Here is a 144,179-nt window from a genome sequence, read left to right as displayed (position 1 = left end):
AGAAACCACAATTGCATTGTCTTATTTCAAGTGTGTTTTATTTAAATATCTTATCTTAAGAGTAAAAATACTCTTTCTATAGGCAAATTATCTCATTTACCTACTGAAATTAAGGGTAAATATACGCAATTTAAGACATTTTTACTTATTTCTAGTTTGTTTTTCCAGTGTATAAATGAAGATGACTATGTGAGCAGTGGGTAGCACTGATGTCTTACTGCAAGAAGGTTCTGGGTTTGCATGTTCTCCCTGTGCATGCGTGGGTTATCTCCGGGTACCCCGGCCTCTTCCCACAGTCCAAGAACATGACTGTTAGGTTGATTGTCTTCTCTAAATTCTCCTTAGGTGTGTGTGAAGTGTTGTTTGTCCTGTTTGTCTCTGTGTTGCCCTGTGATGGACTGGAGACCTGTCCAGGGTGGACCCCGCCTCTCGCCGGTCGACATCTGATGGATGGATGTATGTGCTAATGGCTTTTTTTAATATGGGCCAAAACCAAACCCAACATCATTCCGAAGGACATTGCTGTGATTTATGTAAATGCAATTTGAATGACTTTTAAACCATCATCCTGTTTGCATTCGGGGCTTTTTTACACTGCAAAAACGATCTAGAAAAATGTAAACATTTCTTAAATTAAGTGCATTTACCTTTAATTTGAGTATATAAATAAGATGATGAGATTATAATAAGATAATTAGGTACTATAAATTGTTTTTTCCGATTTTAAATGTAAATTGTCTTCCTTTGAAAGTTTCTCACCGCCTCAATTCAAGAAAAATTCACTTATTTTAAGAAAAAAATGACTTATTTAGTTTTCTATTTTTTGCAGTGCAAAAATTGGATGAATATTTTTGGAGGAAGTGGAAATGGTTAACCACCAACAATCTACCTGTCTGAAAGCTGTAACGAGAACAGTAACTGCTCAACAGTTTTTGCTTAAACCGGCACTTTTTATACCACATAAAGATACCTTGGAAATAATTTATATGTTTTGTTTTTTTAAATCTCAAACATCACCACATACTTCCTCTATTTCCCGTAATAATACTCAGCTTTTGTGTAAAAGCATAAGACTCTGTGGATGTCATCTCTGATGTTGGCTCTTTACAGATGACTTTTTCAAGTTTTTAGTTCTTATTAGCTGAATATCTCATGAAGACACCAGGAGAGTTATCTACTACTAATGCTTATAGCCTTCCAGAATTATTCCTTTAATTGTGAGTTGATTTCCAGTCCGTATCAATCTTTGAGGTCAGCAAGGTCCGAGTCAGGATACGTGTTTCCACTGTTTATTCAAGAAAAAGACAGATAAGCATTTAGTTAAGTCATTTTTTGCAATAACTTCAAACCTTCTATTTTCGAGACAAACCTTTTAAGGTTATCGCTCCCGATGCTCCACATCTGTCCGAATACTAATGCTATTTCCATAAATGGTTTGCAGGTCGTCCCAAAGCCTGACAACCACAACATGAAAATAAATAAAAGAAACAAATTAAATTTGAAATCTACTCCCGCTCTTTGTCACGTTTTATGTTAAATCAGAATGAATCGTTACTGTCTGGCTGAAATACCAGCCAGAAAGTACATTTCTTTTCTATTGTCTGAATTCCAGAATCATCTAGAATATTTTAGAGTGTTTTGTACATCGTTATATTGAAGAGTTTACATAAAGGCTTCAAGCTTTATGGCTTGAGTCAAAAGTTGTTGTTTTTTTTTACTTTCCATAAGCTCTCACATAAAAAGTGTTCTGGATCATTCCTCCAGACAGGACTACTGTAACCCAGTCAGGATTGTTGGCCAGTTTCAGCTCTTCCTGGCAAATCTTTGATACGAATCTACATGCCACATGCAAAACAAAAACTAATAGTGTTCTGATTTGATCTGTTTTCCTATCCCTGTCTTTTTAAAAACTGTTACCTGTCATGTCCCGCACTTTGGGCCGGATTTATCAAGATCTAATTTTGCGTGCAGTAATTTGCGCTCACAAACTGGAATTTTGCGCGAGGGGCTGAACCATGGTTTGCGGGTGATTTAACAAGAGTGATTGCGTAACTGGTGGCAGGTGCAAAACTGTTGGAGACGCCCTATTTAAATGATGGTTTTGCGCATTTTGTTGTTTGCGGCAAAGTAGTTTGTACAAGCTAGTGCATTAAGAAATTTTAATCTTACAGTGACACCCCCACCCCCTCCAAAAAAAAAAATATATATATATATATACATATATCCTATATATATATAAAAAAAAAACTTTGGCAACCTTTATTCCCTAAGGTGGTATGTGGCTGAATTTCTACTTCACTGCAGTAAAAAAACAAAAAACAGGTGTTTTGTATTGGCCTGTAGAAAAATGCACATACCAAATGGCTCACAAGAAGTGACTGTGGATGAGATTACTGCGCGTACGCATCCGCGCAGCATTGGCATGTTGCTCCACAGGCGCAGGGGGGAGGTCGGGGTTCTCCGGTAGGGCGTCAGGGCGACATGGCATTTAGAACGTCGGACAGCACTTCTGAAAAACTAGATTGGAAGATCCCAGCTCTCGCTGCAACCGTACGCTGGAATGACCCAGATGCAAAAAAGTGCAATGTTGCAAGGAGTTTTGTGTCCTCCTTGTGGCTGGCTCCAAATCCATTCGGAGTTCCCCCAACAGCTCCAAAATGGCAATGCTGGATAAACGATATGTTTTGATGATCGTTTCAGCGTTCATTGCAAAAATATTCACACGGAGTGAAAAAAATTTGTTCTCTGCGTCTCCTTGCTTCATTTCGATGTCTCCTTCTTGCGACAATAACCGCTGCCATGTGTGCGCAATTACGCATACAGACCATTTGCACCTTCTTTTGAAACGTGTTAAATATAGAGTCAGATACCGTTAGCAAAATTGCTTTCAGGTTTGATAAATCACTTTGCGAGTGCTAAATTAATATATTTACATGTTATCCTCCAACAAGACGCACTTTTGCGTGTAAACGCCCCATATTGCATATTCATTGCAGAAAAAGTACTAAATGGATAAGAGGCGCCATTTAGCACGTTTTAAAGACCAAATCCTTTTAGCACGCTGTTGATAGATCAGTTTGTACATTTTTTAGCGTGCGCAGTGAAATAGCTCACGTTTTTATACACGCAAACCTTTGATAGATCCGGCCCTTTATGTCAGTTTTTAAATGTCAGTCTTGTATATTTCTTGTATATTTGTATATTGTAGAGAGTAAACGTAATTTCATTTCCCTTGTATGTCTTGTACATATGAAGAAAATGACAATAAAAGCTGACTTGACTTGACTTGAAATCCACTTTACCTTTTGGCAAGCAAGAGGCTGAGCTGGATGGGCAGGAGGAGCAGAGTCAGCGTGTAACAGATGACTCTTATGGGGAGGAAGTCAGTAAAGCTGTGAGTCCACTGGCTGCCATTGTGGTGGTTATACCGGCACGCTTCACACAGCACTAACACATGCAATAACAGTCAGTCATCATAAAATATTTGAAGTGCAGTGTCATTATATGTCATCAGTCCGTGAGCTCATGCTCTTCAGAGTAGTAGTTTCAGTTAAAAAAGATGTTAAATTTTAAAGCATACTTGATTGTTTCCTTACCTTTTTTAATATTGGAAGGAAGGTTGTTGTTGACTTTGTGGTTGAGCCATATCTGAGGTTTTCTTCCATCACATTGCAGCTTCCTCCTCAGCTTCTCCTCTCCTGCAGCCTGCTCTTCCCCAGGCTCCCAACAAGGAGGTTTGGTACTGTCTATCCAACTTGCTACGCTCACAATGCTGTACTTCTCACTGAGCAGATCTAAGTTCATAGATCATTGGTTTATGATATGCTTAACTCCTGATACTGCAGAGGGCAACAAAAACTAAATCTGAAGACTTGGTAGCAATGAGGATGGAAGTGGAAACGCTCACCTCTTTCTTTCAGGAAACGAAGGGCATCCATGTAGCCATTGTGGCAGATCTCTGCAAGTGTCTGGTCAACACAAACACAAAGTAAAGCTAAACTTTACATTTTCAGAATAAGATTCATTTAATAAAGCAACATTTTCATTAAGGCGGATGTCAAATCATGATCACCTTCCACTTGTTTGACTGAAACCTTTATTTCTGCTCTTCTGACAGATTAATATAGAAACAAATTGTCCTCCAAATCATATTTCCACTCACCTCCAGCGAAGGAGGAAGGAACGATGTGCATACACGATAGACGTTGCCGGTGTTAACCTGAATGCTAACATTGCTGTAGCTGGCCTCGAAAAAGTTGAATGTACCCTCCCTGGGGCAGATGTCGCTCTCTCCTGAGAAGGGGGCCATGGTGATGGTGTTCCTGTGCTCAAACATAGGCATGTTGTTGCTCAGGGCTCCATCCACATAGTGCTGAGAATGAGGAACAAGCATTCATGTAAATGACGAGTAACAAAAGCTTCTTTCAAATTATCCTTTGGTTTCCTAATATACGCTCTTGTAGAAAAATGTTGGTACCCTTCATTTAATGGGGAGTGTTGGCCTAGTAGGTTAGAGCAATGCGCTTTTGGCCACTCCTACCATTTTTCCCCCTGTATTACAGATGGTGGCAGCAGTAATAGTGGAATACTCAGAATATTAAAAATCTTCATATATTAACAATTACTTGTTAATTATGCACATCAATAAAGTAACATTAAAGATGATAAATACAGAATTCATGCTTTTTACAGAACTAGATTTTGTTATTTAGATAAAGAGAAAATTATGTGTCTCTACAAGTCATCTAGGAGTCTTCAGTGAAATCCTAGATAACTATTTTAATACAAACTTAATAAATAATCAATTTATGTAGATATTACTTGTAAATATCAATTTTTATGAAGAATGATTATTGAAAAAAGTAGGTAAGTAATGACAATTGAAAAGATGTTCGCCCAGAACTCAAACCTGAAACAATTTTTTCCACTATACCTTTTATCTAGAAAGCACGGATGTTTAAATATATGCATCTGTTTGATGGGAAAGGCTTAAGGAAAGGACAGTTTGTCTTTATTTAGAAAACCTGGATGTTTTGCTCATTTTTTTTCCTGTTGGAACAGTGTAGATCGACCATGAGGTCAATGGCGCCGATCCACTTTCTGCCCCCCCTCAGTGTACACTGGTTATTGTCTGGTCACCCTTATAAAAATGTTCTGGCTATACCTCTGCCCACAGCTTCCACTCTGGGTCTCTGAGCAAGACCCTTAACTTCACATTGCTCCCCGTGCGCCACACAAAGGCTACACAGTTCATATCCTTGGCTTTTTTACTCTACTGCATCCAATTGTTCTCTGGCTGTCAGAGGTGTGTGTCAACTATTGATTGCTTTTTTTTCCACAAGTATTGAGTTCAATAGTTTTATATTGAGGTAATAGTTTCATTATACAGAGGGTTATTGTTTTATTTTAGTTGGGGTTAAAAAATTTTAAAACTAATGTATTGCCTTAAGCAATGAAAACATTTTACGGCTCAACTATTTATTGCAGGAAATAGAGTGAAGCCCTATTTGGTCATGTCTAATTATGGAACTTTGGCAGACTAATACAGATAAAGACGTGTGATTCTCAATCAAATGCGCCTCGTCTGCTTTACCCCAGCTGTAGAACCAGACCACAAAGATATCATTTCTATATCGCACAACATATTAATATGCTGATGAAGGTTCTCAGTCATCCAGGTCATAGTCATTCCGTAAAAATTCAAAAAAAATTTCAAAAAATATCCACTGGACTTGGTTTTCAAGATTTGAAGACGTTTCGCCACCTCTCCAGGAAGCTTTCTCAAATCAAATGTCTGGATCCGCAGTGAGTTTGAGTCTTATATGGACAAGGCCTTGTATTGCTTGGAAACATGCAATGGTAACCGATGAATGGGTCGTTTAGTTCCATCGTTAACCTGTAATATCTGAACCTGTCTATGATTTCTAGGGGTCGGTCGTTAAAGGGGGGATTGCCATTAAGGGGGGATTGTCTCCTGTAGTACCTGAAACCTGTCTATGATTGTTAAGGGTCGGTCGTTAAGGAGGTATTGTTCACCGGCTGGAGCGGGTAGGTCCCTCGTTCCTCTGTGATGGGGTGGGGGGTTTGGTGGTATCTGGAAGGGATCATGTCTATGATTGAATTGTATGTTTTTGGAAGCTGGAATCTGAGTCCACCACCTCTGTTTAAAGTTGGTTTTTCTCTCTTAACATAGAAGGCTTCCTTCAGGCCCCTCTCAAACCACCTATTTTCTTTATCCAGAAAATGGACATTCTGGTCCTCAAAAGAATGTCCTTTGTTCACAAGGTGTAGGTGTACTGCGGAGTCTTGTCCAGAGGCGGCCGCTCTTCTGTGTTGGGCCATGCGTCTGTGGAGAGGTTGTTTTGTTTCGCCAATGTTCGCTGCACTGAACAGCATATACCACTCCGCTCATATTCGGTCTGGGGGTTTTATCTTTCGGATGCACTAGCCTCTGTTTAAGGGTTTGGTTTGGCTTGAAATGTACTGGGATCTTGTGTTTGGAGAAAATCCTCTTGAGTTTTTCAGACACTCCAGCAACATAAGGGATTGTGATGTTTTTGCGTTTAATTTTCCCATCGCTGTCTTCTGTTGCATGTCTTTTGGATTTCCTTGCCCAGTTTGGATATCCACAGTTTCGGAGAGCATCTTTGATGTGTTTCTGTTCTTTTTGCTTACCATCTGTTTTAGTAGGGACATGTTCTGCCCGGTGTTGTAAGGTTCTGATGACTGAGAGTTTGTGTTCCAGTGGGTGGTGTGAGTCAAAAAGAAGATACTGGTCTGTGTGAGTAGGTTTCCTATACACTTCAATGTTTAGGCTTCCATCTCCTTCCATGCTCACCAGGCAGTCCAGAAAGGGTAGTTAACATATTAATAAGATATCAAAAGCATCATGCAGACTACTTCAACTACCTCTCAACCAGGAGTTTGCTGTCTGTTTAAATTTTATATTTTGATAAATCTTAAAGTTAGAGTGGCTCAGGTTATCCTGAGCTATCTCTATAGTTATGCTGCTATAGGCTTAGACTGCTGGAGGACATAGGGACCACTTTTCATCATTCTATCTCTATTTATTAGTTCAATCTCTGACGTTATGCTCCATGTTTGGCTGTGACTCCATCCTGGAGAGAAATATCAGCTGTGCTGCTGCCATCAACACCTTTGTTTATAGATGTTGGAGCTTGGCCTGTTTTTCAGTGTAGTCCCGTTTCTCTGAATTGTCTCTGTAAAGTGCCTTAAGGTGACATGTGTTGTTTAACTGGCGCTATATAAATAAACTGAATTGAATTAAAATTAGGGCAGGGTCACACTTGGCATGATTGGTTTAATTATGTTTCAGCTTACTGTTAAAAGTCCACTGGCCTCCGGTCACACTTGCAAAGTATTCTTACAGAATTACTAGCGACCATATGTAATAAATAAATCCCTTCCCCCCATTACCCTATTCCCTCCTCTTCAACAAACTCATATATCTCATGTCTTTTTCTCCTGGGAGTTTTCTCTTTGCGTGTGGATCAGACCTCATTAACAAAACCATGATAGTGTTTAGTCAAACTTCTAAAAGTATTTTGTCAAACATGTACATAAAGGTATTTCGGTAAGATTGTAAGGGTTTTGTCCAAAAAAAGGCTTTTGTGATGTGAAAAAGTGTGTTGTAGAACTTGTAAAAGTGTTTGTCAATCATTCAAAAATGTTTCAGTAAGTCTGTAAAACAGCTTTGTGAAAATTTAAGATCCATGGTACTGTAGTCCACCTCCCTGAACGTGGCTGCAGGAGGAAAAACTGATGATCAATTAAAGAGACTGATACTAGGAACCAAAGAGCCCTGAGAAACTCCTGAAGAGATTAAAGGTGAACTTCAAGCCCAAGTGGACTTATTTGGAGAAAACCAAGGTGGGACACCATTGATGGAAACAAATAATAAAAAAGTCAGACTGGAATTTACTAAACTACATGGTGACAAGCTATAAAGTTTCTGGGAGAATGTCCTTTGGACAGATAAGACAAAAACCAAGACACATCAGCTCAATGTTAACAAAAAATGAAACATATCAAGAAAAGAACAATGTCCCTACTGTGAAGCATGGAGGAAGCTCTCTTATGCTCTGGGGCTTCTTTGCTTCATACTTTTTGCTTCATCCAGACTATCAGGGGATTCTAGAGAGAAATGTTCTGCCCACTGTCAGAGAGATTTGTCTCATAGTTCTTCAAGAGGATAATGAGCCAAAACACAAAGCTAAAAACAGGCAAGAACTGCTGAGAGGAAAACATTGGACTGTTCTGAAGTGGCCCTTAGGAGCCCGTGACCTAAATCCTACTGAGCATTTTTGGGAGAAGCTGAAACAGTGGTGCCACCAGGGGGTGGCCAGGGGAGGCCACAGCAACCCTGTGCAATGTCCTGGCCACCCCACTGGCCAGTGTAAATTGTAGTAGCATCAGTTTATCATCAGCCAGCGACGTAACATTAAAAATCACACAATAACCCAAGATAGGAGTAGGTGTTTACGGAAGACTTTATGATTTCTACAGGCAGGTTTACCACAATACTAGATTCAAACCCTAAAATGATGGCTTTTAGTTTCATTGGCCGCCCCAAGATTTTTAGTGGCCCCATCTGCCCCCCCATGAAACATTTCTCCAGGCCCCACTCAGCTGAAACAGACCACCTGGTAAAGGTGGCCTTCAAAGCTGAGGCACCTGGAGCAGTTTGCTGATGAAGAGAGAACCAGAATACCTGCTGAGAGGAGCAGAGGTCTGACTGACAGGAACAGGATCGATTGGTTGCCACAAGAGCTTGAACACAAGATATTAAGTAAAGCAGATGATCATTTTTGTCCAGGCCTGTTTGATGAGTTTATTCTTTCAAAATCATTCTGTTGAATCCTGGTTGAAAAACAATGTCGGACTCTCATTTTGTCATTTTTTATTTCTTATTACTTTTATTAGATTGAAGGTATTTCCTTGATCATTGTGTTTTTGTTTAGATTACATTTGGAAATGTCTTCTTTTAAACATGTTTGATTTTCTCCCAACTTTACAATTCCTGATTGGGAGGTGGTCATTAGAGTAGGGAGAATCACAAAAACATGCAAGATAGCAGCCTTTAAAGCCCCCCAATGTTTTAGATGATTTAATGATGTTCCACAAATGTGAAAAACTCAGGGCAGATATTATTTGCAGTTTACAGATTTTATTAATAGTTGTTGCTATTTGGCCAAGTTGTTCTCGACGAGTCGTAGTCTCTTTTTGGTAATAGATACAACCTCAAACCTCTATTCCATAGTGAAAGTTCGAGGAGAATTAAGACTCTAGTTTTCCTTTTGGTGTGTTTTTTAAATAGAACATACTAATCAAAATAAATGTCCTTAGTTTTTGTGGCATTTCTATGCTGAAGTTCTTTCCAGGTGGTGTAGCATCTATAGCAGGTAGTTCTACGCATCAATACATCAGGTGGTTTCTGAAAGTTACAGGTTCTTTAAAATTACTCTGAAAATTAAAACAAATGCACTGATATTAGAAAATTCAATTTTATGTTGTGAATTCTTAATCATTTTTGAAACGCATGTATTTAGAATGCTTAAGTGTAGGATCAACATTTTCCATTTTTCCTTCTTATATCTTCACTCTATGAAATAAAGGAGAGGAGACTGTTTTCACGCGTTATGACAGCTTGTCTGCAACATCTTTGGTAAAACTGCCGTATAGCTCTGGCATTGCTCCTTTATTTTCATATTTTTGTCAAAACAAGAGAACTTCCCAGCAACGCTACGGAAGCCCAAACAATCGGAAAAGTGCGTCTAAATCGAATCTTCCTTATAAACAAACAAAATCCAAAAATATGACCTACGTTTGAACATTGAATTTTAATATTATGTTCTATAAATGAGGCTTGCATTAAGTAATACTTTAACTTGAGTAGATTTTTGACTGAGCAACTTTTACGTGTAGTTGAGTAAGATTTGACCATTAGTATCAATACTTGTACTGGTTGATTTGCAAATAAATTTTCCCAGTTGGGTTATAACCGGTTTTCTCTTTTTGTAATTTCCTCTTTGTTTCTGTCTTGTGAAACACCTTGAAATGTCTGCATGCTTGACTGGTATCATTAAGAATGCTGAGTTATTTATGTCAAAGATGTGCAAACGATGGACAGGGATCATACTCACCACTCCATGATATGATGGTGGTATAAAACCGCAGTAAACAGGAAAGAAGCAGCTGCAGATTAGAACCTGTACAGGAGACAAACAGTGGTTGAGGGTATGTTGATGTTCTGCATCCACGTTTTGTCCACCAGCTGCAGCACAGAGTAGAAGACAGCCCTGCAGCAGATAGTGAGAGGAACTGACAACAAAGGGAACTGTCATTTGGGTCTCCCTACCTTCTCTCAGGAACTGTTTTGGATTACTGGATCTATAACATCCAATTCTACAAACTTTATACCACAGTGATTTAAACTCTAGATGTTCAATATTATATTAACATCTATTATTGTAATACTTGGTGTGTTTTTTTTATTTTTTATGTCAGTTAATGTGTAGCAGCGAAAACTCCTAATGCACTAAGGCCCAGTTTGACCACATGTGATTGAATTGTCGGTCAGTTCTACCTGAATGAGCTCCTCTCTGGTGTCAAACTTTGACACCAACACATTTCCTCCATCCGCCAGTCTGGTGAGCGACACACAGAGCTTGCCTGTGGCTCGGAGATGGGCGTCCTCCGGAAGCATTTCGAGCAGAGAGCGTCGCACCATCTCCAGCATCCGGAAGGTTGGGTGAAAAACTCCCAGTGTGTGTTTTCTAGCCTCCCTTGCGAGGTTCAAAATACTGAAACAGAGCTGATCTAAAGAGGGAAACATAAACAAACGTATTTAAGATTCTCATGGATGTAAAACAACTGCTTTCACTTTAAACTTAATTGTCATCATTGGGAAAAATGTGTTTTGTTTGTATTTGTTAAAGAAACAACTTTATGTTCCTCTTTTAATGTTTTGCTCTCGTTCACTCCTGTTATCTTTGAATATGACGTAAACTATGGAATTTGCCCTCACATTGCATGGGTGGAGAGGCTGTCGGTGAACTTGCAGAGTACAATATCAATAACAACACTTGGTGTAAGATAACACTTTCCTAACTAGTGTTAAAGATATGCTCTCTGTGTCTACACCTTGAAGCTCTACCTCTCTGGTTCTTTTCCCCAAAAATAGATCACTCAGGACAAACTCTTAAAATAACACTTTATTACTTATATGTATTAAATAACCAGGAGACATGACAACAGATTCTGATAGAAGTTGTAATCTTACTCAGATCAGAGAAATTGCTTAGAGTTACAGAAGGCAGCTCCTCACCTCTGGGCTCACCTCTCAGGAAGTGGCCCCGAATAACAGTTAAAAAGGCATTTTATACATCTCCAGTCTGGACATCAACATATTTTACATCATACATGTTAGCAGATGATTAAACATCCATGGCTTCAGCCTTAATCAGATAGACTATTGTGGAAAACATCAGTTCTGACGCGCAACAGTCAGCCAATACCAAGGTGTAATAAACTCACACATTGTCAATGATAATTATCCTAACCCTAGAAAAACAGAATCTCAAAGATTTATTTACATGGAAAGAAACAATCTGTATGACTGCATCATGCACAGTTTTAACATGTAATACTGTGTATTTGGAAAAAGGGAAATCCTAATGAATATGTGACTATTACCTTCATAAATTTAGTCTGACTCTAGACTTAGACAAATTTTATTGTCATTTTGTACACACAGGGTGTATACTAAACAAATTTACGTTCAGTACAGCTCTCAAGACATTTTCATTTTTTAAAGAGGCCAGAAATTGTCTTCCTTAAAGTGATAAAATGTAACATGGTGATCAAATGTAAATATAGGACTGTGATATGATTTACAGTTTATCCAACATTCAGCGCTTTTTTCCCCTGTTTTGTTCAACATGCAGCAGGATGGACAACAGGATTTACAATAATCGACTCACCAACAGGAATCCCCACAGCTAGAGCTGCTGCCACAAGACAACCAGAGGAAGCCCCCCCAAATTTAGAGGCTCGGTGCACCAGCTGAGGGGCCCGCTCAAGGATACAGCTTAAAGCTCCAACATAGTAGATACTCCTAAATCCACATCCAGCAAAGGAGATGTTCCACTCCTCATATTGGTCAAACATTCTCACTCAATCTTCCATTCAGAGGAACTAAAATCATTCTTCTCTTTTGATTGAGCCCCACAGCCCAGCTGTTTGCATCTGGATTCCTCTCTGGACTGAATGAACATCCCTTATCTTCATACATTTAGAGGGTGAATGGGCGGGGCTTACTGGGACTAGATGTCAGAACAGAAAAAGTACAAACCAATCACCTAACTCAGCAGTGATCAAAACAGCCGAATGTCATGTGACCGTGCACTGTTTGACACAGTTTGTGGGTGTGTGTTTGTGTGTGTGTGTGTATTTGTGTTTTTTCTTTGAGCTTTTGGTGCCACAAAATAAGCTAAGCTTAAGATAGCTGCTGTATTTTTTTTAAATATTTGAATTCATGTTCGTTGCAAAACAGTTTGGAAGATAAGTGATATGATTATTGTTAGGTTTATTCTTTATACATCATGTGCATCGTTATTCTGTTAGCCAGATTAGACAGAGTAGAAGGCCTTCCTTCACATGGTGGATGTCACTGTGTATGGAGGAGAAGAACACCTGCTTGCTTCTAATGATTTCCTTTAGCTCACCAACAGTGATGGGACTAACGGCGTTGAAACTAACGGCGTTACTAACGCCGTTACCTTGTTTTAGTAACGAGTAATCTAACTAATTACCTTGACTGTAACTATAACGCAGTTACCATTGCAGGCACCCCGTTACTGCGCGTTACTCAGGTCGCACAATGAACCTTTTTTCATGATAGGACTCGTGCGCAGCTGCGTGAAGCTGACACCCCACCCACGTCAAAAAACTCTGCAAATAGACTGAATGGTAAGTGCAACGTTAGTGCAGATTTGTGCAGAAAAAAATATTGTTTGTGCTACTTTTGTTTAAGAGATATTAAGGATTATTTTTTTAGGTCATCCAGAGGTGCGCGCCTTGTCATGAGAGAGGGGAGGATGAGATTCCGTCTGTCAGTTGAATAGGTGGGTGTTTCTGCTGGTGGGTGTTAATGTACAGCACACACAGAGAGATGGAGAGTGAGGATGACTCCAGCAGCAAAACAGCGTTTTCCACATGGAAATACCGGTGTTACGTAGAGCTGCGTTTCCCCATCACATACCGGTTTCCTCTGCATCTCCACACAGCGCAGGCGGCAAGAGTCACCGCGCAAGCGACAGGAAACGCGCATGCTCGCTAAATGCGCGCAACAGTCGCTCTGTGCTCGCGCCACAGGAGAACTATGGAGAGCGTGAACGATCAAATGAACCTGACAACAGCCAGAAATGATAGCCTATATGGAGAAAGGGAGAAATCTGGATGGATGGATGGATGGATGGATGGACGGACGGACGGACGGACGGACGGACGGACGGACGGATGGATGGATGGATGGATGGATGGAAGGATGGATACTCTGCCTTCTCAACCTACTGTATTTTTTATTTTAAACATTATTTGATGGCCTTTGTGGCAGGGATGGAGATCCATATTTTATGTCACACACAGAGTATAGATAGATAGATGGATAGATAGATGTTGCAGTATCTATAACAACCCAAACACACAGGATTTCAGAATTAGACATCCCCAGTTATTAATTTCATATACTCACCGGATCTGAATGTCCTGTTATAAAACTTCACATCGCGTTCCCCCTGATGTCATTTACGTTGAGTTGCAATAAATGCTAAACTGTCTGCAGGTTCTTGTCTTTGTCGTCCGCTCTATTCAGCTGGCTTTGGAAACACAGGCGAGAAGGTGGGGGCTGGGTGGTGAGGGTTACCGGGGCGGGAAACGCAAAAGTAACGCAATAGTTACTTTTACTAGTAACTAGTTACTTTTATTGTGGAGTAACTCAGTTAGTAACTCAGTTACTTTTTGGGAGAAGTAACTAGTAACTATAACTAATTACTTTTTCAAAGTAACGTGCCCAACACTGCTCACCAATGAGTGTTTGCATTATATGACTCATCCAATCACACATGACGGGAAATAAATATTTATAAACATTAAACCTGTCATGTTAGGGTCTAGTCTTCTAACCCACATGCAGAAACACTCAAGAGGCAGGAAAAATAGTTAAAAGGTTTATTGACAATGTTTTCTGAAAATGTAAATGGTGTCTTGGTTCGTCAGGTTGTGGTCACTAGAGGGAAACAATTAGAGGAGGACTGAAGAAGAAGAAGTTAGAGTGGATCCAGGAAACTTGCTGCTTGACGGCGGTCTGGTCTTACACCTGCTATGGGGGTATTCTGACTGGTAGGGGGGGAACCTTGAGGGTCCAGAGGCTGAACGGCAGGATGAGGGCGGAGGGCAGAGGCGGAGGCTGAGGCGGAGGGCAGACAGGTAGGCTCCAGGCAGCAAGAGTTTGTCTTGGAGTTGACTGATCACCAGATATGTCAGGATCTGAGAGGCAGAAAAAAACACAGAATCAGAGGGGTTTCAAAAAAGTCAGGAAACAGATCAGATTTTCAGCTGGCTCAAAGTTTGCCGGTACCGTTACTGGCAAAACACTCTGGCAGAGAAGTGTCAGCCTCCTCCTCCTTAAAAAGCCTCCAAATGAGCAGATGGGAAGCAGGTGTGCAGAAGTCAGCTCGCGCCCTCAGGACCTTTTCTCCCTCTGGTGGAAAAAGGTTGACAAGCCTCCGGATCCCAACAAAACCGAAGCCAAGAGTAACGAGTGACGTTTGTTTTAAAGATGTAAGGAATAGAAAGTACAGATATTTGTGTGAAAATGTAATGAGTGGAAGTCAGAAGTAGGAAGTAAAAAAGTAATGGAATAAAGTATAGATACCTAAAAAGTGTACTTAAGTGCAGTAATGAAGTATTTGTACTTTGTTACTTGACACCTCTGCAGATTGAAGATGATCTATTGAGAAAGATGGAGAGAATATTTGTCCAAAGCTGCACTCAGATTCAGAAGGATTAGAATAGGGATGAGACCTGAGGTGGCTGCCATCAGGTCATGTGTGATTTTTAGGACAGCAGTTTCAGAACTGTGGCCAGAGGCAGAAACCAGGCTGGAAGTATAATAAAGGTTATTATAGGTTAGATTGGAGTGAAGTATTTTAGGATACTTCCGGATACTTTAGGATAGGAAAAAGGTTATTGTAGTTTTTAAGATCTGACCCAGGTTTTTTTTTGTATAGGAGTGATTACTGCGGTTTTAAGAGAAAATGAACAATTCAGAGGTAAGAGAGGAGTGAATAATGGCAGCTATACTCAGGAGCAAAGGCTGGAGACAGGATTTGACCAGAGTTGTTGACAGACACAGGTAGAAGTTTTATGTTTTAACATCAAGATTGGCACATTTTCCATAGTGTTTTTCACAGACGAAAGCAGCTTCACACTGAACAGAGAGTCTGGAGACACAGTGGAGAACAATGTGCTGCCTGCAACATCCTTCAGCATGACTGGGTTGGCAGTGGGTCAGTAATGATGTGGGGTGGCATTTCTTTGTAGGGCCGCACAGCCCTCCATGTGCTCACCAGAGCTAGAATGACTGCCATTAGGTACCAAGATCCTGTGAAATGAAGGCATTGAAGCTATGGACCAGCTGCCTGTTCCCCAGACCAGAATCCGATTATATTTTGATTGACCACATCTGGGACGTCACGTCTCAAGCATCCAACAACAGGAGTTGTTGGATGCTTTAGTCCAGGTCTGTCGGAGATCTATCAAGAAACCATTTGCCACCTGATCAGGAAAGGAAAGGCAAGGCAAGGCAAGGCAAATTTATTTGTATAGCACAATTCAGTACAAAGACAATGCAAAGGGCTTTACATGATTAAAATATAGGAAAATAAAACAGAATCAAAGCAAGTAGGAAAAACAATAAATAAATAGAATAAAATAAAAAAAATGCAGAAACAAAAAAGAACATTAAAAACAGTTGGACTAAAGAAAACAAAAAAGTTGAACTAATGATGTTTCAGTTGAACTGTTTAACTAGAACAGTGGAAGGCAATCCTAAACAAATGTGTTTTTAGTCTTGATTTAAAGGAACTCAGGCTTTCCACACTTTTACAGTTTTCTGGAAGTTTGTTCCAGATAAGTGGAGCATAGGAACTAAATGCTGCTTCTCCATGTTTAGTTCTGGTTCTTGGTATGCAGAGCAGGCTCGAGCCAGAAGACCTGAGTGGTCTGGAGGGTTGATACACTGATAGCAAGTCTGTGATGTATTTAGGTGCTAAGCCATTCAGAGATTTATAGACTAACAGAAGTATTTTGACGTCTATTGTCTGAGATACAGGGAGCCAGTGTAAGGACTTTAGAACCGGGGTGATGTGCTCTACTTTCTTAGTCTTAGTGAGGACACGGGCAGCAGCGTTCTGGATCAGCTGCAGCTGTCTGATCCACTTTTTAGGCAGACCTTTGAAAACACCGTTGCAGTAATCAACTCGACTAAAAATAAACGCATGGATTAGTTTTTCCAGATCATGCTGAGACATTAGTCCTTTAATCCTGGAAATGTTCTTCAGGTGATAGAAAGACGACCTTGTAATTGTCTTTAAATGCTTTTGGAGGTTCAAGTCTGAATCCAGCACTACACCTAGATTTCGGGCCTGATCAGTGGTTACTAGCTGAAGCGACTGAAGCTGTGTGCTAACTTTAGATCTCTCCTCTATTGGTCCAAAGATTATTACTTCAGTTTTGTTTTTATTCGGTTGTAGAAAATTATGGCACATCCAGGCATTGATTTCTTCTAAGCATTTCCTCAGTGCTTGAATTGGTTCACAGTCACCTGGTGACATGGTGATGTAAAGCTGTGTGTTGTCTGCATAGTTATAGTAGCTGATGTTGTTGTTTTTTATTAACTGAGCAAGAGGGAGCATGTAGATATTGAATAGGAGGGGACTCAGGATGGACCCTTGGGGAACCCCACATGTGATTTTTGTCATCTCTGATGTAAAGTTGCCTACTGACACAAAAAAGTCCCTGTCCTTTAAGTAGGATTTAAACCAGTTGAGAGCTGTACCAGAGAGGCCGACCCAGTTTTCCAGGCGCTCTAACAGGATGGAGTGATCTACAGTATCGAATGCTACACTGAGGTCCAATAGTACCAGCACTGGGGTTCTTCCGCAGTCTGTATTTAAACGGATGTCATTAAACACCTTGATGAGGGCGGCCTCTGTACTGTGGTGAGCATGGAAACCTGACTGGAACACGTCAAAGCGGCTGGTCATACTTAAGAATGTGTTTAATTGTTGAAACACTGCTTTTTCAATAATTTTACTGATAAAGGGGAGGTTTGATATGGGCCTGTAGTTCTGGAGTAGTAGTTTGTCTAAATTGTTCTTTTTCAGCAGTGGTTTGATATTTGCTGTTTTTAGGGACTGTGGGAAAACACCTGACAGAAGGGACGTGTTTAGTATCTGAGTCAAATCAGACGCTATGACAGGCAAAACTTTCTTAAAGAAAGCTGTGGGTAGAACATCAAGGCAGCAGGAAGAGGAACTTAGCTGCTGAATGATTTCCTCTAAGCTTTTGTAGTTTATTTGGCTGAATCGGGACATTTGGTCAAGATCAATTCCAGTTGGAGACAACTTTGGTACTGAACTTGATATGGATGTATAAACTGATCCTCTGATCTTTAGGATTTTCTCAGTAAAGAAATTAGCAAGTTCATTGCAGGCCCTGGTGGAGTGGAGTTCATTTGTTGTGAGAACATCCCGTTTTTGTTTCACTTTTCGCGGGTCACCTCTCTGTGGTCTCGGCCAGGTTTCTTTGTCTAGGTGGGGGGTTCGTTGATCCTTTGGTCTAGCACCCAGAGTGGTCCAGGGATTCTCATTTTCCTCTGGGAACTGTTTGTTTGCTGAGTTGCTGGGCTGGTGGTCTGCCTTCGGAATTACAGGCAGCGTTGTTTCACTTCCATACGCAGCGTTTACATCATAGTTCACTTCAAATTGGTGGATTTTCAGCTATTTGACAGCTATTTTCTGTAGAAGCTTGACAAAGTCCTCCATGCTGAAGGTAGGCATCCTTTGAATCGGATGGTTCTTCTCCATATCCACTTGGTGTTGAAGTCTTTCCATAAGAAGGTTTTTCATGATAACTGCCTCCTCTGGGCTGTTGTAGAGAGGAATCTTGTGTGGAATAGCTGAAAACTAAAATAGTCCACACAGGGAAAAAAATATAAATAAAAAATAAATCAAAGAAAATAAATCAAATAACTAAATCCAACTTTCTGTAGTTTTGGTTAAGAGACAAAAAGGAGATAAAAGGACTGGAAAGTGCAAGCAAGCAGGGAGCAGAGAAAGAGGGTGTACACACACTGAAGGAGCAAAGCCTTTATAGAGAGGTCATACAGGCCTGTGGAGGCCACTCACAATAATGAGCCTCATTTTGACCTGTTTTAGGGACATTATATTAAAGTTAGATCAGCCTGTAGTCTGTTTTTCCACTTCGGTCTAGTGTGTGACTCAAAATCCAGGCCTCCAACTTTGATTTCCATTGTTGATTTTTATGTGATTTTGCTGTAAGCACATCCAACCTCTATCTTTTTGAGCAGCGTGTTTTCTGCATCCAAGGCTGTGTCCCAGAGATTAAATAATGTTGGAGTAAAATGTGAGTCAAACATTTTAAAAAGAGAAATTCCTCATGAAATAAATGGGCTAAAACTGGTTAAGGAAAATTGAAAAGCAACAAAACATGCCCATAAACCAATGCACTCAGGGAGAGAGACTCTAATTTAAAGGAAAAGTCCGGTCACTAACTAAAACTAATAAATTTGCTGTGATTTAATGAATTTCTCATTAATTAGCAAAAAAAAAAAAAGAAATATTTTCGTTGCGATCACTGAGTCTGGAAGCGGCCATTTTTGCCCAAATATAGTAACCCCTCCCTCCTGCCATCTTCCGGCAGTGACGTCACGGTGCGGTAAGCCTAGCGCCATTCCCCCCGCTTTACAAGCAAAATCAATGGGAACTACTAGACACATCTGCAATCAACAACAATTATTTACAAATTACAAAGATTTCCAAAGGACTTCACCATTGAAATTCACCAGCGCTATAGTGGAACTGACAATGCCCACGTGTATGTTGTGGTGTTCTGAGAAAACAAGTTAATTTTCTCAATATCTAAAGATAATGAAAGCCAGTTGTTGTCATAGCGAGATGATTGGTGTCTGTTAAAACTGATTACATCCTTCAATACCACAAGTCATGTGGTCAAGTCATGGCAGCCTGTGTGTCATTCTGTAAATAATCCTGTGTTTAAATTTTAGGCGATGAGACAATGTTGTTGGTTTAATAATTTGCTTCCACTTCTGATTCATAAGCAATTAGACTAATGCCTCTGGTGCCCCAGTGCCAGGTGTTTTCTGAACAGCCCCGGTGTTTCGCCTGTAACAGGTATAAGATGCATTAACCCCCAAAATGAGCCCAGGTTAAAGATTTTCATTTTAAAAAGTCTGATTCCGATTCAGTGCTTCTACTGTATTCTATGCAATCAAATTATCCACCACCACCTGACAATGAGTGAAAAAAAGTAAACTAAAAACCTGAATATTTGCATACATCCAGGCACGGATGGACAGGGAATCCAGGGCTGTTGGCCAGCTTCATTCATTGCTCATATGGTTAATTATCTCATTATCTCAGGAAATCAATAACTGTTTTCTCATGATAACGACATTATTATCTTGTTATCTGGAGAAAACAATGAATGGTTTAATCGTAATAATTAAATAGTTATGTTATCATCTCGAGAAGACGAAGGGAAAAAAATAAGTCGAGTACGAACGCTCTCAGCTTCCGTAAGTAAGAATAAACTTTCAGAAACATAGTGGCCCTTTTGACATTCATTAGTTTGACTGAATGTATATGTCAGATGTCTCAAATGCATTTCTTCTTGGTAAAAATGAAGATCTCTCAATTTGAGATCTTAATTAATCTAAATTAAACATTTCAGAAATCTGAAATGTAATTACTACTACTGTAGTACAAATGGCGTCATGCTTCCCATTCATGTGTATTGGGCTTTTAATTCCAGATATCTAAAATAAATATTCTTCCTATCTAAAACGGAATTCTGATGAGGATGAAATCTAATTTCACATCTCAGTAGTAGAGTTACTGCTAGTCAAAATTATTATTTCAGATATAGAAAACTAATATAACATTACAGATATCCAGAAATCCAATTGCTGACATCAGAAATTACAAGTACAAATATAATTACAGATAATAACTATTGATATATTACTAGTTAAGTTAGAATTTCAGTTATCAAAATCCAAAATTAAGTTTTAGATAGTTAAACATATAAACATATTTTGACTAACAGTAAAAAAAATAATGGGGCGCCGTTTCAACAGAAAATAAGCAGGCTGACTAGTCATATTTCTATTATAGATATAATAGATATAAATATCATAGTTATAAAGCATTCTACCTAGTCACAATTACAATGTTCCATGTCAGAATTGTGTTTTAGATATCACTAATTACATTTCTACCCGCATTAATTACATTTTAAGTAATCTGGAATCGAATGGGTACTAGTAAGAGCTACATTTCTATCTATAAATCTTTACTCATTTTAAGTGGCCGTTTTAACATATATTTGCTTGACTAGCTTCAAAAGCCTTAAACTACGTATGATATGCTGTTTCACTGATTCTTGATATCTGAAATACAAATTATGACCAGTAACAAATGAATTAAGGAGATCTGAAATTCCTTTTTAGCCATCCAGAATGTTTATTTTAGATAGAAGTAATATCATTTCCGAAAATAACTGAATATTTGCACTGAATATCTGAAAGTAACGGCCCAATACACATGAATGGTGAAAAGTGATGTAATTTGTACCAGTAAGAAATTTAATTGTAATTGTGACTAGGTAGCATGCTTTAGTACTGGTAGAAATATAATTAGTGATATCTGTAATACAGTTCTGACTAGAAATATTGTAATTGTAATATAGTGCCATCTGTAATAGAAATGTGACTAGTCAGCCTGCATATTTTATGTTAAAACGGAGCCTCATTATTCTTTTACATGATTAGATAGACATTATTTAAATTGAGATATCTGGAATTCTAATTTAACTAGTCATAAAATAAGTAGTTGATATCTGTAATTATATTTCTACTAGCAGAAATATATTTTTGGATATCTGTAATGTTATATTCAGTTTTGATATCTGAAATTGTCATTATAACTAGCTGTAACTATATTATGGAGATCCAAAATTAGAGTTCATCCTCATCAGAATAAATCTTTACATAGGAAGAATGTTTATTTTCTTCTGTAGGTAAAAGCCCTATAGGGCTCGGGATCCACGTTGCATTGTGGGACGTCGCGGTCATATTGACGGCTACGCAAACGTAAACATAGCTCTGATACAACGTTGTTGTTCAAAGAAGAGACGTAGAAGTAGAGAGAAAAAAGATGTCAAAATCCCGAAAAAGATCTGGAATTTACCAGGACACATTAAATAGAGAAGCCTCGGACCGGTATGTTGACAAAATCAGCATTATTAATAATTTGGATCCATATAAAGTTCCAAACAATGAGTGGAGCACCGATGAGTGAGCGCCTATACTTCAAAACAGTTCCGAAGCTACAAGTCCTTGGAGTCTCATATGCAGTTCATGAATGGATGGTTTCAGGAGCTGCAGATCATAAAGCCAGCAAACAGTGGGAACACAGTAATCCGTACGAAGGTAAGCTGTGATCAGACGGGCTCTGGAACCTGCTAGTTTAGCAACCGCTAACTGCTAATCCTAACAACCACTCACGCATGTAATGTACTTTTAACTAGCTGCTATGTGTTTCAAAGGTGTAGTTAGTAACGTTAACTGCCAACCCTCCGGGTTTCTCACGTATTTGAGCCTTTTCCCGCTGCCGTTTTTATTATTTTCCCGTAAAAGATCCCAACTTTGAAGGAAAGAAACAAAGTAGGCTATAAAATAAAACCGTGCATCTTTACCTTACCAGAATGAAAATGCAGGGAACACACTCTCATTGACATTGGAATACTGTGGAAAGTTATGTTCGCTCGTCTTACAGCCGCGATCCAAGCTAGCCGACGACTCTTTTTCTCTGACGCTTGGTCTCCATGGTTACGCCTCCAGGCAGGAAAGCGGTGGAAAGTTAACCCATTTTCTATGTTTTTCCCATGGCGATCATGTGTTGAGCTGTTACAGCCCACAATACAGCAACGGTTTACCATGGTTGAAATCAAGTTAAGGTCAAATTAATCAGGCTGAGAAGGAGTACAGTATGCGGTAGTCATAGGCAGTAGTCTGAGCCGCGGTAAAAGAGGCCGTCAATATGGCGGCAACCTAAACTGCTTACGTCATGACGACCAAGCCCTATACACATGAAATGGAAAAGTGACGTCATTTTTACTAGTAAAAATTACATTTGGAATGTTTATTTTAGATGACATTTTTTTTATTTTAGATATCTAAAATGTTTATTTTGACTGGGAGGAAATTCATTCGAGACATCTGGATTGTATATGCGGTCAGCTAATAAATATCAAATCGGCTTGCCATATAATTTAGCAGCCGAAGCGTTGCCGAAGCTTCATAGCAAATTGACCAGCAGGTGTTCAGTGTCTGGCCTCGCGCCCAGAGAGGAGGATGCATCCACTGCGTGGAGTAACGGCTAGCGAGCATCTGGTAAAATCAAACAATAATGGTAATTTCAAAAACGACACAAGGTTAAAAGCTGATATTATTTTTTATCAATATGTTACAGCGTGTTTAGGCTAAGGATGGATGCAGCGCTAGCTTGCGGAGTCACGTCGCGCTCTGCCATGTTGAAAGGTCAAGGCCTAGCTTATCTCCGCAGCTCAGGTAAGGTAGAATTTTCTCAGCTTTCTAATGGAACTTAGTAGGTGTTAGTGTGCAACTTTCACGTCTGCTTTTGGTATACCACAAAAAGGCACCTTAACTCGGCTTTGAAAGTCCGACATTTATCGTAGTCTTGTTTGCGCTGGAAAATGGGAACAACAGCGCCACCAAGTGGCTGGCTCTCAACCTTACAGTGAACAAAACCTGCTGCTTCCTTCGAAGGACGCTTCCCCATGTTTAGAACACAGCCCGCGAACTGGGAACAAGTGGAAAAACTGAAACTATTTATTATTGTTTTAATTATTTATAAAAGATAAAAAATGAGGAACGCTTCACGAATTTGCGTGTCATCCTTGCGCAGGGGCCATGCTAATCTTCTCTGTATCGTTCCAATTTTAGTATATGTCCTAGTAAACTAGGACACTCTAACGGAGGCTTGGAGAAGGATTTATACCCCCACCTTAGTGCATCCCCCACCAAGTCGGTGTAATGTTTTATTGTTATTTATTTCGTTTTTATTATAGAAGGTTTCTGGTGAAATAAAAACGTGTTGTCAAACCTGGAGATGTAATTATCTGATTGATCAATTCTATATTACTAACTTTGACCCAAATTACTTTTGATCCTGGAAGAGTTCCTGTTCATTCAGCCTTTTGTTTACGCAGATGCATGATGGGAACTTAAAGCAGGCCTAACATGATTGGCTGGCATTTAAAATTAAAATTACTCCCTGATACTCGCTGTTTAGTTAAATCTGAATAGAAGATTCGCCAGTTTATATGATCTAGATTTATCTACCCATTTCCCAGCCGTGTTTGTTTCCATTTAATGATAATTTACGCTGAGAGGAGATGCCTGCAACAGCAGGACACACGGAGCTCGATCAACAGCTCTCCTTGCTGATGAAGATTCTCAGTCATCCAGGTCATAGTCATTCCGTAAAAATTCAAAAAATATCCTCTGGACTCGCAGTCCAGTGGATATTTTTTGAATTTTTACGGACAGCTCTCCTTGTTTATGATCCTCTAGTGTCCTCCAGTGGCGGCTTACGGTTACTGCATCCACATGTATAAACACCAAATACCTTTCTGTTACTCTGACTTCTTAGACCTATACTCAAACAAAAAACATGCATCATAAATTGAAATTGTGTCGTTTTTGTTTTTTGTACAGGTTAAATAAATATCTGCAGACCAAGGCTGTGAGGCTGGAGAAGACCACACTTACAGTAAATATATTTTTTCCTACCTCTGCCTTGAATGTGGGTGCAGATTTAATGATCCTATTTATAGTAAACCCTTTTTGTTTTTGTAACATATATTCTTAAAAGTTCCAATGAATGTAATGAAACTGCAGTTAATTTAATCAAAAACGTCTTCCTGCGAGACAGGAATAGACGGACATTAAAGATGAAATATCTGAAAAGGGAATCTGAGCTGTGAAAATATTGACAATATTTATTTTGCTAACTAGAATTAAATGACATATACTGAAACAAACCTTACTGTTTGGTAAATTGTTTACCATACAAATAATTTTTTGCATTACTTTAGAGCTCATGAAATGTGAATTACTGGTGTGTGGGATCAATAAAGTTACTGTATTAAACAAAGAACCTTTAATATATAAATATATTTAATATATTTGATACCTTTTCCTCGTTAACTTTAGTGTGTGTTTCAACTATTCCTAGGTAGTGATGGTTAATCAGGCATCTTGAAGTGTTTGGACACATTAGAGCCAAACTACTGATACTGCGTTGGTACTGTGTTGCAGAATACTAACACCTGCTGGACATTTAAAGGCACTACAGGCAGCTTATTTGACAGACTAAACTGAATTGATTTGATGACCCAGTACAGGGATAACCAATTAGAAATCAGTGGGGTCTGAATAAAGAAAATCAACAACCAGTAAAGGTCCAGAGTCATTTTTTAAATACAATCTGTCACTTTAAACTGAATTTAATACTGAAGTAAAAGGAGGTGTTTATGCATCCATGTTATACGGATGCATAAAATTTGACTGAATGATCTGGTGAACTGTAAAGTGCCTTGAGATTACATATGTTGTGAATTGGCACTATAGAAATAAACTGAATTGAATCAACTTAAAAAAAAAAAAAAAACATTTTTACATTTTAAATCTAAAGTGCTTTTTTGTTTTCAGTTTGGTTTTGTAGACAATTTCCTGATTCCCATGTTTTATAAATACCTGAACTGAGCATTTGTTATTTTCTTTTTTCCGTCTTAATGTTGGCCGTGGGCTTTATGCTGCCCTGCAAGGCTTTAAACCTGGGTTTGAATGGAGACTAAGCCATTCTAAAGCACATATCAAGGAGCTCATTTTGAGCCTGGATCCAGATTTATTTTTGATTACATTCATGGAGGGGAATCCTGCTTCACAGCAGCAGGTTGAGGCAAACATCGTCTAAATGTGCAGGGTCATCTTTTCTGTCAGCAGTTCACTGCAGTCCCGGACGCTTTGCAGGGATTTACCGTACAAACAGGAGAAGGGGCGCAAGTGAAGTTTGACACTGTTGTCAGACAACATGTGGCAATTTATTAATGTTTTAAATCAGAGTGGTTATGGGGGTTGCTGGACCCACCACTAAAGCTAGAGCGTTATCCTAAAATTTGCTCTTAAAGTGTGCTTAAAATCCTATTTCTATTAGTTTACAGCGTAGCTTTGACTCCTCCAATATGGAGGACACAGATGTACGGGCCAAAGCACTGGATGAGGCGTCTACGTATTAATTTGAAACTGACTGTTCAAAGAATTTAAGGATTACATGTCTTAGTTTTTTTTACTTAATATCATGTATGTTCACAATATCTCCACTACAGTAAAGGCGGATCAACCCCATCAACAGAAAAGGAAACATCTTTTTTTTTTTTTTTTTTACTTTTTTGCCATTTGCAGCCAACAAAAATCAGTTTAAACAGCACACAGGTTATACATAGGCTTTTTTGTATAACCAAGACCACTAAAAGCCTTTAGAAAATGGTTTTGCACATTATTTCCCATCGTTGCCTCCCTGTAACTGCACTGTTTTTAGTTTGGTAATGTGGTGCAGCCTCGGCAAACAGTAAGACACATCAGCACATATTAGTAAAATACTCCGCTGTGAGATCAATAAAATCAATCAGTAATAGCAGTGGTTATCAATTCCACACTGAATGTTCTCACCCAGACCAAACACACCATCAGCTCCATCATCAGCCCTTCAAAATGGTTAAAATTGGACAAGTTAACAACTTTCCGGACACAGGCTGGCCAATGAAGCGCTCAGCTGATCTGATAATTCTCAAATTCCCCTCAGAAAGAATCATTGTTTTTTTTCTTGTGAGGGACAAGACACATTAATAAACATTTCTCTAAATGTGTCAGGATTTACAGAAGCGTATTGCATTGACCAAAGAAAAAACAATGACAGCTTATCTCATACAAGATCAGTATCTTGTATGTGAAGGTATGTGAGGTGATGAAGACTGAATTTAAAATTTATCGAACCACAAACCAGATGTAGACAAGAGCATCGTCAACAAGGCCACCAAAGCGAGTTAGCAGAGAATTATTCTTGTGCACAATTGCAGAAGTGTTTGGGAAAGGGAATGGCAGATCTTGTTTCTTCTGCCACGGAGTAAGATGGCATTTCTTTTTTTTTATATAATTTTTTATTTAGAAAGACAGATTTCCATTACGTCAGTAATCACAGCGTCATGCATTCAAGATTATAACTAAAGATATAGGCAGAAAGTCCAAGTGATTTTGTCCATGTTGCCTTTCTGGTATTTTTAACAGAATATCACTAACTTAGTTGTAAAGATAACAAAAAATGAACAGAATTAAACAGTAATGGGGATTGCACCACCTCAAGTAATAAAAACCACAAAGACATTAGAGGGCAAGACATATTTCAGAATAACAATCAAATGAAGTCGGATCTAATTGGTTTCACGTACTCAGTCCATTTGGACCAAATCTTATAAAACTTTTCTTTTTCTAATTGGAGGGAAAAACAGATCTTTTCCATCACATAAATCTGGTAAACAATTTCAATCCATTCATCAATAGTGGGTGGGTCTGGTTTCATCCATTTCCTCGTGATGGCCTTCTTACTGGCAGCCAGTAGTGTAGCCAGAAGTTTTTTGTCTTTGTTAGTCCATGTGTCCAATTGTAGATTTCCCAGGTACAATGCTTCACATTTTAATGGAATACTTGCATTTAATATATTTTCAATATGTTTGTGGAACTCTTCCCAATATGGTTTTGATTACCTGACAGTCCCAAAGAATGTGAAAGTGGTTTTCTCCTTCAGACCCACAGAGTCTCCAGCAGGCGTCCCCATTGTTTTGATATCGTCTCTGAATGGGTGTAACAAAAAATCGCATAATGTTTTTCCAGCCGAACTCCCGCCATGTGTTTGATCTGGTCGAGACCCACTGCAATTGACAAACATCCTCCCAGCTCTCTTGTGAGATTTTAACCTTAATTTCTTTTTCCCACTTCCTCTTTATGTATTCTGTATTCTCTTGTTTAGAGAGCTGTATAGCCTTATATAATTTGGAGATGATTTTGCCGTCTGATCCGGGTTTAATTAGTGATAAAAATGCCTCCATGAAACTTGACTCGCTCTTTTTAAGCACCTCTTTAAGGTTATTGTTGAAATAGTGTCTCACCTGCAAGTACCTAAAGAAATCCTCTTTTCCCAGTTTATGATCTTTCTGTAAGGTTTCAAAACTTTGAAATATCCCTTTGTGGACAAATGAATAGTAGGAAGTTAATCCTTTAGAGATCCATAGTTTGAATCTGTCATCCAGTCTATTTGGTGCAAAATCCGAATCATAGGCACACCACCTCATGATTTTAGACGCGTCTCCTATTCTGCAAATTTTAGCCAACTCCTGCCAGGACTTGAAAAAACTACCTGTTATGGAGTCGTCTGGGATCTGCTGTTCTTCCTGTAATTTATAATCATAAAGAAGGGCTGTTATTGGGATTCCTGTTATTGTTGTGCCTTCTATTTCTTTCCAGGCTGCGGTGTATGATGGTGAACAGAGACAGACTAAAGGTCTCAGCTGGGCTGCATGATAGTATTCCTGTAAACAGGGAAGGCCCATCCCACCCTTTTCTTTTTTTAATTGCAAAGTTCTAAACTTAATTCTGGCCTTTTTACCCTGCCATAAATACCTCGCTATTAATCTATCCCATTCTAAAAACTGTTGAGGTGGGATTTTGACTGGTAGACATTGAAATAAGTAGAGCATCTGTGGAAGGATGTTCATCCTGATGGATTCTATCCGGGAGCTTAAACTTAAAAAAGGAATAACGTTCCATCTATGCAAGTCTGATTTTATTTTCGAATTTAGTGGTCCATAATTTTTATCAAACAGTTTTGAGAGGTCTTTCGGTAGTGAAACACCCAAATATTTGATAGATTCAGCCTCCCAATTCCAATTGTACATAGTTTTAATTGAAGGCGGTGGATCATAGTTAAATATTAATACCTGAGTTTTATTTATATTTATTCTATAACCAGAAATTAAACTGAACTCTTCGAGCAACATCATCAGTTTTGGTATAGTCTGTGTGGGCTGTGTTATACTTATCAATAGATCGTCAGCGAACAAGGATAGTTTTTGCTCCCCAGATGTCATTGTAACCCCTTTTATATCCGGCCTCTGCCTGATCAGTTGGCTCATGGGCTCAATAAACAAGGCGAAGAGAAGTGGCGACGCACAACACCCCTGTCTCGTTCCCCTTTCCAAGATGAATGAGTTTGTCAGGTCTCCGTTAATTTTAATTCTAGCCGTTGGTTTACTATACAGTGATTTAAATGTGTCAATTATTGTTGTATGAAATCCAAATTTTGAGAGCACTTTATATAAAAACGACCATCCCACCGAATCAAATGCTTTCTCTGCGTCTAGGCTTAATATCAACGCCTCTAGTTTTTGCTGTGTGATTTCTCTCATAATGTGCAATGTTTTCCTGATATTATCTTGGGTCTGTCTTTGACAAAGCCAGTCTGGTCCTTGTGTATTAAAGCTGGTAATATGACTTCTATTCTTTTTGATAATATGGAGGTGAAAAGTTTATAGTCATTGTTTAGGAGACTTACAGGGCGATAACTCCCGCAATCCAACTTGTCTTTCCTTTCCTTGGGTATGATTGAAATCACTGCCTCTCGCCATGAGGGGGGAATGTTTTCATTTTCTAAAACCCAGTTGAATGTTTTCTCTAATATAGGAATTAATTGGTCTTGCATAACTTTATATCATTCTGTAGTGAATCCATCTGTCCCTGGAGATTTTCCCTTCTTGGTTCTCTTGATTGCTGATTGAATTTCCTCTTTTGTAATTTTGGATATTAATTTCTTATTTTGTTCGTCAGTGATCGTTGGAAGATTGATCTTTTCCAGAAAGGTATTGATCTGGCTGTCGCTGCTTGTATTTGGTTGGGTATATAGTGTTTTATAGTATTTTTGGAAGCAGTTTTTGATCTCTTCTGGATTAGTTTCTATTTTCTTTGTTACATTGTTTCTTATTTTGTGTATAGTTCTGTTGGCTTGTTGTTTTCTTAACCTATATGATAAAAGTTTCAGGGATTTTCCATTTGTCTCATAGTATTGGTGTTTTATAAAAGTAAGCTTTTTTGGATTTCATGAGTGTTTATTTCTTCTATTTCTTTTTTTAGTTTTTTAATTTTATGTTTGGTATTGTCACCTTTGGGAGACTTTGCATGTTCTCTCTGTAGTCTTTTCAGATCCTCTTCTAATTCCTGCAGTTTATTTTCTCTGATTCTTTTCTCATATGATGTTATGGATATGATTTTACCCCTAATCACTGCTTTTAAAGCATCCCAGACTATAGGAGGAGTCACTTCATCGTTATCGTTTTTTTCTAAATATAAGTTAATTTCACGTTTTAGTTTATCCTTGATTTCGGTTTTGTTCATAATGTTAGAGTTCAGTCTCCACAGAGTGGACCTTCTCCTGTTATTCAGCTGGATTGAGATGTATATGGGCCCATGATCTGAAAGAGTGTTAGGTCCTATTTCACAGCTGTTTACCCTAAAAAGATCTCCCTTGAACATAAAGAAGTAATCTATGCGGGAGTATACATTGTGAGCGTGTGAGTAGTGTGAATAATCTTGTTTATTCGGGTTTCTTTCTCTCCAAACGTCCACGAGCCCCAGCTCACTCATCCAGGTATTTAATCTCCTGCTAATGTTTTTTGTATCGGGTTTCCCATTTGATGAATCAACTTTTGGATTTAGTCTGATGTTAAAATCTCCACCACATATCGGAATCCCCTTGCTTTTTGTTGTCATTACATCGACTATTTTTTTTATAAAAGGACCAGTCACTTCCAGGTGGAATATACACGTTAAGGAGAGTTATCACGATTCCTTCTATTTTTCCTATAACCATTACAAATCTTCCTTCATTGTCGTTATATTCTGAGATGTGCTCGTAATTTACAGCTTTGGATATGAGGGTCGCCACTCCTCTTCGCCTCCCTGATCCATGTGAGGAGAAGTAAACATGCTTAAATCCTCGTTTATTTAGTTTAACATGTTCTGATTCGTTTAGGTGCGTCTCTTGCAAAAAAGCAACTTGTATTTTATCTTTTTTTAATTTTGATAAGATTCTTTCCCTCTTAACTGGATTGAGTACTCCATTTATATTAAATGATGCTACTTTTAAAGATCCATTTTGCATCTATGTGAATTCCCCTCCATCTCACTCAGAAATCTGTTGCATTTCCCCCTCCCCGCGAGAACCAGCAGGGAACAAACAATGAACATAATAAACATAAAACTGAACAGTGTGTGTCCATATAACTTCCTAGGTAGGGGTCTATTAACCTGACCCTGTTGATTCCCCACAAGGGGTTCGAAGGGAAAACTCCCCCTCCTCCGACCGGAGGGAGGGGCCCTTACCTGCCAAGGTCGCATGTCGGGAAAAAAGAAAAAAAAAAGAAAAAGTCCGAATCAAACCGGATTATTCTATAATTAGTTTCCACCACTAGCTACGGATCTGGTTGAAGATGTTTCACAGTTCGTCCCGCCGTAGTTAGTTTGGAGAGGATCCGCTAGTTCCCGGAGGGAGCCGCAGATGTTCTCCTGAAGGCTCGCAGCTTCTCCTTGTAACCGGCACTGCGGCCGGCTTTGAATGCGCCTCTCGCCGCTCGTCTCTCCACTCTCGTCCAGGACAGTTGCTGCACCTTCTCCATGAGTGTCTCCGGAGGTTTGATGATTGACACAGTGAAGCCTCGTCAGCAGGTCCTCTGATGCCTCCTCTGTCGTATCGTAAGTTTTGGTTCCCTCTTCATATCGAACGCGCAGCTTCGCGGGGAAGAGGGTCTGGAAGTGGATGTTGTTTTCCTTCAAAACTTTGCGGATCTCTGTATATTCTCTTCTTCTTTTAAGTATGAGTGGTGGATAGTCATGCTCCAGGTTTATGTGGTTTTCGTGCCATTCAAACCCCTTCCTCTGCCAGGCCTTGCGGAGTATCATCTCTTTAGTTTTGAAGCTTAAGAACTTAATAATGATGGAGCGTGGTTGCGCGTCGGCTGGTGGCTGCGGTCCCACTGACCGATGAGCTCTTTCAATGTGAAGTTCAGGGGTGTCCTCATTTAACTCAAGACCTTGGCGTAGCAGGGTTTCGACGAATGAGATCATGGTCGATTCCTTCTCGGATCCCTCCGGTACCCCATACATCCTTATATTTTCGCGTCTGGATCTGCTCTCTAGATCCGTCAGTTTGTCCTCCATCTTAGCGTGTAGCTTTAGCATAGCCGTGATGACCTCCTCCTTTTTTTGAATCCTTTCTTCTGCCTTCTCCATACGCCCCTCCACCTACTCCATTCTTGTGTTTATCTTAGCAATTTCTTCTTTTATCGTCTCTAATTGTTCTTTATTTTCTTGGCGAAACCCTTTTAGTTCCTGCAAGATCAACTCGGTGTCGGTCATTTTTAGGCGCTGTTTCTCGAGGCTTGCTAGCTTCACTCGTTAGCGGCTATTTGTTGCTGCGTCTCTTCTCTCTCACCTTCCTGACTTTAGTCGGCGTTTATGTCTCGAAGTGGTGGTACAGACTTGTCCCCTTTTAAAGTTATTATATTGAGATGTTTACTTGGGTTATATGGGGGAAATTTCTCGAATTACTCCGGTTCAACCAGGAGCGCTCTCATTATGCGCCCATTGTGATGGTGGTCCAAACCGGAACAAGATGGCATTTCTAAAGCTAACAGAAACACAGTTGGATCCAGAGCTGCCACATTTCCTGATGCGCTTGGAAGCACCCACACCGCACTATAAGGTGATGGGAAAGGACGTAGAACTGGTCTGCTGAAGACTTATTGTTCCAAACTCCTGAGAAATAATAAAAGCACAGACTAACCACACTTTCACATATTGCTTAGTTTGACTTTATCTGGAAAAAAACTAAAATAAAATAATACATAATAATCTGACGGTGTAATACTGTTAACAGAAGGGCATGCACAGAAACTGATGCTCTGATTGAAGAGCAGCTCCAAATGATCTTGGCTAAAGCGGCAGATTTACTGCCGTCGCTGAAACTGTTCAGGAATAATCATGTCGATGTTGACGACAAATCCCAAGACAGCATATTAAATCTGACAGGAAACAGTTTTATTAATTTGATCTCAACTACTATTTACTTCAAGACACCAATGAACAATGAAATTTATAGATGAAGAATAATGAGGAACAATAATGTAACAAAAAAAAAAATGTTTATACATAGTGAAAAAACTGAAAGCATTGAAGTCCATCAGAAACTAAACTAAAAACTTTAGAACCAGAGTAAGGTGACTAGATTTCTGAAATCCAGTCTGGAGACATTTCCAGCTTGTCAATAAAAAGAAATAAAGATCATCAAAATTAACTTAGGAAACTGGGACAGTGACGCTTTTATCTATTTTTACATATTTATCAATATTTACACATAAAGTGTAAAATCATGAAGCAGGTTTACTGAATACGTTTTCTTAACCTGAAAACAGGGAAACCGGCCTTTTTTGTTTCACAAAGAGAGTTTATTCAACCTGTTTCAGTTGCCGTAGTAACATTCTCCCCAGAGCTAACCTGGTTGGTAGCAGGTTTACTTCAGTAAACTCTGTGTCCTCTGCCTCTGTGCTCATTACAGCCACTGAGGCTGTTTTATTTCCTGATATAGTCAGATTTTTCGAAGCCTCTTCCCAGAGGGCAGCAGGGAGAACAGTCCATGGTGGGGGTGTGAGGGATCATTGATGATGCTCCGGGGATCGGGACATGCAGCGCTGGGATGAAATGTCTTTAATGGAGGGAAGAGGAGCCCCCATGATCCTCTCTGCTCTTCTCACCACTCTTCTCACCTTCTTCCAGTCTGAGGCGCTGCAGCCTTCACACCTCCGAGACTCCTAGTTCAAAACACCTTCCTTCAGACCTTAATCTCCTCCTTCTCTGCACCATCCTCACCACAGCCCTCCACCTCCAACCAAGGCCTGCATCCTCCTCTGCACCCAAGGTGAGTTTCTGGTCCAGAACATCAGCTGGCCCCACATCCCTCATATCTGTTTTACTTGCTGTGATTGTGTTTTAATGGTTTCTTGCAGGCTGCAGTTTTTGGAAGCAGAATGTCAAAACGGCCTGCCATAGCCAAAGAGGCGTCTATGCGTCAGAGCAACTAGACCAGCATGATGTGAACGGTCTCTAACCAAGCGTCCGAGGAAGAGGATGCATGGACTGCATGGACTGGAGGCGAGCTAGCAACTGGTTAATTCAAACATTAATGCTCATTTTAAAACCAACACAAGTTTAAAGGTGTTAATAGTTTATTTTTATCAATATGCCACAGCGTTGCATAGGCTAAGACTGCTTAACGATGCCACGCTACCAGACGGAGTTGTGTCGCTGCTCTCCGCCGTGTTGAAAGGTCAAAGCCTAGCTCATCTCGGAAACTTGGCGTAGAATTTTCTCAGCTTTGCATTGGAAATTAAACGACTGGGTGTTGATGTGCAATTTTAAGGCACCTTAACTCCGCTTCGTAAGAACGACATTTCTCGGAGTTTGGTTTGCGCTTGAAGATTGAAACAGCAGCGCCGCCAAGTGGCTGTCTCTTTGCAGTGCAGTAAACAATCCCTGCTGCGGCCTGCGAAGGACGTGGATGAAGGATGTGGTGAAATACATTCAAAGAAGACATTTATTAAACAAACTGGCAGCAGTAATTCACAACAGCACTTTGCACCCAAAAAACAGTCATAAAAATGAAATATAACAAAGTGCAGGAGTGTTCATAACACATGTTTTACACAAAGCTGCAGCAGTTCTTTGCAGTGATTTAGAAGAGCAATGACTGCGTCCAAGAGATAGCCATGAAATGAAATAGAACATAGAGCAGGAGTATTCTGTTTTGCTTTGCCTGCTCGGTTTTCCAGCAGGCCTGAATGCCCACAGCCACTTGTCGCTGCATTATCTCAGCATTGCCAAAATAGGCTGATAGAAGATCCTCTCTGGTTTGATAGAGTGACTGAGTGGTGATGAGTATCACCTGGAATGCCTGTAATCAGACTGAATTGAGTTTCCTCCATGAAACAAGTTGTTTTGAACTGGAGCTATAGATCAGGGGTGTCAAACTCAATTTCACCAAGGGCCACTTCAGCATATTGGCCACCCTCAACGGGCCACATTGACGGTATATATCAGGAATTATTTATACCGTCCTCCAGACTGCAACAGACTGCAACTTACAGATTCGTCCCTGCTAAAACATACCCCAGACAAAAGGTTGACTTCCCTCAGTAGCAGCAACTCAGTTCTGTAGAGGCCTATGAATGAGTCAAAGATCCAGGTGTGTTAGTTAGAGAAAGAACGCATTTAAAGTTGCAGAGTGATAGGTCTGGAAAACTAGACTTGGTCAACCCTAGCATAAATGTATGGAAATACATTGTTAAAAATAAATTAAACAACGCCTCATATTGTTAAGTAACTGATTTTATGTATTCAAGTTTTAAATATTACATTTGAGTTTGCATGGATGTAAAATTACTGCTCAGTTGAAAAATTACAATACTTAAATCAGTGTTTAAAGATAAGCAGACAAAGAATAAAAACAAGTTATGCTGTTAACTCTCAACTTCATTCACAAAACGTTTCTGTTATTTATTACACAACGAACATGTATTTCACATAAGAACAAAACAATTAGGCGATGTTGCCTGTCCTTGAACACAAAGCTGATCCCTTTTCACTCTGTCACCAACTCACACACATCCTCATTCACCAGTTGTGTTCTGTAAATAAACACAAAACAAAACACAAGCAAAATCAATAAACTATATTCATATTCCAGTATACTGAACTTTGGTTTTACATTAATTCTATTTTAATTCAGTTTGTTTGTGCTTACCAATGTTTTCTGGCCTGATGTCTGGCACCGTTTTCCCCTTGTCAGTTAGTCGATGTCTGGTTTTAGTTCTTGTGCTGTGGCAATCCGCAAAACGGCGTGTAGGTTTTCGTCATTAATGCGTGATCTATGCTTGGTCTTGTTTAAATTCATTATTGAAAACATCTGTTCGCACAGATAGGTGCTTCCAAACATGGACAAAACACGAGCTGCATGGAGTCGAAGCTGTGGCATCAAATCAGGGGGAAGTAGAGGGTAAAAGTCCTCGATTGAAACATCACGGAACTTCGCTCTCAGGCCACTGTCGCTTTGAAGCTCAATTAACTCCATCTGAAGGCGGTGGGGCGCACTGCAGACATCGGCGGTGAAAGGATTGGCAAAGATGTCAAAACTAGAGTGTTGCGATTTAAAGTCATAAAAGCGCCGATCAAACTCGTTTGTTAACAGAGTTAGTTTGGTAGTTAACCGAGCACATGAAAAAGCACCGGGAGATGAGGCTGAGATGATCTGACATGCAGGAAAGTGGACAAGATTGTTTTGTTCCACCTGGTACTTCCATGGATTGAGTTTGCGCTGGAAAGCTGTGATCATGTCGGACATCTGTGTGATGACTTGTTTATGTCCTTGTAGTTTCTGATTTAGCTCAGCAAGATGCTCGGTGACGTCACATAACATAGCAAATTCACACAGCCATTTCGGATCGCACAGTTCAGACAAGGGTTTTCCTTTGTTTTTCATGAAAAGATCGATTTCTTCTCGAAGTTCAAAAAATCGTTTAAGGACTTAAGGTGGCTGACTCCTACTCAGCCACCTTACTTCTGTATGGTACGGCATATCTTCATGCTCTGAACCCACCTCCTGCAAGAACATCTGAAACTGGCGGTGATTCAGGCCGCGCGCCCGAATAAAGTTGACTGTTTTCGTGACAGTGTCATCACATTATCCAGCTCCAGAACCTTTCCACACAGCGCTTCCTGATGGATAAGGCAATGATACGTGATCAGCGGCGTCTGATTGTTGCTTTTTTGCATTTTTTCCTTCATTAGTCCAACCAAGCCTGTTTTTCCTCCACACATCGCAGGTGCACCGTCTGTAGTTAGTCCCACCAACCTTTCCCACGGCAATTTATTTTTACCGACAGACTTCTCCACTGCATCAAAAATGTCCCGGCCGGTTGTGGTTCCATGCAGCGCCACTATATCCAGGAGCTCCTCGGTTACAGACAGGTCTGGCATCACCCCTCTAATAAAAATGGACAAATGCGCCGTATCCACGTTGTCTGTGCTTTCATCCACAGCTAATGAAAAAGCTAGACAGCAGCCCATTTCTTCAGCCAGCTGTGTCGCTATATTTCCGGCAATGTCCTTAACTCGTTCCGCGATGGTATTTCTTGACAAACTGACATTTTGGAAAGTCTGTACTTTTTCGGGACACACCTGCTCACACACCTTTAGCATACACTGCTTCAAAAATGCACCCTCCGAAAAAGATTTTGAAGCTCGGGCGATTTCTTCAGCTACAATAAAGCTTGCTTTCACCGCTGCATCATTTTTGGCTGTGGCTTTTGTAAACAATTTCTGCTGCATTTGCAATCTGCCTTTTAAATCTGCTGCAATTTTTTGTTTTTCTTGAAGGCTAAATTTCGCGTACTTAGCTCTGTGTTTTGTTTCAAAATGCCGACGTATATTGTATTCTTTCACAACGGACACTGCCCCAGAACACAAAAGACATACTGGTTTTTCACCTTGTAGTACAAAGAGGTATTCGTTTTCCCATCGTTCATGAAACAGTCTTCCTTGTAAATCGATTTTTCTCTTCTTAGACATTTTGATGTTAGCTTGTCGATGTTTCAGTTTTATTCGCTGGGAAAATTAATAATCAACTTGATGTGACTCTGCTGCACTCTAGTGGCGAGAAGCCCTAATGGTGGCTGGTAAATATTGGAAGGCATTATGGGAGATGTAGTTTGTGGTCAATTTGTGCTCAAAACCTATTTTAAGTCAATCAATAGCCCTGTAAAACGGTGGTGGGGGGGAGAGGGCCATATAAAATCACGTAGCGGGCCACATGTGGCCCGCGGGCCTTGAGTTTGACACATGTGCTATAGATAAACAATGGATAGGAACAATTTAAGAATAAAACGTGCAGAAAGGAACACAATAACTAGAACACTATAAAATGAAACCTACAAATATTAACATGTTTTATTTAATGTCTTTTTTTTTTTGTTCTTTTTAAATTTTTGGGGGGTCCTTTTTAAAAAAAATTTTTTTTAAACTCCTTTTTCCACTCATCCACGCTCTTACCCCCTGTTGTGGCGCAGTAAGAAACACCACCCACCCTGGTGTGTCCGGTGTCCAGTCTTTTTGGCTGCCCGCACTTGCTACAAAGGTACACCTTGTTTTGTCTCGGTGGCCCCTCCCCAGCCTCCGCCAATTTCCTCCTCCTGTAAAGTGTTGATTTGGGAACAACAGGAGGAGGAGGGTGTGGAGGTGGAGCAGAGGGGAGGGGTGCAAGGTTGGGCAGCACAGGAAAACGGGGAGCCAGAGGAAGTGGAGGTGGTGGAGCAGGAGGGAGACTCCTGCTGGATGGCCCTGGTCTGAGCCATCATTCTCGGGCATGCCAGCACTGTCTCCCGTATCGCCACGTAGTCACCGTGGATGAGGGACCATCGGCTCCTCATGATCCCCCTGATACGGGTGGCTGCAAATGGCCTCCACCAGGCGGCTGGTGTCCGGCCAGTTTGCTGGGCCTGAGTTGACTCCAAGGATGCAGCTGCAAAACGGGGAAAGCAAAGTGTTAAATAGATGTAAACAAAATAGCAGACATTTGGGGAATAAAATAAGCTTGTAAGTGTCCAACTAACCGCTGGAGGCTCTGCCTGCCAGGATGGGGGACGGTTTTCCCCTTCGCTGCCTTGAAGCGCCCCTTGACTTTCCTCCCCTGGTGCCTGGAAGGTTAGATCAGTCTCTGCTTGTCTGGCTCCGGCAGGCGCTGCCAGAGCGCAATGAGGCGGTCTATCCTGGACTCGCTGAGCCCGTTCAGGCTCCTCACCTCCACCAAGGCCTGGGCCAGCTTCAGGACGTGCCGATATCCCGGCTGGCCATCAGGACCTTTGACCTCGTCCTAAAAGCAAACCATAGCTAAAATCAACCATCTAATGAAAACATAATTTCAATTAAAATATTTAGATGGCTTTGAAAAGTCGTATTAAGGATGTGTTATGGTGTTCACCTCAGAGTCTGAGGAGGGTTCCTGAGGAGGAGGAGAGTGAGTTGTGACACCACCTGCGATACGTTGCATGTAGTCCCAGATGTCCAGACAGATTACGAGGTTGCCCCACTCCTACCCGACAGAAAACAGGGCGAGTTAGATGAAGAGGCTGCAGGAGTATTAAAAGCTTCAATCATCTCAGCTCTCACATGAAACAAGGCAGCTGTCTTCGACACGCCGTCTCTGCTGCAGCAGTCCTGGTCGACGTACATGAGCTACGGGGGAGGTACCTCTGCATCTCGGTACCGCCGCATCAGTCCAGCCACCATGGCGCTCAGGTCCTCGGACCCCTCAGAGCAGGTGAGGACGCTCATGAAGGACCTGGCCATATTCATTACCCACATTGGTAACCCAGGCAGCTGTGTCGGCGGCAGCACCGGCGAGCTTATCGTCACCTGGATAGAGATGCGTTTGTGTGAGCGGCAGACAAAGAAAGCAATAATAATAATAATATCTAAATGAAAAAAAACACACTGTGCGGCAGTCCTGGCTGACAGCTTCCCTGCCAACGCTAGTGCCTCGGTGGACTAGACAGAGGCTGCCGCGATGGTGGAGGCTGCCGCGATGGAGGCTGCCGCGATGGTGGAGGCTGCCGCAATGGTGGAGGCTGCCGCGATGGAGGCTGCCGCGATAGGAGACCCTCTCCTTGTCTCTGCGCCAGACGTACTCCATGACCTTTTCCTTTTGGGAACCGGGAACGGCTGACGTCCGGCGCAGATAGTTGACAAACCTGAGCGGGTGAGACAAAGAGTCAGCAGATTCTGATATCCCAGCAGAGGCAAAGCACACACAGTTTCTATCGTTCTCTCATACCGGATCTTCTGAGGGTCCTTAGAGCTGTAGAGGCTCTCAGGGTCTCATATTTAAAGTCCCCAAAGCCAACAAAGGCCTGGCCCTCCTGGCCAGGTTGGCGGGACTTTTCCTTCGCCCTCCTCAAACGCCCGGTGGAATTTTACCGCCTCTGCAAAGTCGAGGTATGAGCAGGCGTAGTGCAGGAGGCCGTCCTACAAGTACGTAGGATAGGATCTGAACTGAAGAGAACCAGAATGCCCTGAAGGACAGATTAAATGCTACCTTGTTAGCCATGAGGGGGGACTGAGACCCTGTCCTCTCACGCTCCTTCAGGAGGACGGCGTAGCCCACGTCGTTCTCCAGCAGCCAGTGGAACGTGTGTCTGGCGTACCTCCATTCAAATCATAACTACTTTAATCATCTCAAAGGAATGCCAAACCCGCCTCCACCTCCTCGGCGGGTTTGGCCCTCAGGGCCCCCCTCTGGGCTGCGTTCTGGGACCCCAGAGCCGCAGTGGTGGCCTTTAGGATGAGGCTCCCGCTGGGGAACCTCCTGAAGTTAGGGTGCTCTGACTAAAAATATTACATTCAAACATTCACAATATGGGAAATAGAATTATAGATGCATTAATACAGCAGTCATTTCAGCTCTCAGAGCATCATAGCAATAAAGATTTACTTACAGCCATTTGCACTGTTGAACAATGTTAATCTGGAGAAAAAAAGACAGGAAAACTGATCAGCAACAAAGTCAAACTGTGTGACAGAAACTACAGGGATGAGTGTTCATTTAACCAGAGGTGGGTAGAATACCAAAGCATTTCAACTAGGCAGCTATAAAACTATGTGAATATAATAGTCATACCACTACCTCACCGTTGTTCCTTACCTACTACACTTTACTGTAAAAGTAAATCCCCCTGTACATAAGCCATCCGGATTGTACATATTTTTATTTCTTATTTTTATTTTTTTTTATTTTTATTTTGTTTTTCATTGTGTGTGATACATGTACACTTGCACCTTAATCCTATTTATCTTGATATACTGTATATACCTGGATATACTGTATATATATTGCTTATTCTTAATGCACCTTTTTCCTCCTTGTTTGCACCTTCTGTAACTTCTGTGCCAATATGTGACGAGTGAATTTCTCCGCTGTGAGATCAATAAAGCTCATCTAATCTAACCTAATATGACCATCACTGTTCCTAACAACCTCCTTTTGCACAGTTTCTACCTTCAGTCAGCTAAATAACATGCTTCTGTCATTCTGCACATCTCTGATGCTGCTGCTATTTTCAAATAAAATCTATTACTTTAAAAATGGCCATAGCTGCATATTGGTTATTTATTCTCCAGTTTTATTTTGTTAAAACACTTTACAGTACAGGATTTAATTTTTTGTTTTGTTTTACTTCACTATTATGTTAGGTCGACATTTGTGTGAGCATTTTTTTTTTTTTTTTTTTTACCATAAACACCAGAATTTCCCCATTGTGGGACAATAAAAGGATTTTCTATTCTAATCCATTCTAAATAACAGGAGCACAATTTCATATTGTTTTAACTTAAGTGTAAGTAAAAAGTACAATGCTGTTAAACTACTCCAGAAAGTGATTTTTATTTATACCTAAATTTATAAAATTGAACTCTTAAAACATTATTTAAAATGATTTGGAATTACAACAACCCCATCATTTCTCATATAATTCATGCCCTACGATCAGGTCAGCTTACCTATTGGATCCTTATTACTATGTGCAGCCAACAGACAGCTTTTATTAGCTACCGCTGCTGCTAACAAGCTAAAAACAAACCAGCTGCCGATAAAGGCAGATTGGAACTACCGAAGCCATCTGATTGGCGCGACAAAGGTCTGATTTCATATCGAGAGCAGAGAAGCCCTCTGATTTGACGAGCGCATGGGGCGTTCTGATTGGTTCATATTGAGACCGGGCGCTCTGATTGGTTCTCATATTGGAACCATATTGGAACTGTGAAGCTTGGGGCCTCCATCTCAGAGCCACCGTACATTTAATCTAATTTCTCCTTTATTTTTAGAGATTTCGATTTAAAAAGTGACACACAGGTAGCATTTTTTTTAATCAGCAGCAGAGTTGAAGGTGTTTTTGTTAGTTTAGTTTTGTTAGATGGAGGAGATAAAGTAATATCCCCCCCTTCGACAGAGAAAATTGACCTGCATCAGCTGATCGCGCTCGGATTTTATTGACAATTCGTTTGTTTTTGGTAGCAGCAGCGAATTTGGCTTTTTACTGGATTTCTTACTTCAGTAAGTCCGAAAAAATTGCAACTTCAAAGAGAAGTCTTGACCACCATGTCTTTGCTCTTCTGTTCATTTTCCTTATTTACTTACACCACAGGTGTATCCGTCGTGACATTCACCCTTTTCTTCATTGATTCTGGGCCCATAACCTGTTAGCATCAACAGCGTTCAAACGTGACAGCATGAGACTCGGTTTGGCTTTCATGTTGTTCCCTCTTTGTTTGAAGGACACACCTTTTATTGTACAGGAGTGTGTTAATTCAGACAGGTCACGTGATGTGACGCACAATAATCCAATAATAAAAATAAACAAAAACATCAAATGGGAGCACAAAAACATTCATAATGTCAAAAAAAGCACCTGGTCGGTCGCTTGGTAGAGATGGACTGACTACATATTTTAACAAGCATTTTTGGGACGATATAAAAGCGCTAATATTTAACACAAAGAGAATTTAGATGTAAAAGATGAATGACCACACTGGAACAGGGAGTGACACAAAAACCTGGAAAACAGGACTTTTAAATAATCTTAGGCCATTACTCTTCTGAATGCTCATAATAGAACTATTTAACCATGGTTTTAGTATTTAGAATATAATCAAGACTTTAATTACTTAAAAAAGATTATAACACACACACATACACTCACCGGCCACTTTATTAGGTACCCCATGCTAATAACGGGTTGGACCGCCTTTTGCCTTCAGAACTGCCTCAATTCTTGGTGGCATAGATTCAACAAGGTGCTGGAAGCATTCCTCAGGGAGTTTGGTCCATATTGACATGATGGCATCACACAGTTGCCGCAGATTTATCGACTGCACATCCATGATGCGAATCTCCCGTTCCACCACATCCCAAAGATGCTCTATTGGATTGAGATCTGATGACTGTGGGGGCCATTTGAGTACAGTGAACTCATTGTCATGTTCAAGAAACCAGTCTGAGATGATTCCAGCTTTATGACATGGCGCATTATCCTGCTAAAAGTAGCCATCAGAAGTTGGGTACATTGTGGTCAGAAAGGGATGGACATGGTCAGCAACAATACTCAGGTAGGCTGTGGCGTTGCAACGATGCTCAATTGGTACCAAGGGGCCCAAAGTGTGCCAAGAAAATATTCCCCACACCATGACACCACCACCACCACCCTGAACCGTTGATACAAGGCAGGATGGATCCATGCTTTCATGTTGTAGACGCCAAATTCTGACCCTACCATCCGAATGTCGCAGCAGAAATCGAGACTCATCAGACCGGGCAACGTTTTTCCAATCTTCTATTGTCCAATTTCGATGAGCTTGTGCAAATTGTAGCCTGAGTTTCCTGTTCTTAGCTGAAAGGAGTGGCACCCGGTGTGGTCTTCTGCTGCTGTAGCCCATCTGCCTCAAAGTTCGACGTACTGTGCGTTCAGAGATGCTCTTCTGCCCACCTTGGTTGTAACGGGTGGTTATTTGAGTCACTGTTGCCCTTCTATCAGCTCCAACCAGTCTGGCCATTCTCCTCTGACCTCTGGCATCAACAAGGCATTTCTGCCCACAGAACTGCCGCTCACTGGATGGTTTTTCTTCTTCGGACCATTCTCTGTAAACCCTAGAGATGGTTGTGCGTGAAAATCCCAGTAGATCAGCAGTTTCTGAAATACTCAGACCAGCCCTTCTGGCACCAACAATCATGCCACGTTCAAAGTCACTCAAATCACCTTTCTTCCCCATACTGATGCTCGGTTTGAACTGCATGAGATTGTCTTGATCATGTCTACATGCCTAAATGCACTGAGTTGCCGCCATGTGATTGGCTACTTAGAAATTAAGTGTTAACGAGCAGTTGGACAGGTGTACCTAATAAAGTGGCCGGTGAGTGTATAAAGAGCTTTGTCTTATTGTCTGTACCCGTCTAGACACCCTGTCTACTTTTAAGGCTAGGCTTAAAACTTTCCTTTTTGATAAAGCTTATAGTTAGAATGGCTCAGGTTATCCTGAGCTATCTCTATAGTTATGCTGCTATAGGCTTAGACTGCCGGAGGACATAGGGACCCCTTTTCATCATTCTGCTTCATTCTATCTCTATAGTTATGCTGCTATAGGCTTATTTGGTGGCGCCATCTTGGGGCGGTCGATAGCTCTGCTCAGGAACATAATCAGTTTTAATCAACTTTAACTCGCTGAATATTGAACTCTATTTCACAGTTTTGTTTTCTTGCTGAAAACAAACAAATGGTTCAGTGTATTTCAATATTCTTAATGGGGTTAAGAGTAATAGAATATTCTGATAGGATGTATGTAGATTTATTTATTACTATATACACAAACATATTTATACAGGTATACACAAACATACACGTATCTCTCACGATATACATACCGTATATATAAATGTAGGTAGAAATTAAATCATACAGTGAGACATCTCTTTTTATTAGCTTTATTTATTTGCCTTTGTAGTACTTGCCTTATTTATTTTCCATTGTAATCTTCAACTTTATTAATTTATTACTCTTTTCTATAAGTATTTGTGTGCATGTGATATTTTTTTTCTTTTTTATTCTTTGTATTTTTTTTTTACCCTTTTTATTTCTTCAATGGTATTTGTTTCTGCCTGTTTTTACATTCCTGTATCTTAGACGGTCTTACAGTATAGAAAATACACTTTAGAAATACTGTAAAACTGTCCACTGCTGTATATTGATTGTTCTTTAGATACACAGTATTTCTATTTGTAAAAAAACAAAGTATTTTTTTTTACTCTTATTCTATTATTTTGATACGCTTTTTAAGGTCCACATTTGTCTGACCACTTTTGCTATAATGTTTTGCTGCTGCTGTAAACACTACAATTTCCCCATTGTGGGACAATAAAAGTATTTTCTATTCTTTTATATCTATATGTTTAAGCCCCATTCCCACAGACTGCACCTCTGGGTCCCTGAGCAAGACATTTAACCCCACACTGCTCCGTGGGTGCCACACAGTGGCAGCCCACTCCACCCCAAGGGGATGGGTTAAAGGCAGAATAACTTAAAGACAGTAAAGAGACTTAAAATGTTGTATATATATTTATATATCTAGAGTATATATATATGCTGTTTATTAGTAATGTCTTGCTCTGATGCTTTCACAAAGTTATCCCTCCAGCGATGTCAAAAATCCATCGATTAAAACAAAAATACGCTGCATTGCTGGGCATCCTTCTTTTCTGCTTAAACCAGCAGATTAGGGTTGCAAGTCGACCTCCCAAAGATGCCGTCCGTAATGTCTGAGCTGTAACAGTCAATGTTGACTATGGCGTCACTATCCGATCTGTAGTGGAAGCACAATCCGTACCATCGGCTCATTTTCACATGTGGAAGCAGATATTCCTCTAGGTTTCCATGAATAATGTAACCATGGTACTAAAAACTCCCAGATCTTGACTAAGTAATGAGGCTGTTTAAATGCCTGTCAAAGTTCTCCAGCGAGCTGAACCAATTTTCTGAAGCGGTCACATGGTATGAAAAGGTAGCAAGGCTTTGGACATCATTGATTCTGGCCCCTCTCCTACATAAGCCAAGCCTTACTTCGTGGGAACGCCCCCTCCACTACTGGAGACACGCCTCGAATAGCTCATCTCATATTATCACTAGTGTTTGGTTATTCCAGCAGTTACAGGACGCTGGGGTCGTATTGAAGGAATTGGACAGTAATGGGAAACAGGAGAACCAATCAGGATGTCTTCAGAAAAATATTCCACAATCAGTTCAGCTACTCCAGGTTCTCCCTGAGCACACAGGCTGCACTCTGGGTGCTCCTGCTACCTGAAATATAGTTGCTAGGCTAAGGGCTCTGAAGCAGGAAGGACTGAGTCTTTGTGATTAACTGGCGAGGGCCCCAGCATGGACGGATGATAGATGGTTGCATGGATGGATGGTAGATGGATGGACAGAAACATTGTTCAGCAGTTGAACTTTCAATGAGAATTTATGCTCTGATGTCAAAGTTTACTTTTATTCTAAAGACATAAAAACAGAAATCGATTATATCATTGGATGACCTTTAACCTCTAAGGTCACATCATTGAAACGTCCTCCTGATGGCAACCAGTGAGAGTCCTACTGGGCAGCTGATGGTTCCGGTTCCTCCGGGCTCTGGGAAGCATCCTCTCTAGAAAGCAAGTTGTGTTTGCGAAGGTGGCAGGCCTGCTCATATGGAGGCTGTATTGGCAGCTGGGTGGGGGGGGTGTACTGGTACTCTGCACTGGTTCCAGTCTGCACAGAGAGGAAGAACTACATTAGTGATCCGGATCAGTTCACTGACCCGGCCTGTCCATCAGACCCCTAGATCCCTCCATCGCTATGTAGAGCGGGGTCAGGATGGACCCTTCTCTATGTAGCGACTGCACAGTTCATAATTTATTCTTTATGGTACGCCAGCATTCAGAACATGTAGGCAAATCACTGTCCCCCAGACATCCACGGTTAAATTTTTTATATTTATATGTTTTAAAACAAAGTGGCGCGTGTATGACGTCATCCACGCATGCGGACTGGAGTAGTGATTCTCCTACATATTTTGAATGCTGGCATACTAGGGATGCACGATATTGGGATTTTGGCCGATATAGGATTTGCCGATATTTTAAAACTCATGTAGCCGATAACCGATATCGATACCGATGTTAAAGCTGGACAAAAATAATTAGTCATTGAAAATAGCAGTTTTGTTATCCATTTCTGACACTTTGAAAAATAATATACTCAAATATATTTTCATATGCTGATATCAAATTGATTTTTAAAAACGCGGTATCGATCTATTTTACTTTCAAAATCTCGTGAAATTTCATCGTTCTGTTACAAACTCTCGTGATATTTTGAAAATTCTTGTGAGATTTTGTTAGTAAAATAGATAGATACCGCGTCAATATATCAACATATAAAATATAGCAAAATTTCGTGATTTTCGGGGTATTTCGTAGCATAACGATGACATATAGCTATATTTCATTAGTAAAAGAGATTGATATGGTGTTTTTAAATGGCAATATATCAGCATATGAAGACATTGTGATATTTTAATGTATCAATATTTTTTCCCTCGTCTCTAGAAGTTTTTAAGTCTGTAAAAAATAAGTTTTTGAAGAAGAAGAAGTAGTATTTTTATTTTTTGACTTTAGAAACTCAGAAGCTGATCAAATATCGGGTTAAATATCGGTGGCGTGGCCAATGTCAGTCAGTTTTAAGGCCGATACTGGCCGATAGGTATATTGTGCATCCTTATGGCGTACCATAAAGAATGAATCATGAACAGTTTAGTTTGTGCCTTCAAGTCGTTGCCCATAGGAAGACGTTACTTGGATATACAGGTGCTGGTCATTAAATTAGAATATCATGAAAAAGTAGATTGATTTCAGTAATTCCATTTAAAAAGTGAAACTTGTATATTATATTCATACATTACATACAAACTCATATATTTCAGATGTTTATTTTGTTTAATTTTGATGATTACAAATGACAACAAATGAAAATCTCAAATTCATCATATCAGAAAATTAGAATATTACTGAAGACCAATAAAAACAAAGGATTTATAGAAATGTTGGCCAACTGAAAAGTATGAACATGAAAAGTATGAGCATGTACAGCACTCAGTATTTAGTTGGGCCTCCTTTGGCCTGTATTACTGCAGCAATGCGGCGTGGCATGGAGTCGATCAGTCTGTGGCACTGCTCAGGTGTTATGATAGCCCAGGTTGCTCTAATAGTGGCTTTTAGCTCTTCTGAATTGTTGGGTCTGGTGTATTGCATCTTCTTCTTCACAATACCCCATAGATTTTCTATGGGGTTAAGGTCAAGAGAGTTTGCTGGCCAATTAAGAACAGGGATACCATGGTCCTTCAACCAGGTACTGGTAGCTTTGGCACTGTGTGCAGGTGCCAAGTCCTGTTGGAAAATGAAATCTGCATCTCCAAAAAGTTGGTCAGCTGCAGGAAGCATGAAGTGCTCTAAAACTTCCTGGTATGTGGCTGCGTTGACCCTGGACCTCAGAAAACACAATGGACCAACACCAGCAGATGACATGGCACCCCAAACCATCACTGACTGTGGAAACTTTACACTGGACTTCAAGCAACGTGGATGAAGTGCCTCTCTTCTTTTCCTCCAGACTCTGGGACCTTGATTTCCAAAGGAAATGCAAAATTTACTTTCATCAGAGAACATGACTTTGGACCACTCACCAGCAGTCCAGTCCTGTTTCTCTTTAGCCCAGGCAAGACGCTTCTGACGCTGTCTGTGGTTCAAGAGTGGCTTGACACAAGGAATGCGACAGCAGAAACCCATGTCTTTCATACGTCTGTGTGTGGTGGTTCTTGAAGCACTCACTCCAGCTGCAGTCCACTCTTTGTGAATCTCCCCCACATTTTTGAAGGGGTTTTGTTTCACAATCCTCTCCAGGGTGCGGTTATCTCTCTTGCTTGTACACTTTTTTCGACCACATCTTTTCCTTCCCTTCGCCTCTCTATTAATGTGCTTGGACACTGAGCTCTGTGAACAGCCAGCCTCTTTAGCGATGACCTTTTGTGTCTTGCCCTCCTTGTGCAAGGTGTCGATGGTCGTCTTTTGGACAACTGTCAAGTCAGCAGTCTTCCCCATGATTGTGTAGCCTATAGAACTAGACTGAAAGACCATTTAAAGGCTTTTGCAGGTGGTTTGAGTTAATTAGCTGATTAGAGTGTGGCACCAGGGGCCATCAATTTTGAACCTTTTCACAATATTCTAATTTTCTGATATGATGAATTTGAGATTTTCATTTGTTGTCATTTGTAATCATCAAAATTAAACAAAATAAACATCTGAAATATATGAGTTTGTATGTAATGTATGAATATAATATACAAGTTTCACTTTTTAAATGGAATTACTGAAATCAATCTACTTTTTCATGATATTCTAATTTTATGACCAGCACCTGTAACCTAAAGGAATATCTTCAGAACAGCTCCAACTGACACAAACCTAATATGGGTGAGTAGAACATGATGTAATAACGTAAACACATGTTAAAAACACGGTGTTCCCCTTTAATAAGACCACGCGTCATTTAGGGTGAGTACCAAACACCATCTCCTGGTACTCACCTGAGTAACTCATGGAAAATGTCATATACACCCCTGATTATAAAAATATATTTGTTTCCATTTTTCATCTTTTCCATAAATATCCACCATTAAATATTCCAGTTTGGGGCCTTTTGTTTTCATTCATTTAAACATCTCTCCCTCTGGTCTGTCCCTTCTTATAATAACTTTATTTAGGCCTCCTGTCTTATTAATGCTCTCCCTCCCATGATTCTTCTTTCAGACTTGATGGCCGCTCACACTGAGCCTGGTTCTGCTGGAGGTTTCTTCCTGTTTAAAGGGAGTTTTTCCTCTCCACTGTGGCTACAAGCATGCTTAGTGTGAGGGATTGCTGAAGAGTCAATGAGTCGATGCAATCAGCTGGTTTTCCTTAAGTAGAAAACCTTGAATCAATCTGACTGGATGATCTGGTGAACTGGAAAGTGACCTGAGATGACATGATGTGAATTTGGCGCTATAGAAATAAACTGAATTGAACCAAACAACTTTTCCCATCCTCTCTTTCAATGGTTTCAGTTTTACGTTTAAAGTGTGGTTAAAGACATACACAACCCATCAGTTCTTTAACAGACATGATGCTTTCCTCTGAATCTGGTTTATTTTTCTCATCTGCATCACTTGTTTTTTTTCAGCATTAGTCATGTTTTTATTTATTGTAATCTGTTGGATTTAATTTGCCTAACAGCCTCCACATATGGCTCTCCGCTTCCCTCCTTTCATTTCTTCCTATAATCGCCAACCTTATCATCTTCTTCATATTTTGGATATCACGTGTGTTCATATCTGTGCCACTGTAAACATGTTGGTGATGGAGGGATGTAACCAATGCTGAAGATTTAAGGAAAAACGGTTTCCTTAAACTAAAACTGACAATTAAAAGCTTTTATAAAAGCCTTTCTTTTTTATTTCTCTGGACTTTAGGACTTATCTGACCTTTTTCTTCAATATTTGATCATTCTAATATTTCTTTACAATCTTGCCCTTGAATTTTTCTTCTAATCTCTTTTTTCCCTCTGATTTTTCTGGCCATCATTCACTCTCTCTTCCTCTACATCTACTACCTGCTGTGGTGCACTTATTAAAAACGTTTTCTACTGTTTCCTTTCTAAACCAGTCTAGTTCCATTAAAGATGTGAATCAAATCTAATATTCAGTTTGGAAGGCCGTGCAAAAGGGAAGCGCCCTTGGCTCAAAGCATGGAGATTTCAACCGATGGGCTGCGTTTATGGTCTCATGTTACTTTTGACAAAAACTACTGATTAATCCTTTTCATACATATGAAATAAAACAGTTTTAATCCTGTGATCGTTATTAAAGTTAACTGTCATCCCGCAGGATTCCCTCGGTTCACAGGTTTCCTTCTGGGTTTTAGAAGTCTGCATCCAGCTGCTGCTCACCTGCAGGGGGTAGGTTCTGTCTGAATCAAAGGCGCTGAGGTCTCCGCATGCTAAGAAGGGAACAATGACACGGTTTGGACCTTCTAGCTGGTTGAAGTCCACATCTGCAAGCGGAAACCAAACAGAATGGTCAGATGTAGATCCAGAGCCCACAGAACCTGCAGAAGAGCCCAGACCTAGAGATGCCAGATGCACCATCTCAGGTTGGACCCCCTGCCGTACCATACCAGGGTCAAACATTTCTGCTCCTCCCAGTTGTCATAGTTACCGTAGGAGTGGTCCAGGAGAGGGTTGGACATGTTTGGGACGTAACCCTCAGGAGGAGAATATTTCTGGCAAACCACGAAGGCCTCTGCACAAAAACAAAAACGCTTTATTAGCGAAAGTTCAAGATGTTCCAGCTTCATTTACCTCCAACAGCCACGGTTTGACCACAGCTTTAATGTCTGCGGCTGTTTTCAGACTCACCGATGCTGGAGTTCCTGCTGCTGCGAGGCTTGGAGCAGGTCACGCTGCTGAAGAAGATCTTCAGCTCAGAGTACAGCAACGTCACGTCTTTCCCTCTGAAGATCTGAGACACCAGGAACAACCACAGACAGGAGGTCAGCAGGAGGGGGAGGCTGGGAATGACTTTGTTTTCTAACATGTCTTCATGTCAAACCTTCCATCAGATCGGATTCAGTCAGAGAAAAAAAATACATTCAGATGAAAATGAACCAGAAAAGAAATGAGCTCAGAAACTGTCTAAAATTTTCCAAATATGATGAAAGGTTCAGCGTCCAGCTGAGCAGCGGTTCCTTTAGCTTTTCCTGGTAACAGGAAGGCATGCAGGGCTGGAAACACGCTCTCCTGAGGTGGTTCCACATCTCTGGATGCTGTTCTCACTAAAGTCCGGCCGATAAATCGGCAGGTCGATGTGTCGGACAATGGGCTGATTGTAGCATCTGGCAAAATGTGGGCAATATAATTTTTTTATTTATATCACGCAAAAGGAAACATTGCGCTGATTCTGCTCCTCCTCGCTTCCTGATGCCCCTCCCCTGAGAGGCTGACTCACAAGAACGCCACATAGGCTTTAGACAACGCAGAACAAGTCAGTCTCAGCGGGAACGGAACGCCAACGGTGTGACATCACCACACGCCCTGCTTGTCTGGACCTGCATTAGTCCCTAGATAGTAATAAATAATTAATAATAAACATAAAGAAAGTCGCCATCAGAGCCAACGGTACTTCACTAACTAAGCTGAGAGGGCTGCTGGCGACAGGCTAACATTAGCAGAGGCTGCAGTTAGCCTCAGAGCTCTGCTGGTAGCCACCGTCTGCTCTACATCAGAATTTATTTCTCTATTTCGCTCTAAATCAGTAAATGGGCCTGAGACGGTGCGAAGGTTGCCGCTCGCACTGGGCCGGGTCCTGCTGGAGGTTTCTTCGTCACAGCTGCTGCAGGCGTGCTCAGCGTGACGATTAAAGAAGAGTTTCTCTACCTGCTCATCCTGCGAGTCATTGTCTGGATGCAAGCAGCTGGTTTTCCTTAGAAATGTTTTACCAATCTATGACCTGTGGTTCTTTGGTGCTGCAGGGGATGAGCGGCGGTGCAGGGGCTGAGCGGTCTACAGAGGCGTGGTCGTTGATGCGACAGATGAGGGCCTTAACTGACGTAAACACCACTAGTGCCTAGAAACCAATCTGTAAAACTGTCTGATCTGACTGAACGGCCTCAGGAGAAACCAACAGAAAAGCACAACCTTGGCCACAAAGGTTCCTCCAGGTTTCAGGACGTGTGTGGTGATGTTCAGAGCCTGGAAGACAGACAGCCGTCAGTGGGGCGCTACAACCACACACTGCAGGGTGGACATGTCCATACTCACCGCCAACAGGAGCTGAGCCTGGATGTACTCGTCCACATCATGGAGACCGGTTACTATGGAAACAAAACAACAACAAGGCAATGATGAACAGACCACTTCTCCATCAGGAACAATTGATCTGAGCGGGGAGAGCAGAGAGATGGGACCTCACCGTCTGGAGCTCCGTCACACACCACCAGGTCGGCCGGCTGGCCCTGGAAGTGACGGATGATCTCCTGGGCTGTGGACACCTGGGAGGAGAACGACATGAAGCGGGGAAGAGGAGTCATAGCTGGGAGGAGGGGGGGTTGTTACCTTGGTGATGTCTCCCTGGATCTGAGTGACTCCTGGCAGAGGAGCCATGGCTTGCAGGTCCACTGCGACAATCTTCACCTTCTCCCTCCCGTCAGACTTCTCCTCCCCCCCTTCCCCGCCTCTGTGAGGAGAAAACCAGGAGAGTTTGAATTTTTCTCCCGAATCTAAGAGTCTGATAAAAATGAAGGACATTAAGGAAGGGAGACCTGAGTTTGCGGCTGAGAACCTGACTCCAGCTGCCTGGTGCTGCACACAGATCAACAGCTCTGGTCACACCTGTGGGGTAAAGGAGGGGTTGATGAGGAAGAGGAGGAATGCAGTTCTTCTTTGTCTGACTCCCTGATCAGCGCCTTAGATGCTCAGAAGCTCATGAGACTCTAGATCGGAGGTCTTCAACAGGGGGTCCGCGACCCCTAGGGGGTCCATGGAGGTACTGCATGGGGTCACGAAAGTTTTGGTTGATTATATTTTTCTATATTCCCTCCTGCAATTTTTTCCACTAATTGAAATGTCTTTAAATCCACATTAACATGAATTCAACAGACTGTAGTAAACTGATAAATGGAGGCAGAAGATGTCTTTCAGTCATCAATGCACACCTTCAGCGACACACAGGAGCTCTTTCAAGCTGGGCACCGTTTCATTCACAACACCTGTCCCATCAACCAGGAATCAGAAATACTTTAATAATCCCAGGGAGAAATTACTTTAGTTACATTACTCCATCTGTAATAGAGTGACCAAAGACGCAGTTTGATAGAAAACAGTTTCATTATATATATATATATATATATATATATATATATATATATATATATATATATATATATATATTAGTGCTGTCAATCGATTAAATTCTTTTAATCGCGATTAATCGCATCAATGCCTAAGTTAACTCGCGATTAATCGCATTTTAATCACACATTTTTTTTTTGATTGAAAATCATTTAAATACTCTCGATGACATACAAAAAATACATACAGGCTAGGTTTGTGCCAATGTTCTTTTTTTTTTAATGAAAACAGGTCACAGACACTGATTTATGCCATAGAAACATATGGCAAGAAGATGGGCAGGCATGTAGCCAAAAATAACAAATATGTAGCCAAAAAAAAGGCCCTGAAAACAGGCTGATGTAAAAGACAGTCTTTACAGTTAATACAGTCTTTTGAACAAAAACAAGCATTTTACCCTACTGCTGTAAAATGTAGTACAGTTAATATTAGATGTCAATTAACCAAGGTAATAATGAACAATTTTCCATCAATACATCAAAATCAATAGACCGACATTACTAGATGGAGGTAGTCTATGCTCTAGAAAGTAACTTTTCAGCCTCTTAACAAAAATGAGAACACACACACACACACACACACACAATACCGACCTGTGGCGTACACAGACAGCAAGAGTGCCGTAGCAGATTCCATTTCACCTCAGTAATCTGTTTTCTCTTGCTACTAGTTACCAGACACTCAACTTGTTTGTTGGTGGCGGGGCTTAAAGAAAAGGCACTAGCGTCACCCAGTGTATGAGCGTCTTTTTTCCTTGAGGAGCTCCGCTCTCGAAGCCTATGGAAAATGCATAGACTGGGGGAAAATAGCCCCGCCTTCCCGCAGGCTGCAGCGGGATGTACTTGGAAAATTGTACCATAAAACCACATAGCGTTAATCTCACGTTAAAAAAATTATCGCCATTAAAATGGCCTCGCGTTAACGCGATAATAACGCGATAATTTTGACAGCACTAATATATATATATATATATATATATATATATATATATATATATATATAATTAGGGGGTCCCCGCTCTTTCTCCCCATCAGTTTGGGGGTTCTTAGGCTGGAAAACGTTGAAGACTCCTGGGCTGCGTCTCAATTCGCAGGCTGCGTACTTCCGAGGACGCAGCCTACCTAGCCTCCGGAGGACCCAGACTTGGTAGGCTGCTCCGGAGGATCCTCAGCCGTTGGTAAATGGGACGGTCTAGCCTTTGGAGCACTTCCTGGTTGCGACACGACGTCATCACGTTTACCCCAAACACAGCGCGAAACAAAATCCGACAGCTCGAGAAATACGGAAAGAAACAACAAAAAAATAGATATGGAAATTTTTATTTTTTTTATTTACTTGTTATTGGAGGAGGAGAGTCGCTTTGACGGCTTCGGCGGCAGCAAAACCTGCGACGGATTTTTCTCAGGCTGGCAGAGCGCAGTGGAGAGGTAAGATCTACCTGCTATTATTCTAACCCACAGGGGCCTGCTAATGATCAGAATATACCAGCTATTAAATAAACGCCTGTCAGCAGATTGATGAATATGTTTAAATATCAAATTTTATATTTATTTGTAGGTTTGTAATTTATTAGTTTGTAACTTTAGTAATTTGAATTGAATAGTTAAATGTGTACAAACCCTGTAAATAACTGACTTAAATCACTACTTTCACCATTACTAATGTTGTGTTGAGAAGCCAAACTGTTGAGAAATAAATCATTTTTGTCTAAATTGTTATCCCCTTACTGCCTGATTTTATTTGCAATTTTATTTATATATATATATATATATATATATAAACATAATACAGGAAAAAAAATCAACATATAAAAACGAAAAAACTAAGTTAAATAGTGGATCTAGATAAAGTAAAATTTAATTTCTAATAAATCATGTAATAAAGATAAGGAAAAAAAAGATAGATGACTGAATAAAAATAAATATTTTTGTCTTTTTTTTTCTACAGGTCATAACAGCCCCAGAGGATGAAGAGCAGGACGACATGCCAGAGGATGAGGAGGGGGAGAACGTGTTGGAGGCAGTCAGTGGTGCTCCATGGAGGGACCAGCTGTCTGCCGAGGTGTCTGCCCTGGAGGAGGGTCTACCTGACCACCGTTGCATTTAGATGGAAAGTAGAATCACATTTTAGCTGTTCTCATTTCAGGGTTATAAAAACTGTTTTAGTAAAGTCATTTTTTCTGCGTCTTTTTGAAAATTTTTAGTAACATGGCAGCCATCGATTGGATCAGCAGTGGAGAGAGGCATCCCCCCCACCCCCCAGATGATGTCCCACTCGCAGTCAGAAGACTCCAAGCTCATCTGTGTGGCACCGCATCCAGTCCAGCAGCACCACCAGGGACTCCTGCTCAGTCACAATTGTATATATATGTTCTCTAGTAATATTTACTGTATATCTTCTGTAAATAGTTGTATTAGTTAATTTTAAAATCTAATGTCAATAGTTAAAAATGTTTAATAGTTTATTGTAAATACTTGCTTCTCTAAAAATAAACTGTCACTGAGAAGTTGTTCTAAGTTTGCTTAAATTACAAAGAAGTGATGAAACAGATCATGTAAAAAGGTTAAAAGACTTTAAGAACACACCGACAGCAATAACTTTTATAAACAATTTAATAATTTAATTTAATAACAGCAACACAGAACTTCAACTTGTTAAAAAAAAAACACCAAAAAAATAATAGCATCTGTCCACCATCCTCTCCAATAACTGAAATAATCTGTCCATCCTTTCCCGCCTCCCTCTGCCATCTCATCTCCTCCCTGATTAAATCCACCAACTCGTCACTCCTTCTTCTCTTCCTCCTTTCCCTCCTCTCTCATCCTCATTCTCTTCCTCATCTTCACCCTGATGCTGCTCAGCCTCTGCAGCACCTGGCCCTGGTGTGTCCTCAGGGATGGAGGCAATTAGGACAGGTGGGGCAATAGAGGGCCTCTGTCCTAATACCTCATCCATGAGGACAAACCAGGGCCAGGTGGCAGCAGTAGGATTCCCACTGACCCCCTGCCCTGGATCTTTGCATTCCTAAAGTAGAGGAAAAGAATGTGTGTCAACAGATGCTATTTTCTGTAGTGTTTCTTTAAAGCTCGAAAAAAGGAATGTTTCATGATTTGGATGGATTGATGAAATTCTACAGAAAAAGACTTTGGAATGGTAACCTGGAGATTACTTTTTCAAGCTTACTCAAAGTGGAAATTAACATGAATATAATAAATGTAAGATGTAATTTCCCTACACACACACACATACATATACATACATTATATATATATAGGTGTGTGTGTGTTTCATTACATTATCCAAACCTGAACATACTTTGTATTTTTTTTTTTAAGTTGTCCCACACAAGGATCACTTCTATCACAAATATGAGATTTACAAAAAGTGGCATCTGAGCATCATTTGATGTGATCAAAGATTATATTTGTACGTTGGTGTTTGAACAGGACTTCTTTTAACTTGTGTGACTTTTACATAGAAATGCAACATGTAGATGGAATTCTGCCTCAACTCTTCGCTCCATCAGACTGCAGCAGTATTTTTGGCCCCGTTGATAAGGTGGTCATTTTATCCACTCCTCTGTCTGCTCCCTGGAACAAAATGACATGTAAAGCATATTTCTGTTAAGTCAACAGGCAAAATGACTGTTCTGTATAATTACGCCTGTATTGTTCTTCAAGCGAATTATACTTTAAACCTTATTATACAGTACTGTAAATAAACTATACGTTATTGAGTATTAAAACAAAACGTTTGCAGTATTAACAGCCCAGTACAGCTGGACTAATGTTATTTCTTCAGCTGCATTAAGCTTTAACAGCTCTAATCCTTTGTAATAAACTGTTTGGGAATAAATAGATCCGATTAGTGAGGGACACGGCTATCAGTATAGTAAGATGTAGGTTAAAATAAAAAATAGTGACATTTGTATGAAGGCTTTTAATTGTTGATGAGCATCACGTATCAACAGGTTAGCTCTTAGCTTTAGCTTTAGCTGCTCCTACACATTCCGGTGGCTCAGTTACCGTCATGTATTTTAATAGATGTTCATTAAAAAGAAACAAAAACAAACTACTTACATTTAAAGGTGTTCTCCCCACTACTGCCGGCGCTGCTGCTGCTTTCGGTTGTCCGTAACTTGAAGAAAATCCGACTTTCTTCTTCTTCTTCTTCTTCTTCAACTACTAGAAAAAAAAAAAAAAGAAGCGTGCAAAGCACCTCGGGAAATCTTGTGGGAGGCGAGGCCACTAAGGACGGTAGCGATGCATCCTCAGAATTCGGGGAAAAGGAGGACGCATTTTAAGGCTGCATTTTAAGCGTCCTCAGAATTTTTGCCAAATGGGACGGCCTCCGCGCAGCGTTGTGACGTCACCGGCCTCAAAATGCGTCCTACCAAGTACGCAGCCTGCGAATTGAGACGCAGCCCTGGTCTATATCATCAAGGTGCATCAGAAGGTCCTGCAGTGCCTTGATGCGCATCAACCAATGACCTTGCACGTAAATCGGCTGCTTCTGCTGCCTCCATCATGTGCGGTTTGAATGTAGCATAAGTCTAAGTCTCTTTACCCAGCATGCATCAGAGCAGACTTGTCAGTTCTCAAGACTGACAGGTGTCCCAGCATGCACTGCGGCAGCAGCAGCTTCCAGGCTAGCCTCACTGAGCTCAGAGTGTTAAAGACATAGTGGAGGATATCACCAAGATGATTGACAGTTAGGAGGACCACTGATTATGATGATCTACCCAGAATAAGAACATCCTCCACTACAGCTTTAAGTTAAAACTTCTCTTTTCTTTTGCTGTTGTTCCATAAAAGTACGTTTTAAGAATATTTAAGGTGAGAACATTATACTTTAAGCTTCACTAAATGGCCCATTCTCTGCAGCAGCCGGGGTTAACGTCAGCCCGTCTGCAGCGGCCACCAGCAGCCCTCTCTCAGCATAGCTGTGTGTGAAGGACCGCCGGCTCTGATGGCGGTTTGATTGTTCTATTTGGTAAAATGTTGATTTGATTTGTGTTTATCTGACTGTGTTCATTATTATTCCTCTACTAAATGAAAAAAAAAATCATAATTTATTATTATCTAGAGACTATTAATAACAGGAGGTGAAATGCAGCTCCAGACTTGCTTTGAATGTGGTGATGTCATCATTACACTTCTGTTTCAATTGACCCAGATTTATGCTGTGTCCTCCTGTTCTCCCCGAGTCCAGACTTTCCTGTTTTCTTCTCAAGAACAGACTTGGAAAGAACAAAAGTCTGTGTTTGGTTCTTGTGAATTGAGAAAAGACCAAGATGTTCCTAACCTCAGGAAAGGGTCATTTTAGGAGGGGCTTCATGTCCAGGTATGTCTGAAGGTGGTGAATCCTCCTATGCCCAGATGAAGGATCATTCAGAGCTCTGGGAGATTTTTAAAATGAAGCTAATCCTTTAAATGAACCCAGAACTGCCCCCCGGACCCAGGGTCTCTATGATACCTCAAAGACCACATCCAGAAGAGCTGCAGTCAGAATCAGATTAGATGAAAAGCAGCTGGACTCTGGACCAATGAAGGAAAGGAATATTCTGCAATTTATTTAATATTGCACTTCCTTTACTTTCTAGAGTTGGGAGGTGGTGTGGGTCTCACCTGTGAACAGGTTGAACTCATGGTCCAGCTGCAGCAGCTTAAAGGCACTCCTGGCTCTCCAGCCCTCCTCTTTGGCCAGACGGTAGTAGATGTCCCGCTTGTCTTTGGAGGAACGCCCCATCCTGGACCTGCAATCAGACATACAGAACCAGAAATGGCTCAGCAGGGGTCAGGCTAAGCAATGATTCCCCCTCAGACACCAAACCTAAAACAGACAGAATTTTTTTCTCCCACATTGTTTATATTTGATCACTGCTGCACTTAATACCTCCAAAGGTGAAAGGAACACACTTTAAAATAATGAACAACATTTACCCCTCTATCGAACTATTGAGACTTTGCTTTGGTATGGATGATAACAAATGTAGGTTCTGTGAAAATGAGATTTAAACTACGGACTATGTGTTCTTCTCATGTTGTGAGACATTTTGGAGTGATTTGCATAGATAGATTAAACAACAGCGATCTTCATTCCCAACCTCTCCAGAGATGATGTCACCTTTGGTCTAATATTGCAAAATAAGGCTGATCAGCTCTGCATTGATACAATTATATCTCTAGTCTAGTAATAGTCTAGTAATTTCTCATTTAGAAATTTAGAATTGCTAAATCAACTCCCAAACTTTTTTTTTATTAGTTTAAGCTTTATATAAAATCATGAAAGATTCTGAACATTCCTAAAGCACAAAAAATATATAATATCCTAAAAAACTACCCAACAGAAAACAAAGACTGAATTCTCCCCTTATATTATACTTTCTTATATTATTTTATATAACTGTTTTTATTTTATAAATATTCTTATTATAATTTTCTATTTGTTTATTTATTTAGTTTATTTTTTGAGTGTTCATGTTCATGTAGATATATGCTCCCCCTGGCTATATTTTCAATGTATTCTGACTTGAAGAAACAAACTCGCATGCAGCATGCAGCCATGTTTGTCTGTAAATCCTGATAATTTAAATAAAGACAGAATATGCTTTAAAAAAAAGCTAACAGTAAGCTAGCTAAGCTACTTCGGACTTTTACAGACGCCCCTTACCGTCCAGCGGCTCCCCTCCTCTGGTGTCAATCACTGGAAGGAAGGAAGCAAGGACCGCTCCGTTAGCAGCCAAGCTAGCACCGGCGTCTGTTCTCACGAGCCGATCCTTACCGGAAGCTCATTTGCGCATGCGTTATTTTCCAACTTCTTCTCCTCTTCTGTTATGGCGGATTGCAAGCCAATCTTATACTGCCACCTACTGTACATGCGTGTGTAGCAAGATTACTTTACATCGAATTCATTTTTTTTTTTTGTAGATAAATAAAGAATGCTTTCCTTAATCTTTATATTCCGTGATATTTCCTTCATTTTCTAATATTCCATTATGACTAAATTCTTGGCCTGTCCTTTCAACCATCCTTCTCATTTTCTCCCTTTCATGTTCATAAGTTTTACAGTTCATTAGTACATGTGCTACATTTTCTTTTTCTACACATCCTTCACATTTATTATTATTTTTTCCCCCTATTAAATATAACACGCGTTCTTCCTATTCTTGTAAGGTTTTATGGTGGTTGGCAAACTAGTTTTTATTTTATTTTTTTTTATTGAGGAATCAAAGTCTTACAAGGCATATCAAAACCATTATACAAAGTTGTAAATTGAATATCTTAGGAAGCTGAGCACAATATGTATAATATAACAAATAGAATCATACAGAGAACCTATATACAATTAGAAAACAAAAATAACAGCTTGTAGAACAAAGTAAATAAATAAAACAAAAAAACAAAAGTACTTTGAATTTTGAATTTTAAAGTAAATTCACAATATATTGCACCATTGATTGGGCTTTAGGGTTTTTACATTGGGTTAGTGCTTCTTTTAATAAAAGTATCTCACTTATAAAAATACTGAGAGATGGGGTAATTTTTTTTTAAATCGACATTTATGTATGAAAAATTTGGCCAAAAGAATTAAATTATTGCCATAGTTTGATTTTCTATCCCCCATTAAAAAAACTAATCTTCTTATACCAAAGTTCAAAAGTGGTAAAGAAGTCTTCCGTGAGATCCAATTTTGAAAATCCTTCAAAAAAATATTTATGATATTGCACTGAAAAATAGATGTTCTGCATTTTCACTATCTGAATCACAAAATACACAAGAATTGGTAGTTATGTTTAATTTTCTATGTAAAACATCATTACAGGGGTAAATGTCGTACATCATTTTGGAATGGATTTCCTTTACTTTCTGTGGAAGTGGAAATGAAAGATATCTGGTTCCAATTTTCTTTAAAGAGGTATCATCATACTTTTTGAACAAATGTTTTCTTCTTAGGGTTGATGGAAAAAATAACATGTCAAGGTGGTTCTTATAAATCTATTAGTACTTTTTTTGTAAAACCGTTTATAGTTAAAGATGATTCTTTTACAGCAATTGTTGAATATGTTATTGTACCGTTAATTAGTAGCACCATAGCAGGGGGAATTGCCTTTACAACTTTAATAAATCTAGTTTCTGTACATGTTATTTTGTATTTTTTGATAAAAGCATCATATGATAAAAGGTTTCCATCAACTTCCATGAGGTCTAGAATAGACCAGATACCTTTTTCCATCCAATCTTTGTAAAATAATGATTTTTGTTTAATAAGGATACATCTGTTGTTCCAAATCGGGACAGACTGAGGTGAAAAATTATGTTTAAAAATAAGTTTCCAATATTGCAGAACCTGTTTATGGAAGTCTGATAGTTTTATCGATAACTTAGAGATTTCAAAGTCACGTCTCATCAGGAATGTGACAGGAATGAGTCCTGTAGCCATCTGAGTCTGATGGTACCATTTATTGGGTCAAAATTGATCATATTCAAACCTTCTTCTAAAGACTTAACAACATCAGATCTCTCTCTGGAGCCAACTGTTGAGAATGACTTTACCTTTCTCAATTTTAGTTTCTATATTTGATGCTTCTCTTGATTTTTTATGCTTTGATATGTTGATACCTAAATATTTCACCTCTTTTTTAATTGGGATATTACAAAGAGTGTTTAAAGGGCGATCATGAATAGTCATTGTTTCACATTTCTTCATATTCAAATGTAGACCAGAGGCTTTAGAAAACTGGTATTTCTCTCAGCGCCTTTGAAATTTCCATCTATCCATCCATCTTCTAACACGCTTGATCCCAAGTGGGGTCGTGAGAATGCTGGTGCCTATCTCCAGCTGTCAATGGGCGAGAGACGGGGTCCACCCTGGACGGGTCGCCAGTCCATTGCAGGGCAACACAGAGACAAACAACCAATCACTCACACCTAAGGAGAATTTAGAGAAGCCAATTAACCTAACAGTCATGTTTATGGACTTTGGGAGGAAGCCGGATTACCCGGAGAGAACCCACGCATGCTCAGAGAGAATATGCAAACTCCATGCAGAAAGACCCCGACGGGGAATCGAACCCAGAACCTTCTTGCTGTGCTACCCACTGGTGCACTGAACAGCCCCCTTTTGAAATTTTATTGGTATTTTTTTAAAAACAAGGTTGTATCATCAGCTAGTTGAGTACTTACCAAGGAGCTTCCTATCACTTTCAGCGGTTCAATATTTAGATTATTTAAAAAAAAAAATTGTTAAAAGTTCTGCCACAATAATAAATAGTAAAGGGGACGCAGATGTCCCTTTTTATATCGAAGCGTTTGGTCGTTCCAGAGACACTGAGCTATTAAAGTCCGTATAAAGCAGCTGAATGATGTTTCTAAATTTTCCCCCAAAACCAAAATACTGCAGGGCGTTTAGAATAAAGGAGTGTTTGACCACGTCAAAAGCTTTATAAAAATCCAAGAAGAAAATGACTCCGTCATCCTCCAGCAGGTGCTTCTAATCTAGTAGATCTAATACCAGTCTAAGGTTATTGTGAATAGATCTGTCTTTAAGAAAAGCAGACTGTGTGTCACTTATGATCCGAGATAAATCTTCTTTTAACCCGTCTGCAATTACATGTGTGAATATCTTATAGTCAGTGTTTAATAGAGTAATTGGTCGAAGATTTTCGATACATCTTTTATCTTTTTCTGGTTTGGGGATGAGAGTAATAAGGTTGTGTTTCATTGTCAGTGTTAATGAATTAGTAAGTAATATGTCATTAATTGTTTGAAAAAGAAATTGTTTTAGGTCATCCCAAAATAATTTTTAAAATGCTGTGGTCAGAGCATCTTGACCCGGTGCTTTTCCAGTGGCCAATTTTTTAATGACTCTGTCTAATTCTTCTAATTTGAAATCTGATTCACAGTTTTCTTCTAGGATGCATCTATCATTGGAACATATTCTTTGATCTCCTCTAGAGAGATATTTGCGTTAGCAGAATTATATTCGGATGAATATAAATTTGAATAAAATCTGTAAATTTCCTCCGAAATAATCTTATGATCAATGCATTCTTTGTTGTCTATAATTTATACTTTTTCTTTCTTCACTATTTTTTCCCCCCAGATTACTAAAATAAGATGTATTTTTCCCCCACCTTCTTCTATTCATTTGGCTCGAGATCTGATGTAAGCACCATGTGCCCTTTTACGATATATAACATCCAATTGGTTTTGCAGCCTTACAAATTCATATCATATCTGTCATTTCGGGGTTGATATTGATATTGACAATTAGGGGTGTGCATTGGCACTGCCCTCACAATTCGATTCGATTACGATTCACCAGGTAACGATTCGATTCAGTTCGATTCTACGATGCATTGCGATGCATCAAAATCCCATTGACTTTGTAAAATCCGAAATGTGCCCAGATATCCGCTTTCCAAGCTTTTGGTGCATTTTTAATTAGGCCTACCCGTCTATTGCGGTCATCTCCCTCCGCCTCAGCCATCTTGATTGTTGTTGGTATGCCCCCGGAAGTGATTGAAACTTCACAACTTGTCCATTTGAGGCCAGGAAATAAACAGTGACATAATCGGTTATGGCACGTTGCCCCATCGATGCTGAATCGTGCATGCCCCGCATTGCAATGCATCGCTGAATCGATTATTGTTGACACCCCTATTGAGAATTCTCGTGCCTTGAATTTAAAGTAATCCCATCTCTTACTTATGCTACCAATATATTGGTCAGTTTCAATGATCAAAGTAGGGATTAATTAAGGAACCCAAGCCTCCTGTTTGCAGGAGAGGTGATTTACCTCTTGAGCTAGCCAGCCGCTAACTTTCATTCAGAGTACCAGAAAGGTAAGCTACATTGAACCCGAAACCTTCTTGCTGCAAGGCAACTATGCTACAACATCACTGTGCAGTCCACTCATCAAACATTATCTATGTTCAATTTTTAGATATCACTTGTGATTAGACAGACAGACAGACAGACAGACAGACAGACAGACAGACAGACAGACAGACAGACAGACAGACAGACAGATATTGCTGCCTTTTTAACTTTAGTGAAAATTTTGGAAATAGAGTAAAATATATAGAATTATTTATAAAATGTTTGAAGTAAATTTATGCCATAGGTCTTAATTCTGTAAATATCTGAACAGATCATGTTAAAGCTAATAAGACACTTATGTTTGGATATTATCTGCATTTATTTGCTTTCTGTTTATGACTTGTAATGACAATGAAGTTTAATCTAATCCAGGGGCGTTGCTAGGCACAAAGCTTTACTGAGGCACTGGCCCCCTACCGCATATGCCCCTCCTGCCATACACAAATACAGACGAGCACACTGCCCCACCCTGATACATTCCTACCAAAATTACCAGTTGAGATATTAATGAGTGTAAGAGCATATTTGTTTTAACAAACATGAACATTTTCAACATTGCAGCTATAAAAAAATAAGATATTACCAACTTTAAAAATAAAAAGTTTCCTTATACACATTCTGAAGTAATCATTAATTCCTAGGTTTCCGAGTTTTAGTTCAGGGGAAAGTTTAACTCAACCCGAACTAAGTTTTTCTCTTATTTATTGAGCATTAAAGTGTACCTCCTATTTTTCACTTTTGCAAAGCGGTCAATCACTTGTGACTCAGCTTAGAAAGTTCTTCCTTTTCGACTGATAAAATAGCAAGATGATGGAGCCTGTCTTGTCCCATTGTGCACCTCAGCCAAGTGTGGAGCTTTCTCAACACACTGAATGACCTTTCACAACTACAGCTGTTGATTGTGATGGTGAGGGAGATCTGGATGACCTGCGTTAGTGTTGGGTATATGATGTTATCAAGCAAGTTGAAAACACACTGCATATCCTATCTTTTTCAACCATAAAAAGCTTTCAAAGCATTTTGAATTAAATGAAAGTTTTTTTTACTCCAAATTTGTCCTGGGGATAGTGGGACAACTTCACTTGTCTAGGACCATCATGCTTTCCCCCTAAGTCACTAATGTCCCCTTCTTGTTTGTGGACGCTGGTTGTTGCTCCCTCATTACCTTCATGGTCCTGTCCTGGAGTTAACAACACACTTGCTGCGCATTTGAGTAGAAATATACGTCTCCTCCCGTTGAAATTAAATAAATTGATGCATTAAAAAAATGTACCACTGTTGCAAATATTCATGAGATTTATAGTGGGGCACAGCTCATTTATACTGGGGCACGTGCCCCAGTAAATGGGGTCTGGCGATGCTGATGATCTAATCTATATTCAGTTAAGAATGTAGCTATACTGTTAAACAGGCTGAACACTTTAATTCAGGATAAAGAGTTTATTCTCAGATTTGTTGCTAAATTCTGTAAAAACAGACGTTTTTGCACAAAGTGTTTCACCTTAAGCTCCTCATTTATTCCGTCGCTATGACTGTATGATACATCAGGTTTATATCAATGAAATAACAAACTAACGTGACACAAAGCCAAACATCTGGATTTTTTTGATGAATTAACAAAATGTTTGCTGACTTAAGGGTCCAAAAGTACCAAGAGTTCTTTTTTTAACAAATATAGATTTCTAATTAAATCTTTTTAATCTCACTCTCCCAAATATATATTAGGTCATTAACATAAAAGACAGATCTTTACATGAAGGTGAAGATATCATCCTATTAAAGATTAAAATAAGGGTCATCAGTTAAAAGGCCTTTCTGCTGCACTCTGCTGGTCAAAGAGGAAATGTGCAGGTTAGGAAGCAACTTTATTCACAACAGATATTGATAAAAATTGGTCATTGCTGATTTAAAGTTGAGAACTTGAGCCCCTCCTTACTAGGTGGCTTTCTCTCATGTGAAGCCAAAATGTTTCAGTCTTTAATTGAAGAAAAAGCCTTAACTATAATGAATTGTCGTGGGGAAAAAAGTATTCAACTATTCATCCTAGTTAAATAAACAGAGATCGATGGATTTCACTCAGTCGGCACATTTATTCATATCTTTGCAAAGAGAGAACAGCTCATCATACAGCCCTAATGGCACAGCATTCTGCTCTGTTCTGATCTGGGCAGCGTTCGTCTAACCTGACAACAGCCACATGCATCTGGCTGTTGTCAGGTTAGCGTTCGTCCCCCCTACTTACAACAATGGAAAGCAGTCAGAGTCATAACAAATTACACAGACTTTGGTTAACAGTAACATGTTATGAATAAACCTTGAGAAAGAACCTGATTTGTTATGGGAAGAAGCTATGTCTGGTCTACAAACACCAGCCTGGAGAGAAATGTGTGATCTTGAGAGAGGAACAGACTGAGTGAAAACTTTTATAGTGAGTAAATAGGATAAATTAATATATAATAGAAGAAAGATAAAAATTTTCCGACAACATGGAGCAACCAATATTACACTTCTTGTTTTGAGGAAGGTCTATTTGGTTTGTTATGGCAGGGTTTCACAACCTTTTTTGACTTGTGTACCTCTTTTGGCATTTTGTCGTAACATGAGTACCCCTCTCAGTCATGAGTGTCCAAAGTGGAACGTACAATAATTGTTTATAAAACAAAAACTATTTTACTTCATCTTTTAACCTGAAAATTTTATTATTGTATAATTTATTCATTCCATCTCAAATAAGAAAACAACATAAATATGTTTTCTAGAAGTTTGAAGCAGGCAATTGGAAAAAAACCCAAACAAAATAAAATCATATTAAAAACCTGTATTTCTAAAACTGGAGCTCCTCTAAGTAACTCCCCTCTATTCACGTTTAAACTCGATGAATTTGGAAAAAAATTCAGAACAATAATCATAGTCAGACTGACTTAATTAGTTGTTTTGAGCTGCTTTGATGAGCTCCGATAGCTCAGTGTGAAAAACAGCCGATCCCAGGCTGTTCTCTACATCCAGTCTATTTTTCTACCTCGTTTTGCTTAACTCATACCATTTACTTTTTGGTTGATAAAAGCATGTTTCTATGGGGTCCTTACAAATCAAAGCGATCTCCATTTCATTTTACAGCCTAAGAAATAAAATATTTTCATGGACCCCTTCCAATGCACTGACGGACCACTAAGGGTACGCGTAGGCTACCCCCAGTTGGGAAACAGTGAGTTATGCTGCAAACACTCAGTCATTGTTTGATGTGGAATCCCTTGATACATAAAAAAAATAAAATTAAATTGAAAAATAAAAAAGAATCTCCTGAAAAAGTGTCAAACAATTCCCAACTTTAGCTACTCTTTATCGCTGCCACTCACATTTCTTTCTCCTCAGTTTTTCATTCATGTCTGTCATGTATTTTTTTCCCCATCATATCCTCCATCTAATCTTTGTATCCATACTTTTGTTTTTTGTGGTCATATTAGTTAAGTTGACTGGCGACCTGTCCAGGGTGGACCCCACCTCTAGCCCATTGACAGCTGGAGATAGGCACCAGCACCCTCGCGACCCCAGCAGGGATTAAGCGTGTTAGAAGATGGATGGATATTAGTTAAGGGCCCAGCACCATATGCTAACGCTCCTTTGCTACAGGGATAGAGGACGGGATGGCATGTTCATCCGCACATTAAAGTTAGTCCCAGTGGATGAATGTTAGGACTAAAGAGAACATGTTACAGCGGCTTTGGACATATGCAGAGGGGATTATTTTACTCCAAAGATCTGAATGGGTGTGTACATACGACAAAGTATTAGTGTCATGATGTGTTTAAAGGTCTGACCCAAAGATGCAGAGAACCACTCAGAGAGCAATGCAAAGGTTTGAGGAAAAGGTAGAAGGGGGGAATCTGGAACTTAAAGAACTGGTGAACAGGAACTAGGAAGTCTGGAGAGGATATGAAAATGATTAGTTCAGGGACCGTGGGAATCTTGGATGCCATAAAGACAATGCTAGTGTGGGACTCACGTTTGGGGGGTTTCTTCTCTCACTTTGAATCCAGTAAGTGTGCGTTGATCCAGAGAAGAGGGGACATGTTGAAGAGTGGACAGGTTAATGTTCTTTGGAGCTGGAGGAGCAATGGAGCGGACTGTCACTTAGATTTCCAGGAGAACTTGAACATGTGGAGATTTATCCCCTGCTCAGTGTGAAGCTCAAACAATCCTTTCAGGGGAAGAAGGCCCAAACATCCAGTTTGCATCCCCTGCTCAATGTGAAGCTCAAAGACCCTTCCAGGAGGAGAAGGCCCAACACCCAGTTTGCAGGGTGACTTCCTGCCAAGAGGCAAAGACAAAAACAAGGTTAAGGCTCAGAGAGGCAAAGACTCAGTTAGACTCAGTGAAACAAAGACTCAGGATAGACTCAGCTAATCTAAGCATAGCTAGAATACCCAAAACTGGCAAACACTCTGGCGTCGAGGTAGTGACAGTCCACTGCTTAAGTACTCCTCCAGATAATGATCCAAAGAGTTGCAGGTGTGCAGGGAGGACCAACAATGACAGGGCGCCACCTAGTGGTGGAGGGAGAGACAAACACAAAACAAACCACACAAACTAGATTCCTGACAATTAGGGCCAGGCTCGAGATTTGTGTATTATTTTTTTTTTTTATTTCAAGAATAAAACCTTAATATTATCAGAATAAAGTCATAAAATTACGAGAATAAAGTCCTAATATTCCAGGAATAAAGTTGTATTTCATGACAACTCTTACAAGAAGCACTTTCTTCCCTAAAATGAGGAATGTGCAGCATTATATGAAGTTATACTTTGGCTCTGGTTTTACAAATAAGGAAATCTTTTAGCATCAGCATCAAATTGGACAGGATGTCAGACTGGACTGAGGTCGCTGTTTGCTGATGCTGGTCGGCCATCAGTTGCCGCCAACATTCAACCTGTTCCAGTTTGCCTACCGACTCACCGCTCCACTGAGGATGCCATCTCTGCTGCTCTCCACCTGAGCCTGGCACACCTGGAGGAGAAGAACACCCCCTTGAGGATGCTGTTCCTGGACTTCAGTTCAGCTTTCAACACCATCATCCCACAGCATCTGATGGGCAAACTGGGACAGCTGGGATTCAATACACCCCTCTGCTATTGGCTGCTAGACTTCCTCACCTACAGACCTCAGTCAGTCCGGGTCGGACAGAACACCTCTGATGTCATCAGTCTAAGCACAGGCTCCCCTCAGGGCTGCATCCTGAGCCCCCTGCTGTTCACCCTGATGACACACGACTGCGTCCCCAGGTTCACCACCAATCACATGGTGAAGTTTGCAGACGACACCACGGTGGTGGGCCTCATCAGAGACGACAACGACCAGGACTACAGAGAGGAGGTGGAGCAGCTGGTGGAGCAGAGATAACAGCCTGATCGTGAAGGTGGAGAAGATGAAGGAGATCATGGTGGACTTCAGGAAGAACCGCCCTAACCACGCTCCACTACTCATCAACAGCTCAGCTGTAGAGGTGGTCAGCAGCACCAAACTCCTGGTGGTGCACATCACAGACACCCTCACCTGGACTGGAAACACCACCTCACTGGTCAAAAGGGCACAAAAGAGCATGTACTTCCTGCAGAGGATGAGGAGAGCCCACCTGCCCCCACCCATCCTCTCCACCTTCTCCAGAAGCACCATAGAGAGCGTTCTGACCAGCTGTCTCACTGTGTGGTGTGGAGGCTGCAGCAACTCAGACTGGAAGAACGTGAGAACAGCAGAGAGGATCATGGGGGCTCCTCTTCCCTCCATTAAAGACATTTCATTCCAGCGCTGCGTATCCCGAGCCCGTGACATCATCAATGACCCCCCATCCCCCCACCATGGACTGTTCTCCCTGCTGCCCTCTGGGAAGAGGCTTCCCAGCATTCAATGCAGGACCAGCAGGTTCTGCAACAGCTTCTTCCCCACTGCCAATAGACTGCTGCATGTTTTGTAGAATGGGTCATTTTATTGTATTTTATTATGCTTATATTTTATAAAATGAAAAAACAAAAAACCCTGAAATGTTACAACTGTAAATATACAATTATATGTTTATATTACTGTTTATGTATTTTTTTATTGGTGTCAAGGCTGCACTAAAAAAAATGATATTGTCTAGAGGGCTGTTCTTTACCAAATTACTTTTTGTTTTACACTAAAATGACAAATACATCTGTCTAAAATCATATGTTGCATGGTATAATGGCTTCCTTCTGTGCATTTTTCAGCTTTATTCTCATAATGTTAAGACTTTATTCGCGTAATGCAATGATTTTATTCTCGTAATATTCAGAATTTATTCTCAGAAAAATAAAAATAAAAATCTCTAGCATGGCCCTAATACTCTGTTATTTGTATATGGGTTCTAATCATAATGGTGACTAAAACTGAACTTAAACAAATACATCAAGTTCCCCATTAGCAGTCAACCATCGCATGTATCTTTTTAATGGGAATCAATTCCTAAACTAGAGGATTTTATGCTGACTTTTGGCTCCATCTTCTGGTTCTCAAGGGAAACCTATCTATGGGAGGAGACTAAAAGCTGCAGCCTTGATTGGTGACATTGAACCCGATATGATGACCCCGGGTCATAACACTAAAGACTCAGCTTTGGCTGTTGGAGGTGCAGACACTGCTGAGGACCAGCTAAAGGCCAACACTCTTAAAGAGACTTGAAGGACGTTGACGGTTAGATCCTAAGGTTCTGCAGCTGCTGCGGTGAGTTTTTTGACACACACCAGACATGGAAAACATGTTTGTAGCTCTACTAATTTTGCTTCATGAAATTGCAAGCTCCTGCTGTGGAACACCATGAAGAAGTCCTGCTTTTAGATGGTGATTCTAGGAATTCTTCACTTAGGAGGCGAAGGCTGGCTAAGTAATTTCACAGGGCTGGCCACATTAACAATATGCAAAACATCATGGATGCTTTTATATACAGAACATTCAGCAAATATGATGAAATACTAAAGATATTGTAAAATTGCATGTTTTGATTAAAAACCATCTAAAGCATTATCTCATGATTCCTTAGCTTATTGATAATGCACTGGATCTCTAAAGAAATCAAGTATCTGCAGTCATATGTGCCAACAAAGAGGTGAGGGCAGTGGCCTTTTACCCAAAGCTATGCTGTTGTGAAATAAACGATCAGTCCACCAGGTTGTCATTGTGAAAGCTGTACCTTAGCCCTAATAAAAAGCATGACAGAACATTTTGGCAGGAGTAACAATCCTTTTTATTGTTTGAGTTGTAAATATTTATAAGACAATCTACTGCTAAGTTGAGAGACATCTCTCACATGAGGCACTGTTAACTGGAATGAGAGCAAAAAAACAAGAATAAAATAAATATTGATAGGCTCCATAAAAACTACACTCTGGTGGAGTAGTGGACGTCTTTACAACTCCTAATTTTTCCTTCCTTTACAAGAGATTCTGGACTTGACTGATTTCATTCTTTATTGTCTACAAATCTGTTTTTTTAAACTTTAAAAGCGTCCAGAAAACGAGTGCTTTTGGGATCTATTATTTTACAGTTTTCTTAGAAAAGCACCATTGGAGCCCATTGACCGTGCAATAAATTCTAAACAGTTTATTTCTATAGCTCCAATTCATGTCATGTCAGGTCACTTTACAGACACAATTCAACCAGATCAGTCAGATTGGTTAGAAGTTTTCTACTGACTGCATCAACTCATGACCTTTCAGCAATCCCTCACACTAAGCATGCTTGTAGCGACAGTTGAGAGGAAAACTCCCATTAAACAGGAAGAAATCTCCAGCAGAACCATAAATCAAAGTCAAATTGATGCAAAGTTTTCTATATAAGGAAATACAGTTGATTGCATCGACTCATTGACTCCAAGGCAATCCCTAGCACCAAGCATGTTTGTAGGGACAGTGCAGGGGGAAAACTCCCTTTTAACAGGAAGGCTCAGTGTGAGCGGCCATCTGCTGAGGCCGACTGGGGTTCAAGGAGACAGAAGCAGATATAGAAAAGAAGCAAAGATACAAAAGGCAACTGTCAACCAGCTCCACAGGCGGCCCCATCCAGGAAACACACAGCCAGGCAGACGAGCTCCGAGCCAGCTCCCATGTCAGAGGATGAAGAGAGCACATCCAGTTAGTCACAGTCAGAGAAACAGGACTACACTGAAAAACAGGCCAAGCTCCAACATCTAGAAACAAATGTGTTGATGGCAGCAGCACAGCTGATATTTCTCTCCAGGATGGAGTCACAGCCAAACAGGAACAAAAGCAGAGAGAGCAGAACGTTAGAGATTGAACTAACAGATCTGCAGAGTGGGAGAATAGAGATAGAATGAAGCAGAATGATGAAAAGGAAGTCCCCATGTCCTCCAGCAGTCTGAGCCTATAGCAGCATAATTATAGAGATAGCTCAGGATAACCTGAGTGACTATATACTATAAGCTTTATCAAAAAGCCTAGCCTTAAAAGTAGACAGGGTGTCTGCCTCACGGACTAAAACTGGTAGTTGGTTTTAAGGAGCAGAAAGTTAAGAGTCTGTAATCTATGTAACGGGTTAGCTTCATCTGGATTTATAGACAGGTATACAGGTCCTTCTCAAACTATTAGTATGTTGTGATAAAGTTCATTATTTTCCATATTATAATGGTAAAACTTGAACATTCATGCATTTTAGATAATTGCACACTTACTGAAATATTCAGTTTTACTGTCACAATAATGATTGTTGTGTACAGCTCATGAAAACCCCAAATTCCTATTTCACAAAATTAACATATGAAAAGGGTTTCTAAACTAGCTATGCAACTAATCATCTGAATCAACAAATTAACTCTAAACACCTACAAAAGATTCCTGAGGCCTTTAAAACTCCCAGCCTGGTTCATCACTCAAAACCCCAATCAACCCTAATCCAATCAGACTGCTGACCTGACTGCTGTCCAGAAGGCCATCATTGACACCCTCAAGCAAGACGGTATGACACAGAAAGATGGGAAGGAAAAAGTGGCAGAAAACGCTGCACAATGAGAAGAGGTGACCGGACCCTGAGGAAGATTGCGGAGAAGGGCCGATTCCAGACCTTGGGGGACCTGTGGAAGCAGTGGACTGAGTCTGGAGTAGAAACATCCAGAGCCACCGTGCAGAGGTGTGTGCAGGAAATGGGCTACAGGTGCTACATTCCCCAGGTCAGGCCACTTTAGAACCAGAAACAGCGGCAGAGGCACCTGACCTGGGCTACAGAGAAGCAGCACTGGACTGTTGCTCAGTGGACCAAAGTACTTTTTGTGGATGAAGTCCCCACAGTCAGTGATGGTCTGGAGCGCCATGTCAGCTGCTGGTGTTGGTCCACTGTGTTTCATCAGGGGCAGGTCAATGCAGCCATCAGGAGATTTTGGAGCATTTCATGCTTCCATCTGCTGAAAAGCTTTATGAAGATGAAGATTTCATTTTTCAGCACGACCTGGCAGCTGCTCACAAAGCGAAAACCACTGGTTCACTGACCATGGTATCACTGGGCTCAATTGGCCTGAAACCCATAGAGAATCTGTGGAATATTGTGAAGAGAACGTTGAGAGACGCAAGACCAAACACTGTGGATGAGCTAAAGGCTAAACGCTATGGAAGCATCCTGTGCCTCCATAACACCTCAGCAGTGCCACAGGCTGATTGCCTCCATGCCACGCCGCATGGAAGCAGTCATTTCTGCAAAAGGATTCCAGACCAATTATTGAGTGCATAACTGTACATAAATATTTAAAGGTTGACTTTTGTCCTAAGAACACCATTATTTTATTGTTTGGATGGAACATGCCAATTTTGTGAGATAGAAATTTTGGGTTTCCATGAGCTGTATGTCAAGTTATCCATATTAAGACAATAAGAGACCTGAAATATTTCAGTGTGCAATGAATGTAATATATATATATATATATATATATATATATATATATATATATATATATGTTCAAGTTTTATCATTATATTATGGAAAATAATGAACTTTATCACATTATGCTAATATTTTGAGAAGGACCATCAGCGTAACAGTGGAAATTAATCCTGAGCTGTCTAATAACTCTACCTATTGGAAGATTATGTATAATAATGAGAATTGGTCCTAGAACTGATCCCTGTGGTACTCCACAGGTATTCCTACAAAATATTCAAGTCTTTCTAAAATTATATCAGCTGTCTTCTCTATATCCAATCTTCAGTATCACATGCTTTATCTAAAAAACACAGGACAATATTTACTACTAATATAATGTACATAACTTTATCATTAAAACAGTCTAAATACTTGTTAAACTCAGCCAGTGTTAGGATTCAGGCTGAGGACCCAGATAGAACCAGAACACGATGGGTAATAACTTTAAAAGATTTATTGAAGAAACTCTGCAGGTAATGCGGGATCAAGGGAACCCGAGCCTCAGGAGGGGAGAGAACAGGTTAGTGGTTAAGATGGATGGTTTAAAGTTCTGAATGCTAAGCCACTAACCTTTAATATCCAGGCGGGCTGTCTTAGTTCTTGAAACTTTGGTTCTTTGAGAGTTTTTCCTCACTGAGGCTTGGCAGTTAATTGTGGTCAAAGGAGGTCCAGGGTCAGAGCCAGAAGATCAGATTTTCAGAGAATCCAAAACAGAATCCAGGGATGAAGTAAGGGTACAGAAACAGGTCAGGGATCCGTTAGCACAAAAAACAGATCCAACAGGGGCTAGGCAGGCTCAAAAATGAGGAGGAAGAAAGAGGCCAGGATCAGGTAAACAGACAGAGAAAAACGCTGGACACTTACTAACCAAGGCTTTCATGCAATCCGGCACTGTCAACTAGTCAGAGGCCTGCTTAAGAAGGGTGGCAAACAGGTGAGAGAGGAATCAGTGGTAATTAGGCTGAGCAGCCAAATGCAGTCAGAGCAGAAGGGAGAGGGGAATGAAATCACAAACACTAGTTGACAGGCCAGAAACATTACACACAGAAATTAATTACTCTTTGCAAACCGAAAATGGATAAAAAGCTACTGCTATCTGTAGAGCATAAATGTAAACATTAGCATTTCTAATCTGTTTACTTGCTTTGACACTTCATCTGATAACTTCCAGGCAGCAGCAGCTAACTTCCAGGCAAGCCTCCCTCCTTGCCTGTCAAAGCAGCCACATAGTGCAGTAGGAATCAGAGCACTTATTAATGTGCTCTGGCCTAATGATGAGTCCGCGTCTGCACTGCTCTGAGTCTCTGGTCTCTCTCTGACGGTCGGCCTAGTTCCAGGTCATCCTCTGACCCATTAGGTCAGACCTTTCCCTGGGGCTCTGACTGGCTATGGTGACTTATTTTAGACTTGGCTCTCATCTCTCTTTTCTCTGAATGACAGAAAAAATGATTCATAACTCAGTGGTCTTGACTAAAATATATTTTTTAAAGTGGACATTCAATCAAAGTATATTTAATATAATTTTCAACTGTACTACTTTGTGCAAAATTACATTTCAAATCAATGTATTGTTTATTCTGTAAATGTATGCTATGTTGATGTCCTACACACAGATTAACTAATGCATCATTCCATAAAAGTTTCAAAAACAATCCAATGGACTTGGTTTCCAAGGTTGGAAGACGTTTTGCTTCCCCTCCAGGAAACCAAGTCCAGTGGATTGTTTTTGAAACTTTTATGGAATGACTATGACCTGGATGACTGAGAATCTTCATCAGCATATTGCATCATTCAAACAAATGAGAACCTATTTTCCTTTAAGGGTTTCCGGAGCTGATTGTCTAATGAATATCACCTGGGTCTGCACAGGGTTCTGTTTGTTTATTTGATACAGAGAGAGGCTAACCCCGAAATCCCACATAGGCTACTCCGTCAGCGCTCCGCCCCGCTGCGCTCCAGACCGCCTGCGCAAAGCAAAGCCTACAGCCTCCGCTGTGGCTCCCGTCCGCTCCACTCTATGATCTACTGATTAAATTCAAAAGCAGCGTGGAAATGAACCGGGGTTTCCGAGGATCATTAAAAATAATTAAAATTCATTATTTTTTTTAATTAAGGCCTTAATTGGCACTAAAATTATTAAAATATGTTTATCGTGGCATTTATAATTCTTTAATAAAAAATGTTTATAAAAACAAATTACGAACTGATGCCAATACCCCGAATCTTAAACCCTAGTTTTACTAATTTAGAGGATTAAATCAAATTGTATCATTGAAAAAAGAAGGCTGAGAACAGACTTAACCTCAAAGTAGAAAATATCACACTCTGAGGTCTCTAGATGTGACTGTTTACTGTTACTGGTTTGAAGCACAACCACTATTACCCATTTAAAGCTAAAGATGTGGAAAAACAAAATCTACATCAGGTTAGCAAATATACAGGCCAGTTTTATTTTAGCAGAAGATCTAAAAAAGGCAAGAAGAAGCTAAAGAGCAGCAAATACCTTAAGTGACATGTTGGGGAGGAAAAAAACGGTATCTGTGTGCCTGAAGTCAAACTGGTCAAACTGGTAGTTCTGGTGGTAGTTCAGTTGTCTGAGGCTCCAAAGAACACAAAGTAATGACGTTCAATAGGGGTGGCAACAGGGATGGCCAATCATTGTTTGGGGTTGGCACCAGCACCCCCCCCCCCGTGAAAAAGACTCGTGACCTCCTCCGGCTTCTCTCCATCCAGCCCTCTCTCTCCCCCCCTTAGTCCATCACAGCTCAGCTCAGTGACTAAGAATGTCCAAGAGCATCTGCAAGGAAACATGCTTCAATTGAAAACTGAGCCTTTAATTAATTTATCTGTAAAATTATAGATTTATAGACTGACTAAAAAAAAAATGGCTGTCATGTTGCACCAATGTTTAAATGGGAAGATCGATGGAACCGAGGAAATGGAATAGAGCAAACATTATTCTCTGACCTTTATTGATCTTTATGCTGATAATCCTAAACAGTGATAAGGACCAGAGCCCTCATGTATGCATTATGTAGATTCTTTGTAAAAGGGTGTTTATGCTCCTAATTTTGTCAGGGTTCTGCTCTCTGTTTCCTGTCTGTCTGTTATGTCTTAAGTTACTACCTATTGCCCCCTGGTGCCTGTTACTTCCAATTGGCTTCCACCTGGTTAGTTCTATTCACACCTTTCCCATATAGACACACGTTTCCCATATAGACACCACGTCTGCAGTTCCTGTTTTCTTGTTGTTTTGTTGCTTCTTCATCTCTGCTCCCCACGTGTATTTTCTCTGAGGTCACTGGATTTTCTTTGGTTTTCAGTATTTTTGCATTTTCTGGATTTTTGCCTCTGTTGCCTGTCAGTCCTTAATTGACTGCTGAAGAAGTAAAGAAAGTACTACAGACTGATCCAGAACTCAAAACTTTCTTTCTTCAGACAGGTTACATAGCTTCAGCTGAGTGGAACATACAGGCTGAGTGCTCTCTACTCCTAAAAAAATCTCCACCACCCAAACCTTCACTAATCTGTTTACCGGCTTCCCCAGCTTCTGATCCCCCACTGACATTCTGCTTCCAAGGGCAGGCACCGCCGCCAGCAGAAAAATACTACGGCTTATCCAGTGGCTTAGTCTGACGCTGCCACTCACTCTCCAGTGGGTCAGTCTGAGGATGCAGCTTCCTCCCTGTCAAGTTGGTCTGATGCTGCCGCTCACTCTTCGTCTAGAGACCCCTGAGCACGCTCTGGGATGTCCAGAGACCCCTGGGCACACTATGTTCGTCCAGTGACCCCTGAGAACGCTCTCTGCCATCCAGAGACCCCTGAACCCAATTATGGTTCATGTTGTGAAACGGAGAACTACGAGGGCACCATGGCTGAGCTCCAAGGCCCCTAAGTGGGGACTCCTCAACTCCAAGGCCCCTCAGCGGGTGCTCCTCACCTCTTCATGGGTCCCAAGCTGTGCCGCCTCTATGTGGGTCCCCAAGGCTCCTGTGCCATAGTCGGCGGTACCCAATGTTCCTGCTGCAGAGATGCCATCCTCACATTTGTCCTCCTGTATATCTTTCTTATACAGAGCCTGGGTGTTGAGAGTCCAGTTTGTTATTCAGATGAACACCTGGGTACTTAGAGATTTCAATGTCTGATCCCTGGATGTTCACCTGTGTCAGGGGGGGAATCTGCTTCTACCAAAGTCCAACACCAGCTCCTTGGTTTTCCCTGCATTAATCAGAAGGTGGTTCTGCTGGCACTAGAACACGAATTTCTGGGTCCACTGTCTGTACTCAAAATGTCCATCTTCATTTATTACACCACAGTTACAGCATTTTATCTTAGCTTCTTTTCCACATTTTCCGTACTCATGCTTTCCTGCACACCTTCCACACCTCTGTTTTCCTTTACAAACTGCTGCTATGTGTCCAAATTTTTGGCAATTGAAACATCTCAGAGGTGGAGTATTGTTAATGTTAACATCATAGCTGATGTTACCAATGAACATTTTGCTGGGTAATTGCTCTTCTTCGAATTTAATTAACACAGATAAACTGTCAGATCTTTCTCTGTTTCTTTTTGTTTTTAACCATTTTACGTCTTTTACTTTTGCACAACTTATGTTTTCTAGAATCTCTGTTTCAGACACTCTTAGAGGAACTTCTCCAATGACTCCCCTGCTGATCTTTTTGTTCTCCACTAAGCTGCACTGAACTCTTATCCCCTCAATTTTGTTGAACCGCATGGCTTTACCTTGCTGAGCGCTGTCTCTGCAGTTGATTAACAAGTCTCCACTGTACAGGATTCTGGCACCTCTGACTTCTCCTACAAGTTTATTTATGGTTTTTGTTAAGTGAACCGGATTCCAATATGTAAAAGAGTCTGCCTGATTAAGTATGAATATAAATTTGTACTGATTTTGTTTTGCTGTGGAATGTATGGATTGATCATCACTTGAATGTTCTGAACGGGACTCCCCTTCAACTGATCTCTGCCTTTTCCGCTTTTTCTCATTTTTTGATGATTACCCTCTTCCAATCTTCTTCATTGTCACTATTTCCCTCTTCCATCCCACAAGAATCGCTTTCTGTTTCCTCACTACTCACAGCCCAGGACATTTCTCCACAAGCGACTTCAAAAGACGCGCCATGCACCAAACAACCATATGGCTCTCAATCTCACTAGCGACCCTCCGGAATGTCCGTTCTAGGCTCCCCTGTCAATAATAGAAGAACACTTCCTGGTCTGCCCTCGAGGTAATGGTCCAATGAGCCGCAGGTGTGCAGGGAGGACCAAAAAGGACAGGGCACCACCTGGTGGTGGAGAGAGGGAAAAACACAAAAACAACCCCAAAACAGACCACACAAACTGAATTCCTAACACATTCATTGTTGCAGTGGATTTTGTTATTTTTGTCTAGTAATGAAATTGTTGTTAAGATGAATATTCCAGAGGGAGAACTTCACAATCAGTGGGTGACTCAATATTTTCTTGCTCCACTGCATAATATACATTAAACATGACGTCAGGATTAGGTTGTGGTTTGGTGACCCAAAAGCAGGGGCAGGGAGGCAGAGGTGAATATCGTGAGGATTTAATAATGAGTAAACTGAAAACAGATGCAGGTAATCCAAAAATCCAAAAAGAAAACAAAGTCCAAACAAACATGAAACCAGGAGTCCAAAAATCTAAACATGAAAACTAGTGAAAACGTACCAGAAAACATTGAGACATCAGGGGGATCAAAATCACAAGGAGGAAGGCTCAGAGAGACGGAGTTGGAGGAAATTTGACGAGGACCCAGCAAAGAAGAACAGAGCAGAGAGTGTATTTATATGAGACTAAACAAAGAGAGAGCTAATAGGCAGACTGGGAGCAGGTGTGCACAGAGCAGGAGAGAAAAAGACCTAGGGAAAAAGGAGAACACAAGAGGGTAGCAAAGGGCAACTAATAAAAAACGTAGAAAACTGAAAATAACTAGAAAACACAACGAAATAAGAATTAAACCACAAAAACTAGAAAACAATGAGTAAAGCAAAACTGAACACAGAAAACATGGCAGAACTAGAACTCTAACACATGATAGATATACCACAGAGTGGTGTTATTGTATTTTTTAACCATGCTCATGGCTGACCTTCCCTTCTTTCTGCTTTTGTTTCACCGCTGTGATGAACAGGGGGGTGATGGCTCCATCTCTCTGAAACTAGATGCAGCTCAGCACATAGATCAAGAGCAAGGGTTTAATCAGCTCAGCTTTGTTTGTACACAAGCTTAATAAATTCCACTCCAGATAATTTATATTTGTTTGACTGGTTGCATAATTAGAATCCTAAAGTGAACACTTTATCCGATTTAAAAAAATGGCAATAAAGCAACAGACAGAAAGGGAAGTAAATTAGTTTTACAGACTTTATTTTTGCTCTTGTCATCTTCAGGTTAATGATGGATGAGAAGCAGTGCTGTGTCACACTATCAGTCCAGCCATACAGAGGCCTTGCAGATGAGAAGTTCGTTGTCCTGGTCCAGAACGCCCTCCCTAGTTCCCAGCTGACCATCCGCGCCCTCCATCAGTGTGAAGATGGACACAGCTGGCATTCCTTTGCCCACTATACCTCTGACGCCACCGGGGCTGTAGACGGTGTGTGGATCTGACTCATGATGAACAGAAACAGCCATATAAGAAGAGATGCTGCCAGTCTTTCACCTTCTGCCTTCCACTTTTCAGTTTCAGAGGACTGCAGTGTGGGGGGAACTTATACAGGGGTGGAAGCTATGGGTTTGTTATGGAGCCTTGAACCAGTTCCAGGCAGCAAAGCAGGGCTCAGGTTGGTCTGCCATTCTACTGCTGCCTGTCCATCAGTATATCACTGCCAACAGCTGACTCTCCCTGTACCCACAGGATGAGGAAGAAGAATGTCCTGGCCCCCATGGTGGTCACCATCTCTGTTTACAAGGGTCACCTGAGTGAGGGCTTTGGGGATCAGAAGCCTCTGGCCGGTGTGGAAGTGGAGCGGTGGTACATGGCACCTGGTGTCCGACGGATTCCAGTCACAGAGGATGGACTCACTGGCACCCTCTTCCTACCTTCAGGTAGGACCAGAAACCAGTCCAGGTGGACTAGAACCAGTATTCATACTTCTAGAACTTTCCTTCATTTTGTCTGTGACAGACCAAAAGCAAGCAGCCAGTAATAGAGAAGTGGAAGAAAAAGGGAAAATGTTGTTTTTTGTGTGTGTATTTATCCACGTATTACAATAACCTGGATAAATTTCCTTCCAGTCAATTGTTTCCAACACCTCAGCAGATACAGATCTGGAAACAATTCCCTGTTTTCTGCAGTGGAGCCTTCACTCGACTAGACTCACCAAGTATGCAACAAGATCGAGGTTAGATAAAAGTATAGTAATCGGTTAGTATGGTCCAGTCTAGGGCAGGTGTGCTGACACTTTTTGTCTGTCCCGGCTTTAATGTTCTTGAATCAGGTAATTAGAAAATTAACAGGACTATTGAGAACCAACACATTGAGGAAGTATTTCAGTCATTAGATTCAGGCGTGCTGGGCCAAGGACACATTTCTAAGTTGCAGAACACTGGCACCTGAGGGCTGAATTTGGCCATCCATGGTCTAGTCAAAGTCCAGGACTAAATCCTTCTTAGAATATATGAAACAGACATTATGTTCTAATCTATTCTTCATCCAATAGAACAGGGTTGAAGGAGTTATAGTAAGGGTGGAAAAGTCTGTATTTGTTAATTGTAGTTTTAACTTGTTTGTGAGCAGAATCCATCCTATTATGAAGGACCAACTCTTCCATATTTAAAAATAAATACAGAAATAAATAAATGCTCAATAAATGTATAAGCATACAATTAATTGCCAACAAAAAAGTGAGACATAAATGTATATAACTCTTAATTAGCTTCTTTATTTATTTGCCTTTGTAATATTTACCTTATTTATTTTTCTGTCCTTTATAATCTTCAACTTTATTTTTTAATTACTTATATTTTTAAGTATTTATTTATGTGCATGTTATAATATTTTTGTCTGTTTTATTCTTCCTTTGTATTTTTTTACCTTAGTTATTTCTTCGCCGCTGTTTATTTCTCTCTGCCCTTTTTACATTTCTCTCTGCCATTTTTACATTTCTTTATGCATTTCTGTCTCATTATGCAAATGAGGAGGGGGTGTGTCCTAGAGTCAACTTCTGCTCATTGGTTGGCTTGGCGGTCCATCTTCTTAACTCACAGAGCTCAGAGTACTAAGTTAAATGTTCTCTAAATGTTCATTATGGTGTAAGTGATCGCAAACTTGTTTGGCAACTACTTTCTCAAGAATTTTAGATAAGAAAGGAAGATTGGATATAGGTCTATAATTGACCAAGTCGTCTGGGTCAAGAGACGGTTTCTTAAGCAGAGGTTTAATTAAAGCAACCTTAAAAGCTTTAGGTACATATCCCTGTAACAGAGATAGATTAATCACATCTAAAATGAAGGAAGAGATCAAAGGGAATACCTCCCTAAATAACTTGGTTGGAACTGGATCTAACATACAAGTTGAAGGCTTAGATGAAGACAATAATTTAGCTAACTCAGAAAGTTCAACTGGATCAAAGCAGTCTAAACCCGGTTCAGATTCCATGACTACCTCAGATACAATCACGGATAGAGGAGTGCTTTTGATCTTTTTTTTAATAAGATCAATCTTATTTATAAAGAATCCCATAAAATCATTACCTATAAGAGCAGGTGGAATGGACGGTTCAACTAAGCTATGGCTCTGGGCAGTGATGGGACTAACGGCGTTGAAAGCCTTTTTTTAGTAACGAGTAATCTAACTAATTACTTTGACTGTAACTATAACGCAGTTACCATTGCAGACACCCCGTTACTGCATGTTACTCAGGTCGAACAATAAACTTTTTTTCATGATAGGACTCGTGCTCGCCTTGTTATGAGAGAGGGGAGGATGAGATTGGCTGATGTATAGTGAGATTCCGTCTGTCAGTTGGGTAGGTGGGTGTTTCTGCTGGCGGGTGTTAACGTACAGCACACACAGAGAGATGGAGAGTGAGGATGACTCCAGCAGCAAAACAGCCTTTTCCAGATGGAAATACTGGTGTTACGTCGAGCTGCGTTTCCCCATCAGATACGGTTTCCCCTGCATCTCCGCACAGCACAGGTGGCACGATTCACCGCGCAAGCGACAGGAAACGCACATGCTCGCTAAAGGCACGCAACAGTCGCTCTGTGCTCGCGCCACAGGAGAACTATGGAGAGCGTGAACGATCAAATGATAGCCTACAGTATATGGAGAAAGGGAGAAATCTGGATGGATGGATGGATGGATGGATGGATGGATGGATGGATGGATGGATGGATACTCTGCCTTTTCAACCTACTGTATTTTTTTATTTTAAACATTAATTGATGTCCTTTGTGGCAGGGATGGAGATCCATATTTTATGTCACACACAGAGTATACATCTAGATAGATAGATATATAGATAGATAGATAGATAGATAGATAGATAGATAGATAGATAGATAGATAGATGGATAGATAGATGTTGCAGTATCTATAACAACCCAAACACACAGGATTTCAGAATTAGACATCCCCAGTTATTAATTTCATATACTCACCAGATCTGAACGCCCTGTTAAAAAACGTCAGATAGTGTTCCCCCCTGATGTCATTGACGTTGAGTTGCAATAAATGCTAAACTCTCTGCAGGTTCTTGTCTTTGTCGTCCGCTCTATTCAGCTGGCGTTGGAAACACACGGCGAGAAGGTGGGGGCTGGGTGGGGAGGGTTACGGGGCGAGAAACGCAAAAGTAACGCAATAGTTACTTTTACTAGTAACTAGTTACTTTTATTGTGGAGTAACTCAGTTACTAACTCAGTTACTTTTTGGGAGAAGTAACTAGTAACTATAACTAATTACTTTTTCAAAGTAACGTGCCCAACACTGGCTCTGGGTGAGTTTGGCAACTGTATTAAAAAGAAATCTAGGATTATTCTTATTCTCCTCTATCAATGAGGAGAAGTATGCTGCTCTTGCTTTACAAAGGGTCCTCTTATACAGCAGGAAACTATTTTTCCAGACTAGGTAGGATTCCCATAGGCCTGTGGAGCGATATTTTCTCTCCAGTTTCCTAGCATTTTGCTTCAAAGTGCGCAGCTCTGCATTAAACCAAGGAGCAAGCTTTCTATTTTTATTGGTTTTCATTTTCAAATGAGCTGCGTTGTCTAAGGCAGTACGCAGAGAACTAGCAACCCCATCAACAAAATCATCAACCTGTGAAGGGGAATAAGCTATGCTTTTGCACTCTGCAGCACTGCTCAGCGACACAGAGGAGAAAGTGAAACAGATACTTTAAATGTATAGCTGCACTATCTGATAATGATCTGCTAAAATTGAACCTTCTTTTGGGGGAGGAGAACTCTGTTAGAGTAATCCTGAAGGTTATTAGAAAGTGGTCAGAGAGGACAGGGTTGTGAGGAAATACTGTTATTTCTCCATATTCTTTGCCGTATGTCAGCACAAGATCCAAAGTATGAAGATGAGAATGTGTGTGACTATTCACATTTTGAACAAAGCCAATAGTGTCTAAGATTAGAGATGTCCCGATCCAGGTTTTTGTGCTTCCGATCCGATACCGATATTGTTTTTGGACTTCCGATCCGATACCGATACTGGCCGATACCAGCCTATCCGAGCATGTATTTAAGTTTAAGTTAAAGTATTTAGCCTTAGTTGTAAGACTCATGTTGAAAAGGGTTTTAGTACTCTTGATAACATCTAGCCAGCTAAATTAGGTGAGATTGAATAAAACACAATGCTTGGTAACAACAAACTTACCTGTTTATTAAGAGATAAACACAAACTGGACAAAATTACGAATAGCAATCTGAAATTGCACAGTGAGCAGTAAAACCGTAAACAGTTAAAGCTGCAAGTATTACTGTAAGTTTTAATAAAAATGCAAAACAGGGGAGCACTGGCGCAAAATAGTGGAATGGATCGTTTCAATCGGCGAAACTGGAAAATACGGACCGGATTTTTTTTTTAAAACTGGATCGGCAGTCTGGATCGGCATTTTACATGCTTTGCCGATACGCATTTTTTTGCCAATATCGGCGTCCCGATCCGATACGTGGATCGGATCGGGACAAGCCTATCTAAGATAGCATTAAAGGCTGCTCTTAATGTTAATTCAATGTCAGCATGGATGTTAAAATCCCCCACTATGATGACCCTGTCAGTATTTAATACCAAATCAGAAAGGAACTCTGAAAACTCAGCTAAAAATTCAGAGTAAGGACTTGGTGGACGATACAAAGTTACAAAAAGAAGAGGTTTTCTTGCTTTGAAATTTGGATCAGGGAAATTAAGGGTTAAATGTTCAAAATAGTTGTAGGTATTAACTGTTTTGGGAGTAATCAGTAAGTCAGACTGAAAGATTGTTGCTACTCCAATTTCCCAATTGGAGTTATTTTAATTTTAATTAGATTATCATGATTTACTCCTTTGGGATCCAACTTGATTACTGGCTGTCCAACAAAATTTCACAAAAATCAGCACATCAACTAATGACCTAATGAAAAACAAGCTCTCTGGAAACGGTCACTCAGGCATCCTTGAGGTTTAGGAACTCCAGAGAACTTTGTGAAATCCACTAATCAAAGATGGAGGAAACCCCCAGATCCCATTAGATTAGATGATTGAAGATATATTGTTCCAGCTTGTTAGAATCTGTAATGTGATTAACCAGAACAAAGCCTTTGACAAAAAGATGGAAACTAAAGTGTTTCTTAGTGTGAAAGTGTTTCTTAGACAACAGTTTCTTTACAGGTGACATACATTTTTCTGACAGAGAAAACTGTGGAAATGAAAGAGCCGTTTTTATTGCTATGGTTTGTTTTAAGGACCTGGACCTTTTCCTGGTCTCCTGGACCTGTGGGGAGGTGGGATACAGCTGGTGGAGTACCGGGCAGCTTTACTGGCCTCACATGGGATTGCCACCATGGCTCTGGATTACCTCACATGTAAATACACCATGGAAACAGGGGAGACTGTGAAGCAGGACTACCTTGAGGTAAATCTAATTATGACATGAATGCCTTACAGAAACCTTTTGGTATACAGTATCGTTTATAGAAAACCGTAACATATTTAATGCATCAATTTTATTTAAATGTGATGTGGGATTAGAGGTTCCTTCAATCCTGGTCTTCAGGACCTTGGGCCTCATTTATGAAATATTCGGTGGGATCTACACTAAAAGTGTTTGTATTCCGATGAGAAAGGCGCATATCAAATTATCTTAGGGTTATCAAACATGCACAAGTAAAACAAGAAGTATATTTCCTTCATAAATCATTCACATGTGCCCAAGGCTAAAAAAAACCCAAAGGGATCACAATAGGTCAGTGGGGTTGTGTGTGGGGGGGAAATCATATTTTATATTTTATCCTTAGCAGGATACAGTTTAAGACTGAAAAAACCCCAGCACCTAGTAAACACAGATAACGTGATATCTTGCAGGATGAACGGTTGAGAAGGATGAGAGGTGTGTTAATCAAATCTGAGCATAAGTGTGTGCAAAGTAAGTCCATGAAGCCCTGGGTCAATGTCCTGCAACTTTCCTGGAACCACAGCCAACCTGCAAAGCTGTGAAATGATTGTATCCAGTTTACGGTTCTATTATCTTAACATCTCAATCTGAGCGTTGATAGCTCTGCAGATCCACTCATACATGCTGGGTAGCCTGACAACAGCCAAAACAGCCCCTGACATCTTCAGAATTTCATGATATGCCAGGTATAAGACAGGACACAGAAGCTAAGCAGGAAAGACAGGGGAGGGAGGGAGGGAAAAAGCATCCTCCTCCTACCAGAGACAAGTCAGGAAAAAAAATGCGTACCGATAAAAACTTGTAGTCTAACTGAGGCAGAAATAGATTTGATAGCGACTGATGTGGAAAGTCAGGTAGATGTCTGTTAGCTACGGTAGTGGTGTGAGACATAGAAGTAAGTATTGTTGAAGACTAGTAGTCTATCTTCTGTCTAGTTTATCTTTAGGATAAAAATGAAGACACTCAAAGGATTCTCTTTGAATCTTCTGCCGACTCTGGGGAAAGAAGATTTTTATTCCTTCAATTCCAACGTCGTTCAATAAACACGGTACAGAACAGAGCACTTCCTGACCTCTTTCCTAAAGAAAGCACACCTGTCTTCCATGTATTTATACCAAATTCTGGCAGCATGAAGATTCTGGGTTTGATTCCCGGCCTGGGGTCTTTCTGCATGTAGTTTGCATGTTCTCCCTGAACATGCGTGGGTACTCTCTGGGTACTCCGGCTTCCTTTCACAGTCCAAAAACATGACTGGCTTCTCTAAATTCTCCCTAGGTGTGAGTGGTTGTTTGTCCTGTTTGTCTCTGTGTTGCCCTGCGATGAACTGGAGACCTGTCCAGGGTGACCCCACCTCTAACCCACAGACAGATGGAGATAGGCAGCAGCAACACTAGTGACCCCCCAGCAGGGATAAGCATGACAGAAAATGGATGAAAGGATCTCTGTGAAGATCCTCAGTCATCCAGGTCATAGTCAAGCTTGAAAAAAGTTCAGGTAGACTGAACTCTTTCAAGCTATATGGAGTGTATTATGTTTTTGTTTTTTTTTGTCCTAGGCGCCTCCATCTGTGTGTATGTCTGATACCCTCATGTGTATGTGGAAATCTGTGTGTTTTGTCCGGTTTGTGTGCTGAATACTTGTGATTTAGACAACTTAAGAAGTAGAAAATATTCTGCCAAACTTTTTGATGCATTTTATCAAACGGGAACCTCAAAAGCTTCCCAGTACACACATAAATTAATGGAAAAAACACCCTTTTGGCAAAAACAATCGTCTTCATATCTGGTTCCCATTAAAACTTCCATTGTGTAGGTAAGCCCCACCATTGTGTAGGTAAGCCCCATTGTGTAGGTAAGCCCCACCATTGTGTAGGTAAGCCCCACCTGAATGTGGAATTCAGGCCCCTGTGTCTTACCAACTAAGCAAGAGGTCAAGGTGTTTACACAGACTCAAATATTTCACTTCCACACTATTGTCAATGAAAATGGAGTCTGATGCATGGACTGATCACATTAATGAAAGGTAGCATTGAGCTTAGTGCTGGTTGCAATATTAGCTTAATGGATTATTTCACTGGATTATTTTGTTCCTAAAAGCTGTTTTAGTCAAAGAGTTTATTAGTGATTATGTTTAACACCTGTTAGGCCCTAACAGCACCAGCACTTACCACAGCGGATTCCCTGTTAGGGAATCCGCTGTGGTAAGTGCTGGTTGCCAATAACAGCTATAATTAGTTAATAGACTAAAGAAGCTGAAAATCCAGTGCCCACCCAGCTACAGTGTCTGAATTTGCCCGCTTGAACTTTTCGACATTTTACTACATTTCAGGCTTCAAACATAAAGATATAAAATGTAAATTTTTGGTGAAGAATCAACAACAAGTTGGACACAATCATGAAGTGGAACGAATTTTATTGGATATTCGAAACTTTAAAATAAAAAACTGAAATAATGGATTTACAAAATTATTCAGGACCCCTGATTTGATACTTTGTAGCGCCACCTATAGCTGCGTGACCCGTTCCATTCTAGATGCTGGTTTCTGTTTTGGATCATTGTCTTGTTGAAAGATAAATCTTCATCCTAGTCTTCTGCAGACTCCAGCAGGTTCTCCTCCAAGATGATCCGTATTTTGCTCCATCCATCTTCCATCAATTCTAACCATCTTTTCTGCTGAAGAAAAGCAGGTGCAAACCATGATGCTGCCACCACCATGTTTGACAGTGGGGATGGTGTGATGAGCTCTCTTGCTTTTACAGCAAACATAATGTTTTGCATTGATGCAAAAAAGTTGGATTTTGGTTTCATCTGACCAGAGCTCCTTCTTCCATGTTTGCTGTGTCTCCATTTTTATGGATATCTTTCAGAAATAGCTTCCTTCCATAAAGCCCAGATGTGTTCAACATCCGACTGATTGTTGTCCCATGGACAGAGTCTCCCTCCTCAGCTGTAGATCTGTGCAGTTCATCCAGAGTGATCACGGGCCTCTTGGCTGCATCTCTGATCAGTATGATGTTCAGAGGAACTGCTGGGTTTTCGTAGACTCTCAGTGGTCTGATTCTCCTTCCATTTCGATATCGCTGCTCAGAGCACCTCTGGATGTTTAAAGCTGGGAAATCTATTTGAATTCAAATCCAGCTTTAAACTTCTCATCAACAGTATCTGGGACCTGCCTGGTGTGTTCCTTGTTCTTTATGATGCTCTCTGTGGTTTAAACAGACCGCTGAGACGATTTATGAGACCATTTATATATATATAGATATAAATATCCATCTATATAAATGACCATGGAAACACCCTGTGCAATAACCCTGTACACTCACCAGCCACTTTATTAGGTACACCTGTCCAACTGCTCGTTAACACTTAATTTCTAAGCAGCCAATCACATGGCGGCAACTCAGTGCATTTAGGCATGTAGACATGGTCAAGACAATCTCCTGCAGTTCAAACCGAGCATCAGTATGGGGAAGAAAGGTGATTTGAGTGACTTTGAACGTGGCATGATTGTTGGTGCCAGAAGGGCTGGTCTGAGTATTTCAGAAACTGCTGATCTACTGGGATTTTCACGCACAACCATCTTTAGGGTTTACAGAGAATGGTCCGAAAAAGAAAAAACATCCAGTGAGCGGCAGTTCTGTGGGCGGAAATGCCTTGTTGATGCCAGAGGTCAGAGGAGAATGGCCAGACTGGTTCGAGCTGATAGAAGGGCAACAGTGACTCAAATAACCACCTGTTACAACCAAGGTGGGCAGAAGAGCATCTCTCAGTACGTCGAACTTTGAGGCAGATGGGCTACAGCAGCAGAAGACCACACCGGGTGCCACTCCTTCCAGCTAAGAACAGGAAACTGAGGCTACAATTTGCACAAGCTCATCGAAATTGGACAATAGAAGATTGGAAAAACGTTGCCCGGTCTGATGAGTCTCGATTTCTGCTGTGACATTCGCATGGTAGGGTCAGAATTTGGCGTCTACAACATGAAAGCATGGATCCATCCTGCCTTGTATCAACAGTTATGGCGGGTGGTGGTGGTGTCATGGTGTGGGGAATATTTTCTTGGCACTCTTTGTGCCCCTTGGCACCAATTGAGCATCATTGCAACGCCACAGCCTACCTGAGTATTGTTGCTGACCATGTCCATCCCTTTATGACCAAAATGTACCCAACTTCTGATGGCTACTTTCAGCAGGATAATGCGCCATGTCATAAAGCTGGAATCATCTCAGACTGGTTTCTTGAACATGACAATGAGTTCACTGTACTCAAATGGCCTCCACAGTCACCAGATCTCAATCCAATAGAGCATCTTTGGGATGTGGTGGAACGGGAGATTCGCATCATGGATGTGCAGCCGACAAATCTGCGGCAACTGTGTGATGCCATCATGTCAATATGGACCAAACTCCCTGAGGAATGCTTCCAGCACCTTGTTGAATCTATGCCACCAAGAATTGAGGCAGTTCTGAAGGCAAAAGGGGGTCCAACCCGTTACTAGCATGGGGTACCTAATAAAGTGAGTGTAAAAAACAAAAACAAGCTTTCATATGTGGACGCACTGTATATACTGTATATATCCCATGCAGCTTTTTCTTCCTTTGGCACCTTCACTTTTTGACATTTTGAGCTGATGGAACGAGTAAATTTCTCCACTGCGAGATCAATAATGTCAATCAATCAATCATTAAATCAATCAATCAATCCATCACAGTGTAGCGGACCTAATTTCCCACAGAGGGAATCTATTTATCATCATCAGTCATTTAAATCAACATTGGATCATTCAGAAATCCTGACTGAACTTCTGGAAAGTTTGCTGCACTGACAGTAAATGGGCTGATTCATTTTACACACTGCCTGTTCTTATTTGTTAAAAAAGTTTTCAATTTCCAATAATTTTGTTCCACTTCATGACTGTGTCCCACAGGGCACCACAAAACACCGAAAAGTTCATCTGGGAAACTCGGTATAGGCGATAAAAAGTTGGCTTTTTATCAATAAGCAATAAATCGTTATTTTAGATAGAAAGAACTAAAAAATAGTGATGTGAAGAACTAAAGGTATCTTTTTATATGAAATATGGTGGGATTTCACATAACAGCTCCCCATCTTTTTCTCAAGTATCATATTTTGCTGTGTATTTATCCTTTGGCCCTACATGTAAGAAAGGGGTCAGGGCAGAGTTGCAGCTGTCACACATCTTGTAGTGGTCTACAGAAAGTGCTCAGAGCTCCATTTAGAGGTGAAAATTCCCTTATTGCTCCTTTAAAGGGACAGAGTTTAAGTTTTACCCCCATCTAGTTGTGAACTAAAGACTGATTCACACTGGTCCAATCCGATTTTTTTTCCATGTCACACTTACTACCTATAGGCTCCGTCTGTGCAGGGTGAGCAGATCTGTGCAGATTGTTTTTCTTCTATGTCTGAGCTATACAAATTAAAACAATTTTCCACATTTGATGTGTAAAGATTATTAAAAGCTATTGAAGATAAGTAAACAACCAGTGAAGCTACAAAGAATAGCCCACTGCTTGAATCTGTGCAGCATCTGATAAACCAGAACAAATAGAGAATATTTGTAACCCTATATTCAAAACACATCATGGGAACTACACTTAAAGGAAAAGAAAGTGCTGCAATAAAGGCTGTGAGACAGTTTCTATGCTGGCTGAGGCAGAGAAGTGATGCTCAGAGACAGATCTGGGAAGTTTATCAACGTTATTCTTTTTTTTATAATAGAAGAGAGTGATAAGCTGTGCTTGCACCATCCGCCCCTCCTTGTTTTGTTTTGGTGAGGCTCAAAGTTTTTCACTATTTTATTATATCCACTTTCTGTCCTGAATAACTGCGCTTTCTGTCCCTTATTTCTGCGCGAATCAAAGAGGATCACTTCTTTATCCGGTTTCTGTCCTCCTGAACTCCTATAATGGGTAAAATGTTTTTTTTTTAATGTTTCATTGATTGTTTATGCCGTCTGCCCCGCTCTGCAGACACCCTGGAGACTCTGGCATAGGTCTTTCAGCTATCAGGGGAGGCTGAGAAGTATGTTCCCGCTATGGATGGAACAACCACCTCTGTGTCAGGGTTTCCGTGTGTGCGAGAGAGTTGTGCATCTCTCCAAGAAAGGATCTTTGTAGAGAAGCTGTGCAGTCTTCACAGGTGAAGAGCAGCACAGCTTTCTCTCGGTGCTGGTTTCTTGTTCTTGTTTTGTTGTTCTGTTGTTTCCTGGCTACTCGTGTGTTTTTTCCCTGAAGTTCTCTTAGATTTTGGTTATTTTTGGTAATTTTATTGTTGGATTTTTGCCTCAGTTGCCTGTGGAAACTTATTAAATCTGCAAACTCATCTTTGACCCCAGCTTTCATGGCTGTCATTTTTAAATGTAATATATGTATGAATAATGCATATTATTTTTTTTACTAATTATGACAATATGTTCTTAAGCTTCAGCCATAGCATAAAGTCTTTGTAATGGTTCACTAAATCAATAAACTAAGTAAATTATTTACAAGTTGGAGAAAAAAAATGAGATAAGAGTTTAGTTAATTATTGGCTAAAGTATTTAAAAACTGTTCTGGATAGCAGTAGGTTTTCCCACAGACAGCAGAACAATGGTCTCTGACATCAGCTCTGGGTCATTTTATGACAGGCTACCGGCCTCTGTGGGAGGTGGATTGGGAAATTGTCACTATTTGTATCCAGGTTCAAGTCTAAGAGAGCAATAACATCATTGACAGAACCTAAAGCATATTTCCAGGAGCATAAACATCATCTCAGAAATGATTTGGACACTTTTTATAATTCTCTTATACTGACTTTCACCTTTCCTGTGAAATATCTGTGAACCTTTTCCTAATCCCTGCCTGCGTTCTCCCTGCAATAGATCTAATCTCTCCTTATCTGTGAAGACCCTACATCATTGTCCCTGCTAATGACCTCTGGTCCATCACCTTCCTGAATCTGATCTTTCTATTATGGCAATAAACATAAAAAATTAAGAGCAACTTTGAGCACAGTTTGCCCAGAAATGAAAGAAGATTCGGTTTATTCCAGGAATGAGCTACCCAGCGAGTATCGTCACTATAATAAGCTGAGAAAGTAAGTAATTCAGGCGAGACTGACAGAGGAGTGATTCAAAACTGTTTATTCTCAGGCGAGCAGAAGCTGCGGCTAGGGTGTCTTTGACTGGAAGCTCTGGTTAAAGAGAAACACAGATTAGTGACTGCGATAATCAGACGGAGGATGACTATGTTCAAGCTAGTCACTGTCCTGACACTTAAGTCCAGTGTCCAAATAACGGGAATGGTTTCAGCCGGTCGACTGAACAGAAGCAGCGGATGCTGCCAGAGATTTCCTGACGTGGAATGCTGCAGAACTGACAGGAGACCAGAGACAGGCAGACAAAACAAAGGCTCAAGAAACATCTGGCACTGTTGGCTGGGAAACAGGAAGCATATTAATCCAAAACTTTAAAAAATAAAATAAATAAATTAAAATAACTCAAAGTTTGGAAAAAGTTAAAACGATTACATTTTTTATTTAACATAAGATCTCTTTCTTTGAAAAGTCTGCTAGTTAATGACTTTATTTGTGATAATCACATTAATTTATGTTGCTGCAGCAAGAGGATTATGTGAGCATAAATGAGGCAACTCCTTCTAGTAATTTATATTTTAACATACCCAGAAATTCTGGGCAAGGAGGAGTAGCTACAATCTTTCAGTCTGACTTACTGATTACTCCATAGGCAGTAAATAATTACAACTCTTTTGAACATTTAACCCTTAGTTCCCCTCATCCAAATTGCACAGCAAGAAAACCTCTTCTTTTTGTACCTTGTATCGTCCACCAGGTCCTTACTCTGGTCATCATAGTGGGAGATTTTAACATCCATGCTGACATTGAAGATGATAGCTTAAGAGCAGCCTTTAATGCTATCTTAGATGCTATTGGCTTTGTTCAAAATGTGAATAGTCTAACACATTTTCACTTCATACTTTGGACCTTGTGCTGACTTATAGTGTTTGACTTGGTATAGAATGTGAAGAAATACCAGTATTTCTGTCATGATGGGTTTCAGATATTTTGCCCACATGCAGATACAACTCAGAGGAGGATTGAAAAGTTAAACAGTTTATTGAAATGTGACAGAGAGACAAAAACCAAAGATTCTCAGCATGGGGAATATCCAGCGGTCAGGTGAACCGGAACTGGAAACACTAGAGGGAGATCAGAGTGATGAGTTCTAGGTCCATGGGAATTTTCAGGCCAATACTGAAATAAAGCCAGGGAAGGACTCACTGTAGATTACTTGTGGTTGCTCCTTGGTTTGTGGGGACTGTACAGATAAGGAGAAACTTGGCTGGGGGGCGGACAGGTAGACTTATAGTGGTCCAGAGGAGCAGACTGTCAACGAGCTTTCCTGAAGTGGACTGCAAACTGAAGCGGTGAATGATTTCCTTAATCTCAGAGAAAAGAATAATTCCTTCCAAGGCTTGAAGGACTAGGTTTATCTGGTAGATCAGGAAATAATCCTGCCAGAGACCACAAAGGAGAACAAAGGGTAAGAACCTTGAACTCAGAGAGAAAAAAACTCAAAGGTTAGACTCAGCTCAGTTCAGAGAGGCTAGATTACCCAATACGGGCAAACACTCTGGCGTCGAGGTGGTGCCAGTCCGCTGCACATATACTCCTCAGGTAATGACCAAACAAGCCACAGGTGTGGGTGATAAAGCAGAAGAGGCCCTCCAGGCCAACAAGGGAAAAGGGCACCATCAAGTGGATGGGTGGAGACAGTAAAAGAAAAACACAAAAACGTCTCTCACAAACAGAAACCCTAACAATTTTCTCACAACCCTGTCCTCTCAGACCACATTTTCATAACCTTCAGGATTCCTTTAACAGAGTTCTCTTCCCCCAAAAGAAGGTTCCACTTTAGCAGATCATCATCAGATAGTGCAGTTATACATTTTAAAGAATCTGCTTCACTTTCTCCTCTGTGTCGCTGAGCAGTGCTGCAGAGTGCAAAAGTTTAGTTTATTCCCCTTCACAGGTGATGATTTGTTGATGTTAATGGGTTTGCTAGTTCTCTGCGTACTGCCTTAGACAACGCAGCCCCTTTGGAAAAGAAAAACGTTAAAAATAGAAAGCTTGCTCCTTGGTTTAATGCAGAGCAGCGCACTCAAAGCAAGATGCTAGGAAACTGGAGAGAAAATATCAATCCACAGGCCTACGGGAATCCTACCTAGTCTGGAAAAATAATTTACTGCTGTATAAGAGGACTCTTTGTAAAGTAAGAGCAGCATATTTCTCCTCATTAAAAGAGGATAATAAGAATAATCCTAGATTTCTTTTTAATGCAGTTGCCAAACTTGCCCAGAGCCATAGCTCTGTTGAACCGTCCACCCCGCCTGCTCTTAGCAGTAATGATTTTATGGGATTCTTTATAAATAAGACTGATCTAATTAAAAATAGATCATTAGCACTCCTCTAACTACGTTTGGTTTATCTCTTGAAGGTGAGGCAGCATATGAGGTAACCATAGAATCTGTGCAGGGTTTGGGCTGCTTTGGTCCAGTTGAGATTTCAGAGTTGACAGGACTATTGTCTTCATATGGGCCTTCAGCGTGTGTGTGGTGGATCCAGTTCCAACCAGGTTATTTAAGAAAATGTTACCTTTATTCTCGTCCTCCCTTTTGTCATGGTTTTCACGTATTTGGCCCTCATGCAGATCACACTCAGGAGACAGGAAGCAGATTAAGGTATTTATTAAAGCTCACAAATTAATACAGATCAGTGTGAAATAAATCACAGCGGGTCAGCACCAAGGTGAGTCACGAGACCGGGGTTTGCTCGATCTAAGATAGGAAGAGAGAGGTTAGACGGCGCACTGAGGACGGGCTGTGCGTCACAGAGGTGCGTAAAGCTTGTTTAATTCATTCAAGAAGTCAGCATCAGCTGTATCTACCGGGGGGGAGGGTGTGTTGTAGTCTGTGTTCCCCTGTATGCCTTGCCACATCCTCCTGGTGTTGCTGGCATCATGGAAGAGATCCTGGATCTTCTGGCTGTGGTTCTGCTTTGATGATCTGATGACACGGTTCAAGTTGTCTCTCGCTGTCCTCAGTTCCTCTTTATCTCCAGACTTGAAAGCTGAGTTCCATGCTTTTAGCGATTTCTGAACCTCCACATTCATCCAGGATTGCTGGTTGGACCGGGTGGTGATGTTCTTTGTAATGCTGACATTATTCTGAGTTTATTTACATCTCTCTTCCTTATCCAACCTTGACCTTCCAAGTTTGGCTGTGAACCAGGTATTGTCTTTATTGTAACTCATCCTGGTTGGTGATGGAACACACACAGCTTTTTCAATTCAAAATGTCACGACTGGTGTTCTTTCTCCTCTACAGGGGCTGGGGTTGATATGATAGCGGGAAGGTGGTTTGAGAGGGATGTGAAGGAAGTTATCTATGTTAAGAAAGAAAAAACAACCTTAAACAGAGGGAGTGGACTCAGGTTTCAGCTTTCAAAAACCTACAATGCAGCGATAGAGTTAATCCCTTCCCGCTGTCATCGCAACACCAACCCCTGTAAAGGAGAGCAGAGGGCCTTACCTATTCAGCCAGGCCAACAATTCCCTTTAACGACCCCTCTTTCAGACACTTAGATGGGTGCATTACAGGCAAACAGCCAAATGACCCCCATTCCAAGGGGGTGGACCCCTTTATCCCTTTCAATTTGCATGTTTTGAAAACAAAAACAAGGTTTTGTTTGGCTACTGTATAAAACCTTAAACTCAACCCTATTCCTGACATTTTGAATAGAAAAAAATTCTTGGTTTGGAAGTGAAACATCTTCAAACTTCAAACAAAGTCCAATGGATTGTTTTTAATTTTCTGTTTTGTAATGACTATGACCTGGTTGACTGAGAATATTCACCAGCATCCCAGTCAACTTAACCTTGTTAGGCTGGGACCTGACCTTGGCAGGCTGAGACTTGACAGAAAAAAGAAAATGAGAATTTTCATTGTTGACTCCCTCTGGTGCAGAAAGCAGAGGGGGTTCACGCTCTAACCCTTCAAATGTGGGAAGCAGAAGTGGCTTACTCTCTAACCCCACTGATGTGAGAAGCAGAGAGGGCTCACTCTCTAATCCTTCTGATGTTGTTAGCAAAGGGGGCTCCCTCTCTAACCCCTCTGATTTGTGAAACAAAGGGAGGTCCCACCCTAACCTCTTTGGTGTGGAAAGTAGAAGCCGCACACTCTCCCTGTGATGCTGGAATCAGAGGGAGCCCCTCCTTGAACACATCTGGTGCATGAAGCAGGGGGTTTTCACCCTAAACTGCTTTTGTGCCAGAGTCAGAGGGGGCTCCCCCCAGTCCCTCTAAAGCAGAAAGTGGAGGGTAGGACTTGGACGGACACAAGGGGGTGGGAGGTAAAACGTCCTCCAGACCAAAAGTGGCCTGAAATCTTCTCCTGTGTCCAAGACAAGGGGCCCTGAAGACCCTGTAGCAGCACCATACTGGATACCCTAAAGCTGAGTCATAGCGCGGCTCATCTTCCATAAATTCTCCAAATATTTAGGACATAAAAGCAGGTAAACCGATCTTGTAATAATTCTTTCCTCAAACTCACCTGAAGAGGCAGAGGTGGGTTGAGTTGCTGATGCAAAGAACCAGGTTATGAGCAGATAAATTGTGGCAGAAGGTGCTCTGCTGTTGTGGGGTATGAAACACTGAGCTTTCCCAATCTGTGGCTCCTCCCTTCACCTACTCACTTCACTACACTCGGTGTGAAGCTGCCTTGCAGATGAACTGAGTCTCTTTGAGTTGCTGTAGGGTATATACACCATCCACTTTTGAGATGGCCTTCCCTCGCACTACTGGAACAGGAAGCTGCTGTCACCATGGTAACGGGCCAAGCTTTGACAGTGGCCAGAGGTGTCTAGTAACGAAGTACAACTACTTCGTTAGCGTACTTAAGTACACTTTTTAGGTATCTATACTTTACTCCATTACTTATTTTTCTTCCTACTTCTGACTTCTACAGCTATATTTTCACATAGTATCTGTACTTTCTATTCTTTACATTTTTAAAACAAACGTTACTCATTATTCTTGGCTTCGGTTTAATGTTTATAAATATTTATTTCAGGTCATGTGCTCCATCCAATGCAGATCATTGGCTCCATCCACATCTTGTGAAAACTAGTGTAATTGGATGAGTCATATAACGCAAACACTCATTGGTTAGCTAAAGGAAATCATCAGAAGTTACTTTATACTTTTATACTTTAAGTAGTTTTTGGACCACATATTTTTTCACTTTTTCTTGAGTAAAGAGGTCAAGTTAATACTTCAACTTTTACCAGAGTGTTTTTAAACTGCAGTATCTATACTTCTACTTTGTTGGGAGCTGGAGAAAATACCATTTTTCTCCAGCAGAGTCCGCCGTGGATCCTCTGAGGGAGCCTCCTGCACAGGTGCAGCTCATCAAGACCATCAGAGGATCCACTACTTAAGCTGCCTTCAGACCTTACCTCAACGCCGCAGTGTTGTTCCAGTTGGTCAGCGCTAAAGCCTTGATCTCAGTGATTTTTCCATGTCCTTAATCCCGAGTCAGATTCTAACGTTTGTCTCTGTGCCTCTAGGTGACTCGTGGTGACATCACCATTGGAAACCAAACCCCGTCAACAGTCCTTAACTGTGTTGTCTCTCACGCAGACTCCGGTGAAACCAGATTCCAGGCCCGAACCAGTCTTCTGCATATTATGTGCTTGTGCAAATAAACTTGTTAAACTTTTCATCCTGTGTCCGTCAGTGGTGTTCTGCATCTTTGGGTCTCCATTAGAGAACCGATCATGACATACTTAAGTAACAAATGTGTGAACTTTTGACACCACTGGCAGCGGCAGCAATGAGGCATAAATAGACGGCTTTGGAAATAGCTGGTTAATGGAAAACTCATCTATAATGTGAAAGATTGCACACAAAAAAACAACTGGATGGACTCTCAGAGTTATGACTTAAAGGTGACAAAACACAATTTCCTTACAAAACCAGTAATTTATTTTAATGCTCTGTAGAAAAGTCCTCTCTGTCCTCCTCCTATCCTCTTCTTCTCATCAACCGCTCTGACCAACCAGTTGATCTGAGGGTTGCAGAGAAGAGAGAAACAGGATGAACCTTTTGATTTTTTTAACTATCAGATAAGAAAAATAATGAAAAAGAGGGTAATTGTCCATGCTGATATTTCCTGCTGAAGGAACAATTAATTTCTGTAAACAAAGTTCATGGAAATTATAAATTCAGAACAAACAAAGATATGAAAAATGGCCCCCAGTGTTCATTTTGTTTTTATTTACCCTCCACAGCAGCCAATGCTCATTTTAGTTATGGAGAAGTTCAGACTTTGTTTGTATTTGAGGTAATATCTATTAAATGAATACAGTACATTTTTTCCCTTTTTTGTATACATCACATTTTTTATATATTTGTTTTTGCTTACAAAAGTATTTAAATTTATCTTAGTAGTTTCTAAAGTCCCTTAATACTACTGGATCAGCAGGTGAACCGATGTGAGTTTAACCGTTATATCCTGTAACTCTGTAAGAGTTTAAAAAACAATCCACTGGACTTGGTTTCCAAGATTTGAAGACGTTTCGCTTCCCCTCCAGTAAGCTTTCTCAATTCAAATGCGAAAATCAGCATATATCCTGTAACGATAAATGATTATATCAAGGGTACTTTAATCAATAAGGAAAAATATTTAGTGTTCTTGTAACATATAAAAAAAAAGGAACTGGACGCTGCTTGTGAGGATTGGCAAAAACATGGTGAACAGCATAACCACGGTTCACTATTGTCTTATTGTAGGGACCTCAAGTCCACATCAACTGAGACCCAGGAGTATATATATATATATATATATATATATATATATATATATATAGATAATTAAAGAAGTAAAGGAGCCTGATGGAGCTCCTGAACTAAAATGTTGAGCAACATTTTGAGGCAATAACCCGTGAAGTCATGTGTTTCTGTAACGTTCAGGAAATGGTCAGCCAGGCTTTGGATGTTGGTTCATCAGCAAAGGGCCTGAGATTGTCTGGGACAGTATTGTTTTTTAATAACAATTTAAAATCAATATCTAATTTTACTAAATTTTCATTTATTAATTTAATACAACTTTTTCAGTTTATTGTTATTTGTATTAATAGTAGATGTATCATTTTCTTTAATGGGATAGTTTGCACAACTGTATGCACAGAGCCGCTTATATGATGGGCTGCTTCTCTCAGAACAGATGGTGCCATGACCTGTTGTTGGGTCCAGTTTTAACAGCCCTGATAAAGCTGTAGTGTACTGTGCTCTCATCAGGAGCAGAGGACTGCTCTGACCTGTAACATGCTTTCCTCTTGCAGACGGCCTTTAAATTCCTCCAGAAGCACCCCAAGGTCCTGAGCAGCAGAATTGCCATGCTGGGCCTCTCCCTTGGCACCAGTATCACCCTGAGGATGGCTGTCTGTTCTGAAGTTACCAAGGTTTGATTTAGAACAGCTCCAGTTGGATCTCTTAGTGTCCACCTGAACCGATGCAAATCAATTTCTGTCATGATGTTACAAAGTTCAGACCCAAAATGCAGAAAACCGAACAGAGAGACCAGGGAAAAGGTTTAACGGGTTTTACTGAAGAAATTAAACAGAGGGAGAAGTGTTGCTCTGAACACTGCTCAACCGGAACTGTAAAGTGAGGGGAAGACACAGCGGTTAGTTCAGGCTCAGTGGGGAATTTGACTCGTGAATTTGGAGAAGAGTATTTGGTTGCGACTCACGTTTCCAGAGAAGTTTGTTGAACCCTTGACTCCTGTCTGTGTGCCGTGGTTCCAGTGTTTGTCTGATTCGGTGGAGGGAGGAACAGGGTTACCCAGAATGCGGTGGTTAGTTGGTGAACGGAGAAACTGACTGCCACTCAGATTTCCTGTGGTATTTGAACAGGTCGTAGTGGAGAATAATCCCTTTCTCAGTGAGAAGCTCAAACAATCTCTTGGGGAAAGTGGATCCAAACCTCCTGTTTAAACCCCAGCTCACTTTGAAGCTCAGTTGATCCTTCCAGGGAGAGAAGGTCCAAGAAAACCAGTCTGCAGGATGAATTCCTGCCGAGAGGCAAAAAAAACAAAAAAAAACAAAGTTAAGCTCAGGTTGACAAAACTCAGTTTGACTCAGCAAAACTCAGCTTGGCTAGATTACCCAAAACTGGCAAACACTGGAGTTGAAGTAGTGGCAGTCAGCAGCTTAAGAGCACTCCATTTAACGAGGAAACCATCAGCAGGTGTGTGAGGAGGCGGACCAGAACCTGGTGGATGAAGGGAGACAAACACAGAAACACAAACACAAAGACAGGAGTCCTGACTATTTCACTTCCGGCAGATACTGGGATGGGACGTCTGGCTAGCAGGCAGAGGTTTTCACAGCTTCTTAGCTCAGATACTGGGAGCACAGATCCACTCTGCATAGATTCAGGTTTCTGTCTGTTTTCATCTGATCAACATCCGTCTCTTTGATGTGTTGAGCAGTTCAGGTGTGTAGTGTGCATCAGTGGAAGTCACGTTCAACCCATGGATGGATTTCTGAAGGAAACGGTGGATTATTTCCTTAAGTAAGGGATCATTTCTAAAATCTGTTTAGAAAGCATCATTTTTTACAGATGAGAAAACCAATCAGAAATGTTTGTTCAAATATGTCTTAATTTCAATGGCTTGCCTTGCTGTTTAAGGAACTCTGGGAAAACTCGCTTTACTAAAGATGATGAAGCGATCTGGAGAGATCTGCTGCTGCCCATCCCCTCTGACCCCTCCCTCAAAGTGGATGTGAGTAACTAAAGCCAGAAATCTGCTGGTGGCTTTCTGCTTGTTTCTTCACCAGTTTAACCTTCTGCTGATGATAAAGTTTGGGTTGATTCATGAGAAACAATAAAATAAAGGCCCTTGTAATATCTGATCCCCCCAGGTGTTTCATGTTGTAGGAAAAAAGAGATCTAGATCTTATTCGACCAGAATTTGAGATGGAAATTGAAATGTTCCTGCCTGTTCTGCTCACACAAGATTTCATTCATTACTTTAAAAGCACAGGGAGAGATTCTCCAAGACAAAGCAGACAGATTTCCACAAACAGAAGGATTGATGAAATAGCCTGGAGTCTCAGAAAGTCTAAGCTTTTACCAAAACATTAAAAACTGAAAAAGAGACCCGAATTAAGGCCTGCAAGCAGGTGCTCTGCTGAAGCGAATACGTTTGGAAGTAATTAAATAAAAATCAGTTCTCATAATTAACAGGAGCAGGAATATAAGAGGAAATAGATTTTTAGACCACTGGTTTGTAACAACCGAAATCAAACAGACACAGATGTAGTGTCAGTAAATAGATGAGTAGAATCAGCCTGGCAGAAATGTTCTGGGCATTTCATAAGCTTCTGGTTCATCACAGAAAGGATCCTGATGTTTGGTTCTCTGGGATGTTTGTCTGCTGTGAGTGAGATTCCTGTCACAGAGAGGATCTTTGCTGGTGACCCGTCAGTAGGGTGTAAAGAAGGAGGCGAAGGATCCTCCCCCTGGTGACAACCAGTGAACCTCAGTTCAGCTATTCATGGAAAATGTTATTTAATCAGAACCTGTACTATGAAAAGTAATCACACCCTTAAAGATTTTCCTTTTTTGGACTACTGTTTAGTTCTTCAAATTTCATATTGAATTAATAATACTGATCAAATGTTTATAAAACAATGAATAAAAACCAGCTTCTTCAGCCGAGGGTCAGATTGAGAGGAGCCAGTTCAGGAGGCTCGGAGTCTCCCTGGTGAGGTGTTCCAGGCACGTCCCACCAGGAGGAGGCCCAGGGGGAGACCCAGGACACACTGGAGGGACTATGTTTCTCAGCTGGCCTGGGAGCGCCTTGGGATTCCCCCAGAGCAGCTGGCCCAAGTGGCTGGGGAGAGGGACGTCTGGGCCTCACTAAGGAAGGATAGGCGGAAGAGGATGGATGGATGAAAAGCAGATAAAAAAACAACAGTAGGAAAAACATAATCAGAGTCAACTGGAAAGCAAATAATTCCTCCGATTTAGTCCTTATAACATGGACTAATGTCCATGAAAAGATGCTGATGAAGATTCTCAGTCATCCAGGTCATAGTCATTCCGTAAAAGTTCAAAAAAATATCCACTAGACTTGGTTTCCAAGATTTGAAGACGTTTCGCCACCTCTCCAGGAATCTTTCTCAATTCAAATGTCTGGATCCGCAGTGAGTTTGAGTCTTATATAGGTGGCGAAACGTCCAGTGGATATTTTTTTGAACTTTTACGGAAATCCATGAAAAGATCTGCCTGAACGTTTGGGTCACATGACAGTCAGCCCAGTTCTCAGAGTGAAGATCTGCTGTCCCATCCTGCCATCAGAGAGAGGAGGTGGCGCCTCACATTTATATCGTTTTCAGGCATTTAGGAAATCTGAAACCTTTAGATCCTTTCTTTGGTTTAATACAAACCCAGCTGTGGTTTTCTGGGACTCTGCTGCCCAGAGACGGCATCGGAACAAACTACCAACAGGCTGCTCACCATGTGTAACATCATCTTGGACTGAGTTTCAGCATCTAATATAGACAAATTATGTTTTTGTTTTCTGCAGGTTTAATGGTTTCGTTTTCTGCTGGTTTTTAATGTTGTTGTTTTTTGCAGGTTGGAAAACTTCAGTGTCCATTGTTGCTGATTGTTGGAGAAGATGATCAGAACTGGTGCGCCTATGAGTCTGCAATGGATGTGAGTCTTTGCTGAAAACACTGACGCAGAACTATGAGGACCTTTGCAGTATTACACGTGATGTCTAACAAAATGTAGCTCAAGTTTTAACTTTACTTTTAGAAAAGTTTTAAAGCAGATCTTGTGCATGAAAGTATAAAATTATTCACAACTTTGCAAAACTTTGCATTTATATAAACATCCTCTAAAAAAAAGATAAAACTTACGTTTCTGAGCAAATACTAAGAGGACCTTATTTGTATATTTTTTAAAACACAAGGGATTTTAAAGTACTTTATCGCAAATCAAAAACAGTTTTTAAAAGTTAAATAATTAATATATTTTACACACACACTGACACAAGTTGGGGTTCCAGTATTCCAGTGGAAGCGGTCAGACTCTACCATCATCAATGCAAGATCTTGGTGAAAAATTAATGCAACACTGGATCGAAATAAATCTTTTGACATTGCAGAAGCTTATCGAAACAATTCCACAGTGAATCCACGCCTTTAATCAAAGCTAAAGGCGGTCCAACAAAGTATTGGAGTGAATTACCTTTTTTTTTGGTGGTGACTTTTTTTTGACCAGGGAGTGTATGTTAAAGTAGCCTGTAGACAGCTGGAGATAGACACCTGCACCCCTCGCCATCCTGCTAGGGATAAGCGTGATAGAAAATGGATGGATGGATGGATTCCTGCTCTGATGAAGGAACATCCACTGACTCTTTTTTACAAGAACAATTGTCGTGGGAAAAAAGTATTCAACTATTCATCCTAGTTAAATAAACGGAGATCGATGGATTTCACTCAGTCGGCACATTTATTCATATCTTTGCAAAGAGAGAACAGTCATCATACAGCCTTCATGGCATAGCATTCTGCTCTGTTCTGCACTGGGCAGCGTTCGTCCCCCCCTACTTACAACAATGAAAAGCAGTCAGAGTCATAACAAATTACACACACTTTGGTTAACAGTAACATGTTATGAATAAACCTTGAGAAAGAACCTGATTTGTTATGGGAAGAAGCTATGTCTGGTCTACAAACATCAACCTGCAGAGAATTGTGTGGCCTTGAGAGAGAAACAGACTGAGTGAAAACTTTTATAGTGAGTAAATAGGATAAATTAATATATAATAGAAGAAAGATAAAAAGTTTTCTGACAACAACAATGAAAACAGTTTTATCTTATAGATTAGAAAAAAAACAGGATGATTTATGTGATTAAATAACATTGCGCCCCAAATTAATTTGCCGTTAAATGGAATTATTAGGAGAAGCTCAGAAAATAGCTGCTTGGAATGACTTTGACATCCGTTTTAGATTCCTTCCTGGAGGCACAGTCCTGTAGGAGGAGGCCCAGGGGATGGCTCACACATGCAGGATATATGTTCCTTGGTTGGCCCTGGAGGTGGTTGAGAGTCTCTGCAGACACTGCTGGGTTTTGCCTGGTTTTGGAAAAGCGAAATCTGACAAGTACAAGAGAGGACAAAAAACATATTTTATTTTTGGAAAAGGAGTGTGAATACTTGAAGCAGGGGGTGTGTTTGAGATTGTAAATCATTTCCTTGCATTGGGCTCTTAATGATTTGAAATATTCTGTTTTGCAGATGAAGGCGATGATGGAGCGAGCAGGGAACAGCCATCTACTGACCCTCCTGTCGTATCCTAAAGCAGGTCACCTGATCGAGCCACCGTACACGCCGCACACACGAGCCAGTCTGTTTAGAGATGTTCGGTCACGTCAGACAAGTAGGTCTTCCTCTGGCCTTTAAAGCTCCTACTGCGACTCTGCTGCCGCTCTGATAACCGCCTGCTGTTTGCAGTGATGGCTCTGTGGGGGGGGCAGACCCTCGAACATTCCCGGGCCCAGGAGGACGCCTGGAGGAAACTCTTGGTGTTTCTGAGGACCAACCTGTATGGAGGCGTAAAGCCTGGAGCTTCATCGCTTTCCAACCTTTAAGTAGGCTAATGGCTGTTGGTTTGGAAGCAGAGGCCAGATCCTCAGTTCTCTGCTAAATAATGGGAATCACAGGAATCGAAGAATGAAGACCTTCACCAAGCAGCACATTGTGACTTAAAACTAAAGCTTAAATGTTCGCTAACTTCCATTCATACCTTTTTAAGTTATCCTGGTAAAGCATAACCTCCTTGGCAGAGTTAAATATGGCTGCTCTAGTGAAAATGTTTTGGATTAATAAAGCATTTGTTGATTATGTGTGGATCTGCTGTGGACCAATGAAGTAACTTTGTGTAATAAACTAACCAAAATAAGTAATTTAAGAAAAAACTGAATAAATCAAGTTTATATAAAAAGAAATCTGTCTGACATCCAGTATTGGTGATTAACAAACATGAAATTCACAATATCTTGTTCATCACATCAGTGGCTTATGGAAACAATTTAGGCTTCAGCCTCAGAGGTCCAATGAGGCACCTGCTGCAAACTCTTTTGTTTCTTAAAGTGTTTTTTTAAGTCGGATGATAAATGCAGTAAAATTGTTTGCTTGTTTCAAGTAAACATTGATAAAAAGATAACAGAAACAGCATGTAAAATGCATTAACCTGAGACATTATATCCAGCACATGCCTGCAAACAGCTGCTATGCGAGCGCCATCTGGTGGAGGAGAAAATTATTAGATATTCAACAAACTTTAAAATGCACGTTGGTCTTCACTTTATTCAGTTCTTGAGAGTTCTTCTCTCATTACTTTTAACTAAAATACATTAAAATGTTTATGGTGATGTTAGAGAAGCAAACACTGCAGAATTTATAAAAAAAAAAAAAAAAATCTGATGACTTTTTAGTCAAAATTTCTTTCATTCAACTGTTTTCTCTTCACTTGATCTATTCCTCCTATCTGGTGGCTGGAATTAAATCATATATAATAGTATAAGTCTAATATAATTTTAATAGTGGGACGTGATCCTATTTACTGACCCTCTGACTTAATTCAAGCAACATTTTCAGCAGGTTTTGGGGAAATAAATCCCATGCAGGTTAATTCCTTCCTAGTTTGTAGCGCCATCTAGTGGATAAGCACGGCAGCATGTCTGTGGGAGGAGACTAGTTCTAGAGAAAAGTTCCAGCGTGGATGTACGAGACACATTCATGAGCCGAGCAGGAGCAGGGTGAAGCCTCAGAGCTGGAGGAGCTGCAGGAGGTGCAGGCACTGCTGGTTTCAACTAAAGCCCCGGAGAAACACGGAGCTCACAGCCGGAGGATCTGCAGCTGCTGCAGTGAGTATCCCACTCACACGTGACGTGGAAAACTTGTTTCCTAATCTTGCTCCACGTGACTGTGAGACTCTGCTGTGGAGCAGCTTTAGAAAACGCTGTTCCTCTGACCTCCTCCTGTTCCTCTCACCTCTTCCTGTTCCTCTGACCTCCTCCTGTTCCTCTCACCTCTTCCTGTTCCTCTCACCTCCTCCTGTTCCTCTCACCTCCTCCTGTTCCTCTCACCTCCTCCTGTTTCTCTCACCTCTTCCTGTTCCTCTCGCCTCCTCCTGTTCCTTTCACCTCTTCCTGTTCCTCTCACCTCTTCCTGTTCCTCTGACCTCCTCCTGTTCCTCTGACCTCCTCCTGTTCCTCTCACCTCCTCCTGTTCCTCTCACCTCTTCCTGTTCCTCTGACCTCCTCCTGTTCCTCTGACCTCCTCCTGTTCCTCTCACCTCTTCCTGTTCCTCTCACCTCCTCCTGTTCCTCTGACCTCCTCCTGTTCCTCTCACCTCCTCCTGTTCCTCTCACCTCCTCCTGTTTCTCTCACCTCTTCCTGTTCCTCTCGCCTCCTCCTGTTCCTTTCACCTCTTCCTGTTCCTCTCACCTCTTCCTGTTCCTCTGACCTCCTCCTGTTCCTCTCACCTCTTCCTGTTCCTCTCACCTCCTCCTATTCCTCTGACCTCTTCCTGTTCCTCTCACCTCTTCCTGTTCCTTTCACCTCCTTCTGTTCCTCTGACCACCTCAGGTTCCTCTCACCTCCTCCTGTTCCTCTGACCTCCTCCTGTTCCTCTGACCTCGTCCTGTTCCCTGCACCTCCTCCTGTTCCTCTCACCACATCCTGTTCCTCTGATTTCCTTCTGTTCCTTTCACCTCCTCCTGTTCCTCTCACCCCCTGTTCCTTTCACCTCCTCCTGTTCCTCTCACCACATCCTGTTCCTCTGATTTCCTTCTGTTCCTTTCACCTCCTCCTGTTCCAATCACCTCTTCCTGTTCCTCTGACCTCCTCCTGTTCCTCTCACCTCCTCCTGTTCCTCTGACCTCCTCCTGTTCCTTTCACCTCCTCCTGTTCCTCTGACCTCCTCCTATTCCTTTCACTTCCTCCTGTTCCAATCACCACATCCTGTTCCTCTGATTTCCTTCTGTTCCTTTCACCTCCTCCTGTTCCTCTCACCACATCCTGTTCCTCTGACCTCCTCCTGTTCCTTTCACCTCCTCCTGTTCCTCTCACCTCTTCCTGTTCCTCTGACCTCCTCCTGTTCCTCTCACCTCCTCCTGTTCCTCTGACCTCCTCCTGTTCCTCTCACCTCCTCCTGTTCCTCTGACCTCCTCCTGTTCCTCTCACCTCCTCCCCACTGCTCAGCTCAGGCAGACTGGAGGCTTTTAGAAAAAAGATTCTCCATTTAAAACTTATTGATATTCAAACTATTTTCTGTAAAAGAAGAAAAATCGGCATCAGAATTAAAATTTCCTTTATTGATCAGTTTTATCCAAAAGTTTAGTTTCCAGCCCTACAAACAAACAAACCAGAAATAATCAAATAAAAACATCAATGCAAAGAATCTGAATTAGTCTGATTATTTAGGGGAGAATAAGGCAAACTAAATATCAATATTTCTAGCAGCTGGTCTCTGGAACCGGAGAGGCTCAGTTATTTAAATCAGAATCTAACATTTTGCATAAAATCTTCAATCGTTTCACTACAGCGGATTATAATAGTTATGGTGACATAAACCACGGTTCAGCACTAGATGACTTTTCTGACTGAATGATGCTTTCTTCTCCCTGGTCTGAGTCTCATGAGGGATTCCTGGCCTCCATCAATCAGTCAAATCTTTTAGCGTGTTCTGCCAATCAGCAGCCAGCTGCATAAACCCGCCCCTCCTGCACCGTGGACCCTAAAGTAGGTCTGACCTCTGAGCAGTGGAGTGTAGTGTTACCGTAACAGAGCCCTGCGTTGCTGCTGCTCCTGCAGCAGCTGACGGAGGAGCCCAGCAGCAGGCAGGAAACGCTAAAGATAAAAAAACCCTGCGTCCGTCTATATTAAAGTATAATTAGTTTATAATTAGATCAAAAGGTGTTCTTTCTTCAGAATATTTAAAACTGGTGTTTTATTTTGTAATAACAAATCATATGTTTGATCATTGTGTCGGCCCAGAGTCAGCACCACAGCTACATTTGTCCATGAAAGCAGACACAAAGCAAGTCCACTGACTGTGTAGAATAAGATAGAGATTGTTTCATTAAAAGAGCTCAGAATTATAAATTCTATGGCTGCATGGCTGCTTAGTTTGAAAGTTGAGTTTTATCTAAGGGTGCTACGATCAGGATTTTTGGGGCCGATCACCGATTGCTGAAAGCAGTATTGGTTGATACCGATCACCGATCACCAGTAACCGATCACTGGGTCTATCTGAAGCCTTCCTTTTATCATGTCATATATTCAATTTTAATAGTCTTAACAAAAATGTATATGTATTAAAATTAACAGAAGATAATGTATTGTGAATTGTCAACTGTATACTTTTATTGACAGAAAACATTCAACATTTTACTTCCTTAGAAACATCTTAAACAGCTTAGAGCTTAACAAATAAGCCTTATTTCTAAATAAGATACAAAAAATCTGTCATTGTTAATTTACACAAACTTAAAGTGTACTTAAACTTAAAGTGCACAGCAAAGAAAACAATCAAATATTTTGGGATGCCATGATAAAAAGGCATAAGGTATTTATTTTAGGCTTGTCCTGCGGTAATTAACTGAAAATAGAATCCATGACGGAACAGTCACACATCTTTAGATAATATATCAGTACTTGTTTGGCTTTTTGTCCTAGCTCAAAGTCTAAAATGTCCTTTTAATCACTTCAGACATTTTTCAGTAGTAATAAAGTTTTGTAAAATTCAAACAAATGCTAAGTTTAAATGTTCTTTTAGCTCCTTTAAATCTACATACATTTAAAGTGCACAGCATGGAAATCATGAGTCAATGAGAAAGAAAAAAGAGGAATAGAGATTAGTAAAGCCATTTCTCTTAAAGCTTACTTGTTAAGAATCAATGGCAGATTTTGCTTTAGAAATATAAGCATCTCTGCATTTTTGGCAGACAGCTTGTTCCTTTTCTCATCTACAATATTCCCTGCTGTGCTAAAAAGTCGCTCACTATCTACACTTGTGTATGGAGCCCAGAGGTAGGCTTGTGCTGCTTGTGCGAGAGCGGGGAAACGACTTTTATTGTCTCGCCAAAAAACAAGCGGCTGTCCGCTCCGTGGGATGACTGGCTCTGATAGGTAGAGGTTAATCTGCGATGATGTTGAGCTGCTGATGTCACCGCTACCATGTTCCCCATCTTCATCCAACAACTCAGCATACATAGCGTTTAAGGAGCCAGCTCGACTTTCTCTGGGGGCTCTGTGCCAGTCGCTTCCAGGACAAGGACATCAGAAAGCAGCCCGCGAATCCGGGGCCTGAGTGCATCGGAGAGAACTTTCTGAACACTGTGTGATTGAATAGTTCTGAGCACTTTTCAGTTTCAGACCTTTTTTTGTAAGAGGTGCAGCTGCTGAGAATTATTTTTGTTTCTTAACCGGTTTGGCTAGCCTCATTGCTATGTGTGGAAAGCATAGCCAAGGAAGGAACACTTAATTTTAATTTTATACGTTTTTTATCAAGCTTGCTTAATATTGTGCACAGCATACAACCTTTATTTTATTTATTTATTAATGAAAATATTTCTGTAGAATTTTGGAGTCTTTGTTTTTATCCTTGTGGTATCGAAAATGGTATCGAGTATCGAATATTCTCCTTAGTATCGGTATCGAGTTAAAAAGTTTAGTATCGTGACAACCCTAGAAATTAATGAAAAAATCCCCCAAAAAATAATGAATTGTAATTATTTTAAATAATCCGCGGAAACCCTGGATCATTTCCGCATGTTTTGATGCTTTGAATTTAATCATCTGGCGCATGCTCTCTACCACAAAGCGGAGGCTTTGTGCAGCTTTGTTCAGCCGGTCTGGAGCACAGCGGGGCGGGGCGGAGCGCTGACGGAGTATGAGGGATTTCGGGGTTAGCATGACATGTTGGTCATGTTGCTGTTAGCATAAACAAAACGTGTTGCACAATGCTTGCACACTGTTGCACTTTTATCCACAACTTTCTTTCCGCCGTCATTGTAGGTCACTCTAAATGCAAAGTGCTCCCATACAGCAGACCTATAAAGTGCTGCTGGCGCGTCTTCCAACTCCTGTTCTTTCCCACTCGCCATACCCACACAATTCTCCACAACAACTGATTTTTTTCTGCTACACCCGGCTACACTGCTTCGCTTCTTCTTCTTCTTGTTTACTACTGGTGGTTGGCTTTGGTCGCAGTACCGCCACCTTCTGCTCTGGAGTGTAAACGCTTCGCCTATGAGAAAAAGGACCGAACGAAACACACGCGAATCGAACCGAGACAGTCGAACCGAACGGTTCGGAAGGTTTTCATAAACCGTTCCATCCCTAATATGTATATATATATATATATATATATATATATATATATATATATATATATATACACACACACACAAACACAGGATGCAGTGCTGGGTTTTCTAACACCAGCTGCCATCGACTCTGCAGGAATCTCTCCACCTGGATGTTGTTACATGACCCAGTCACTTGTATTGTGTCGTTGCCTCTGCTCCATTCCCTGATTTCAATCATGCTGTGACAGTGGAGAGGAAAAACTTCCTTTTAACAGGAAGAAACCTCCAGCAGAACCAGGCTCAGTGTGAGCGGCCATCTGCTGAGGCCGACTGGGGTTCAAGGAAAAAGAAGCAGAGATAGAACAGGAACATGGAAGCACTGATTTATAAATACTGTTTATAAAAAGTATTTAGCAAAACATAAACTACATCTGTATTGGGTTCTAGGAGAGAAACGGTTAAGCAGATGAGCTCTGAGACATTTTTCATGGAGTCAGTAACAGTTAGGGCTGAGAACATAGATCTTGGTGACATAGATATTGCAGATAGGCTCTCTGTGCCTACACCTTGAAGCTCCATCTCTCCGGTTCTTTTTTAATGAAAAGAAATCACTTAGGACAAACTCTTTAAATAACACTTTGTAACTTATATGTATTAAATAACCAGGAGACATGACAACAGATTCTGAGAGATATTATAATCTTATTCAGAACAGAGAAATTGCTTATAGTTACAGAAGGCAGCTGCTCATCTCTGCGCTCACCTCTCAGGAAGTGGCCCTGATTAACAGTTAAAAAGGCATTTTATGCATCTCCAGTCTGGACATCAACATATTTTACATCTGCAGGAGACCGCTCAGATATCATTTCCAAATCTTTGCCACATACAGAATGAAGATAACTGTATATCCAGACAGAGGAACCGTCTTGATTAGATTAAAACATAAGTTCTGACACGCAACAGAAAGCCAATACCAAGGTGTAATAAACTCACACATCGTCAATGATTATTATCCTAACACTTCTGAGTCTCCAAAGCTGCTATTTCTTGCATTTAAAAAAAGGCACATTATTCATTTTTTTCAATCTTTGTCAAATGCTGAGATTTAGGACAAATATTTGATTTTTTAAAAATTGTGCTGAAAGATTTCCAAACATTTGATAAAATTTAATTTTCTAAGTTAATTCCTTCTTTCATGACCCTGTTCTGATTCACTGCCATGTTTTCATCTCTGTCTACTTATCAGAAATCAATTAGCTTGACAAAAAGAGTAATTAAATAAAATATGTCTTTCTGTTGATCTCCACTGAGTATTGAGCTGAGGATCCAGCAGTACAATCAAACACTTTCAGCAGAGGAATTAATAAGAGCCTTATTTTGGACCTTTCATCACTTTTGATTAAACAGTTGAGTCAAACTGTAATTCAATTCAGTTTATTTATATAGCACCAATTCACAACAAAAGTCATCTCAAGGCACTTTACAGTCAAACTGATTCAAAGTTTTCCATCCAAGGAAAACCAGCTGATTGCATCGACTCATTGTCTCGTCAGCAATCCCTCACACTAAGCATGCTTGTAGCGACAGTGGAGAGGAAAAACTCCCTTTGAACAGGAAGAAACCTCCAGCAGAACCAGGCTCAGTGTGAGCGGCCATCTGCAACTGTGTTTAATATGTTCATTATTTAATATTGTGTTACTACTGACTAATGGGACACTGAAACTACTTTCCTAGGCAAGAATGAGCGCAGAGAGAAGCAAACATTTGCCTTTATGAATCCAGCAGATGCCTTTTATTATTGATTGATTGTTTTTAGGCTGGATGCAGCGATGAGATGTAATGTTGTGCTCTAAGGGAACTTTTCATTAGTTTGGCTATTTTAGGATGAAATGCTGTGATTTTCTGAAGGAACTAAAGGAAATAGTATATTTGGCATCACAGCTAGAAGCTATCGGACATAAACTGATGACTAAGAATGTATCTTAGGTTTAAATCTCTGTTGATGCTCGTTAGAGTGAAACTCCACTAATGTCCTGTTGGGTGAATGAGTGATTAGCTTTAGCTTTCATTAGTCAACTCATTAATCTGATTTTACAGCTGTCTTTACACCTTCCTCTTCCCAACACTAAGCTGATTACACCTGCTGCCCCCTCCTTGTTACTTTCAGCATTTGCACCAATTATAATTTTGTCATTTTGTTTTTATTTTACTTTCTTAATCCTAAAGTGAAATTAAATGTTGGAGTCATTTATGGGCAGTTTTTCCAAAAGTGTATTAATAAAAAGTTGAGTTGTCATCAGCTGCTTTTTTTTTTTTTTGACTCAATGTTCTTTTCTATTCCCAGCCCGCTGGGAATTTATGTTTCTAATACTTTAAGATGTTTATTGCCCTCCCCTGTAGGGGTTGAAAATATCTTATTTAATCAGATATTATTTCAGCTGTTATATAGTGTTAATGACACACAGTCCTACTAACTGTGTGTTAGAACAATAGATGAAAGAGTGATTGGAGCACTAATCATGGTCAAACAGTTATTTCTCCACATACATGGAATAAATACACCACAACTTCTGTTCAAAATATAACAGTTTGTTAACAAAATTCATTCAGCTCCAAGTCAAACATATTTCAGTTTAACCTCTCAACTAAGACTAGTGAAACTAAACAAACTAAACTAACTACTATGTACAAAGAGGAAGGGGGAAACGGTTGAAAACTAGGGATGCACGATATTGGGATTTTGGCCTATATCCAATATGCCGATATTTTAAAACTCATATAGCCGATAACCGATATCGATACCGATGTTAAAGCTGGACAAAAATAAGTAGTCATTGAAAATAGCAGTTTGATTATCCATTTCTGACACTTTGAAAAATAATATACTCAAATATATTTTCATATGCTGATATCAAATTGATCTTTAGAAATGCGGTATCGATCTATTTTACTTTCAAAATCTCGTGAAATTTCATTGTTCTGTTACAAACTCTCGTGATATTTTGAAAATTCTTGTGAGATTTTGCTAGTAAATTAGATAGATACCGCGTCAATATATTAACATATAAAAGTATAGCTAAATTTTGTGAATTTTCGGGGTATTTCGTAGCATAACGATGACATATAGCAATATTTCATTAGTAAATGAGATTGATATGGTGTTTTTAAATGGCAATATATCAGCATATGAAGATATTGTGATATTTTAATGTATCAATATTTTTTCCCTCGTCTTTAGAAGTTTTTAAGTCTGTAAAAAAGAAGTTTTTGAGGAAGAAGAAGAAGTAGTAATTTTTTTTTTTTTAGACTTTAGAAACTCAGAAGCTGATCAAATATTGGGTTAAATATCGGTGGGGTGGCCGATGTTTGATATTCAGTTTTAAGGCTGATACAGGCCGATACCGATAGGGGGCCGATTATATCGTGCATCCCTATTGAAAACCATATTACAGTTTAAGATGGATTCTGTGTTTGAAACCATAGTTTATCTGGAATAATTTGGGATATGATCAAATTAGCTTTTCACTAATTTTAAAGAAATTGCAAGTTTTTCAGACCAATTCACAATGCAAATCCATGAGGTGAATAAAACATTCGGCCAAATAATGTTTTGTTATATGATTTGCTTAATCATGAACCAAAAACCTTTAGTGAATTAAATTATTCTTTATCCTCTTTAGCTAGCAGCGAATAGACATCAGGATTCCACTAAATGACTCTTGGTCATACTTGGTAATGTAGGGTGACCAAACGTCCGTATTTCCCGGGACATATCCGTATTTCACGTCCTGTCCTGGGCGTCCCGGGTTTTTTTTAGAAAGTGAGGAAATGTCCTGATTTCACTGCGCACAACGCTCCGTGTGACGTAATCCCTGAGCCGTGTCAGTGCGGGCAGCCCTGTTCTTAATCAGAGGCTCTGTTCGAAAACCTAGGACGCATCCTCCAAGGACGCGGTCTACCTAGACTGGATCCTTCGAAGTCCTTGAAAATATGGAGGCCGGAAGAGTTTTGCCTGTAAATTCGAACAGGTCCTCCCTGCGGCGGGTTTTACCGCCGTATGCTCTGTTGCTTAGCAACCGTGAAAGTTGACACACAAAACAGGAAAAGAATGAATACCGAGGTTTTCAAAGCTGTTTGTTTATTTATTTATTTTTTTTAAAGTTAAAGTGAACAAAGACTACACTCACAAGAATCCAGAGTGGAATAAAGATTCCAACCACCGGGAGCAGGAACAAATAAAATCAAATGTAATGATAGAAACCTTAGTCAGTTAAATAACATGCTGCTGTCATTCTGCACATCTCTGATGTTGCTGCTATTTTCAAATATCCATTACTGTAAAAATGTCCATAGCTGCATATTGGTTATTAATTCTCCAGTTTTATATTGTTGAAACACTTTACAGAATTTTATTTTTTATATTTTAACTGTTCCCTATTATGTTATTCTTACACATTTTTCTAAGGTCCTCATTTGTGTTACCATTTTTAATAATCTTTCTGCTGCTGTAAATTTGCCCATTGTGGGACAATAAAGGGATTTTATATTCTATAAAAGGGGTAGAAATATATAAGTAAATCTAAACAATGTATCTACAAAATATATCTGCAAAATCTCTAATATTCAACAACAAAAAATACTTAGTTAAGCATATTGTGCAAAACAGCAATAAAAAAATTAAACTCCTATCAGATTTATAGTCCCCACTCTGCAGATCTATTAGAATCTGTCCTTAAATTACAGCCAAACCCATTTACACAGTAACAGATAAAAACCTTTAGATAAACCAGACATTACCGCCAAATATCTGACTCTATAACCATTAAAACAACTATTTACTATTTACGGAACTATTCACAAAGTTGTATTATAATAAACCGAACTTCCAATTTTCACCACTGTTCTGCGCCAAGTAACATTTCCTCTGATCACGGAGCAAATCCTGATGATGAGACATTTGTTCTTTCAATCAAACCCCCCCCCCCCCCCCCCCCCCCCCCCCAAGGTGTCCTGGTTTTCCGAAATTAAAATATGGTCACCCTGAAATGTAATTAGCATTTGAGGAACATATGAACACTAATGTTATATCAGTGTTTAACCCTTAGTGAATAAAGCTTGTCTAAGATTTAGCAACAGCTCAACACATATTCGTGCAGTGTAGCATCCAGTCCATTCTTTAGTGTCAATTAGCGTTGTCTTTACTCAGCAGTAAACACATGATATGATTAGCATCATCAAAAGACATATTGCTTGTTCTGTCCCTAATCATGCCAGACCTGCAAACCTTTTTCCATGTCCATTTGGAAAGCTTGAGTTTCATCCATTTGCAGCTCTGCAGTCAGGGCACAGCATGGGTCCTCTTTGTCTCAGTCGTTCATCAGCCAGTCCTTCTCTCCAGTTTCTATAAGTTCTGAAACTCAAGAGAAATGTGCTGCAAAAGATCTATTTTGCAGCAGTTTGGTTCTGAAAAGTTCTGACTTATCCTTGATGCCGTCTAAATGTTGACATTTAGATTCTGAAACACCATTTCCTGCATTTTAAGGTGGATTGGAGCTAACTTTTTGTCTTTGTTCTTTGTTTTGTTGTTAAAATCTGTTAAAATAAAAATAGTTTTTCTTTTTTTTTTCTTTGACATTGTTAATGGTTGGTGTGTATAATAAAATCTTTTGTAAGTTTTTTTTTTTGGTCTTAGAACAGTCATTTAAGGTTCACTGTCATTCTGCCATTTTAGTGAAATAAAACCAAGCAGAGAGTGAAAGTGTTTGTGCAAATTGGGCAATAGCGAGCGTAATGAAAGGTGTTACTGATTTTTATTCAAACATAATAGTTTTCCAACAGTTTTGTTTTTAATCGGGTTGGAAGTTATGTGTTCAAGCAATCTTTTGTCTAAACCGACCTAATTTGGCAGCAATCTATATTTTTACTAGGGCAAACCAGTGCACATTAGTCTCATTAGCTAAAATAATTAAGTTTAATTGCAACTTTCAAAAGTCAAAGGTGGGTTTTGAATCACCAAGCGCAGGATTGAGAGTCATGGTCTTACAGATGACGCAACTAACATTGCTAGCTTTTCAATAGAGAGCAGTACTACTTAACACTAATGTTACAATTGTGTCCGGTGGCTTGCTCAGATTTTGATCATTAGATTGTTTAATCTAACAAAACGGTTTTAACCAACTAGATTGGTTTAAAAAACAACCAATCTATTCTTAGAATCTATCCAGCTGACAGCAGCTGTCCTACAAACTCCCACATCTGGACTGAATCCTGAGGCTGTTTAAATGCCTGTCAAAATTCTTGCGCCTCCCGAACCACTTCCCAAAGCGGTCGCATGGTCTCACGGTAGCAAGGCTTTGGACATCATCAATTTTGGCCCCTCCCCTAAATGAATCAGGCCTCAACACACGCTTCGGGGGAAACGCCCCCTCCATTACTCACAACACGCCTCGAAGCGTCGGGTCATCTCATAACATCACAACGGAACGCCTTCAAGGAGGTCCTGCTGCTTCATCTCTGATCCACATTAAGGTCAGCCGTCCAGTAAAGAGATGCTTCTGCTGCTCCTGTATTCAATGCCAGAGAGCCGTTTAACACAGGACACATAAATGTATATATCTCTTTTAATTAGCATCTTTACGTTTTTTTTTTATGTGCATGTTATAATATTTTTGTCTGTTTTATTCTTCCTTTCTATTTTTTTTACCCCATTTATTTCTTCAAAACTATTTCTGCCTGTGGTTTTTACACTTCTGCCTCATTATGCCAATAATGAAGTCTGAAGTCAGTGGCCATTTCTCAATTCACTACAACGTGAGTTCGGACTCGTGTCCTCGCCAAGCATGTTCTAGTGAAGAACCCAGGAAAGTCTGGACTCTGGGAGAACAGGAGCACGCAGGATAAATCTGGGTGAACTGGAACAGAAGCGTACTGATGACATCACCACATTCAAAGCTAGTCTGGAGCTGCATTTCACCTGCTGTTATTAATATTATCTAGATTATAATAAATTCTGACTTTTTTTCATTTAGTGGGGGAATAATAATGACCACAGTCAGATAAACACAAATCAAATGAACATTTGGCCAAATAAAATAAAAAACTCCATCAGAGCCAGCTTTCCTTCCCCCAAGGCCATGCAGAGAGGGGGCTGCTGCAGACGGGCTAACGTTATCTCTGGCTGCCGTTACCCTCGGATCTCCGCTGGTTGCTGTGGTCCTCTGAGCTTTGGAAATTTTTTTAAAATAACGCATTAAATCGGTAGATGGGCCCTAAAGTAATGCTTAAAAGTATAATGTTCTTACCTCAAATGATCTTGAAATGTATTTTTATTGAACAACAGCAACAGAACATTAATTTATTTTAAAATATGGTAGAGCTGGTCCTCCATTTTCAGACCCCCACATACCAGCCGTGCGCTGTCAGTGGGAATCCCCAGCAGCACTTGCTGCAGGCCTGGTCGCCTCTTGGGGGTTTTCCCCTACTGTTGGTGGCGGATGGAAGTAGATGTTAGTAATGTACTGAATCCAGACTGCAGGCACCAGGATAATAAACGCAAAAATATTTAGCTGGCAGGTTTCCACATTTGAAGTTAATTTAGGCGTAAATAAACAGCTCTGCATCAGCAATGCTGTGTCTGTCTCCCTGCTGGCTCCCAGATCAGCTTCTCTGATTGGTTAATGTGTCGCGTTCATCACCTAAAGTTCAGTTTTTCCAGCTCCAGCAGCTGCTGTTTGAGAAATTTTGAACATCTGAGCAAAGTTTCCTGGAAAAAAATAGGGCGTGCCAAAGCTGTTAATTCGTATAACGGGGTACAATGTTTTTTGTAAAGGGCATACAAGCTATGACTGCTCGGATTGGCAGCTAAAAACCGGCCGGGCAGGGCCCCCATTTACAGAACCCTAAAACTTTGACTTTATCCCATTTAGATAAAATGACAATAAAGCAACAGACAGAAAGGGAAGTAAAATAGTTTTACAGACTTTATTTTTTCTCTTGTCATCTTCAGGTTAATGATGGAGGAGAAGCAGTGCTGTGTCACACTATCAGTCCAGCCATCCAGAGGGCTTGTAGATGAGAAGTTTATTGTCCTGGTCCAGAACGCCCTCCCTAGTTCCCAGCTGACCATCCGCGCCCTCCATCAGTGTGAAGATGGACACAGCTGGCATTCCTTCGCCCACTATACCTCTGATGCCACCGGGGCTGTAAACGGTGTGTGGATCTGACTCGTGATGCACAGAAGCAGCCATATAAGAAGAGATGCTGCCAGTCTTTCACCTTCTGCCTTCCACTTTTCAGTTTCAGAGGACTGCAGTGTGGGGGGAACTTATACAGGGGTGGAAGCTATGGGTTTGTTATGGAGCCTTAAACCAGTTCCAGGCAGCAAAGCAGGGCTCAGGTTGGTCTGCCATTCTACTGCTGCCTGTCCATCAGTATATCACTGCCAACAGCTGACTCTCCCTGTACCCACAGGATGAGGAAGAAGAATGTCCTGGCCCCCATGGTGGTCACCATCTCTGTTTACCAGGGTCACCTGAGTGAGGGCTTTGGGAATCAGGAGCCTCTGGCCGGTGTGGAAGTGGAGCGGTGGTACATGGCACCTGGTGTCCGACGGATTCCAGTCACAGAGGATGGACTCACTGCCACTCTCTTCCTACCTTCAGGTAGGACCAGAAACCAGTCCAGGTGGACTAGAACCAGTATTCATACTTCTAGAACTTCCTTTCATTTTATGAATGGAGAAGTAACCATGTGCATTTGAAAACTCTCCATGCAGTGCTTCTAAAATGGTTGTGTGCTTGGGAAGGTTTTTAGTGTTAGTCAGTGATCAGAAAGCTGCAGCTCTCTCACGAAAGCCTTCACTGCTCTATGTATCTTATGAACAACAAGGTGCTTACCTTACACTGCAGTTTGACCTTTAGTTCCTTCATTAGTGCCGGTCTGAGGTCTGCCACCCAGTCTTCGTCTGAAGGCTCTGGGATGTCATGTCCTTTCTTCATACAGAAATCCAGACTCTGGTCTTTCATTTTGCATTTAGCCCAGCATGAGCCTCCTGACATGCAGTCATAGCTTATATCGCCATATTTAATATAATTTTTCTCCAAAAGTGCTTAAATTGTCTGGGATTTAATGCCCTGCCTTGATGAAGTTAACTGTTTTAGTTGCATCAACAACATAGTTCATTTTTAACACTGATTTACACTGTGGGCCCATACGTTCTCGCTCTGTTCAGTGGCTGCCTTAGCTCTGGTTGCATCCCTTCAGCTTTCAAGCATGCAGTTGTTAGGCCACTGTTAAAAAAACCTAATCTAGATCCTGCTGTTCTGCCTCCCAACTGCCATTTTTATCCAAGGTTTTAGAGAAACTAGTTTTTATTCAGTTGCAGCTTTTTTTGGGCTGAAATTCAATTCTGGAGGATATTCTCTCAGGTTAGGTTTAGCTCTGCTTAAAGTTCAAAACGACATTCTGCTGTCTTTGGATACAAAGAAATCAGTGTGGCTTACGATTAGGGCTGCAACAACGAATCGATAAAATCGATAAAAATCGACTTTTAAAAGCGTTGGCAACGAATTTCATCATCGATTAGTTGTGTCGCGCGATTAATGCGTCATCCGCCGCCGCCGTCATCACTGCCACTTGACTGAAACGGGGGAAGAAAAAAAATTACGGCAGAGCGAGCCAGCGCCGCAGGTGCACAGTGTTGCCAACTCAGCAACTTTGTCGCTATATTTAGCGACTTTTCCGACCCCTCCAGCGACTTTTAAAAAAAAAGCGACTAGCGACAAATCTGGCGACTTTTTACGGTGTCACTGGCGGCTTTTGGAGACTCTTACGTGAAAGCATGTATCGTTCCTACTCTTGTCCTGCAGCAGCAGCTGCTGCCGTGAGGCGCCTCCCCCATCCCAACCCCATTCTCCCGCAGGTATCCCTCTCAGCGCTGCAGTCAGAGCCACAGGATGTTTCAGCGTCCAGACTGCAAATGAAGCGCGCATGCGCCGGGATTGACTGCGCAAATTGATCACAATAATTAAAATAGCCTTTATAAATAAATTAACTTGCAAATTATGAGGGCAAGGCTTTTGAAGTTTAAATCTTCTGGCAAAGATAAAGTAAAGAAGATCCTGCAATTTATGGAAGTAAAGCATAAAATCCAGCAAGATCAGTAATATGTCAATTCATTATATGCCACATTCCCATGTAAATATCTGTCTTTGGAGGATGTGTTTTTTTAGCACCCCTAGTTCTCTCATTTTTATTTCAAATACAATTTATAAATTTAACCTATTTTTATCTCTATGGTTAAGTATTTTCTCAAGTAGAAACTTTAACTGCTATACTTTCCTGTCTTAAAAGGCAGAACTCTTCTAGTCTAAAAAATACTCATTTGTTGAAATGGGGGGACCTATTGTTTGAACCCCTTAGGGGCTTTTAAAAACAGAAATGCCTTTTTTTGCGCTTTATGAAACAAAGTACCCTATATTTTGTGGATGTACAGCTACATTTCTCATGTAAGTTTGCGTAGTTTTATCACAAACATTTATTTTTCATATTCCACCAGTACAGTTAATGAGCAACCTGTACTTGTGTGCTTGTTTGTTCTGTCTAAAATGTTTATTTTGGAATAAAGAGGTTAGTATAAAAATATTTTTTGTCCGATTCATCGATTAATCGAAAAAATAATTGGCCGATTCATCGATTTTTAAAATAATCGTTAGTTGCAGCCCTACTTATGATGCTGAATCTTAACTGCGGCATCCACAATGTCCACTCCAACAGTGGACATTGTCCTGCAGTGGACCAGATGATCCAAGGTGGGAAAGTGTTGCCTAGGTAACCGTCAAATTTTTACATTTTTGTTGGGTCTAACACCTAAAACACTGTTAAAAACACAAGGAAAGAAAGGCACAATGTCAGCATTCTTTTTACTCCTAGACCTTGCAGGTACATCTCCACCCCACTCTGCTGGTCTTCAGCTTTCTCCTCGCTATTTATTAAAGTCAGAGGGGGGGTCCCTAGTTACACAAGCTGAGGTTGTGCTAAAGGAATAGGAAACAAGAAATACAATGCAATTTGCAGCCTCAGTGAACAGGTCAATTTGCATTTAAATGTCTTGCGGTCAAATGGTCCGAGTAACTCCTGGTTTTGTTAAGCTTGAGCAATACTTCCTGAGAGTTGACCTATACTGCTTGTGGAACACCTCTCTGGAACAGTAATATGTCACACATACATCATAAGAACAAACATTAAGTATCTTATACATAATAATTCTAATAATTTTTTTATCCAAATGTTTCTGACTGACGATTTATTCATGGAAGCACGTGTTTTCAGGACCTGGACCTTTTCCTGGTCTCCTGGACCTGTGGGGCGGTGGGGGGCAGCTGGTGGAGTACCGGGCTGCACTGCTGGCCTCTCATGGGATTGCCACCATGGCTCTGGATTACCTGACATGTAAATACACCATGGAAACAGGAACCTTTGTGAAGCAGGACTACTTTGAGGTAAATCTAAACAAATGATGTTGATTTTTCACCAAAAGCAACAGATACTGAGGATCATCTGTAAACCTGTGATGTTTCTTCAGAGTTCATCACATAAAGAAGGAGGTTTAGAGATTCTGTGAATAACGGCTATGAATCAGCTACACAGCCTATTTAATGCATTTTAAAAATATTATAATATAATAATATTATAATATAACTCCTCAGGCTCATCGTTACTCGTGGTGATAATTAGGGGTGTAAATAATAATCGTTTTGTATCGATGTATCGATCCAACAGCCGACGATCCGATGCATCGACACGTCCACAAGAGAATCGATTCATGTTTTTTTTTTCCTCCGGTCTATTTTTATCCATTTGCTCCTGGGCGTAATTCTCCCTCCCGTGCTGCGGTGGCGCTAAACCTATTTTGCCCTTCTACCTCGCTTCCTGGTTATACTCTTACAGCAGTGTGTTGCAGTGAGCTTGACACAGACATTTTTAAATTATGCTCAATATTGAAGCATGGTCTGTGCTACACGCTGTGGGTCTAGATACGGCCGAGGCGGCGAGGAAGTGGGGGCGAGTTTAGTCCAAAGACAGAGGGACATGAGGGCCAAAAAGAGCGGAGATCCAGGTGGAAAAAGGGTCCCAGCGTTCTCGCGCACCTCGCTCTTCTAGCGGGTCAAACTTCATGAGTTGTTTTCCGCAATTTCGGTCATAAAAACAAAACAAGCCGGCCTCCTGTCTGCGGCACTGTTTGCGGTCATTTACAATTAGGGAGAGGAGCAGCGGAGCGTCTGTGGAGGGGGCGGGGACGTCTGGAGGTATTGCATTGCACTCATTGCATTGATTTTGTGCTGGATTTTTGTAGTATTTCTTGATGCAGCTGTTCTACTTCTGTTATTTGCTGTTGTTTCTAAAAAAAATGCATAACGATATTACAGCTTTCATTGCTTTATTTCAAACTTGAAACTTTTTTTAGCCTGTAAGGTGTAAAAAAACAAAAAAAAAACATTAACCGATTAATCGAATCGAATCGTATCGTGGTGTATTCTTGAGTATCAAAAATAATCGAATCGTTGGGTCAGGAAATCGATACTGAATCGAATCGCCATGATGGATGTGATTTACACCCCTACTGGTTAATAGGTTTTAAACTGAGTCACGTTTTAATGAACCACAAGCAGCCCAAGTGCCAAAAGGCAGCATTTAAATTATGTTACACTGTCAAATAAAATCACGTGGTTTTAACTTTCAAAACATGGAACTAATCAGCAAAACCCTCAAAATGAAAAGAATTAGTGATGATGCTCATGATATTAATCTAGAATGGAAAGATCAGTATTTCAGGTTTCCGTTCTGTCTATGACCTTGAATCATAAATTCACAAACTCCTGAAAATACATCCTGCCAGAAGCCACCGGATGCATTGGCCTGGATACAGAGATGTTTTGGACCAGTGATGTGTATGACATCAGCACGTCAAGCAGAGGCGGAAGGCCAAAACGAAACAAAAAAGCTGCGCCGGTTTTAGCTGACATAGCCTCGGCCTCTTTTAGAGAAAAGACCAAAATGGCGGCATTTTTTCCTTTGTGGATGGAACGCGGCTTGTGCGTTCCTCCTGACTGGATTTGGGAAGAGTTTTATTTATCACTTCACTCCACTGGCTGTGAAACACTTGTAGTCACTGCTGCTGCTGTGATTGGCTAAAGCTCAGCGTGGAGACATGTACCACCTTGTTGTCCAATCAGTGTGAAAAGTTGTTGTGAATACCCAATATCCCTTTTGTAGATTGATACTGATTATAATTCAGATTGAACTAAATTAGTCTGTCTGGTTGCTGTTTTTATTCTGCAATACAATAAACCTTTGTGGAAAGATTGATACAAATTAACTGCAAAAAATGTAAATTTGTGATTCCTAGATTTTTTAAATTCTGTCACAATTAGATCAGGTATTTGGTTCAGATTTCTATTCTTTGTTTGTAGAGAAATTTACAAAATATTTTTAAATATTTATTTTCCCGGCTGGCTTTATATTTGAATACTACAATAAAAACTGTGTAAATCCAAAAATGTGGTTTTAAATAATAATCTCTCTAATACCTGCTCTTAGTTCTTTTAACTTTTATTTTAATGTGATAAATGAGCCACATGAGGCTGAAACTGATCCCATGGTCTTTAGCTTAAACTAAAGTTTAAAGGTTTTCCATCAGGTCAGAGGGATCAGTATGCAGAGGGTTCAAAGGTACAGCTTCTTAACCATGAATTATTGACAGTGGCAAAAGCTGGAGAAAAGGTGAGATAATAGTGATGTTAATTATTAGTTAAAGTCTTTAAAAGTGTGTAATGAATAACAGCAAGTTTTCATTAAGATTCAGGTTCGCTCACAGAAAACAGACAAATGGTTTCAGACGTCATCTCTGAAACGGTCCAACAGATCAGTGGGTGAAGATTCAGATACAGTGGAAGGTTACAACCATTAAAATAGGGTCATGTTAAAGGGAAACACCGTTTTTTATTTTTTGACATTGGGCCCTTGGTTTTAAGTTATTACATCATGTTCTACTCACCCATATGATTTTCTTTGTCATTTGGAGCTGTTCTTAAGATATTCTGTTATATCCAAGTAACGTCTTCCTATGGGCAACGACTTGAAGGCACAAACTAAACTGTTCATCATTTATACTTTATGGTACGCCACCATTCATAACATGTAGGCCAATCACTGTCCCCCAGACATCCACGGTTATATTTTTATATTAATATCTTTCAAAAACAAAGCGCAGTGTGTATGACATCATCCGCGCGCCAGCTACCGTTCATTCATCCTGTCCGCTGAACTGCTGCATGGGGACGGTGATTTGCCTACATGGACGAGGTCTTGGTGTTTACCTCTCATTGAGAGTCAATGGTGGTGATTACTCCCAACACGATGCTGCACAGACTCTTTAAGTTGTGACAGCTCTGCTGCTGGAACACATGATAACGGTCTGACCTCTGAATGACTGTCATACACCATTTCCTTTGTGACTGGGATCATGCCTCTTGAAGGAAAATTACAGCTGGACAAATAAAAATATTTCAAATTAACAAATTTGCCACTACCTGAGGACCCCCCAACAGAGTCTGCCAAGTTCGGACGCTCTGACATTTAAAAGCTTTGAGTTATTTGGAGTGCCCGAACACCACAACTGGTTTTCATCCCTAACCCTACCCTACACCTACCCTCACCCTACCACTAACCCTACCCTCACCCTACCCCTAACCCTACCCTCACCCTACCACTAACCCTAACCCTTTTACATGCCAGACTGGCGGGGGTCGACTTAGCCCATTCCCGGGCGGTTTACCCTGACTCACTTCCTCCATTTACCTTTAAAATAAAATTTATATGCTTATTTATAGACATTTCCCTCTTCCCACCTCCCTTCCCTCAGTCCATACTGACCGCTGCCCTAACCCTGACCGCTGACCTAACCCTAACCCTGACCGCTACCCTAACCCTAAAACCAACCATGACCGTTTCCCGGACCCTAAAACCAACCCTGACCAGAACCTTGACCCTAACTATAATTCTACAAATTGGTTTGACTATGGATCTGAGAGATACCAACAAACGTGCGTCGGCCCGTGCAATGCCTTTGACCCCCTAACCAACTGCTCTAGTTGTCGGACTGAGTGGGGGGGGTCATCGAGAGAGTGTCTAACGCCTACCCTCACCCTACCACTAACCCTACCCTCACCCTACACCTACCCTCACCCTACCACTAACCCTACCCTCACCCTACACCTAACCCTACCCTCACCCTACCACTAACCCTACCCTCACCCTACCAGTAACCCTACCCTCACCCTACCATTAACCCTACCACTAACCCTACCCTCACTTTACCCCTAACCCTACCCTCACCCTACCAGTAACCCTACCCTCACCCTACCATTAACCCTACCCTCATCCTACCACTAACCCTAGCGCTAACCCAACACGTGTTTCCTAGCTGTCAAGACAACCAGCTTTCAACTTCAGACAGACGAAATCTGCTGTGAATCCACGAATGTGTCGTTACAGAACAGTTTTAACATTTTGGACCCATACGTTAGCCGGTCCCTAGACTGCGGTACTGTGTGCTCCTTCTAAGAAAGATGCAACAAGCTTAAATGGTAATGATGTAAGCAGACCAACCTGCAGATGTCATGCCTGTGAGACGAATCAGCTGCTGGAAAACTGAGATGCTTCCCCCTTTGTCCTGCGGTCAGAGCTACTGACTGCAGTGTTTTGATGCGCGCCTAACCGCTGCAGCGAAGGTGAGAAGACGGCGCCTCCGCCTGGCTAACCAGTTTTGTGCGGATGTCCCCTCCGAGGAGTCAGTGTTGCAGTGTTTGTTGCGGTTGAATCACGGAGGGACGCCCCACCATCACCATAAGTGAGGATCATAGACCCTTTTAAACCGTGTGCAACCACATACTAGCGGCAGCCATTTCCTGAGTCTCATTAGTTTCATTAGCTAAATTACGCTCACATTGTAGTCCAAGCCTCCCCCTTTGGTCACCTGATAAGGTCCACCATTTTGGTGACCCACCACCCCAGTATTTCACCAGCTTGTTGCTCTACCCCCCTTGACTGCATGGTAGGGGGCCCGCCATCATGTTTTCTTTTGTTGACTTTGGATCGTAGGAGCCTTCCTCCTTTATAATAATAATAATAATAATAATAATAATACATTTTATTTCAAGCGCCTTTCAAAACACTCAAGGTCACTGTACATATAAAAACAATAAATGGTAAAAAGCAGTCGTCATAATTAAAAGAAACAACACAAATTACACAGAGGAAAGTAATATAAAATCATAATGAAAAGGCAATCTTGAACATGTGGGTTTTGAGTTTGGATTTGAATACGGGTAAAGACTCGGTTTTGGAGATGTCAGAGGGGAGAGAGTTCCAGAGTGTGGGCGCAGAACGTGAAAAAGCTCTGCTCCCCATGGTTTTAAGACGGGCTGAAGGAACAACTAAGTGAGTGGTAGAAGAAGATCTAAGAGTGCGGGAGGGAGTAGAAATTTGAAGTAAATCAGAAAGGTATGGAGGGGAGAGATTGTGAATAACTTTAAAAGTAAGTAGGAGGATTTTGAACTGAATTCTATACTTCACAGGTAGCCAGTGGAGCTGCTGCAGGACTGGGGTGATGTGATGAAAAGAAGTTTTATATTACTAGGTTCAATGAATCTAGTTTTATATAACTAGGTTCAATGAATGTAGGTTTGCTGAGGTTTTAAAATTCAATATTGGAAATAAATATGTAAAAACTAACCATTGTAAGCTGAATGAATTTGCGTTGCTTTAACTCCACCTATTATTGCTCATTATATCTGCTGCTATTGGACATTAATGAATGTATTGACATTTGGCCTCCCTTGGACATTCCCTATAAGCCATCAGATGAACTCTTAGACCTCTTTTCCCCTGTTCCAAAATTATTAATTTAGTCTACCTTGTGTTTTATTTTCTAGTGGTGTGTAGTGTTTGCATAGGTGTTAGATTCCTTAATAATCCTGGATTGTTAGAAATGAAGACATCATTATTTTAACTTGTAGTAGATTGTGTTTATTGTACAGTGATTGGTTTATCACTCAGGCCAGTTTCACCCTTCTTTTGGTGACATTTAAATAAACAGACAATCTTTCTTTATTTGGTAGTTAATAGCTCAGCTGATAGGCTAGCCTAAGTCACTAAATTGGTAGGAATAACTGGATTTTAACAGCTTGTCCAGGTTTTACCCTCAGATTTTGAATGATTTTTGAATTAACTAAAGCTCCAGTTCTAGTTAATCTTATATCCATAATCTAAGGGGAAAATATCATAACAGGGGCTTTGCTTTATAGACTGTGCAAGTGTTTTTTTTTAACGTTTCATATTCTGCCCAAGTCAAATGTAGGAAATAGTTTCAATGTGTGTATAGCACAGAGACAGAATGAAAATAATCTGCTAAGATCTGCCCATCCTACCTAGTTAGTGCCTCTTTATACGCAGTCAGTGTGACATGGAGAAAAATCAAATTGGAGACTAAAAAGTCATATATAGACCCTGTGTTCAGGCGTTTATAGTAAGGATGAAGCCGATCCTGCAGCCAAGTATCAGATCATGCACCTTAGGACTGCTCAGGTAAACTGTTGTCTGACTGACAGCAGCTCAGCTTAGGTCAAGCTGGATATACTGAGTATGATCTATAAACTTGAGGAGGCCTCCTGAGGTTTTTGGGGATTTTTCAGCAGGTGTTTATTGTATTACGTTGGACCGAGTGGATTATCTTTCTCTGTATGTGAATAAAATTGTGCCGTTTGCTTATTAAAGTGCGTTGATTCTACGCTTGCTATGAATTGGTGCTTAATAGATAAATGTATTCCCTTTGTTCCATCTGTCTGGGGATCCAATGGGATGCCCGAGAGCAGAACAATTCCAGGACGGACTCATGACCTGAACTGATAAAATAATAGATTTTCAAAAATGTATTAATTGGTAGAATTATAATGCAAACAGTATCTACTTCAAAGTGATATTTGTACATCTTTAAACATAAACATGGCTCACTATTTTTATTTGGTTTCTTAGCCCAGTGATTTCCAACCACTGTGCCGTGAGAATTTTATCTAATATCACCTAATTTACCGTTGTCGGGTGTCTGTGCTTTAATTAAATTTGGCAGATAATGTAATACTCTTCTATTTCAGTTGGTGGCAGCAGAGGGTGATAAACGCCTGTAAAGACAGTAGAGTGACAGTGATGGAGACGTTTTTGAGAGGGGAAAATGCAAATGCTGTTCTGGACAAATTCTGTCCCAGATGAAGGTTCTAGTATGAGTGGAAAAGATGGTGAGCGCGATGCAATAGAGCGGAAGCTATCTCTCATTTGGATTTACTTTGACCGGGGATGCGACAGCAGAGACTCCGCTCTGCTTGGTGTTTGGTGAGAAGCTATCCAACATTAATACTGCCAGCTATTAAAGCCATTATAAATGAGATGCTTGGTCCTGACGCAGCCACAGATATAGCTAATGTGTTGAATGATGAGCTATGGGAAGATGCGACGTTTGAGATGTCGTTTATTTGCGTCTTTGTGTGAAGAAATGGGAGCAGAATATAAAATCTTATTGCTCCACATGGTGGTCCGCTGGCTGTCTTGCAGCAAGCTGCTGGCCTGTGTGTATGAGTTGCGATAGGAACTTGAAGTATTTTTGACAAACAAGGTCCGATTGCTCAAAGCTGGTTGCGAGTGATGAATGGGGATCAAAGGTGGCCGATATATTTCATTATCTGAAGGAGCTGAACCCACGGATACAAGGCCGAAATGAAAACCTGCTACAAGCACTGATAGATTGAACAGGATCTGTTTAAAGGTGCAACCTGGAGATGTTCCCGCACACAGAGAAACTCCACGATGGCTATTCTGCTGCAGTGTGTGAGGAGAAGTTGTCATCATATTTCTCTTCAGCTTTCCCAGAATGCCTTGCCTGGGTTAGGGACCCATACAGCTCAGTATCCGTTGCTGGAAGGATGCAACTTTAAAGGAGGAAGAGGAACTTATTGAACTGAAACTGGATCTAAACTTCGCTGATCTTCCTTTGGACAGTTTTCAGTTATTTGTTGCCAAGGAGTTCCCAATTCTGTCCACCAAACTATTTAGACATTGCTCCTGTTTTCCGCCACAAATCTATGTGAGCCTAGCTTCTCAAGCTTGACTAAGATAAAAACTTAAAACAGAGAGAGACTGAGGAAGAGCTTCATGAGTCTTTCTACCATTCTTGTAAGGATGTCCCTTTGGTGTTGATCTAAACAGGCCCTGGTTTCACTCCTAGGTTCTTACTGTCCTTATAGAAGCTTTAGCCTGATGCTCGTCAGACTCCCTTGTATGAAAAACACTCAATAAATCCACGAGTCCACTTCTTGATTTTAATTATTTACTTGAAAACTTAACACAACATTACAGAAAACATAATGTATCCACTAAATTAAGTCTTTTAAAGTCCAACGGAGCCTGGGAAGGGGCGAGGTCAAAAAACTATTGCGCTGCAATCTCCTTCTGATTCCCACTGAACACGCTCCCCTGGCATGAAGATCAATCACCCCCAATCAAGGGTTTTTAAATAAAGTCATATTTTACTCACACAATATCAATGAACTGTACATTAGGGATGGAACGGTTTATGAAAACCGTCCAAACCGTTCGGTTCGACTGTCTCGGTTCGGTTCGCGTGTGTTTCGTTCGGTTCATGCGCTGCTCCTTTTTCTCATAAGCGAAGTGTTTACACTCCAGAGCAGAAGGTGGCGCTACTGCGACCAAAGCCAACCACCAGTAGTAAACAGGAAGAAGAAGAAGCGAAGCAGCGTAGCCGGGTGTAGCAGGAAAAAATCAGTTGTTGTGGAGAATTGTGTGGGTATGGCGAGTGGGAAAGAATAGGAGTTGGAAGACGCGCCAGCAGCACTTTATATGTCTGCTGCATGGGACCGCTTTGCATTTAGTGTGACCTACAATGACGGCGGAAAGAAAGTTGTGGATAAAAGTGCAACAGTGTGCAAGCATTGTGCAACACGTTTTGTTTATGCTAACAGCAACATGACCAACATGTCATGCTAACCCCGAAATCCCTCCTACTCCGTCAGCGCTCCAGATCGCCTGCACAAAGCAAAGCATACATCCTCCACTGTGGCTCCCGTCCGCTCCGCTCTGAGTTCTTGGAGATGGTAGAGAGCATGCGCCAGATGATTAAATTCAAAGCAGCAAAACATGCGGAAATGATCCAGGGTTTCCGCGGATCATTAAAAATGATTGCAATTCATTTTTTTTTTTTTTATTAATTTCATAAATTTGTATGGGATTTCGGTGTAACAATCAACATATACCGAATCGTGAACCGAACCCTGGATTTTTGAACCGTTCCACCCCTACTGTACATATGTAAATGGCATTTTTAAATCCTTTTAAATCCCTTTGAATCATGAAATCACAAACAATATTTATCTTACTTAGAATTTTGCATATTTTTAAATAAAAAAAAACTATACACTAACTAAAATAAACTGCATTTAGGCTCCTACACTGAGCATAAATACATTTAGAAACTATATTATTAACTATATCTATGTTATGTTCTGTGTTAGTGTCGTTTTGATGTGCCCGAGTTTGAAAATGCAAAAAATATACTGCAGCTCCAGAAAGGTTGAAAGTCACTGGCTTGATTTGTGAGCCCAGCTGTGGATGGATGCCCTGCAAGGAACTGGATATGATTTTGAGAATCTCTCCTGGATGGATGAACAGAGCTGCCTGCTTCTTTAAGATGGTCCAGTTTTAACAGCCCTGATAAAGCTGTAGTGTCTCTGACCTGTAACATGCTTTCCTCTTGCAGACAGCCTATAAATTCCTCCAGAAGCACCCCAAGGTCCTGAGCAGCAGAATGGCCATGCTGGGCCTCTCCCTGGGCACCAGCATCACCCTGAGGATGGCTGTCTGTTCTGAAGTTACCAAGGTTTGATTTAGAACAGCTCCAGTTGGATCTCTTAGTGTCCACCTGAACCGATGCAAATCAATTTCACTTCCGGCTGATACTGGGATGGGACGTCTGGCTAGCAGGCAGAGGTTTTCACAGCTTCTTAGCTCAGATACTGGGAGCACAGATCCACTCTGCATACATTCAGGTTTCTGTCTGTTTTCATCTGATCAACATCCATCTCTAAATACGTATTTGATGTGTTGAGCAGTTCAGGTGTGCAGTGTGCATCAGTGGCAGTCACATTCAGCCCATGGATGGATTTCTGAAGGAAACGTTGGATTACTTCTTCAGGTAAGGGATCATTTCTAAAATCTGTTTAAAAAGCATAGTTTGTTTGTTTGTTCAAATGTGTCTTAATTTCAATGGCCTGCCTTCCTGTTTAAGGAACTCTGGGAAAACTCGCTTTACTAAAGATGATGAAGTGATCTGGAGAGATCTGCTGCTGCCCATCCCCTCTGACCCCTCCCTCAAAGTGGATGTGAGTAACTAAAGCCAGAAGTCTGCTGGTGGCTTTCTGCTTGTTTCTTCAACAGTTTAACTGTCGACGGATAAAAAGGCCAATGACAGCAAGGCTGTCATCTTTCACATCTTCCCGGCTGCACTGGATGTTTCTGTCCGCTGCATTGATGTGGTCTGTGAACGCGTTGATATCCTTGGTCTTTATTTTGACCCCTGTGTCATCCACCGATCTGAACCAGTGACTGGGTTTGAGTGTAGAGCTCTGCTTTCCACTTCTTCCATGTATGACTTCACCACTATGGAAGACACAGGAGAGCTGTAATATGTGGTGGTGAGGCTCAAGTTCAAGAGAGAACAGATGTAGTCAGATGGGTCGGGTTGGTCCTGTCTGGCAGAGGGTGTTCTTCAAGTAAACTCATCCTTACTGTGGAGACTGCTTCTTTGGAGGGGTGTGACATCATAGGAGACCATGGTCTCTCTGTGTCCAGTGTCAGGTTCTTTATCCTGCTGGAGAAGTCCTGTGAGTTAGCAATGAAATGCGTGTTCCCCCCTAATGACCATTAACCCCCCCAGGTGACCTCCAAGGCCAATCCAGTAGGCAGTAGGAGGTATCATAGGCTACGTTCACACTGCAGCCTGAAGTGACCCAATTCCGATTTTTTTGCCCATATGTGACCTGTATCTGATCTTTTTATGACAGTCTGAACGACACAGATCGGATTTTTTCAAATGCGACCCAGGCCACTTGGATATGTGGTCCTGAATCCGATACGTATCTGATCTTTTCAAATGCGACCTGTGTCTGTACGGCCAGGTCGCATTCATCCGACCTACACGTCATTGATACTTGACAAATGTTACTAAACGTTACTAAACTGCGTCCTACTAAGCGGAGGCGGGAAAAACTAACAACCATTGCGGAAGATAACACAGAGAGCAGTCAATGGAGAGAAAGTGAGGTTGCTGACTTAATTCATATTTGGAAAGATAGCTCGATTCAGATCAAACTCGAAGGGTCTTACCGGAACCTGGCTCCCTTTCTTTTTGATCTTCTTAAAAAGATTTTGTTCGTAATGTGCCTGCTCCTGTTGGAAAAGAAATTAAAGAATGCAATATAGGCTGCGGTATTACGAGTCATGTTTACTTCCGCAAACACTGAGGACGCTTGCTACATGTGACGTCATTGCGTCCTCGAGTGCGCATGCGGGACACTTTGTGATCTACTGTGTGAACTGAAAGCGTTCATCCATACAAGTCGCATATACTTGGAAGTGTGAATGGACACGCAAAAAAATCCGATTTCACAAAAAAATCGGAATTGAGCATTAAGGCCTGCAGTGTGAACGTAGCCATAGTCACCCCATAATTCTTTGTTCCCCCTCCAGTATATTAATATCACTGCTCCCCACCAATAGTTAGACCTGAAGAAACCTCTTGGATGGTGGAGAAACGTCTCCTAGAAAACTCTCACCTCCAGGTGTCTAAACTGGACTTTTCAAGCTACCTCATGATATCTTAAAGAAAGTTGCATACCTGCACATAGCTTGATGACTTAAACTTAGACCTGTTGAACCTTGCTTGGTCGTTGTGAAACAGCTTAAACCAGGATTGAGCCTGGCTTTATTTATTATCCTGGAATTTCTGAATTCAGCTTTTGTAAATGAAAGTAAATGAAGTAAAAATGTTTTTGTTTTTTAACGCAGGTGGGAAAACTCCAGTGTCCACTGATGCTAATTGTTGGAGAAGATGATCAGAACTGGTGCACCTATGAGTCGGCAATGGATGTGAGTCTTCCTTGAAAACAATGAATTATTGATGAACTTTTTTCTGTGAAAGAACTGCCAGATTGTTCATAGTAATAGTTAACAAATACACAGCTGATAATGTCTCTTGACTTTTAGCACTGTTCTAAAACAGTGAAAATTTGATTAAAGTCTGTGTTTGAATCTTTAAGCTTTCCCATTCGTTCCAGAGAAGAGATTACACTGAACAAACACTTTAAATAACACCATATAATGTCTATGTATTAAATAACTATTAGAAATAACATTTATTGCAGAATGCTGATATAACTCAGACAGGAGAAATGGCTCAGGTTACAGATGGCAGCTTTTACCAAGCAGGCTAACTTCTTCACCAAGTCGGCCCAGAATATCAGTTAAAGAAGCTTTTTAAACATCTCCAGCGTCAGATATGCCATTTCATTACATCAGACGTGTTTGTAAATGAGGAGACATCAGTGGCTCCAGCCATATCAAGATGATAGAATATTCTAGAGCAAGGACAACCAGAATGTACAGAGAGCTCACTGTTCAGAATAATCTCTGTCTGTCTGTGCTCCCATTTCATTCCCAATAATGAAGAAGATGACTTTTTATCCTGACAGAAGAATAGTCCTAATAAGATAAACTAGGCAGCTAAAATTAGGGTTTAGCAAGCACAGACATGATCAATAGAAAAGAATCCTAACACAAACTTGGAGTCTAAAGTAAATCATCAAAAGTTGAATTATTTCATTTCTGCCATATTCTGAAGTTTGCAGTAACTTTTCTTTATAATAAGCAGCATATTTAGGCTGTGTTTTTCCAGTTTAGAGTTTGATGATCATGTTTAAGCGTATGACCAAGGCTAGCTATAGAAGCTAACTGTAGAGGAACAAATAATGACAACATATATGTTGTCAAACTCATTATTTTGTTGCAAAAGATCTCCGCCATGATTGATTCCTGTTCCAGTCAATCAGCCCTCTATTCCTCCCAGCAGCTATTCTGCTCAGGTTGCCTCTCCTGACGCTCCTTCCATAGATGCTCAATAGAATGGAGGTCAGGGCCCCTAGGGGCCCCTTCAGTTCTGTGTTTTGGTTCCTGATCCTGTTTCAGACCCATGAGCTGCTGCTGAGACTAAGCTTTCTGACACTGCAGCACATTTCTCTCTACCATCCCTGATAATCTGGAGATTTCATTGGAGATTCAGAGATTCAGATGAAGCAAAGCAGCCCACAGCATAACACAGCCTCCTCCATGTTTCTGCTTTTCTGGATCTGCTTCATTTTTCCATCTGTGAACATAGAGCTGACAGTTATAGGCATGAAGCTCCATGTTTGTCTCCTTTGTCCAGAGGACGTTCTCCTAGAAGCTTTGTTTCAAGTTCTGCCAAAGGCGTGGAAGTGGTGTATTGGGGTTACTGGTGTCTTAGCTGTTGCATGGTGGAGTTTACCTTCCTGTTGCGGTGTTTACCTTCCTGTTACTGTCAGGTTTTTTGGAGGTTTCACGACCCAAATGCAGAGGCAGGGAGGCAAAGGCGAGTTCTTGTAGTTTTAATTGAGTTCTCACAGGTAACAGAGGCAGGAATCCAAAAATCCAATTAAAAAATGTAAAACACACCAGAACCATGGAGACATCAGGGGAAACAAGCAGAAAGAGCCAGGGAAAGACGAGTAACCAGCACTAAGGAACTGCACAGGGAGAGTATTTATGGCTGACTGAACAAAGGGAGGACTAACGAGCTGATTGGGAGCAGGTGTGAGCTGGGACAACTGGGAGGAAGCCAAGGGGAAAGGAACAAAACAAACACAATGGGTCTACAGAGGATAATTAAAGAACTCAGCACTGGTAGAAATAAATTACAGACACAGAACACAAATAAACTTAAAAATAAACCCGGGAAGAACCCTGACAGTTGCCAGCATGCGCCCTAAGAAGAATCCAGCCTTGGAGGAGTTTGAAGAGATAAGGACAGTGTTGGATTTCTTTTCTGGAAAAACATCGGACATTCGACTCCAGTGAAGGTCCATTCTGGACATGGTTGAAGAGGTGAAGGCTTTGCAGCGGCTGAATAAGAAAAAGGACAAAGTGGTCGCAGTTTTAGAAGACCGAGTGGCTGACTTGGAACATTATACCAGAATGAATGATGTGATCATCACCGGACTGCGTCTCAAGCCCCGCCCTTACGCCGGTGCAGTGTCAGGGCCCTGTCCTGCCGATGAGCCGTCTCCCGACGGGATGAAGTTCACGGATGAACAGGTGGAGGGACAGGCTCAGGAACAGGCGGAGGGACAGGTGGCCTCATTCCTCTTGCTGAAGGAGATAAAACTGGACTGTGACCCGGTGTCACCAGCGCCTTAGATCATAGAAAATCTGCAGTTGGTGTATTTATTGATCTCAAAAAAAGATTTTGACACAATAAATCATGAAACAATGATTAAAGAAGTTGGACCATTATGGCATTTGGGGAGTAGTACTACTATGGAAGAAAAGTTATCTAAGCAACAGGGAACATTTTGTGCAAATAGCTGACTGCCAGTCATCATGCTTGGACATTGCTTTTAGTGTCCCCCAGGGGTCAGTATGGGGGCCAAAATTATTTATCCTTTATGTTAATGATATCTGCAAAGTTTCTAAGATACATAAATTTGTTTTATTTGCAGACGATAGTAACATCTTTCGTACAGGTGATCATTTGGTTCAGCTTATGGCTAATATCAACCTTGAGTTATGTCGACTCAAGGTATGGTTTTATATGAACAAACTATCAGTAAATTTGGATAAAACCAATATTTGTTGTTTGGAAACTGCAAAACTAAAACAAAGGTATGTATCCTAACAGATAATGTAATAGAAGAGAGAGTTAAGGAAATTTAAGTTCTTAGGAGTAATGATAGACCATAAGATTAGCTGGAGACCTCATATAAAATATATATGAACTAAAATATCCTGAAGTATTACCATTCTAAGTAAAGCTAAAGATTTCATAATTTATGCACTTCATATTCTTCATTCCCCTTTTAAACTATGGTTAGGTCAGGGTCAGACCAGGTTTAGATCAGGGTTAGAACAGGGTTAGATCAGGGTTAAACCAGGGTTAGAATAGGGTAAGATCAGGGTTAGGTCAGGGTTGGACCAGGGTTACATCAGGGTAATATCAGGGTTAGACCAGTGATAGATCAGATTCAGACCAGGGTTAGACCAGGGTTTGACTATGGTTAGGTCAGGGTCAGACCAGGTTTAGATCAGGGTTAGATCAGGGTTAGGTCAGGGTTGGACCAGGGTTACATCAGGGTAATATCAGGGTTAGACCAGTGATAGATCAGATTCAGACCAGGGTTAGACCAGGGTTTGACTATGGTTAGGTCAGGGTCAGACCAGGTTTAGATCAGGGTTAGATCAGGGTTAGATCAGGGTAAGATCAAGGTTAGGTCAGGGTCAGACAAGGGTTAGGTCAGGGTTGGACCACGGTTACACTATGGTTAAACCAGGGTTAGATCAGGGTTAGACTATAGTTAGATCAGGGTTAGACCAGGTTTATATCACCGTTAGACCAGGGTTAGATCAGGTTAAGACCACGGTTAGATCAGGGTTAGACTAGGTTTATATCAGGGTTAGACCAGGAAAGTCAAAGTCCTCACAGGGATAGTATTACATTGTGTGTTTATTTTTTCCTTAGGGTACCAATACTAATGTGTGTGGCAACATATGTCTGAATGCATGAGGTCAAACATGCCTACATGGATTCAGATGCTTATTTTTGAGGCCCTGAAGGTGATTTATCCTTCCGGATCCATTTTAAGGGTTATAATATTGGATGCTTTTGAAGCCATCTTAATCCTAGGACCAACCCCTGGACAGGAGAAACCTGGATTACAAAGATCTACTTTTAGAAGCACATTTGAATGGATCTGTCCCATAAACTAGTAAACACGCTTATAAAAGCAGTCTTTGTTGTTCTGTAGTTAGAAGAAGGCAGCCGTTAGCAGCTAAACTGTGTTTGACCTTAAGTCCACAGTTCATGGTGGACAAACATATTTGCTGCTGAGGTGAGGGAGCAATAAAGAGGGATACATTGACTGTACTATCAGTTCATCCTTCCACTGGTTCAGCTGGGTTCCATCTGGGAGACGCTGCTCCTGCTGGACTTTGCTTGGTGACCTGCTGGTGTAATCTCGACAAGGTAAATGTCTTTTATCAAAAAGAACGCTTGAAACAGAATTAGTGCTTCTAATGGTGCCTTTTATGTGTTTTTGTCAATGATTGCTGTGTTAAAGTTCAGCACTTGTTATGACAGAGAAATTCTGCTGCATTCTGTCTCTATTCTCCCACTCTGCAGAATCTGTTAGTTCAATCTCTAACGTTCTGTTCTCTCTGCTTTTTCTCATAGTAGCTTCATCTGGTCTGTTCCTGTTTGGCTGTGACTCCATCCTGGAGAGAAATATCAGCTGTGCTTCTGCCATCAACTCCTTTGTTTCTAGATGTTGGAGATCGGCCTGTTTTTCAGTGTAGTCCTGTTTCTCTGACTGTGACTAACTGGATGTGCTCTCTTCATCCTCTAACATGGGAGCTGGCTCGGAGCTCGTCTGCCTGGCTGTGTGTTTCCTGGACGGGGCCGCCTGTGGAGCTGGTTGACAGTTGCCTTTTGTATCTATGCTTCTTTTTCTATGTCTGCTTCTGTCTCCTTTAGGTTAGAAATATTGAGTTATATTTAAAATTAATTGAAAATTCCTAAAACTTAACCAATTTCAATAAATGAATACATATTTAAAGCAGACGAGGGGACTGTGATCATTGGCCTTTCACTGCATAATAATTATTATGACCAGCTTTCATTAGCCAGAATCACATCAATGCCATTCAATTTTCAAAGGATTTACTTAAAAAAGGGTGTTTTAAAAAAGACCTCTGTGTCATGAAAATAAGCACAGCCATCCACCTCTTTATCTAGGCCAGTGGTTCTCAAACTTTTTCTGTCATTCCCCACTTTGGACAAGGGGGAATTTTCAAGCCCCGCCTGTCCCCATCGCCCCAACACAATGCTAATGAAATATTCAACAATCTTAAAATGTTCCAATTTTATTGAAGTAACAAGTAGTATCTAAATACAAATCTACATCAAATAACAGCAAGCTCAAAAATAAAGAAAATAAAAATGCAGCTGTGTCAAAATTTGTATCAAGCTCAAAGATAGAAAAAATTAAAGTGCCACTCTGCAATCTGTTAATAAAAGAAAAGAAGTGAAATCCATCTGGCAAGACAGTTTATCCCTGCATTAGTGGCTGCAATGAGCCTGTTTTGCATTGCAGTTTCTCAAAACGGGGTTGCAGGCTTGATACTGCCACTCTCAAGTCATGCTCAATGTTCTGCTGAGATCTGTATTTTGTTTTCATTGAAGCAGCAGCTGAAAAGCCCATCTCACAGAGATATGATGTGGCAAAGGGAAGAAGAATGCACACAGCTCTCTGCCCGATGAGTGGATACTCGCTCTCCACTCCTAACCAGAAACATGAACATGTGGCTGTGTGAATCAAACGCCGTTATTTATTTAAGATAAAATATTTCAAATTCAGTTATTTATGATCAACCTGCGCCGTCAATCCCGGCGCATGTGCGCTTTATTTGCAGTCTGGACGTAAAAGTTAAACATGCTGTGTCTCTGCTCTGACTGCAGCGCTGATAGGGACTCCTGCAATAGCGGGGGAGAACGGGGTTGGGACGGGGGAGGCGCCCCACGGCAGCACCTGCCGCTGGAGGACAAGAAAAGGAACGATACGTGCTTTCACGTAAGAGTCTCCAAAAGGCGCTAGATTTGTTTTTTTGAAAAAGAGTCGCTGGAGGGGTCTGAAATATAGCGACAAAGTCGCTGAGTTGGCAACACTGGGGCGCGAAAGTTTATTCTGTTACAAATAATATGCCGACGTCACGTCAATCATTATTTTGGCACTTCAGTTCCAGGGGAAATTTTTCTCATATCTAATGTTCTTTTAATTAGACTGCATGTAGGCTAGTAATGATTACTTTGTGGGTTTGATTGGTCTAAAAAGCGGCAACATACAGCTATAAGGACAGTTTGCTCTCACACATTCTACATTTATAGTCACACACACACACACACACACACACACCGGAACTTGGCGCGCCCCACCTGTCACGTCTCAATTCCCCACCAGTGGGTCGCGCCACACACTTTGAGAACCGCGGATCTAGGCTAAACACATCATCTCAGGTCACTTCACAGAGACGAGTCAACCAGATCATCCAGTCAGTTTGGTTTGATTTTCTAAGAAAGAACAGCTTTGACTTATTGACTCAACAAAAATCCCTCACACCTAACATGCATGCAACAACAGTGGAGAGGAAAAACTCAGCTGAACCCTTAGCTATGTCTTGGAGAGAAAGGACAACAGACCTAAAAACAGGCCGACCTCCAACATCTATAAACAAAGGTGTTGATGGCAGCAGCACAGCTGATATTTCTCTCCAGGATGGAGTCACAGCCAAACAGGAACAGACCAGATGAAGCTACTAGGAGAAAAAGCAGAGAGAGCAGAACGTTAGAGATTGAACTAACAGATTCTGCAGAGTGGGAGAATAGAGATAGAAAAAAGGCAAGGCAGGGCAACTTAGTACATGGATGATTCAAAGTGCTTCACATTACTTAAACAATTAAATAGAAGAAAAATAAAGCAGAATAAAAGCAAATAAAGATAAAAGAAGGTAGTAAAGCAAAACAGTTGGACCACAACCTCAAACTAATGATTCCTCAGTTAACAGTTTATCTCTAACAGCTGAAAGCGGCTTTAAACTAATGGCTTTTTAAATTTGACTTCTTAGAGTTTCTAAAAGTAGAATGGGAGGCAGATCTTTTAGTTATCAGGCTCCTCTCCTGTGGAACCAACTACCAGTTTTAGTCTGTGAGGCAGACACCCTGTCTACTTTTAAGGCTAGGCTTAAAACTTTCCTTTTTGATAAAGCTTATATTTAGAGTGGCTCAGGTTATCCTGAGCTATCTCTATAGTTATGCTGCTATAGGCTTAGACTGCTGGAGGACATAGAGACCCCTATTTCATCATTCCACTTCATTCTATCTCTATAGTTATGCTGCTGTAGGCTTAGACTGTTTTTCTAGATCCTGCTTGGACATTAGTCCTTTAATCCTGCCTGACTGTTTTCTGGAGAGTGGAGCTGGTTGACAGTTGCCTTTTTTGGGCAATTCTATAAAGCCTGGAGCCCTACATTACTCCAGACATTTTGAATTGAGAAAGCTTTCTTGATAGTATGGGAAACGTCTTCAAATTTGAAAAAAAAAAAGTTTGTTTTAAACTTTTTTTTTTTATGACAGTGGCCTTTTTATTTATGCTTCTTTTTCTATGTCTGCTTCTGTCTCCTCGAACCCCAGTCGGCCTCAGCAGATGGCCGCTCACACTGAGCCTGGTTCTGCTGGAGGAATCAATTTAGCATCAATCCATCTTCCCAAAGTAGCATGTAGGGAACCGTGCAGAGAAGAACTCTCCTTCAGGGTTCCTCTATCTGCTGGGAGAAACCAGACCTGACCTTCTGCAATGGTTGACTGGAGGTTTGTGAAGATGGAGAGAAATCTTTACTCAAGAAGGTCTTTCTATGCAGGAGAGAAACAGACTAACCAGCTCATCATAAAGGACTGATGTCCAGGATTCAGGACCAGTAAAGCTCAGCCAGAGACGACACGGGGTGGATCATCGTCAGAAATACTTTATTAATCCCAGTGGATATAAATAACTTAGGCAGCGGCCGATGCTTCCCTCCAGAAGGGGTCACAGGTTAACAGAACCAGGACGGGTGGAGCTACTGGAGAAAAAAGAAAGTAGAGAAGCTGAAGTTAATGCACCAAAACCTGCAGACAGTAAAACTTTTCCTGTTCAGACTTCAACTGCTGATAAGCATTCAGTCTGAGCTACAGGCTAACGAGAAGGGAAACAGTTTGAGCTCTGAAAGGAGGCTAACCTAAAGGAAAAAAAAAATCAATAAAATTCAGGGCCTGAATGACGGTGAAACAGAAACTCATTGGCCTTAAAAAAAAAAAAAAAAAAACTTAATTAAAACCATATTCTACATTACTTCTTGTTAGCAGATGTTGAGTGAATAAAGGTTTGTGGTTGGATTCGGTATCTGGGTGTGAATACTTATGCTAGGTGTGTCTCTGCTGGTGTTACTGGTATCCATCCACCTTTCCTTGCTGGTAACCGTCTGAATGACTGGGAATGTTCTGTTTTCCAGATGAAGGCGATGATGGAGCGAGCAGGGAACAGCCATCTACTGACCCTCCTGTCGTATCCTAACGCAGGTCACCTGATCGAGCCACCGTACACGCCGCACGTACGAGCCAGTGTGTTCAGAGATGTTCAGTCACGCCAAAAGCGTAGGTCTTCCTCTGGTCTTTAAAGCTCCTACTGTGACTCTGCTGCCGCTCTGATAACCGCCTGCTGTTTGCAGTGATGGCTCTGTGGGGGGGGCAGACCCTGGAACATTCCCGGGCCCAGGAGGACGCCTGGAGGAAACTCTTGGTGTTTCTGAGGACCAACCTGTATGGAGGCGTAAAGCCTGGAGCTTCATCGCTTTCCAACCTTTAAATATTGGCTGTTGGTTTGGAAGCAGAGGCCAGATCCTCAGTTCTCTGCTAAATCATGGGAATCACATTAAAATAAACAGGAAACAAGCTTTGGACTAATAAATACTCTGTTGAAATTAATACAGTGTGGACTGATTCATTTACTGTGGATGATGAACCGACTGAAAGCAGCAGTGCTGCCGGCTGGACTAAGTCTGGGTTTGCTGCCACTTCGGTTCACAGCTGCTGCAGCGAACTTCACCCTGAGTAGAGCTGCCTAACTGACTGCTGCCCAGTCCAATCAGTCACACTATGAAGTCAGCACACAGAGGAAGTTCACCATAGGAGGGAGGTCACAAGTGTATTGAATCTTAAGAATTGGGACAGCACTTGTAACAGAGGGGGGTGATGGCCTAGTGGTCAGAGCAGTGCACTGTGCTCTAAGAAGGTTGCAAGTACTCTGTTCGATCCCCTCAGCCTCCACTCTGGGGCCCTGAGCAAGACCCTTAACCCCACACTGCTCCCCAGGTGCCATACAGCCCACTGCTCCCCAAGGGGATGGGTTAAATGCAGAGGTTCATTTCTCCAATGTGAGATCAATAGTTGTGCTAACTACAGGCTTACCTCCCGCCATAAAAACAGCTTCCCCTCTGCCATAAGACTCATGAACACCTAACTATATGTCAGACTCTATAACCTG

At 40.9% G+C, this 144,179-nt stretch overlaps 4 protein-coding genes, 4 long non-coding RNA genes, 1 other non-coding gene and 1 pseudogene across 9 annotated transcripts; 3 read left to right on the top strand and 7 right to left on the bottom strand.

The window, feature by feature from the left end:
* Window positions 1–762: 762 nt before the first annotated feature.
* LOC119798185 (patatin-like phospholipase domain-containing protein 2) lies at window positions 763–12,293 on the bottom strand. The gene is made up of 9 exons (XM_038307534.1): window positions 12,003–12,293; window positions 10,607–10,839; window positions 10,164–10,229; window positions 4,163–4,372; window positions 3,908–3,968; window positions 3,597–3,794; window positions 3,303–3,447; window positions 1,370–1,454; window positions 763–1,285 (listed from the first exon to the last, which is right to left on the bottom strand). Exons 1-8 carry the CDS (start codon window positions 12,187–12,189, stop codon window positions 1,379–1,381), a joined length of 1,176 nt encoding a protein of 391 aa, XP_038163462.1. The 5' UTR covers window positions 12,190–12,293; the 3' UTR covers window positions 763–1,285; window positions 1,370–1,378.
* A 10,409-nt stretch (window positions 12,294–22,702) lies between these two features.
* Window positions 22,703–24,226, top strand: LOC119798187. Its single transcript, XR_005282689.1, has 3 exons — window positions 22,703–22,798; window positions 22,878–22,975; window positions 24,146–24,226. It is a non-coding gene; the product is annotated as an uncharacterized LOC119798187 (long non-coding RNA).
* On the bottom strand, window positions 23,289–23,394 carry LOC119798204. The gene has a single exon (XR_005282693.1). It is a non-coding gene; the product is annotated as a U6 spliceosomal RNA (small nuclear RNA).
* An 11,209-nt stretch (window positions 24,227–35,435) lies between the features above and the next one.
* On the bottom strand, window positions 35,436–37,228 carry LOC119798184 (annotated as a pseudogene).
* Window positions 37,229–39,291: 2,063 nt separating this feature from the next.
* Window positions 39,292–39,877, bottom strand: LOC119798197. The gene is made up of 3 exons (XR_005282691.1): window positions 39,735–39,877; window positions 39,474–39,664; window positions 39,292–39,390 (listed from the first exon to the last, which is right to left on the bottom strand). It is a non-coding gene; the product is annotated as an uncharacterized LOC119798197 (long non-coding RNA).
* Window positions 39,878–39,893: 16 nt separating this feature from the next.
* LOC119798196 lies at window positions 39,894–41,317 on the bottom strand. Its single transcript, XR_005282690.1, has 3 exons — window positions 41,195–41,317; window positions 40,135–40,163; window positions 39,894–40,024 (listed from the first exon to the last, which is right to left on the bottom strand). It is a non-coding gene; the product is annotated as an uncharacterized LOC119798196 (long non-coding RNA).
* Window positions 41,318–45,705: 4,388 nt separating this feature from the next.
* ftsj1 (FtsJ RNA 2'-O-methyltransferase 1) lies at window positions 45,706–60,034 on the bottom strand. The gene is made up of 11 exons (XM_038307553.1): window positions 59,887–60,034; window positions 58,842–58,969; window positions 52,626–52,695; window positions 52,420–52,540; window positions 52,277–52,355; window positions 52,126–52,178; window positions 52,003–52,056; window positions 50,725–50,827; window positions 50,525–50,608; window positions 50,257–50,360; window positions 45,706–45,987 (listed from the first exon to the last, which is right to left on the bottom strand). Exons 2-11 carry the CDS (start codon window positions 58,960–58,962, stop codon window positions 45,832–45,834), a joined length of 945 nt encoding a protein of 314 aa, XP_038163481.1. The 5' UTR covers window positions 58,963–58,969; window positions 59,887–60,034; the 3' UTR covers window positions 45,706–45,831.
* LOC119798203 lies at window positions 56,597–57,351 on the bottom strand. Its single transcript, XR_005282692.1, has 2 exons — window positions 57,294–57,351; window positions 56,597–56,804 (listed from the first exon to the last, which is right to left on the bottom strand). It is a non-coding gene; the product is annotated as an uncharacterized LOC119798203 (long non-coding RNA).
* Window positions 60,035–70,627: 10,593 nt separating the features above from the next.
* LOC119798201 (acyl-coenzyme A thioesterase 1-like) lies at window positions 70,628–106,174 on the top strand. Its single transcript, XM_038307552.1, has 11 exons — window positions 70,628–70,833; window positions 80,463–80,665; window positions 80,753–80,852; window positions 80,927–81,117; window positions 85,960–86,129; window positions 100,587–100,706; window positions 101,738–101,820; window positions 101,938–102,031; window positions 103,891–103,971; window positions 105,563–105,704; window positions 105,779–106,174. Exons 2-11 carry the CDS (start codon window positions 80,467–80,469, stop codon window positions 105,913–105,915), a joined length of 1,317 nt encoding a protein of 438 aa, XP_038163480.1. The 5' UTR covers window positions 70,628–70,833; window positions 80,463–80,466; the 3' UTR covers window positions 105,916–106,174.
* An 837-nt stretch (window positions 106,175–107,011) lies between these two features.
* On the top strand, window positions 107,012–143,620 carry LOC119798200 (peroxisomal succinyl-coenzyme A thioesterase-like). The gene is made up of 11 exons (XM_038307551.1): window positions 107,012–107,193; window positions 119,648–119,850; window positions 119,938–120,037; window positions 120,112–120,302; window positions 122,971–123,140; window positions 132,524–132,643; window positions 132,876–132,958; window positions 133,052–133,145; window positions 134,830–134,910; window positions 143,149–143,290; window positions 143,365–143,620. Exons 2-11 carry the CDS (start codon window positions 119,652–119,654, stop codon window positions 143,499–143,501), a joined length of 1,317 nt encoding a protein of 438 aa, XP_038163479.1. The 5' UTR covers window positions 107,012–107,193; window positions 119,648–119,651; the 3' UTR covers window positions 143,502–143,620.
* The last annotated feature ends 559 nt before the right edge of the window (window positions 143,621–144,179 follow it).

The sequence above is a fragment of the Cyprinodon tularosa genome, unplaced genomic scaffold, assembly GCF_016077235.1.
Source record: "Cyprinodon tularosa strain WSP-4 unplaced genomic scaffold, ASM1607723v1 ctg613, whole genome shotgun sequence".
NCBI lineage: Eukaryota > Metazoa > Chordata > Actinopteri > Cyprinodontiformes > Cyprinodontidae > Cyprinodon > Cyprinodon tularosa.
Note: the sequence above shows the minus strand (reverse complement) of the source record. Positions and strands in the feature narration are given on the sequence as shown.

Coding starts and splice junctions, on each gene's coding strand:
- LOC119798185 (XM_038307534.1), bottom strand. CDS start 12,189: ATGTTTGACCAATATGAGGAGTGGAACATCTCCTTTGCTGGATGTGGA. Junction 10,840..12,002: donor AGCTGTGGGGATTCCTGTTG/GTGAGTCGATTA, acceptor TTCCCTCTTTAG/ATCAGCTCTGTTTCAGTATT. Junction 1,455..3,302: donor AGCCTCTTGCTTGCCAAAAG/GTAAAGTGGATT, acceptor TGTGGTTGTCAG/GCTTTGGGACGACCTGCAAA.
- ftsj1 (XM_038307553.1), bottom strand. CDS start 58,962: ATGGGGCGTTCCTCCAAAGACAAGCGGGACATCTACTACCGTCTGGCC. Junction 52,356..52,419: donor TCCAGGGAGACATCACCAAG/GTAACAACCCCC, acceptor TTCTCCTCCCAG/GTGTCCACAGCCCAGGAGAT. Junction 50,361..50,524: donor TCTCCTGGACCACTCCTACG/GTAACTATGACA, acceptor TTCCGCTTGCAG/ATGTGGACTTCAACCAGCTA.
- LOC119798201 (XM_038307552.1), top strand. CDS start 80,467: ATGATGGATGAGAAGCAGTGCTGTGTCACACTATCAGTCCAGCCATAC. Junction 100,707..101,737: donor TCTGTTCTGAAGTTACCAAG/GTTTGATTTAGA, acceptor TGTGTTGAGCAG/TTCAGGTGTGTAGTGTGCAT. Junction 105,705..105,778: donor TGTTCGGTCACGTCAGACAA/GTAGGTCTTCCT, acceptor TGCTGTTTGCAG/TGATGGCTCTGTGGGGGGGG.
- LOC119798200 (XM_038307551.1), top strand. CDS start 119,652: ATGATGGAGGAGAAGCAGTGCTGTGTCACACTATCAGTCCAGCCATCC. Junction 123,141..132,523: donor TGAAGCAGGACTACTTTGAG/GTAAATCTAAAC, acceptor TTCCTCTTGCAG/ACAGCCTATAAATTCCTCCA. Junction 134,911..143,148: donor CCTATGAGTCGGCAATGGAT/GTGAGTCTTCCT, acceptor TCTGTTTTCCAG/ATGAAGGCGATGATGGAGCG.